Source organism: Falco cherrug, chromosome 5, assembly GCF_023634085.1.
Source record: "Falco cherrug isolate bFalChe1 chromosome 5, bFalChe1.pri, whole genome shotgun sequence".
Taxonomy (NCBI): Eukaryota; Metazoa; Chordata; class Aves; order Falconiformes; family Falconidae; genus Falco; species Falco cherrug.
This window is the reverse complement of record NC_073701.1, coordinates 56,988,787-57,131,456: the sequence shown is the minus strand read 5'-3', so window position 1 is coordinate 57,131,456 and position 142,670 is coordinate 56,988,787. Positions and strand designations below refer to the sequence as shown.

General features: G+C 39.8%; 4 protein-coding genes and 1 long non-coding RNA gene across 11 annotated transcripts; 1 reads left to right on the top strand and 4 right to left on the bottom strand.

The window, feature by feature from the left end:
* Nucleotides 1-2,919: 2,919 nt before the first annotated feature.
* On the bottom strand, nucleotides 2,920-61,141 carry FRS2 (fibroblast growth factor receptor substrate 2). Of its 3 annotated transcripts, XM_055710721.1 has the most exons (8): nucleotides 60,984-61,141; nucleotides 48,623-48,693; nucleotides 21,869-21,974; nucleotides 19,193-19,284; nucleotides 17,175-17,361; nucleotides 13,899-14,057; nucleotides 12,812-12,975; nucleotides 2,920-10,451 (listed from the first exon to the last, which is right to left on the bottom strand). In XM_055710721.1, exons 4-8 carry the CDS (start codon nucleotides 19,256-19,258, stop codon nucleotides 9,501-9,503), a joined length of 1,527 nt encoding a protein of 508 aa, XP_055566696.1. In that variant the 5' UTR covers nucleotides 19,259-19,284; nucleotides 21,869-21,974; nucleotides 48,623-48,693; nucleotides 60,984-61,141; the 3' UTR covers nucleotides 2,920-9,500. The 3 variants fall into 3 exon arrangements, with proteins under 3 accessions (XP_055566696.1, XP_055566697.1, XP_055566698.1); XM_055710722.1 differs by lacking the exon at nucleotides 48,623-48,693; XM_055710723.1 differs by lacking the exons at nucleotides 48,623-48,693; nucleotides 60,984-61,141 and having other exon boundaries at nucleotides 21,869-21,976.
* Nucleotides 61,142-82,330: 21,189 nt separating this feature from the next.
* Nucleotides 82,331-87,660, bottom strand: YEATS4 (YEATS domain containing 4). 2 transcript variants are annotated; one of them, XM_014284161.3, is made up of 7 exons: nucleotides 87,505-87,660; nucleotides 87,227-87,346; nucleotides 86,856-86,922; nucleotides 86,660-86,754; nucleotides 85,137-85,229; nucleotides 84,972-85,059; nucleotides 82,331-82,922 (listed from the first exon to the last, which is right to left on the bottom strand). In XM_014284161.3, the coding sequence occupies exons 1-7, from the start codon at nucleotides 87,553-87,555 to the stop codon at nucleotides 82,753-82,755; spliced, it is 684 nt and encodes a 227-aa protein (XP_014139636.1). In that variant the 5' UTR covers nucleotides 87,556-87,660; the 3' UTR covers nucleotides 82,331-82,752. The 2 variants fall into 2 exon arrangements, with proteins under 2 accessions (XP_014139636.1, XP_055568371.1); XM_055712396.1 differs by lacking the exons at nucleotides 87,227-87,346; nucleotides 87,505-87,660 and adding an exon at nucleotides 85,563-85,830 and having other exon boundaries at nucleotides 86,856-86,909.
* A 1,109-nt stretch (nucleotides 87,661-88,769) lies between these two features.
* LOC114017292 (uncharacterized) lies at nucleotides 88,770-92,426 on the bottom strand. The gene is made up of 3 exons (XM_027812802.2): nucleotides 91,547-92,426; nucleotides 91,259-91,316; nucleotides 88,770-90,152 (listed from the first exon to the last, which is right to left on the bottom strand). The coding sequence occupies exons 1-3, from the start codon at nucleotides 91,845-91,847 to the stop codon at nucleotides 89,765-89,767; spliced, it is 747 nt and encodes a 248-aa protein (XP_027668603.1). The 5' UTR covers nucleotides 91,848-92,426; the 3' UTR covers nucleotides 88,770-89,764.
* Nucleotides 92,427-93,433: 1,007 nt separating this feature from the next.
* LOC129736123 (uncharacterized) lies at nucleotides 93,434-104,713 on the top strand. Its single transcript, XR_008732311.1, has 2 exons — nucleotides 93,434-98,766; nucleotides 104,402-104,713. It is a non-coding gene; the product is annotated as an uncharacterized LOC129736123 (long non-coding RNA).
* A 5,730-nt stretch (nucleotides 104,714-110,443) lies between these two features.
* On the bottom strand, nucleotides 110,444-136,596 carry CPSF6 (cleavage and polyadenylation specific factor 6). 4 transcript variants are annotated; one of them, XM_055710760.1, is made up of 11 exons: nucleotides 136,434-136,596; nucleotides 127,979-128,188; nucleotides 126,012-126,115; nucleotides 125,107-125,252; nucleotides 124,214-124,387; nucleotides 122,585-123,089; nucleotides 121,277-121,369; nucleotides 120,172-120,287; nucleotides 119,680-119,833; nucleotides 118,440-118,634; nucleotides 110,444-110,860 (listed from the first exon to the last, which is right to left on the bottom strand). In XM_055710760.1, exons 1-10 carry the CDS (start codon nucleotides 136,491-136,493, stop codon nucleotides 118,445-118,447), a joined length of 1,752 nt encoding a protein of 583 aa, XP_055566735.1. In that variant the 5' UTR covers nucleotides 136,494-136,596; the 3' UTR covers nucleotides 110,444-110,860; nucleotides 118,440-118,444. The 4 variants fall into 4 exon arrangements, with proteins under 4 accessions (XP_055566735.1, XP_055566736.1, XP_055566737.1 ...); XM_055710761.1 differs by having other exon boundaries at nucleotides 118,440-118,631; XM_055710762.1 differs by lacking the exon at nucleotides 121,277-121,369.
* Nucleotides 136,597-142,670: the final 6,074 nt, after the last annotated feature.

Below are 142,670 nucleotides of genomic sequence, written 5' to 3'. Positions count from 1 at the left end.
CCTCTACAACTCCCTGACAGGAGGCTGTAGGCAGGCAGTGTCGGTCTCTTCTCCCAGATAACTAGCGACAGGACAAGAGGAAACTGCGTCAAGTTGCACCAGGGGAGGTTTAGACTGGACACGAGGAAAAATGTTTTCGCTGAAAGGGCTGTCAGGCATTGGAACGGGCTGCCCAGGGACGTGGTGGGATCGCCATCCCTGGAGGTGTTTAAAAAACGCATAGATGCAGTGCTTAATTACATGGTTTAGTGATGGACTTGGCAGTCCAGAGTTAATGGTTGGACTCAATGATCTTAAGGGTCTTTTCCAACCGAAATGATTCCTTGAAATTACTGTTCTGGCCTCCAGCACGCTTGCCAGACCGTCGCAGCTATTAGCTATTACATCATCCGCATCACCAATTAAAAGCAGTGAACAGGAGATACCCCAGCACAGTCCTACTCAATACACTCTTCATTTCAATATTAAAAAATTGGTAACTATTATCTTGGCAGCTTTGCAGACGTGAGAACCCATCCAAGCCTTGTCCTGTCACTGCTTTTCCTCCACACGAAAAGCCCATTTAGTTACCTGGTCATATAAAAAAAGTTAATTGGTTTGTATGACTTGTTCCTCAAGAATTAATTCCAGCTGGTATTCCTCTCCTTGCTGCCAGATACAACCCTCGTGGGATATACACAAAGCTGTTTGTTCTAGATTCAAACTGGCCAAAGATGGGTATCTATCCCAATGGAGACAGCAAAAAAGAGCTAAAGCCATGACTAAAACTCTGCAGACTTTCACATCTACCTCTGGTTTTCAGTACATCAGTACCTGGTTAGTGTTTTTTCTTGAGTTCTTTGGGCATTTTACTTTGTTTTCTTCAGAGAGATATCTTCTCCCCCTTAACATTGTCTTGAAAACTAGAGTACTAACTAAATTTTAACATCTTCAGTTTTCCTCATAGTTGTGTAGAAAATGTAGGGGTAAAAACCCAACTAAAACAATGTCAGCTCTTTTTATTTCAGAGCATTCATAAAGATTTGCGCTGAACTAAATTAATTTTAATTCACATTTGCTGCTACTGTGGTGTGAGCTGGGGAAAAAAGAGATTTTAAAGTGCCTTGGACAATTAACTGCGTTCTGGCCTTCGGGAGACCAAATGCTCATAGAAAAACTTACTACAGCAAATTTATAAATTTGGTTTAAGGGGCTTTTGACTATCCCTAAGCTATGAGTTACAATGTGTACAAGTAGCAACACCAGAACAGGAAGAACCCAGCAGCAGATTGAAAACGACCTTGAAAGAGATGAGGTGATTTACAAAGTATATGTGTTTACAAAAACATTAAAAATTAGGCACTTTTTCTTTTCTCCTCTTACAGTGTGACCTTAAAAATTGCCATCGGCACAACAGAGGTGAGGGCACTGCACAGGCTTGGTTGCTTAGGGATGAATTCTCAGACCTCCACATGTCTCAGTATCTACTGATAGCGCTTTAATTCAGACTGAGACCTTCTGTTTACAGCCGAGATGTTAATGATGTAGTAATAATAAAGCAGCAACTGTTCCCTGGTTTCTTTGGGACCAATAATACAGGCATCGATCACAGTATCTATTTTAAGCCTTAACTTCAGTGAAACCATTCACTTAAGCCTCTGAGCACATAAGAGTTTGAGGAAGGAAGGGAAAGAACACAGACTCTTCACAAAATTCAACCCTTCAGGTGCTCCCAACTGAAAATTAACAGATGTATTATTGTGGTTTGTGTACAGGATTTTAACAAGGCCAGTTTATATCATTATTGGAAATCCTAGTACTAGGCACATAGGGCTGGAAGGTCAGCTCTTTAATGCTTGGCTGTTCAAATGCCACCTATTTTCAGCTGGCTTCAAAATTTTATTTTATAACAAAGCACTAGGTCAAGAATGCAAGGCACATGCATATTTTAATTGGAACCACTTATATCAGTTGCATGATGTTTTAACATTGCTAGCGATTAATTCTCTTAACTGCATGTATTTCATCTGCTGTCACATCAGAACTGGTGCACTGAAGTATTTCAACCAAATGTAACTGGGAAGCTTTCCGTCCATTTGAAATGAAGGCACACAGAACCAAAGTTTCTGCTGAACTCCGTATCATGCTAGTATGGAAACATTAAGTGTAATGGACTGCTAAGCTGCCATGCCTGTTAGGAAAGCTGCAAAACCGTTGGCCAGAGATATGGAAACCTTCTTGAGAACTGAGTTTTCAGATTTCATAAGTTATCTAACCAACATTGTGCAAGGACCACATAATGGTGTTTCTTAAGAGGTTCTGAAAACAAAACATCTCCCAATGTTTCTGGAGTTTTGTTCATTTTGCCATTTATTATGGCGTATTAGGCATAAATTATGCCATAAAACAGTGACTTGGGAGGGACAAAAGAGAAAATACTGAATTATGATAAATCAACCACCATATTTTACAGTCTCCAGAGGAAAGGCCACCTGGACAGGACTTCAACCATGTATTTTCTTATTACTTCCTTTCTGAATTTATCAGTACTATGCTAACAACGTCCATTTGGGTTTTGTGAAATCTTACTCATTTAGTAACTGAGAACAGAGCACATTCAAATTGCTGCCTTGTGATTCACCAGCCAGTATTTGATAGCAACAGTAGTACCACCAAAAAAAAAAAAAAGTCTACATACATAAGAAAGATGTGACAGAACACTAGTAGAAATAAAACAAAGGCTTGGAGAAAAATTTACAGACTACAGGTCATCATGTTCTGGTTTGTTTTGTTGGTTCTTTTTCTTACCACTAAGTAATGAGTCAAATACAAGGAGGGTGAGGACAGGCAGGGAGACAGGTAGCTGAAGCAACAATTTAAAGAAAGAAATACAATCCAGTGACACCAACACTGGGAAATACTGAAGGAACTCACAGACAATTTTCAATGTAAAATCAATAGTTTATTGCCATGCTACAATTATTTTTTTTTCAAATGAAGTTGGCACTGGTAAAGGGGGAAAATGTTATCATAATACATAATAGATTTTTAAAAAATGCACATTTGGTAAGCTTTCTCAAAGATGACAGCTTAAAACAAGTGGCATGAATTTTTTTTTAAGATTAATGTGGAATGGCATAAAAATACACTCTTTCTGCATAGTATAATATCACTTTTTTTCATAAAAGAAACATGGAATGTTTGTAAAAAGAAATTCATTGAACAGGGCAAAGTAACTGAAATTTTATAAACAATTTGGCAATGGTACTCCCACTGTTTAGACATTTTTATATAAAAGAAATAAAAATCTAGAAAGCTACCTTTATACAAAGTTGCTATATTTATGCCTTTAAGTAGGAAAAAACATTTTATAATGCAAATTAGGACATACAATAATCTTACAATATCATACAATGTAATGACAAGAAAGGAACATACAACATAAGATTTTGGCCTTTGTAGAAACGTCTATTTCTGCATTTAATAAATGCATTTGTGGCACACTGGTGACTATTGTATTTTTACTACTACCAGTCAGCTTTCATGCTAGCGTGTGGTATTCAGCAGTACTGCGATGGCAGGTCTGCAGTTTAAACAGACTGTTTTTCAGGAGATGAAAGGTGATGCTGCAATGAAGCAAGATGTGAAAAAGGCAACGTGCCTGCTGGTTGAGACCTCTGTGTTGTGGGACATCATACAACACACTTTCATACCAGAGCATTTCTTATACATTCAGTTATTAAGTACCAAAGTCTTACAAGTGAGAACATCTGTGTTCGAGATTTGGCAAAATTTCAGGGAAAATACAAAGTTAGTACCAAATATATATAACGTATTATATATAAAATGTGGGTGTATGATATACACACATATTCTAATGCAAAAAAACTGCATTAATATGGAGTTAAATTTGCTGACATCCATTGCTAAATAACATAACCATTAAAAAGCAGGTGTAATCCTGATCTTTCACACTTTAGAATCACTTCCTCTTTCATACATAATAGTTAAAGCAATATATATGCAAGTATCACTAAGAAATCAAAATTCACATAGTCATCTGAACGCTGACCACAACAAATAGGAAATTTTTTTAGTACATGTAATTAAATATATTTTTACAGTATTTTTAAACCATTCCTGAAGAACTTGACCAACCAGGTCCTCAGGTGTAACAGAGCTGTTATGTCAGCAGAACTCGGATCTTGTAGGAGCACATCCAGTGGCCCCTGAAGTCAACACGCATCATTCATTTGGTTTCAAAGGACACTGCATGAGGCCCGAACAAGCTCCGGAAGGATCACCCTGCTAACAAGGAAGATTCCCTGATGACATCAAAGCTCCTACCCCAGACTTCCTTTCCTACTGCCCAGGGGAAGGACTGGCATAAAGGACACACGGACTCCGGGCTCTCTGGGTTGTTGGCAGGTGGCGCTGGAAAAGAGCATGTACAGCACAGCCCCAGCACCAGGGAGTGGCAAGGTGAGCTTCACGGCATCTTTTGTACTAAGGCTTCTCGTGGAAAGCAGAGGAGCTGCTCCTCCACGCTCATCGCTTGGCAATTCAGTCACCACAGGTCTCAGACAGGAGTTGTGGCTGGCACCCCAAGGCATTAAGTACTTTGCAGACACAGAGGAAGACAGTCCCTATTCTCAAGGGCTCAAGCCTATTTCTTAATCATATTTTTTACATAATCTCTTTTGTATATACACGTATTTGCTACATAAAATAGAATTACACCAAAGTAATGGATATAGCAGAAAACATTGTCACAATATATGTATATTACCACACTAAATCAATAAAACTGCAAGAAAAATTTCAAAATGCCCTTTGTAATATATAAAAATAGAGAAATGTCCAACACTTGTTTCACCAACTTTAAGGTAACTTGTCTCTCATATTTTATCTGTAGACCTACATTATTTCCAAACAAAATACTGCGTTAATCTGGAGTAAACACCGTGTTAGGGTAATAGCCTCAAAAGACATCTGACAGACTTAGTCACACACTTAAAGTACAGTATCAGAAGAAATAATGTGTACATGGTCAGAGTTGCAGCTGCTAAGTTTGTCTTTTCGTATTCACTTATCTTGTCCAAAAGAGGAAGTAATTCCTAACGATTGTGAAAGAACCTCAACTCATGACTTCCTGTCTTTTTCGTATATGCTCTGTAATAAGGACATCAGCAACCTTGACTCCATCTTAACGCAGTTTTTTGTGATGGAATTTCTTCTGGATTTTTTTTTTTGGAGTGTATATGAATTTAAAATAAAGATATGATAAATGAACTCATGTTTATATTAAGTAAATACTGTCAAATATAAATGCCTGAATTGCTACCTTAAGGAAAAGATGGGAAAGATCTTATCATTAAATTCAAAAAATACCTAATTCTATCTATCACACTGAAGGACCAAACTTCTTTAGGGGAAATAGGAGAATTTAAGATTTAAGTCCACTATTAGTTCCTACTTAATTAGTTTCATCTTATTTGCAGCCATTAAATAAATTACTACAGTGCAGAAATGGAATTTCACCATTGATCCCACCTTACACGAAGAGAATACTGCTTAGAGTATTTTAGAGGTCCAAATCGGATACATCATTATATGCTCGAAGTAGTAACTAACATTAATCAGAACTTGCATTTTCCTTCACTGACAGTGAATAATGACTATCTCTCTCCAGACCGTCTCATTGAGAAGTGGTTAAATATAAAATAAAAACAAGGATAGCCAGATTTTGAGCCAATACACACTGTTGTAAAACCAGCAAAATCAACTGCTGGTCTGTCATCTGCAAAAAAACCAGCCCTGTTTTGACACTGGTTTGGACTTTGTACAGCTTACTCCTTTCTGTGGCACTTTTTACACCCCAAGCCCTAGTCAGAGATGTAAACACATGTACAAATATCCAAACATCTGAGGGAAGGGGTGTGTGTGTGTGGTGTTTAACCATTTTATGATATGAAATGTCTATTTGAACACTGGATATTTCTATAAAAGTCCTGCAGACTTCAATAGGAACAGGAATGCACACCATTACATTCAACCCCGGTCATGCCAAATGTACTTATTGGGGGAAACAAAAAATGTTCTAACGAGAGTTAAGGTTTTCAGTATGGTCTTTTTTATAGTGTTTCATGGAGCCACCAAGAAACACCACAAAACCAAAAAACCTGGTCCTTCTCTTGACATCAATTTGAGAAAAAAATTATTTTCCTGATATAACCGATGGATTAAATTCTCACTAACTCTATTTCTGGTACAATCTTTATTATGTACTTTTGGTCACTGTTTCATCTTTTTTATCAACTCTGTTTCCTTGATGGAAAGATACACTGATGTACGCCTTTCCCAAATCACTGCATGAAAGGAATACCTACAGTTAAAGGCTTCCCTTGTCAGACGAGCTTGAATAGTAGCAGCCAACTGCATGTTATGGATGAAAAGTAGAGCAGACAGAGATGCTGCCATTTTTGCAGGACCTAGTTTATGTAAACTTAACATGTCTCCGTTAACGTTACTAAGGAAAATGATTGCATACTTGTAGTTTCTCAGTCTATACACCTGTGGGCCCAAAATAAATATGATCTAAATACTGCGGAGGGATCTCAGCTGAAAACTGAATCCAGGATTACAGATACTAAACCTAACATCACAGCCTTTAGAAGAGACTGAACTGAAAAAAATATTTACCAAGTCTTGAAGGGTAAAGTGCATTGCAACTACATCTACTTCAAGGGGCAGAAAATAAGGAATGCTAAAGATGAGTAGCATGGGTAACAGGGACTACCGGGTATGTTTGCAGCATAGACAAAATGAGAAAGCATATTCCCGCCTGTAAAATTTAAGAGGGTAAAAATATGGAAAATATGTTGTCACACTTGTCAATATAATTAAGGCTACAGAAAGTTGAAATTTCAGTATGTTCTCAATTTTGGGGACCAGAGCTAAGAAAACACGGCCTAAGTAGTACTGTAAATCTTGCAACAACATAAAATTACTTATGCCTTGTATGATCTGAGACTATTCAGGATAAATGCACAGGAAAGCGCAACAAACTAAGGAGGGATATGGTTGGTTGGTATAATTTCAGCAGGTCACTTGGGACCTACTTGAAGCCTCTGTTTCCCTAGTTGTCAACTTCCCTGCCTCATAGGTCTCTTTTAAGGATCCAATTAATTAGTATTTCTGAAACACCCATACTATACAGTGGAGACCAAATATTTCTAGGCAGCTAGCTAGATCAAACACAATTGCCTCGAAACACATGCTGAAACATTAGTTCTGCTCACGAATTTAAGTGAGCTGTAAGCTAAGAACAAGAACCACACATTAACCCAGTATTTTGCAACACCTGGTAACTTATCTTCAGTACAGGCCAAGACTGGTCCATAGCCTAAGGTGAGGCAACGGCAAAGATGTGAAGGAGCACTAACACTGCAGACCTGGAAAACATCTAGCTCTAGGTAGTCATTACTTTCTTGAGCACCAAGGCCTCCCCACAAGTCAACGAGTCTATCACAAGAGTATGCATAGGTTGACCGTGAAATTATTAATGAGGTGGGTTTTTTTCATCTCATTTAAGTTCCTCATAATGGTTTCAATGACTCCTATTTTTTACTTCTGCAAATTATGTTCTTTGTGCATCTGGTATTTCAGTACTGTACAGTCTGTAAAGAATAATGAAAGTCAGAGTGAAAAGGTTGCCTGATATCCCTTAACAGTGTGGCAAGACACACGTATTTCAGGTGCTGCTACTGCTGCCACTACTGAACTGAGAGAAGACCACAGAAAAAGCTAACAAAGCAACAGGAATACACTCCAATATAAAGACTGAAAATAATTGTAGTTTGTTGTGGTTTTTTTAATAAAACTTCAAATATTGCATGAAGACCTTTATTTTTTTTCAGATCTCCAAATGGCTTTTCTTGCATGTTTTTCCTCACAGTTCAAGGGTTATTTTACATCACACCAGTTCACATAAGTGTCAATTCCTTTGCAATCACAGTCTGGAGAGTAATCACTGCTGCTGCTAGTATCAAGGTGCACCTGCAATACTGCCAGAATTCTACAATTCTTGCGCATTAGAAAAAAACCAAACCAAAGCCAACCCCAAAAACTCCTGCTAAGAGTGCATCTAGCATATTCCACAAACATTCTACCTGGATATACCTTTAACACTGAGCAGCCATTGTTGTAATCAAATTCACCAACTGCAAAAGAAAAGAAGTATGCTCATAGATAATACTACCTTCAGATAATTTATTACATATCTTTCTAAATTAAAAGTATACTATCAACTATGGATGCACATTGCTAGAATGTGCAATTTTCTATAAAGAACTATCAAGTCCAGTACCCTGCCTCCCGTGTAACCTGCGTCTAATGCTTTAGAGGAAGACGATAGCTGCATAATAAACCAGTTGTGCAATAATGCATGCTGCTAGAGAGCTGGGATATTTCTGTCAGGCATGTAAAAGTAGAACACTGGACAAAGACAACCATTTGACCTTCAAGAGTCTTTCTTTGTCAAATGCAGAGAGTAAGACAAACACATAAATGACCCTGAATGATAATTAAAGTTATGTACAAAATTTTGACTTTTAAAACAAGACATTATGGAACAGATAAAAAAGAAACGCACAAATGCAAAGAAAGGAAGGCACACTGAACTACAAAATTACAAAAGAGCCTTAATTCATACAGCCAACCTGTGAATTCTTTCACCGAAAAAAACCAAAACACTAATGAGATCAAAATTCTGTCAGATTTCACAAGGAACTTGATATGCCACTCGGAATTCTCTTCTAGCGGAAGGAGCTTAAGGCTGGGTTTACATGTGTTTATAGCTGTGATCAACGAACTTTGTGCCCTCTCAAGTATCTCACAAGTTAAGAAAACTATCAGGAATTACAGGCCTTCTTGCCCATGTGGTCTTAAAATAAAACCCAAACCCCCAACAAACAAAAAACAAAAGCAACACAGACAAAAAAGGTGTGGTGTTTATATCCCTTGAGATGAACCAATATATCTTGTGTACATCAAACTGAATGAATTAATGCATTACATACATTTCATTCTGGAAGAGCCACTTCAATGAGGAATGAACGCAAAATATGTATCTTGAAAGATTAGGTTGACCTGCTAATAATGCACGTATCAACAGGCTTTAAAAAGTGTTATAAATGCCGTTAATGAGTATAGGCATCAGACCAGAATATTTATAAATTCAAAACTGGCACATCACTCAGACTCTAATCAGTTTAAAGAGGCACTGTGAAAGGTGGTGACGCTGCTGCTACGCACTAGTTACTACTACTGTAGAATGAAATAGTGTTACCTAAATGAATACTTGCTCTACATTAATTCCCTTTAGTTAGACAAGTACATGAAGTATGCAGAAAAAATTCTATTAGTCTATAAAAGGCGTTAGTGTTAAGAAATGCAAAGTACTTGCATCTTCAATTTTATAAACTTCACAAAAGGTGCAAATGATTTAATGCTTCCCAGGCTCACATAGGCAGGTCAGTACTGTTATGTCTAGTTTTCCTAGAAGTACCATCATCTCGGGGCAGTGCTTTTTGCAAGCTTGACATAGCAGCAGTTCTTTCAATGTCTATCACAGCATACAGCTCTGTGCGCCTGGTTGGAGTTTGCGGAAGTGGAGTGGTGGGGGTTTTTGGAGTCTGAGGGTTGTCGGAGTCACTACCACCTTCCAAGTCAACCTGTATATAGTTGAGCTGCCTGTGTTCTAAACTTGGACGCCTAATGTCGAAGTTAAAGACTGTTGGGGTACAGTCCCGACGTCGTGTAAATTCTACTTTATGAGCACTTGCTGGTACTGTTACATTCTCTGTATTGACATAATTATGCATTGGATCTAGGTTATTGTGGTAGCCATTCAGAGATGGGGTCTTTGGTCCTAAACTGTCATCTTCATCTCTACTCATCTTGCGGGCTTCCCAAACAGGAGGCAAGGATGGCAAGTTCTCATAGTTCAATAGCGCAGTTCTCCTCTGAGCAGAGTTGTTAATGTTCTGGGAGTCTGAGGTACTGGTTGATGTCAAACGACCTCTCCTGACCCCTGAGGCACTAGGGATTGATAACCTATTTATATTTTCATACACCAATTTATTACCAGATGGTGTTTCCCTACGTTCATCACTGTCGTACCCAGTGTCCCATTCAGTGTTGTTTGTGCTGCTGCCGCTAACTTGATCTCTCCCAAGTTGCTCCAGTTTTTCTCTTTCCATTAACTGCCTTTGAACAGGTGTTGGTCCTAAAACAAACTTGACTCCTTCAGGCTCCAGGAGAACCTGAGCATCTCTGTCATCAGTACACATCTGATCTTCTTTCACTTTAGTTGTTTCAGTGTTTGAAAGCTTTGATTCCAGTGGCGCATGCACACTTGATCGGTTTTTTCTTTCCTCTTGTACCCCAGTAGTGTTGACATAAGTGTGCACCTAAAAGGGGAAGAAAAAAAACCAAAGGAAATTCAAATGCTGTTCTGTGCTTTCCCCCCCACCCCAAATTTCTTTCCTTCTTAACTCCCCACTTTTCTAATCAAAATACCTAAAAAACAAATCTCATGATAGCAGCTGTTCAAGAGCAAAGGTCATCATTTTGTTGAACTGTGCTGTTTTGTTTTTTTTTTTTCACCTGAAATTTTACTGTTGGTTTTGTTACTGCTACTCTAACAAAAGAACAGAATTTACATCCTACATTAAAACATCAAATTAAAATAATTATCTCAGTCGTGCTCTAGTTACAGCTTTTCAAGTTCTATTCCAGCTCTGCTGTGGTCAGGGCAACACTGGGCTGCTCCAACTTAGCTCATTAGTTCACCTGGATAAATCAGTGAGACATCTACCTTGTTGTCCCTTACCATGACAGTGACCAACAGTTCAACAGTTGCTTTGGCTAAATTATCTATGTAATTTCCATGCTGCAAAGGAAATCTATTGTTCATTAAAAAAATCCAAACAAACAAACCACCACTAAAAAACCCCCACGATTTTGTCTTGTGTACTACTCAAGCAATAAGAAGAGAAGTTAGTTCTACTGAAAGAACAGTCCATTCTTTTTATTCAAGACCCAACAGCCTCCTAATACTAGAAACAAGTAGAAAAACACAGAATTCTATATGAACTATGGCACTCAGAACTAAAAAGGAGCAGGAGTTGGCTGCCAGATGTCACTAAGAAAGGCAAGAATACATCACTAGGTTATCCCTCCAAGTTCCCACAGTGGATCAACACAAGGCTGAATGGGGAAGCCTGGAGTAGTGGATTCCTCCTCTACATTTTAATTCTGTGTCTGGATACCCAAGCAGCAAAAGTAGTATTTTAGAGCAGCAGCCATCCAGCCTTCCCAGCTTCTCTGTCAAGCTCTACAAGGTGAAGTGTTCTTTACAGCTCACTTGACTCCTACACTGATTTTTTAAAACTCATTTACTCTTCAATAACTCCAACAGTAATACTTGGGACTCTTTTGTGGGGGCTCCTAACCAATCCCTTCCCACAAGACAGTTCACCACACTTTTCTCTGATTACCTTCTCCAGTTACCAACACTGTTTCTTATCACACACAAGAGTTCTTCCTAAACCGCAATACATTTTATTAACCTTGACTAACATTTTCATCAGCATCCTGAATGATGAGATAGAACACACCCTCTGAAATTTTCAGTCTATCCCAGACCAGTAGGGTTTCCACTAAGAGGGATCTCAGCAGCCCGGAGAACTGAACTCACGGAAAACTCATGAAGTTCAGCAACAGCAATTGCAAAGTCCAGTGCCTGGTATGGAACACCACCGACAGTACAGGCTAGGCACCAACTGACTTGAAGACAGCCTTGCAGAAAAGTAGAGGGGGTCCAGGTGGATGATAAGCTGAATGTGAATCTGCAGTGTGCCCCTGCAGCAACGCAAACCAAACATGCACTGGTTTGTGTCAGCAAAAGCACAGCCAGTACGTTAAGGAAAGTGATTGTTACTGTCAACTCAGCACTTGTGAGAATGCATCTGCGCTCCCCAGTGCAAGACAGACATCACCACACCAGAGCAAGTCCAGTTGAGAGCCATGATAGAGCGTGTGACATGCAAGAAGCTGAGAGCACCATCCTTATTCAGTCTTAACAGAAGGCCAGGAAACCACCTAATAGCTGTTTTCAACTACCTAATAGATGAAAAGACAGAGCCAGACCCTTTCTGAACATGTTCAGCAAAAGGCTAAGGGGCAATGGATACCAGCTTTAACAGGAAAGAAGTCTGATTACCCGTTAGGGAGAAATGCCTTCCTAACAAAGGTGGTGAAACATGGGAACACATGGCTCAGACACTGGAATCCCCTTGTTTGGAGTATTTAAATTATGAAAGGACAAGGTTCTGTGCAGCAGCCTCTAATTCTAAAATTTGACCTGCAGGACTCTAGAGGTCCCTTTCTAACCTAAATCATTCCATGATCTCTATTCACCAAATAGAAGACTTTGCATGTAAAGAAGGTTTTTGACCAGAATCTCTCATAAAGTACAATTTATGCATTTAAAAATAATTACCGAAATTTTTGAAAAGAGTATACGCAAATACATACTTGTATATAAATATGAAAAGCAACTTAAAACAGTTACTTCTCCTCAGCAAGCTATCCTACAAAGTATCATTTTAAAGATGTAAAGCAAACACTTTTCAGAGGTAGTCAACATACAGTAGAAATACATTACACCTGATACTGAAAAACATAAAAAAAAAGCCTACAGAACAAGCATTTGAAAAATGTGAACTAATGTAGAACCTAAGTTATATGAGGGGAAAAAAATACTCACTTGCTCCTCTGCTACAAGTAAAGGATGCGTTGATTCTTCACCAACAGAGGGGAGACGTGCACTTCCAACAGAAGGATGTCTGCTGGAAGGATGTGATGAAGCATCTCCAAAAGATGGATATCTGGGGTAGCCATTAGGTAAACTTTGTGCATTGAATCCAGGAGCTGATTCAATTAGAAAACAAGCAAGATCATATTAAAATAGAACATTTTACTGTATATGAGTAAGGTGCTTTGTATCTTAATTTTAACTTTTCAAAAGAGAAATTAAAATATGTTTAAACTTATTACATATTCACAAGACTCAGTTTTACTGGGAGGAAGGAAAGGGAAAGCAAATTGCAGAGTATAGCATCCCAGCATTTACTGGGAAACATGTCTGAAGCAACCATTGAAATCTAGGTGTATTACACACTGCAGTTCTGCCAGTAAACTCCCTCTCCAACTTCTCTTTCCACCATTAATAACATGTCTCCCTAACAAACAGGGACTTATGTACTGAAGCTTCCATTTCTCTGAAATCATCAATAACCTGCAATTCCTAGTTTCAAATATCAAGCCATCTGCTTGAGATTACCTAAAATCCTCTGGTATTTCTGAAAGGACTTCACTCTACCCATCCGTCTACTCACGGCAAAAGAAAGATTACAAACCCACTGTAGATGTGGTATTACCATTACTTTTTTCCCTTAACAAAAAGGTCAGAACATTGCCCAACACTCACGTTTCTCAGAAATGCATCAGTAAAATATAGTGATATATTGTAATGCAATTCAATAGGTGTAATCATAAGTGTTCGTAGGAACACTGCTTCACTGAAGCATGTTCTTATGCAACAACAAAGCTCCCAAAGCTTATTTCTTAAACCTGGAGAACCTGATTACAGCAGTTTTGCTCCCAAGACTTAAGATTCTCAAAGGAGAATCTTCAGCAAGTACCTCAAGAGGACGCATTACTGGTAATTAGCCCTTTAGGTTTAAATTAGTTTTCTTTTTAATTATTAAAGATTTAAAGCAAATTAAATGCTATTTTTAGCTAAGTACCATATTACATTCAGCTATGTCATCTGACAGTATAACCATACTTACTGGTTGGTGTTCGAGGGGTTCTTGGAGCTTCCAACTCAGTTTGATGATTATTCCTTTCTACTACTGGTTCTTCTACCACATTTATGCTATTATTCTGCATTATCTCTTGCAACATATTAAACAGCTCTTCTGCACGGGCACATTTAAAGGCAAAGATTCCTACAAATACACAAGAAAAAAATCAAAATCCTTTAACGTAAGAAACATGCCTTACAATGTACATAACTTTCAAAAAACAGAACTGGAATCCACGTAATGAATACCTGTTAAAGAAGCAAAAATGTTAAGAAATTTTCATTGCACCAAACCACACAAAATTACTGTGAGAACCTTTACAGTGTTTATCTAATAGAAGAATAAGATTCCCATGCACCAAAAGTTTAATTAGAACAGAAAACTGATTCAGTTAAGAGCAAAACTAAAGTTTTGAGTGCTAAATGAGGGGTAAAAAAACCCAACCAAACAAAAAACCCAACAAACCACAAAACAGGGCAAGTTGTTTTTTTTTTTTTCTTTTAAGCTGATAAAAAGGATACCTATTAAATAAATAAATTTTTAAAAAGCCCACTACATTAAAGTGCTGTGGTGCTACAAGGTCATTTTTTTTAAACCAGATTTCTATTAAATTACCATAAAAATAAGATACCTGCACAACAGGAAAGAAGGATTTAAACACTGGGAAAAAGCTTAGCTTCTTGAAGATGATTAAAATGATAAGCTACTAAGACAAACTGTGTGAAACAGACAGTAACAAACCAATTGTTTTAGGCTAAAGGATAGACACAGAACACAAAGTTAGCAGCAATACCATGTATTTTGTGTGTGTATTGTGCCACTTTGCCTTTAAACAGCAGGGAGCGCCCCAACTTACCCTCACCAGCAAAGTCGCAGCTTTGGGTTATTCTTCCATTGAAAGCATGAAGTTAAAGTTGACATGCTTGTTAAATGTGGGTGCAGGTGCTCATTTTTTAAAGTGAGTATTACAGTCTTAAAACACTCTTTATGAAAAACTACCTAGCTATATAGCTAGTTCTGTTAAGTGTTAATAAGTTCACATACTGACAATTACTATCATCATATATTTATTTAAGGACACAGAACTGTGACAGATCAGAACTACCAGAAATGCTCCACATGGCAGAATTTCCCCAACCCATGATCCAGCTCAAGTACAATAGTCCATGTTTAATTTTTTGTGTATTTCTGAAGATTCACACTAGATAACTTCAATCTTAATGGACAAAAAAAAAAAGAAAAAAAAAAAAAAAGGTTCACAAGCTTTAAAAAGCTCCCAGTATGTTTCTGAGAAATTCAGATGCCTTTAACCCTTTATTTTAAAAAAGTGCTTCCAAATTGCTGATTCCTTAAAATATGTGGTGAAGAAATTGGCACTGAAACTGCAAGCAGAAACAGCTTGATGAAATCTTGACTTTTATTAAATACATTCACATTAAATACTATGTGATGTGTGTCACAATATATAATGACCACCAGCTCCTCAAAGTTTTCTATGCTGAATTATCTATTAGTGTGCTCCTAGAAAATGTTTTCAAGGTTTTTAATACCTAGCACAAGCTCAGTGTTTCACCATCAGTGCCTTCAGACAACTTCTCAATAGATATAATTTGAGATTAAATGGAAAGCGCAAACAATATTGACTAATGCAATCAGTAAAAGTTGCTGGGCAGTATTGAGGGTATTCTCAAATGAAAAACTTCTCTGTCATCTCACCAAGTGAAGACAAAAGTTTTGCAACTTGTGCCCACAAAACCCAGCGTAGGTCTAAGGAACAATGCTCCATTGCAAAAAAGCAACAGAGAGAACATTTTCTGCCGGATTTCTTTTTTCTCAATATTCACAGTATTTTAATATTACGTAAGGAAGGCAAGAAACAAAAGAGGGAGGGAAAGGGTTGCTGCTTACACAGCCTGCTGAATCTTCTCTATGAAAAAAAAAATAATTAAGAGGGAAGCAGAGTAGTCAATTAGACTTGGTGGAAAATTTTGCAGACTTGTTAATAGGAAAAGAACCTTCAAAACAGTATTTTCAACTGAATTTTATTAGCATCTATTTTATATGTTTAGAACAAGAAAATTAAACCTGCAAAATCTATTAAAGTGATTTTTTTCGAAAGAAAGTTTACTATTTTCTTCTTTAGAAGTCTGAAAATTTAGTTTAGTACTGAGTACACGGTAACATTTGAAAACATATCAATCTCTCACTAGGAGATGAACTGAGAACACCTTCTAAACTCTGATTAAAAACCCAAACCAAACCAAAACTGCCTGCCCTTACCTCTGCTTGGACAATGAAGATTGATCAGCTTTGTTTATGATCAAGTTCTTTCATCTGCCTGATCTTTTACAGTGAGATTGAAAAAAACCATTCAACCGCTAAATACAATTATTGATCAAAATACTAGTAAATGCTAAAAATCTATAAGAAAATAAAAATGCAATTTAGTTTCATAATGTATAAATACATAGGAATTCCAAGTACACACAACTACATCACCATAGAAAGATGCAAAATGAGACCTCAACCAAAACAGCCATTCCCTTGAGGATGGACTGCTGCAGTGGAGAGAGAGAGAGAGAGAGAGAGAAAAGCCTGCATCTTCTCACTGGGAGCCAACCTTGGCCAAAGCAGGAAAGATCTGGGAACTGGAAAGGTAACCATCTTTTTCCAATTAAACCCACACAGAAAATAACTAAGCATAGCTGAAGTTTACACGCTTCATACAAAAATGCGTCAAAATTTGAGAAAGATGTCACTGATATAAATGAAATTGACATTTGTTTTAGAAAGAGGATGAAATATGATTGTGTTACTGAAGACAATAATAGGATAGGAAAACCCATTTCATATCAGTGCTCCAATCTTTTAAAATCTACAAATAGAGAATTCTTTGAATTCCTAAGAGATTCCTCCACAGTTCCAGGTTTCACTGCCCCTTCCTGAAAGGTAAGTCAGCCTCTGAGGCAGGAGCATTTCCCTGTCAAAACCACCTCCCAAGATGACCAGAAGTATCCACACATACAAGCATGAAGTGCTCCAGACCTAAAATGCCAAAAACTATGTGCAACTCAAATCCTCATTTTACCATAAGACCACTCCTCATAAGGTAACTTTATTTCCAGAAACCACATTCACATATAAAACCACAGCCTTTATAACCTTTGCCAAGGGACAGGTGAATATAGGTTTTTTAAACAAAATTGTCTTCCAATAGCAAATAAATTTCCAAAAAGTTTTATATACAAAAATTCCACATACCTTGTCCAGTTTGACACCTTCGGCCACTTTCAAAAGAGAAAAGATTTGAGTCATAGCCATAGCGACGGAGACAGAGGTAGTGCCATTTTACAGAGTCCCTTTTACGGGTGTACAAAATTAGTTCTGTATCTGTAAGTTCCATTATGCCAGAACCCAGTTCATTACCATCATCATCCACGTTAATAACCTACAAAAAGGAAGTTAAATAGCACTAGGTAAGTACTCTTTGAGCACCAATACCACTACTAATAATCTTCATGTTTCACTGATGCACTTCATCTGCTCTGTCATATTAGTTACAATCCTTGAGGTAAAAATAAATAAAAAAACAAACTCAAAAAAACACCAAACCACTCAAACCAGTTCCTTTGCTCCTCAAAGCCGGAATTAAAATAATACATATTTAGAAGCAATATGAATGAGACTGCACAACAATATTGTAAGATCTGAGGAGAAAGTTAAAATAGAAGAGATGTGTAATTTATTTTTTGTTAACTGGCTTTATGTACTTATTCTAGTATTTCCACACAGATAAGGCATACCTCAGATAATGGAATCTTTGAGTCCCAGTTCTAAAAAAAATAATATTTGCTTTGTCATATAACCCCACTTACAGCTGGAAAAAGGAATGAAAAAGGATAAGGGGCTCCAAGATAAAGCTTCCTTCACATACACGTATAGCCTTGCACTGTGACCAGAGTGTTTTAGATTTTTTTTTTTCCTGCCTTTTCAAAGTCAACAAATAATTCAAATAACCTATGGTTATCCTGCATGAAAGCACGTGTAAAGCTTCAACCCTAATTCTTTCTGCTTTTAAACCAGTTTGAGGCCATCTGCATCCTTTATGGAATTTGGACACTCTGTATTTTCCTCTGCATGTATGTTATCTCCCATTGCTGCTTTTAGTGGGATTCCTTCTTACTCAATAAAAAGGCTACCAAAAAATCTTCCCTATGGTGTCAATTAACGTTAATCCTTAAAGAGACATTTTCAACTTGAAATCCAGTCAACTGAAAAGAATAGGAATAGTTTCATCTGTCACTGAGGCTTATGCCAACTTTCTTCATTTTGCAAATTACATTCTTTCATCTTCTACCCCCCACTGCTAAATCAGCGACCCACACAAACAATAGAGAAATTCTAAAAGGAGAAAAATAGGAACTAGTTACATGAAATGATGTCAAATTTATAAAACCCAAGAAAACAGAAAAATATTTTATCCTTCAGCTTTTTGTACTGATAATATTAAACATTTCCAGAAATTCCCATAGCTTTGAAGCTCATTTCAGTGTTGCCCTAAGGCAACACATGAATCATTTTTCACTATGGAAGCATTACATTCTTTTGCCAACACACAGAGACAGTTTGGAGCACAGAAGCAAATCTGACTTGTGTGACTATGCAAAGGCATGTTTACTTAGTCACTGACTTCAGCAGCTTCATGTTAAGCATATTAAGCACATGAACAAGTGTTCACAAGCTTACAAATTCCAGGGATATAAGGGACAGAAGCACATTTATAAATAAAATTCCTTCAAGCAAAGAACAAAATATCTTAAAGTGCTATGATCAGTAGTGATCTTCAAGTAATATCAGCACCCCTAAAACCCTCTATTGCTGACCCTGCATGCAGGTTCATAATCACATTTCTCCAGTAGCTCTCCCCTTATGCTTACAACTCTCTCCCTAACTTCCATAACTTCCCAGAGGCAACAACACTTACTTGGGCCCCACCAACTGAAACGGAGATGGATCAAAAGCATGGGGCTTCTTCTCCTTCCTGAACATCAAAACTGTCAGAAAAGAGCCCACCCTGTCTAGGGAATTCCTGTCACTGCTGGTAACAGAGGATTTCTCAAAGGGGCAAGAGAAACCTGTAGCCACAGAGATCTGCAACTCTGCAATGTTTTAACAATTCAATAATGCTCACCCTATTTTCACTTAATTTTTTTCTATCACAGACCTACTCTGCAAGAAAGCAACAAAAGAATTCACCGTATACCACATCAGTTGCTTACCTTAAACTTATTTCGATGGTTATCTGGGACAGCTTCTTTATCTGGACAGCTACAGCAGCTACCCATGACTTCTTTAGAAGACCATGTGATCTCTAAAGGAGGAGGGTGAAAAAAATAAAAGTTAGTTGAAGTGAAAACAGAGTATCATTGACAAAACAACCCAACACAAGTTGCTCTCTGAAATTACAATTATTAATCATGAATTTTGCAGTCATAAGTAAAAAAAATAAATCAACATAAATATTACAAATATTTAAGTAGTTAACTTGAATTTGGCATTAAAGAGCGGCAACACCAAGTTGTTAAAGCCCTACCAATAATTCAGCTTGAGGTTACTACCAAACAGACCTATTTGATTTGTCACCTTAATTCCCATGGTAGCAGCTCGAGGGAAAACAAAAGCCAACAACTTACTGGGTGCAATTCTCATCTCCTAAACCAGGGCCTCTACACAAGGCAACTATCCGGATCCCAGTTCTGCCTAAAGGAGCACTTCCCGGCTTAGACTGCTGAGCACAGCCGTAGTGACGCCCATACAAGCCCTGGGCTGTCGGAGGTTACCAAGCAGGGGCAACACAAAGAGCCCCCATGGCAATCCTGAAAGGCTGCCCTGGCTTCAGCAGCTCCAGGGCTGGCTCGCAACAGAGGGTGGAGGTGATCCAGGCCTGGAGGCAGCCCTGTGCTGGCAGCTGTGCAGCGAGGCTCTGTGCTTCCACTTTTAAATACTTCCCATACAGCACCGTACATAAAACTATGTAAGCGAAGTCAAGGGAAGGAAAAAAAAAACCCCAACAAAAAAACACCCACATTCAACACAAACATTTTAAAACTTGGGGTTTTTATTTCTATTAAGTTCCGTTTGGATTAAATTGTGTTACACAGTCTACTTCATTTACTATAAAACAATAAAATACTCAACTAACACAGAACAGCAGGAAATTAAGGAAACCAAAAAGAAGTATTTGGTATTTTTGATATTTTCATTTAAAGATTTTTGTATATATAGTAAAACCTTCATAAAACAGTATGATAAATGGTCGTAGAACCAAGTCTCGCAACTTGCTTTTCCTCCTTCTACCACCTTGCAGAGGGTGGTAAGTCTTGTATTTCTTAGATACAAGAAAAGCCAGACAAAAGAAAACTTAACCCATTTATATCATCTTTACATTGAAAAAACCCAGAATTTCCACTACACCAATTAAAAGTGGGGCAAAACCTTGCAAGAGAGCTAGTAAGTCAATAACAGAGATGACACTAGAAATCATGAAGAAGGAAGACAGAACTGGCTGATAACTTTTCCTAAATAGAGGGGACAAAAATCTGATGTCACCTTAAGAAAACTGGGACTTGCTTTCTAGACAGGCGTTTGTATTAGCATGCAGCAGTAGTATCCAAGTAGCACTTTAGTCTGCTGAGAAATAAGGTGCAAATAATACAATGAAGAACAGCTAACTCTTCCCCTCTTCTTGGCCAGAAAAGCCACCCAAAAGAGATACTGCTACCCTAAAGACTGTGCAGATCTGCCACCAAACCCGTACAGAGCTGAAATGGAGAACTTAACAGAAAGGGTAACAACATGGCTTGGATTAATCCAGTAAGAAAGAGGCAGAGCACCAGATACAGCCAAAAATCACAGATTCTCCAGTGTAATTTCTAGGCATAACATGAAAACATGCGTTAACATGACAGAGCTTTTTCTCCCCAACTCAACATCGAACTGGAAGGTTGGCTGTTTGGTTCTGCTGTTGCAGAGTGAAGCTATGCTACACACAACTGGGTTTTTGCACAGTGAAGATCAGTCATGAATTTTATTAATCAGTCCAATCACTCTCTCAATTACAGACTACTTTTAATAGTCTTCACATATAGATCCCATTGTTATTTTAACCACTCTGGGTTTTTTTCTTACAAATTCTGCCTGTTTTGTTTAGAAAGGAAGATACAGGTAACAACACCGATTACTAATTTTCTACCCTGGCACCCCAAAATGCCTCACTACAGTAACGTTCAGCTGTTGGTCTTGTTCACCTACCAATACTACACTAATTATTCTGAGAATTCACTGCTAAAAAGAGAGCAACAGGTGACAATAGATGCAATACAGATTAACAATGAATATATAAATTTGCAGCAAAGGTTTTCAACCTCTCATCCATACAGCAGTCATGGTTGAAGACACTTCCAGCAGCCTTTAGGCACAGATGCTTACACTTCACAAAGCCCAGTCTTAAGACAGCCCCAAACATTTTGACACAGTTGAAACAGAAGTAGATAGCGGCATGCTGTTATAGTACATGACTTTCTTTGCATTCAGTGTAAAATAACTGATCAAATCTGGTGCAGACAGGTGCCCACAAACTTAAAAAAAACCCAAAAAACAATAAAAAAAAACCTTAAGTGAAAAGTAGTTTGGGAAAAATCACTAGAGTTGCAAGTAGAAAGCTGTAGTATATGAAGATGTATAAGGTACAGGCAATGTATCTCAAAAAAAAAAAAACAAAGAAAGGTTATATAATCAATAATCATACAAGCTTGTTATTTTGTCTCTAATATATTTTAATCTTAATACTTCAGAAAACAAAGAAGTGCAGTGCTGCTTCAAAGAAGAGATGTGAACCAAGGCTATGAGGAAGAAATGAAACAGCTATGGAACTGGCAGAATTAAAAAGCACTCACCTAGATTTGGCCATTAATATTCCCAGCCTCTGCTGCAGCATCAGGGCTTCTGTCATACTCGAAGTGTCATGCTGTCTTGTCACAGAACTAATCATTTGACCTAGAACTAGAAGAGTATATAGAAATGTAATTTTTCTTGGTTTAAGATGCCAGTTTGTAAACTAACAAAAACAGATACCTTTTTTATTTATTTTATTTTTTAAATTTTGGCAGTATCGTGTCAAGCAAGGTCTTCATGGCTAGGATGCATCTTAAGTGGAGTTTTAGACAAGAGACTGATCTCTTAGACCTTCCTCAGCATTTCGGTGTTTAACTGGGTCTTGGAAAAAAATAATCTTGTGTCCCTTTCTGCAGTGTGGCCTGTCACACTGAGGACTCCACTCATTCTCCCCTCACTCTTTACCCAGTTTACTGTGGGGAAGTGACAGATGTGAATTTCTGCTATCCTTAGCATATACTGAACCAAATCACAGCAGACACACAGAAGAACACATACAGCTTAACTCTGCCTAACTCCACTAACTCCCTCTTGCTTACCCTACTGAACATGTACAAATGCTGACTTATATGGCTAACACATCACACTTTCTCTACTCCCCCCATGATTCTTGCTACATGCCATTCACCATAAATTGCTTGCTTTCACTTCCCCGCCCCTCCGATGATTCTCAAACTAGCTACCCGCTCACATTTAACACTGAAAACTCAACTTCTGCTTCCATCAGGCTAACAATTGGCAGCCTTCCATTCTCTGTTTCTAAAATTGCCAAATGAGCACTTGGTATTTCCTTTGACGCGCCTTCTTAAAAACTCAAGGAGAAGGGCTAAACTCTCAGAAAAATACTTTATTATTAGTCTTTCTTATCAAGTCTTGCAGGTTGCCTACGCAAACTTTGTATTCATCTGCTGTCCTCTGCCTTGCACCTGGATTAAAAGCATCTTGGGAAGGCAAAACACTCTTCTTTTTTGCATAATATCAAGTGTAACGTAGTCCCAAACTCATCTCAGGTCCTAGGCATGATGACAAAAGTGGCAGAACACTCTTACTGTGGAGGGATTGTGCAATAGAACAGCAGAAATTCAGTACTGGTAAATGCAAAATAATGCACCTAGCAAAGGAGCTCTGTCTGTTAAGAAACATCAGTCATGTAGTCACGCAGTTCAACAAAAACACTAGCTCAATAGCTATCATAAAGCAAATGAACAGAATTATTTGGAAAGAATTAGAAGAGCTCAAACAGAAATACAATTCTATTGTATGAATCCACAGTGTGCCCATAGATGTAGTAATGTATGCAATCATGCCTCCCCCTGTAAAAAAAAAAAAGACAGAGTAAAACCAAAAATATGCTACTTGGACTGCTCAGCCTGGAGAAAGGGACTCCACAGGACAGAGAAGATGAGTACAGAATTATAGGTGGCATGGAGAAGATAAATAAAGCACAACTTTTTCCCAATACAAGCATTAGGGAACAGTGGTTGACATTAAGGGGCAGGTCAGAAAAAACTACACAAAAATACTTTTTGCACATGGTATGTAGTTAAACTTTGTGAACCACAATGTCTTGTGGGAATGAGTTCCAAAAGTTTAAAGATTCGGAAGGTAACTGAACAAGCACAAGCTCCACAAAGAGCTTTTAAACTCAAGGATGTCATATCTGGCTCAAAAAGTCCCTAAGCTGCAGATACTTAGAAAGGTTTTAGGGAATGATCATAAAGTGTTCCTTCTTACTGTTCCCTTCCCTATATAGTTCCTATTTGCTGTCAGAATTTACTATTCTACTGTCAGAAACTGGGTACTGGACAAATCGACACTTCAACTCTGACCCATCAAAGCCATTCTAGTTAATATAAAAGGACGACATGAACTCCACATAAATGAGTGCACTGTCGTAAGACATTAAAAAAAATAATTAACAACTTGTATTTAACTTGAAACTAAAACTTAGATTTCACAAAGGTACAGGAGGATAAACTTATTGAACTACTTGATAGACATATATTTTTGCACATACATACTAAACAAAGATTGCCACTGTGCATAAGTGGCATTTAGAATAGGAACCTGAAGCAAGTCACATACCCTTCCTATGATTTATTTGCCCTTTAGCCATAAGCTGTCTTGATCTGGACAGTTGTATTCAAGATCTATCCCTCTGCAACGCACACAGTCTCTGGTTCTGCGATGGCCCTACCTGGTCTGGCCGGTATTATTTAACTATGTTTTTTAGTCAGTTTAGATTTTTGTTGGCTTAACACACAAAAACAGCTCAGCAGAGAGTCTAGCAAGTGCCAGAGCCAGCTGGGGACAGAATCACAGCCTTAGTCACCTCTGCCCCGTTTTCAGAAAACTTAACCCCTTCACTAATTACTGGGATTTACTTAGTTTATTGCCAAATTCCCTGCTAAAATCTTCAGGATAGGAGAAAGACGGAACAGAAATCTTGACCCACCCCCTCTGATGGAATCTTACAGGCAGTCATTAGAAAAATAATAAAAATAACAATTTTCACAGGCAAGCTACACTAATGCAGGTGTGTTTGCACTGGTATTTACCCTGATATTTTTCCAGCAAAGTTTTAAAACCTTCACATGGCTTGGCTACATAAAGCAGACTAGCCTGTTTCAGTTACCTAAGAATGATTCTTAAATGATCTAACCAGAATTTTTAATGGATAAAAGAAAGCCCACAAATTTATAGCACCTCACTCCTTTTAAATGCGAAGCAATAACGAAATTCTCCAACCAGTTGTTTCCAATTACAAGTTGGCTATTTACTCTGTTTGGGATTTTCTTAAATCTTCCCAGATTGCAAAATATTTACCCAAACTTAAACATACAAGGAGAAGTAGACATTTTCACAGTCACAACCCTATAAAAGTTAATCTTTTCAGTTATGTCTACAATGTCAAATTTAGGAGCTGTAATTTCCCATTCATGAAGCATCAATGGTGGTTAGGTGCAGTTGTGCAAGGAGGGGGAAGGGGATGGAGAGTATTTTCTGCTTCTCCGTAACACATTCATTACTGTAGTGCATGGTAAAAAACCCAGGCAAGACAAACCGGGACCAGCACTTATCTAAACCCTGTTAACAGGAGTGACAGTTAGGAACTGCCATAACTTCAGTAAAATTTATTACTCGGTGTTGTGAAGTAAAATACAACTCTTTCTCTCACAGACTAGGCAGTGACAAAAAGTTATGCTGATCTCTCAAAAGTCATGGAAGACAAGGCATAAGTGTAAACAGGGTAGATTTTTTTTTTTTTAAACAAAAAAATGTCACAGTCAAAGCTTGCAGAAATTCTAACATTAGCAATTCTGCTGCCCCCCCAGGCTGGGAATGGTCTGAACAATGTGTGCACTCTCCTTGTGTAAGAAAGACCACACGGACAACCTGCAATCATACTCCTCCTTTTGCTCATAACCTGTTGCTCCATTAAAGTCAGCACACAGTTGCAAAGCTGATATAAAAACTGCCATTAAACTCAGTTCTGTATGCTCTGGTTGCAGAATCAAACATTAACTTTGGGGGATATTTTCTGTATGCGTTAATTCCCAGCACAAACCTTTTAAAAAACAGGAGAGGAAAAACCCCAAACCATAGCACACCTTAGAAGAGGCAGGGAGAAGCAAAGATGCCTTCTCTGTAAACATATCTTTTGCACATACTCTTTTCAAGTGAAAAAGTGTCCTTTCAAACCACTAGCTGCCACAGAGCTAGATCCTCTGCATGTATGTCTTGCACTCAGATCTACAAGTAGAGAGTAGAACACATTAAGTGCATTAACATAGTTTCAAAGCCATTTTATACCACAAATTTGTAGTTAAGGGAAAAAAAAATGACTAGGGCTTTTTCTTCCTTCAGAAATTTAAGTATCTAGAAAGCTCAATGAGTACAATAAAGTAACTGGAGAAAGGTGCCTGTGTACAGGTTGTTAGAACTCAGGCTGACAAGCACTTGAACCTATTCATTCACTTACTGTCAAGCACTTGATAATATTTTGATCGCAGCTAAGGGATATAAACAAACTTATACTGTCATTTTTACCTATAACATTCTAAATCACCCACTTTAGAAGGCTACATCTACTTAAAAGTGTCAGTATCGACCATTTTCAAAAACTGTTTCTTGTCTGGCTTATGCTACTTGAAAAAAATAAAAGGACATAATCCCAACCACTAGAACACCAAACTCTGCACTTTTGTTTCCTACTCTTCTTCAAAATTTTTGCTTAAAAAAGTAGAGTAAAAAGAATTATTAACAAATCGTCCACATTTAACATCAGTTCCTGTGGAAATTTTATTGCCTACGGGACAGTCAGAATGATAAACATTAATTTATTTTAAAAAACCATTTATTGGATATTTTCAAATTCACTTTTTCAAATTGTTCTTTTAGCTGCAGAATTTTGTTTGCTAGCTCTTTTCAATTTATCATTACCTGATCACAATAATGACAAAGCAGGAAACTACCCTTTTCCTCCCTCTTTTGGGTCCTCTTTAAAGGTTAAAGTTATCTGAGAACATGAGATATGTGTATGAAAATATGACTGACTAAAAATAAAAATAAGCATTCTGCTGAAATCAGTATCTGTGGGAGCAATAAAATTTAAAAAAGTGACTAGCACGTTTTCTTCCTAAATTCTTAAAACTTTGAAAGAAAGGCCTCTACAAGCTATTTCAAACTCAAATTGTGCAGTGTTTCAGTTTACACATACCATGTAAAAGCCACTTTACTACAAAGAAAAAAAAATTAACCTGCACATGATGCGCCATCCGAAGGTCAATGTTGGGCACTTTTCATCATGAAGCATCCCCACCTCAAGAACAACTGGCAATAGCCCACACAGCAGAAATACAGAAGTTTACAATACCTAACAAAAATGGTATCTTTCACAGAAATCATGACCTTGCAGGTACAGTAACAATAAAGTGGAGCAGGTCTGGCTGAGAGCCAAATTTCATCTTTCAGCAGTAGGGACGAGACCTCCTAGGAAAGTCAGGAGGCTCCTAGAAGGTCTTCCTCAAGCCTTTACAATTACCTTGTTGTGGACTTAAGCTAAATGCCAGATTGAAGCCATGCTTTGCTGTGACCATCGAATTTCTTTCCACATACACTGTAGCGCTGGCAAGCTACAAGCTGGCTTTTCTTCCTTGATGCCTGTTGTGTGAGCCTGTTTGAAATGGGAGAGATTGAGGATGCCCCTCCTTAACCTCCTCTCAGGTAAGAGGACATAGCCTTGAACTACAGAAGCAAGTAGGGGACAACAGATTCTTAATTTTTTTTCTTTTTTTCTGAAAACCTATAAAGTCTCCACTGAGACACATGAAGTCTGTTGTATTTGCAGCTTAAAGGTAGAATTAGCTCTCCACAAAGGATCATCCCACGCCCTGAAAGGGCTCTTTCTCCTCATGCCTTGGAGTTCAAGAATTATCAGAAGTGATGGCAAAGGCAAATTATTTGTATATAAAAATATGCACAAATTTCTTAATCCTAAGTAGAAATCCCCCTTCTCTCTTCCTCCAAGCGTGTTAATGTTGTCACTCTTATAAAGCTCCTTTAAAATAAATATTATTCCCTTCAAAATTATTACTTAAGATAGCTAACTACTTGAAGTACTTTGTGCAGGAATAGACCCATCACATTCCTAGATTTTTCCTCTTATAAACCCTTTTTTTTTCCTACCTCACCTTGGGTAAAAAAAGAAAAAAACCAAAACCAACCAAATTCTTTATTTCAAGTGGAAAGGTGCAAAGGAAAACCAAGGGAACACAGAGGGAAGATTTTTGTTATATATGCAGACACCAGATTAATCTGTATTTTAAGTCACAAACCTAAACACTGTCAATCAACGGCTTTGCTCCACAAAGACTGACCTCTTTCCGTTTGGTTTCTAAGAAACAGATTCTAAATGTTGGTTGTCTAAATTGCATCTAAACTAGATACCAGGAGTGGTTATCACCAATAATTTGCTAGGCAACTGAACACATTGAAATAGGGAAAACTAACTTTGGTAGTTTCCTTTCAAAGTTCAAAATTCGTGGCCCGCAAGTGTTTGGATGTTTCCATTTATTCAGGGATTCAGACAAGAAGGCTCCCCAGTTCAGGGTGGGTATTACAGCAACCACCACCAGTAAGCACACCTGCCCAGCCCATGCTGCAAGACTAATCTCACATGCAAAATGTTTGGTGACAGAGGTGACCTATTCAAAACAAGAAATCTAATTTCATTATAGTTGGACGAGTGGCTTCTTACAGGAATGTTACAGATGCCTTAACACTGATTTCTTCTAAAACAGAAGTTATTTTAAATCTTTTTTATGGCTTTCAGTATACAGAAACAAAACCACTGTCAAACATTTACCGATACAAACCACCCTGCATCTTACTTTTTATCTCTCTCCCTGTCCCTCATTTTTCCCTTAGGGACCTGTCTTTCCTTATAAACTTTTTACAGAATGATACTAAATATAAACTGATTTATTTCAGATTTGACATCCTTCGTGTTTCATCATTTCCACTCTTGCATACCATATTAAGTATTGCTTGATATTTGCTTACAACTGGTGTATTTAGATTTGTTTAGCAGTGAATTTTCACCCTGCAAAAAACATAAGCAGCAAGGATGGGATGCAATTTATAGCAGCCTAATTTTCTAGATCCTTCATGAAGAATACTGAGGACATAATACAACAAAAGGAAAACATGCTTTAAGAGATACTACATGAATTGTGGATTAAATCCTGTTTAAAAATTTACCCCAAACAACAGCAAAATTTGTATTACCTTTACCAGCCTGAAATCTTATGACAGAACTTAAAGCTTACATACTTGATTCCTTCAAATGCTGGCAACTCCACTCGTCTTCTGTTTGCCCTATGGTGAGCCACACAGCATAGAACCTGCCCCTCCCTGAAGCTCATTCCAGTACATCTTTCTCTTTTAAACTCTCACAATTGGAAATACTTGAAGAAAGCACAGCCAAATCCCTACGGATACATTATGCTAAGTAATTTTCTCAGCTCAGAGTTTTTGAGCACTCTGATGCCAATGATTATTCTACAGCATGGAATAATTTCACCTGGCTACTGTCATCTCGGAGATTCAGTTCAAACTGAAAGTATAAATCTGAGTATTTCAGATTTTACATAGACAGTTTAAGTAACTCATTACAACCTCTGCTCTTCAACCAGAGTTGTCACTATGGCAAAACAGCTTTAATTTTTCCACACAAAACCATTTTTGGGTGAAACTGGAAGCCCTACAGGCATTTGAGATGGCAAACAGAGTAATAAACAGAGGAACTAACTTACCACCTAAGACAAATGTTACTGAGTAAAATAATTATTATTTTATTGCCATGTTATGCCTTCCATAAGATAGATGAAAAAGGCTGAAATGGTACTGCAATCAGTCCTTTGAGTTTTGCTGGTAGCTGAATACCGCCCATTTCGTAACTGGCTAATACAATGGATTAAATGGATAACCTATTTATTTGATGTGGTAAATCCTGCATCTTCAGAGTTGTGATGTAATCCATGGTGGCAAATTCTGTATGATTTAAGAATCCTGGTATCCTGCTTAGGACTTAAAATAGCCCATACTTTGACCTTCTATTTATTTTGGCTAGCATATCTTCACTACCACGAAGCCAAATTCTTTCAATTGGAAAACAAAACTTAGGTCTCTGGAACACGGGACTCCCACATACCAGACCTCACATGCACATAAGAGATGCAGCACCAAAATAAAGCATTTGCCCTCAACTAGTAATTACTAAATGTGGTCAGCTCCAAGAGCCTCATACTCCTAATGGTCACAGAAAGGACCTCTTCACTTTATAATTACTTGGGAAGAAAAAAAAAAAAAAAGATTTCTGTACATCAGCAAAGACTGACTAATTCACTTTAATGTTTGGAGACAGAACAGACGTTAAGAGGTGCCAGAGCTGGAATGTTCTCCCGTAGAAACACAGGGGTTTAAAGGGACACGAACATTCAGCAGAACAGGAAGAAACCCCTGAGAAATACAGCACAAGGGGCATGAAACATTCTCCTTGCCTACCCACGCACACTGCTGTCCTGCACATCAACTCCTCTTCTTTCAGGTGTCCTGGAAAGCCTTCGCCTTGCACAGTCTGACAAACGGAGATGCAACAACAATTCGCTCCCAAACAGCAAATTCATTTTGGGGAGATGGCATTTTAATAGTAAAGCAAACTGAACTAAGGTCAGACATAATCCTTGCCCTTCATCCACTTGGCAACGATTAGTAAAAAAATTAATCTTGAAGGTGCCTAAGTACTACAAGGATGAAAAAGCAGCAGTGCTAACAAACCAAAACAGAGTGAAAAACAACAATAAAGGAGATCCAAGAAGAAATTAAACATGCTGAGAAAGAGTTTGGTGCCGCTGGCTGCAATTATGGAAAACAAACTATGAATGGTAGAGGTGAAGTTGCAGAATCTAGTTTATAACTTTGCTTATGCTAACAGGTGGAGTTTTACCTCAAGATTTTTATTAAATGAGCATGATTAAGATACAGTAATAAATGTTTGCTCCTTTTCCCTCTTTAGCCCTTTCCAAGGAAAAAAAGCAAAAAACCAAAAAACAAAACTGGCAAAACCCAAGCTAAACTGTAAAGCTTTCTGGCTCCTATGAAAACAAAATTATTGCAACCACACACAAGCTTCAGCACACAAGCTGGCCGTTTCGGCGCGCCGCCCTCAGAGCCCTCTTTGAACACGCGGCGAGGAGGCTGATGCAGGATCACGCCGGGAACTCGCCCTCTCAGCAGCATTCCTCCTGCCGTTGCCAGCTGCCTGCTCCTTAAACTCACAGAGGGCTTTCTTTTCTTTTCTTACTCCTCCTTTTTAACACCCAGACCCTCAAAACTTGATCTGGTTTGCTGTGTATGTTTCAGTCTATTTGGATTCAAAGTGATCAGCAACTTTTTACTTCTTCCTTCTCATCCCACCCCGCCTTAATGCTATATAAAAATACCCAATACCATTTAAAAAATATTTTAAAAAAACATAAAGAAAAGCAAATTAGGAGCCTTGTTGGTTTGTTTAAATTCAGGACTACCAACTGATCCTGAAGAATCATTATGTAAATTTTTGAAATTGCATGTTGGTATTTAATTATCTGTAGTTCTCCTTAAAAGTGATCATTTTAGCAAAATGCTCAAGTTTAGGTATGTTAGTTAAACGTTTGTTGGAATACTGTTCATCAGTAAATCCTTAAAAAAACATGCTCATTCTGACAGAAGAGCTCTTATATTCACCACAATTACAGTAGAACTGAAGATGAAAGACAGCTCAAACAGCTGAGTTGGATGAGCAGAGAGAACTGCAGCAGGCAGCAACATTGAGCCAATGCTTAAATACTTCATGATTTATGTGACACTGATCCTACACCTCTCCACTTCGCTCTAGCATGACATCCTAAGACTCACATTCCCTTATCTTGAGGTGTGGCACTCCATATTTTGGCTTATCCTAATGCAATTTAAAGGTAATCAAGCATTTCATCCAGGTACTACATTGATACAACTGTTTTATTCAATAGATGCATACATAAACAGTATTAAATGAAGTTTCACATCTTCACCTCAGCACATTTTGAAAACCCCAGGTCTTTAATGAACATCCATCTTGAACAGCAGCACACAAGCTGTTTACTCCACCATCCCCGTTAATCCTTCTGAGGATGTGGGACAACGTCCTTGTTCTATTCTTTAATCGCTCTCCAAAAAATGATCCTCTTACTCTAAACTTCCAGAGAAACAAGACTTTTATTTTACTTGGTATCATTTTTAAAACAACTTACACATACGCAAATATTTTTCAATTTCTTACTAAAACAATTCCTCTAGATCCACACCACCATATTGTTTTCTGTGATTGTCTGCCAGATTAACTACATCCTTTTAAAAGAAACAGCCAGAACACCAAACTCCAAACCATGACATTAGGTTAAACAAGCAAGCACTACTAACTTACTTTATACTTGGAAATTCTGAATCTGTTTAAAAATGTCCTCTGAGGAACAGCATATAGAAAAAGCATTGTTTTTACACAACAATAAAACAGCAGAAACAGCAGACTGAATTTTTAAGCATCCGTGCTATGGAAAAGTTTTTTGGATATAGGATCAAGGAGAAAGGCAAGGAGATGGGAAAATAAAGTACAAGGCTACAACAATTAAGTCAAGTAATGAGGCCTAAGAGGAAGAGAAAATCCAGCTTAATTCTTGAAAAGGATGCCTGGCTTGAAACTGTTTAAATAGTGAGTCAGCTCTCCAATATTTAACCACAAATGCCTCCTAAAACCTGAGGCCCACAGCTCTTGCCAAGTCTTCACAACCAGCAAAGTGCCAAATTTTGTAATTAAGTAAATGGCATTGAGTTTATATTTTGTAATATTGTAATCTCTGAAATATTGTTCATTCAAACATCTCAGGAAAGGTTAAGTTTTACTTTTATGTTTTTGACATGTTTTGCACACGGTCTTCTAATACATTAATAGAAAAAACACTGAAAAGCCTGCAAGGTCTTTCTTACCAAAATGTTAAGCAGATTCAGTAAGATGTTATCAAAACTAAGACCATGCCACTGCGTTTTATAAACAGATAAATACAATTTCAGTACGTATCCTCAGTATGTGCTCTTCATCCACCCACTGGTTCCTCTTTCACTATCAGCAAGTTCTTTGCACTTTGATACAAGGAATCTGACCGTACCTGAACATCTAGCTTTTATACATGGCCTTTGTTTCTTCAAGAACTAACAATCCCATCCCCCCATGATATCATTAAATCTGGGTTCTTCTAAAAATAGTTTGTCTCCTGTATTTACCACTTCTCCCTTTTCTGCACACAACTCTTTCCATCACATTTGAAAAACTCCTAATTTTCTTAGTTCTGTTTACATGCCTCCTCACATGCTTCTCGTACATTTTTTCTTTCCACTTTAAGGAGAAATTCCAGTAATCATTTAACTTTACCACCTCTGTGACCCCAATTCATTGCACAAAAAGGGAAAGATTAACAATAGCTAGTTACTCCTCTAAATCAAAACTATGTAGACTTTTCACTGGTAGCCAATGAGAAGATCCACAGTCTTGAGTACCTTTTGTCACCACTGAACTGCATCTGCCAAAAAGCAGGTTTAGATTAATTTTGTTGTCTTTGCATTTGCAATGAAAAAGAGAATAAACACATTTAGTTAATGTGGCTTGTTTGTTAAAACTGTGGTAATCAGACTGTGTAGATGCCTGTCCGTGCTTTGGGCTATACCAACTGATTAAAATTCTGATTATTAGGAACTGCCCGCCAGATTTAAGTACAACCCAAGTATAATCCTATTTGTGCATCCAAGCAACCATTTTCTTCTTTTCACTGCTGGATCTCTTACAGTCCGCTTCCATGCAATTAAATAACTACATCATCTTTCGTTTTGATTACTCTTTTGTTAGTGATTTAACACACTCCCACTAGTCTAGCTGAACCATGCCCTAAAAAGTAGTTTTCTATTTGAGATGGAAGTTACCAAACCTGTAGTTTGATCTCCCTGTACAGTGGAGAGCAAAGTTCCATTAAATGAAAAATCTTTATTCTTGGTGCTTTACAACTAACTTAACGAAAAGGTCTATTTCCTTGTATTTTATTTCCCTTTTTTTAAAAGGCTCATTTTTGAGTCTTATAAAATGTTTCGCTCTTGAACACTGCTGAAACACTACAGAAATTTCTGTACTGACCTAGATCTCCCAATATAGAGCCCTACAAAGCTTCTTTCTGTTGGATGGCTCTTATACCACATTAGACAACTGCTGTCCAATGTTAACATTATGCAGCATTTTCTTTCAGCAAAAAATAAACACACCTTTCTAGAGGATCCGTAATGAATATTGTCTGCTTTGTATAATACTCTTCCTAATATTGTAAAGGATCTGTAAAAGTAGTACTAGAAGGATATTCAACATGAACAGAAACATGGGTGTTTGCATGTGCATGCGTGTGTCAGTGTCTACACACCAGAAGAAGCAGCAGAACGAAGATTAAAGCTTAGCTTGCCCTGGTGAGGAAGAGCACCATTCACACAGGGCTCCCAGCAGTAAGGCCTGTTCTCTGATCAGACCACAGCACAGACCACTCGCCAGTGGAAGAGCCTACAGCCTAACACAAGAAGGACAGCACTGAGGTTGCATCACACTGCATATATGTTCCTTTTCCTGTTAGCAACACATATTTAAAACATTTTTTAAAAACCCAAAACAATAAACAAAAAACAGACAACGAACAGCTGCCCCTCTTAAGATTTATGGAAGCCGAAGATTGAGAAAACCACACCACACCACGTGATGATGGCTAAAAGATACTAAAGATCATCCAAAAATCACTTTGGCACCACCAGTCAGTAAGGACCCCCGAGATGTCATGAAGATTTGACAGCTTTTTTCTTGTCTTGCATCACTCACAAGGACTCCTGGCTAAACCACTTGGTTTTCTGTTTGTTGACCAAGTGGACAAAAGAGTGCAAGCAAATTAAACGTATCAGAAAATTGAGCGTCAAGAAACTTAGAGATCAGAGAAACCAATACCACCTTGCCCTACCATAGGATCTTGCACTGGGTTTTGTTATACCATTCTTCCCGAAAAGATAAACTAATTTTATCTTTAATTAGTACTGTAAAATAATCGTCACAGAACCACTAGTTTCATAACAAGGTTAGCTTAAGTGACCATTTACTCTGTTTTACTTTTCAAAATAATGGGACTGTAACCTAAGAATGCACACATGGCTTGCAAACCCAGTCACATTTTAAAATTCCTTAGTCCCATCAGTTGTGGACCTCATGATTTGCTACTATTCCCCCCCCGCCCCCAGACACCTTTCTAAGTCTATTCCAAACTATATCTTTATTACCTGCAAGAGTATGGCTGGGGTGAGATGATAGGAAATTAAAAAAGAAATCTCTTTTCTTCTTTTTTGTAAGACTTAACTCTTCCCAAGACACTACTGAAGCTGCCTCTTCGCACATTTCATAGTCCTAAATTTGTAGTTTGAAAGACTTTATACAGTGAAGGTGCCCATTCTGAAGAACAGAAGTTTACAATAAAATGAAGCTTCCCTCAACAAACAAAAGTCACACATACTTTTATTTAAATAAGTCCTCCAATGATTCCTTCCATTAACGAATCTGACTAGGTGTCATTTAGAAAACAATTTCTGTGGAAGGTTTCCTGAATCAAGTTGTCAACTTTGTGTGTTGCATGACATTTATAAGCATTGGTACCTTCAACGACACAGAAAAGTCATATTCACCTTATTGTACTGAAATTATCGTCTGTTATCTTAAGTGGCAGAAAATCTTTAAGGATAAAAAATAACCTATCTGAATTCTCATCTTAGTAACACATGCGTTTCTAATCAACGCCTATGATACTCGAATATTTGCAGTACATGCTCTCACACATTTTACAGTCATATCCAAGATTGGAATTCATAAATACATATGAAGACTTACTGAGTTTAGGGGAAAAAAAAAAAAAATGTGTTCTAAATGAAAGGCCTAAGAAATGCACTGAACTTCCTCGGTGCTGGGACAGTACCCTTAAGTTTCAGCCTCAGACAAACCTCACACACCTCCACCTCTCCTTGGCTATGGGGAATTCTGAGAACTGTACAGTGTCAAATATTACCTGAAATACTGTAGCTCTCAAAGCTTTCATGTAGATCTTTTGTTTCTCTACCAACTGCATTCAGTGGTAACCTCTACATAAGAGTTCACACTGGCTTTATGTTTCTGTATTTTTTTGTGAGCAAATCTTTTGTGCTGCAAAGTTCTGCAACTGCTAGATATTAAGAATGAGGTTGATGTAGTTTAAAATACCACACTAAAACTTCAAACACTTATATATGGAAAACAAGCTGATTTGGGTTTATAGCTAGCATGGACAGGCTTGTCCTTGCCCATCCATTTTGCTGGCATCTGATAGCTATACTGAATGCCCATTTTCTCTCATAAAGGATTAATTCCAGAGACTGCCAAAGATGCCAATATTATATTACCATTACTAGCCATGACTACGTCAAAGCAGCACCCACAGCACCCTTTGAAAATGGTATCAATTCCACAACAGGGTCTTGTCTTTACATGGGACTAAAGCCTCCAAGATTTACCCTCCACAGCTACACAATTTAGTTTTTTTTCTAATGAACTTCCACAGTGAAAAACATACATTGAAGGCAGACACACACACACAGAAATCAACCAACATGTGTGCTCCTAGGGTACACTACATTAATTCTTCATATTTCCATTATACTCTCATCAATAACACTACTGAAACAGATCACACACTCATTATTCTGTGCCAGCTGTGCTATTTGATGGATATTGAAGCAGTACCACTTGGTAGAGTACATTACTTAAAAAGTACAAACAGTAGCTGTTCTGTTATGTTTTTTAATAATAAAATCGAAAAGGGCTTGCAAACAAGAAACCAAAATAAATGTACTAGTGATGCTCTGAAAGTCATGCAGATCTCCACAAGAGTTGCTGATTCTGAAGTATTCTTGACATTAACTGCTTTATTGGCTAAAGCAGACTCCTTTATGAAGAGTCCCTAATCATACATCAGCCACCACATCTCCTAACCCAGCATTCCTCAAATTGAAGTCCACAAGCTCAAGGCTCATTTTACCTTCCCATCCCTCCTCCTCTTCCCTCCAGTTCAAGGAGCACTTTGCAGAAGGTGATGGAGAATTGCAAGGGTGCCAGGGGAGCAGAGGGGAGAGATGATTGCCAAAACCAGGCAGGGATAATGCAGCAGTAGTGTGGAGGGACAGGCGGGCAGTGTGGAGGGCAAGAGCAGGACATCGGGGCTGCATAGAAATGTATGCAGCCACCTTTCAGGAGGTTACGCTCCAGGTGTCTGGAGGCTACCCAGTAACACAAGTCAGAGGTACAGCAATGGGCTTACCTGCTGCTGCTGGCCACAGGTGTGCTCTGGCTCACATCAGTCTCCATCATGAGCAGCTTTGTGGAGCAAGGCCAGCAGAAAATATATTTTTGGAAGGGTACATTTCAGCCAGCTTAGCTTCCTGAGCTGCCTCCCTGCTGGCCTAGTGACAGAGCTGGCACAACGAAGAGAAGGCAGGAGCGCACAGTGGCGAGCAGGACTACAGATAGCTGCGTGCTTAGCTCAGCTGGGATTTCAAGCCATACCCAGATCACAGCTGTGTTAGCACAACTTGACCAGAGATAAATTGACTTAGGTTCCTCCCCCAGCTAATACATACATCTCTGCCTAAATGTATGCAAAATATCATGTATTGCTGCTGAGAAATAGAACACAAAAAAACTAGTAAGAAAACCCTATACCCATGTGGGGTTTTACCCACCACTCAGGTTTTACTTTGTAGAAACATTTCTTCAGTTACCCATCGCTTCCAAACATCAGTACGTCACTCACAACTGATCTGGATTAAAAAACAGTCATTACTTTCCTTGCTCAGCTATTTTTTCATCTGGACCAGCTTCCTGATCAGGTCCACCACATGAACTCCCGAACACAAATAAGGGGGTGGCACTGTTTATACCAACAGAACCACAAAGAAAAATGCTTTGAACCTGTGGCCACAGATGCAGCTTAGTAGTTACTCTATCATGTGCTGCAGTTCAATAACCAGTAACACCTTGTTGTCAATGAAAAGTCACAGAATATCTGAAAGAAAGGACAGTACACACAAGAATTCAGATTGAGCAGGGTTTTTTTAACAGAAACATTATTAGTTATGATTCTGACCTATCCATGGGACTTGCAGCTTAATTTTAAAGCAGGTGCAACAAGCAAAATGGATACCATCCCAATCCAACAATTGTCTAGAAGATGACAGGTAACTTTAGTTACATAGTTTAAACAGCCCATTTGCTGCCCTGGGGTATTAGAAGTCTGCCCAAAGATGACAGAAAAACAACTGTTCACAGATTCTACAACTACACCAATTTTGTGGGTGAAAACTCAGTGCTCTGTAGCAAAATGGCACAATTTGTTTAACAACGTGTTTTGGCATAAAACCTATTTAAATAACAAGACCATAAAGCTTGCTGGCACTTAGACAAGAATGGAAAAAAACCAAGAATCTATTCTAATTTGCACAATTCTAAGAACTAGATTTATATTTTATACTAGTATTAATTTGCATGATTCAACATCTCAAACTACACTTCAAGTACAGATGAAAGCAAGTTACAAACCAAGTCCAGCAGATATTTAAGTCGACTTACTAACTCCCTTCTAGGTTTACTCTCTAGGTGAAAACACAAAACAATAAAGTATCTATCTATAGAAAGTAGTGACTTCCCTTGTTATGTTTCTCTACTCCAGCTCATTAGTATTTCTGCAGTAAACGATACATTTTCACAATTTTTTTTTTTAATTAATGTAAGGGGTTTATATTAAGTAGTTAATGGAATTCTCACTCCTTACAACACATTTCAGCTACTCAGGAAAGGCCAGGGAATGATCTACAAAAAGTCTATACCAGCTAAACTGAGCCACCACTGTCCACAGAGAGGATTTGTTTTTACTAGTTATCATAATGAAATACAGCAATTTAAAAGTAATTTCTAAGTAGCTATCTCATATATATTTTATTAGCTGAAAACCCTGCCACCCAAGATGCCTGATTGTTGTTTTATTTTATGAAAAAACTCAGTAATGATTTTTGAGGTGCTCTCTTGCATTCGAGAGATGTGGGATACTGCCAGGTAACCAAGCTGTTCCATCCTAAGCAAGTAAGTTCACTGCAAATGGATTAAGATGGGACTTCTACATTTAGAAGTTACAGTTCAGTAAATATTTACACTCAAAAATCATTGCTCAAATGGAAAACCCCCACCATTTACACTTCAAGATGAGATAACTCAATAGAATCTTTGAGAATTAAAAAAAAATTTTAAAAAAACAGTAAGTACAAAAAACACCAAATAATTTTTAAACATATAAGTACATGCTAACAAGCTGACAAGAAAACTGGTGGAGCTTTGATGTCTTGAATACCTCTGAAATCAGGTCAGAAAACCTTCTGGAATACATTATTTAGGCAAATTAACTGCTTTCAATTTAAGAGTAAATGCGTGAGATTTATCTTACCAGAATACAATGAGGTCAGACTAGGGTTCCTCCATTCTAGCCTTAAGCAACTTATGACTAAATAAATGTTGGCATTAAAAAAAAAAAAAAAAAAAGCCAACAACCAAAAACCCACAACTAAACCAAAACCAATCCCTTTCTCCAATATTTGAAAAAATAATATCAGTGAACACATATGGTTTTCAAGTATGTGCATCTTTGGATAGAAAAATCAAAATCTTTGCTATGTAACAAAGCTACGAAGTCTGAAGTGTAAACTTTAAGGTTTCATTAACATAACTGTACTTTTGATCTAGTATCTTTGATAATGAGCTTCACGTATCCAATAAAGTATAAGCCTCGCTGTACTATATAAGAGGAGGTTTTCCAGAAGCATGCAGCTCACTTAACAATTTTGTATGAAAATTGATTTGGAAAGCATGATTATTGAACATACTGTTCCTTTTCCATCTCTCTCTTTTTCTCGTCTTTCCTATAGCATTCCATCTACTGCCAAAGAGACTTCCTTTGGGAAATACTCTGAAAATAACAATTGGCCCTTTTACACCAGTGTTAGGGCTTAGTGAATCAGTAGGGTGATGAGTATCAATCACCACACTGTCAATTATTCTGTCCAGTGGCTATGGCCAGTCAGATGAAGCCAGACAAGTACCCCAGGTGACAAGATCAGAGGCAACGAAAACCAGGACCCTTGGTTTCCAGGATATTTGGAAGATTCTCTGTACATCTCACTGACTGTCTTTCCTACATTGGCTTCATCTTTTCTTTCCGTTAGTCTTCATCTCACTTCCTTGCTCCTTCTCCCCTCATCACACCTCATCTCAGCTCTCTGTCTGTCATTCCACTTTCTTTGTTCAGCTCATCCCTAGTCCATATCCAGGACCTTGCTACCACCATTGTCAACCTACAATCACTTCTGTACTACATGTAATGCATTTTTCTTATTTTGCATGCCTGTCTTACCCATTTAAATGCTAAAAAACAGTTGGCAATTCCTGCCCTAATATTTATACTACAACTACCACAAGAGAGATGTAATTTCAGCTGACCATTACACACACTGTAACAGACATGAAAACTGTAAGTCCAGCCACAATTCCTTGGCAGGAACACCCCTGCCAGTCTCAACTGGCTTCCTTGTTTTATGGCACAGCTATCTTGTTGCTTTTGTCTCTTCCCATGTGTGGGAAAATTACTTTTGGGGAGGTAGAGGTGGGGTGGAATTAGAGAAAACTGGGACCTAATGGAAGCACAGTATATCACAAAACACAGCTGTAGCTTTCAGGATGGCTGGTGTGCACGGAAGCTACACCACCACAGCTCCCTAAGCAACATCAGCACATGCTGATGGGAGTAACGGAGGGATGGAGCAGAGTGGAGACATCACGGCTGGGCTCTGTTGTGCTCCCTGCAGGAATGGGAACTTGATGGCACCACACAGCTGATAAGCTGCATACCAGTTGTCACATGAAGAATCCATGAGATGTCTATGTCTGAGCCAACCACTGTGGTGAAATTACTTTCCTCAGATGAAATAATCTTATTATAATACTAACACACACCACCATCTCAAAGTTACCTGCCTCCCAGGTACTACTACACCTCACTGGGCACATCACACCAGTCAGCAGCAACAATATGCATGACTAGAGTCACTCAAGCTCTACCTAAGTGTGAAGGAAATGGACTAGTCCTGGACGGAAATAAATCCAAGGGGGTTCGGAATTGTCTCAACTCCCATATTACCCAACTGATTTAGTGATGACAAAGCTAGGTCAAGCTGACCCATACTCTCTAAAGTTGTTATGAATGAAGGGACTTCTAGTCAAGGGAGTTAGCCTTGGGAAGGGTGAAAAACAAAGAACAGAGGGAGAAAAGAACACCATTATCTAAGTTATGCAGAAAAAAGCCTTCAAATAAGGGAAGTTCTGGCTATAAGAGGAGACAGGCTGATAAGGTGTTGCAATCCACTGTCATCAACAGAAAATTAGTTGATAATAGGACAAAGATAACTGTGGTAGTGGGAGATGGGGACCTCCACCTCAAATAGCCCCCCTGAAAGGGGGCAAAACCCTGCTTGAAGAGCATGCATAGTTACTAGAGAACTTCAGTAGTGCTATCTGAGGATGTGTATAAGTTTGCATTAGAAGCGAGAAACTTGTAACCAATCCTGTGTATGATGAATGAATATGCCATGTATTATGAAGTATAAAAAGTGAACAAATGAGGGGAGAAGTTAGGGAAGACTCCAGCATAACTTCTGGGACCAATGGATGGGCTGAACCTGTCTTCTTGCCCATATGGACACCTATTGGGTAAGAACCTTTTTCTATGACTAATTTAACTAGCTGCTATTAGATGGGTTGTTTTAAGCTTGCTTGCAGTCAGTGTTATTTACCACCACCAATCTTCAAACCTTATTCTGTCACAATTATATATTAATAAATATTAATAAAATATATAATATTAATAACATGTGATTATTAATGTAAATAGTAAAATAATATTAAAATATTAATAAAAAGTGTTATTCCCTAACCTGTTAGTGTTAGCCCTTCGTGGGTGCTAGTAGCCACCGGCAGCAGGTAACATTGGAATAAAGCAGGAAGACCTGCTGACAGGTCCACCTTACGGCTGTTGGCACATTTCCCTGAAGTTGTCAGTTGAATCACCCTCCAATCCAGCAGGACTTTCAGGGAAGGGTCTCTCCAACAAGACGCTGACAGACTGGTTGGGCACAAGGGTCTCTGCTTTCCTGGGGCACTGATAGATCAAACACTAGCGGTCAAGAAAATCTCCCCCACCCCAGCCCCTTCACATAACACCATGCAATGAAAACGTTCTGCGTCCAAGAACTGGTAACGAGCACTCATTTCAACTATGGTAAAGCAGGGTTATGCTTATCATACAATTTAAGTGCCTTGCACTTCACCCTTGATTTGAGTACAAGTTATGAGTTTTTATGTGCCGTTCTATACTTACGGGTATTGATCGATATCGTACTGCTTATAACCCTTCAAAGCCACAACTGTAAAGACAACAAACACACAGCTGATGGGGACAGGCTTGGAAAGGGGAAAGCGTACAACTCGTCAGTAAACGAATTGGACAAAGCTTCCCAGGGAACTCCAGCTGTATCTTCACTTACAGTCAGCACGCAGTGCTGACAAATCCACTCCTTAATTTTTATGTTTAAACCTTTGTCTGCAATAGTACGAGAGACAAGGGAAGAAAAAGTAATGGCAGAAGACCTTGAAATAAAGATGTTCGCAAGCTATGCTGCGCCAAAAGTAGCTTACCTTTGCTACAGGAACTGTATTCTTTAAGCTAATACAACTAGTGAGTCTGAAGGTCCAGATACAGGAGGCTCAATCACATGAAATTAAAATCTTTTCCATAACCATTTTGCTCATATATACTAAGGCAAAAAGGGCACCTTGTTAAAAAGTCTCCCACCTTTCCCTTACAATCTGAAGGCTATACAAGGGAAAGTCTATGTGGTAAGGACAGCAGATGGGTCAGCAGAACACGTACCCAAACATTTCAAAAAACTGTTGCTGCATGGTAAATGAAGTTGAGCATGTATCAGTATGGATTGCACCATAAACAACCAGCAAGAACTTCAACGAATGAATAGCTATTAGGATGGTGCAACTTATTTCTACCAAATGCACAAAAATTATCTCATCAATCCACCCAAGTGGCCCAACAAGCTTGTAATTTTGGACATTTGCACATTTTGGAAACACACTGGCAAGTATGCCTGACTGGTTCAAAGAACTTTGGTCATTAATTGGATTGAAACATCCATTAATTACCTAGTCCAAAAATACACAGAATTATCCAAGTTAACAGTTTGTAATGAAAAAAAATTCAATCTTTACCAAAGCTACACAGTAAACAGGCAGAAGGACACAATCATTTATACCCACTGACACAGTAATACAGACAGAACTAGTTGCATGCTGTTTCTCCTTTCCAAAGTTTCATTACACACAAGAACCACCTAGTTACCCAGTGTGACTGGTTTTAAGCAGGACAGATTTTACACGTGGTCACACAGCACACAAATATAGTACTTGCTCCACTAATCCTGAAATAGGTTGCCAGTCTTCATTTTATAAAAAGGAACAGTCTCTTTGAGCTTTCTAGAAACTTTAAGGCATCAACTGCCTGCCTGTGCCCCCATCTCAATCATGCTGCTTGTAAAAATAAACACAGATTCTCAAATAGTTGTAGCAGATCTGTGAGGACTAACACAAAGATTATCCTTTCACACTGATTTAACAAACACCTCCCTCAAGACACCACTAAAACAGGTCAAATTTACCTATACACACAGTATAATAATATTTCAAACAATATCAAGACAAATATAAACTATTAAAGTATGCTATTAAGACTTTTATATATTTTCCAACACACTCCTTAAAAGTCACATCTTCAATTATCAAAAACTGATGCTTTCAAATTGAAAATATTAAAGTGTTCCTGCTTCTTTAATCTATCCAGAAAAAAACAGCAGTATGAATAGCAAAAGAAGATGTTATTAATAATATCTAATTAACATCTCAAGCCTCCTACTGATTCAGTGCAACCCCAGAAACCCGGGATTTCTGTTGTCTTCAGGCAACAGGGACGGATAGGACATTTCTGGGGAGAGCAGAAAAAAAATGCAGTGAACAGCTGTGTCTGAGACAACCCCTCACAGTCAGAAAAGCTACAAGTTAGCATTAAAAATTTAAGTTTCATGCAATTATCCTTCCATCATTTCAACTTAACAGTGAGGAGAAATCCCAAGTAATTTTGCATCTTAATTTATTCTGCACATCAAAGGAACAACACTAATCTAGGCAGAATGTAACCAAAAGCACAGTTATTGTATAGGTAGCAACAAGTATTTATACTGAAAAGGAAACACTGAGGTTAAGGTTAAAAAAAAATGGGTGCTGCTTCTACTCTTATAAGCAGATGCTCATGTTAATAAGGGTCATGCTTATGTCAAAATTTTAATATTACAGGCAAACAGCTTCCAAAACAGTTGGAATTATGAAAACCCTTGTTAACCATATACTCAAGAATAAAGCTGAGTTTTTTGAAGTTTTGAGTACCTCTTCAATATTTTCTTTCACAATTTAAAAAACCACACTACATTAATTGTGTCCCAGTGGCCATATGTGACGTACAGGAAGGACCAGAAGGGGGGAAAAAGGATGTGAAAAAAATCCCATTTACAGAAGAAATTCAGTTGTATTCTATTCATATATCACTCCATTATGAGTACACCATTATGAGTAGTACCTAGGTACTTTAACCAGAGCATTTGATACTACTTACATAAAGGGAATAACAAAGATGACTATACATCTTTACCAAAAAAAGTGTCAAAACAGTGAATATTGATAATGAAAATAGTGTGTAAGAGTCACTAAAGACCACTCTAAATATTACAGATTAAGTATCGGGCTACTCCATAAACTTTTATACCGCCAACCCCTGTTTGCTTCCCTGACAAAAAATTAAAATAACTTCTTATTGCCGTTGTGAATTCACAGAGAAGTCCAAGTGACTCAACCCTAATATTTACATATCTATGCGCAACTCAACTTGTTCTTCTTTATATGTTGACACTGAAACCCAGGGAAAGGCCAAAAAGAAATAATTACTTCAAAAAGTTGTAATTCTGTACTAGAACTATGTCTGCTAGAACTGATAGGAGGTAAGAGATAATAAAAACACCTATTTCAAAACCAAGCCTATGTTTCTGAGATAATACAAATTCAATTTATAACAAGGGCATATTTTCCCTCCCATGTATAGAATATAGGTGCACAGCTATCAAGCAGTACGAACTTTTCCTTTTGTGAGTTAAACAGTCATTGTGAGATGAGATATTTTAAATTAGCTGCTGTGCTCTTCTTTCTCAGAATGTTATTTTGTGTTACCATCAGCTGATCGAAAGAAAGGTGACTGCAGCTAAAAGAGTTTTTCCTGCTCTGGCTAGCTTTTATTTAGCCAGACAAGCTTCAATCCAAACCACTGCCCTGATCTTCCTGATCATAAGGCCACACTATTACTAGTGCAAACAAAAGGGGGGCTGGACCATGAAGCCTAACGAGAAATCATACTCTTCTCTTTTGGCAACAGGTCATACTTTGACCATTTTAAAGTGGACATGGCAATACAGCTTCTTTATAATGCAAGGAGATACTACAAGGATCTGCTAAAATATGTCAACTTGTATATCACTTTTACAGAAACCTACAGAACACCTAAGGGAAAAAGAAACAGGCTGTAGCCTCTAAACTGCTTTCTTTCAACGTACTTTATGCAAAAGTAAATTCATATAAAGCTAAAACTATGTGTGCAAAGTATAATTGCAAGCAAATACTGAAATCTTTTTAAAAGTTGGGAAAAGTAAGATTTTTATAAAAAGCATAGTATTTCTGTTGCAACATCAAGAATGATATTGATAAGGCTTATTAAATCTAGACTTACATGAGCAGCATGTTGACATTCTGCAACTTTAACAGTGCTATTTCTAACTTTCATTTACACTGCAGTAAAAGTGCCAAAAATTCTGCACAAATACAGCTTCAAAAATTCCCAAACATTTAGGAACAGGATTAGTAACCATTTAGCCAGTACAGTTTTTTGTTTATTAAAAAAAAAGTCCACTTACTTTTACATTTTCTTTAAAATCAGAACATAAAACTTCACTTAAGTGTACAAGTTATGATTAAGCTCCTGACATTTAAGCTGTTTCACTTGACTGATGGAAGTCATTCCCATCATTTTTCAAAAAAGTCGACTACAGATGTCAAGCATCCTTACAAACTCCAGCTCAAGCATTATCCAACTCAGTATTAAATTGTACTTTACAAAACACACAGCATGAAACCTCTCGAAGTTCACAATTTGCTAAACCTGATTATTAAAGTATTCAGCAATAATAGGTACACCATGATTTTTGCTCACACACACCCCCAGCAAAAGATCAACAGCATAAATATCATTTTAGAGCAAGAACATAAACTTTAAGCCTTCATATGAAGTAGCACATTTCACATCTGATTTCTAATGGCACTGCAAGATAAACAGCTTGCTTTCACCTTAAAAACAATATTCAGTAAATTAGAAGGACAGTAGTATGTTTTAAAAACTTAATAAGTATTTCAAGTTAAAAGGATATATTTGAAATGATAACTACATATTGTTTGAAAATATTTTGGCACTGGCACAGAATCTGCAAAGAACAGCCCAAGTTTTAACTTAATTATCCTTTTACAAGAATTGTGGTTTGAGAAAATACAACAACTTCATAAACATAATAATCACTAAGTATAATAGCCTTTGGCAATAATGTTCCAAAGCAAGTTTGGATAATCCAAGATAAACCATGACTCCTACTCTTTCTCTCTGTACTTTTGCAGTTAATATAAAAAATTCAAAAGCAAATGCAAACGGTGTGTCTCAAGACTGTACAAGCACACAAAACACAAGCTTCTGTCAAAGCAACACGTTACATCCAGCAATAATTGAATTGGTCAACAAGAGTATGTTACAGAAACTGCAATCCAACAACAAAATCTGCAAAAGCTACATTATTTTCCAGAACAGAAACAAAGGAACTGAAGAAGATACAGACACAGTTACAGAAGCAGTATGAAATAATCATTATGCTACTTACCGTGCACTTTAATCCTTGGTACTCTTATTTATTTATTGCAACCCCTTTGTCTACACTGGAAGACACCCCAAAACAAAAACACAGGAGCCACTTATCCTTGCCTAACAATACTGCAGGTACGTTGAAAGCAATTTACAACTAAGCAGCATGGTAATTAGCTACTGCTAAGACAGTAAAACACTGTAATTCAAGTTCTATATGTAATAGGTGATATTAGGATAAATTAAGTCAAGTTACCCAAAACTCAAAATACCCTAAAAATCAAGCTTCTTCCTAACTGATTCCTAGTCCCCTTTCTTTATCAGTTCCCATTCAATTCCCTATGCTCATCCACTACCTCACCTTGCCCAGCTCCTACAACTTCTGTTTAACCCCACCAACCTTTAGGCTGCTCACCTATATGAAACACCGCAAGTATCCACAAATCCAGTTCTACATCCGAATTAGATGTGTCCTCTGTAATAGCTGATCATTACGACACACTAATAATTTGCTTATTTTAAACATGATTGTGCTATGATACTGTTGTATAACTTCAAGTAAATTATTTAACCCTGAATATTTCAAAGATTATTAACCTAACATCCCTATGTTCCTTCATAAATTCCAACCCATTTGTTAACTACCTGAATATGGGGTTCAATTTCTGTACATTAACACCTAAATTGCAGTAGGAGAAAACAGTCGGTTTTCATTTAGAAGTCAATGCAGCTTAACGAGTGCTCTGGAAAATAACTAGAGAAGCAAGAACATTATGCAAAGTATGTGTATGATGTTACTTTACTTGGGAAGGAGAGAGGATTTTTATTCACATTATTTCAGTCACCCTATATACATCTATAACATTGCAAGTGAGAGGGCAGCAAACTGTAGTGCAGAAGAGAAAACAAACAGTTGGAAAACTTTTAAATAATACATGATGGAACTACAGGGAGATTATACTCATCGCTTGCTTCTGCTGTGCCAGCAACTGAAAGCCTGTGGTGTGCTGCAAGGAGGGCTGCTGTCAAAGTCTGCAACCTGCCCAGTGATGCAGGCTGACAAAAATTCTATTGCAGCAGAGACAGTGACTTTTGCGGGCAGATCTATCACACTAGCCTACAACAAACAGGATCATGAGCACATTAATCTTCCCCATTCTAACAACCAGCAGCAACATGGATCAGTTAGCCCAGTGATATATTTTTTACATTATTCAATCTAAAATGCATTAATTTTTGGCTGCTGTAGCGATAAATTTTGTTTCTTATAATCACTGAACTAGGGTTAAACTGGATAGAACAAATTTGCATGGGTATGTTAATTTTAGACGTCTTCATAACTCACTAGTACTGAAGCAATATCTGAATTCTTTAATCTCTAGCACATCTAAACTTTGCTGGCCATCAGATAGCATAGAGGACAAGAAGTAATCATAAGATCCTCAAGAACTCAGTCTACTACTTGTGTGGTACTGTACATGAGTTATCCAAGAGCTTCCCTGGAGAATCATCTATAGCTGACACTTTTGAGAAGTTTGGTTATATTTGCAAGTGTTTAAAATCTCTGCTAAGTCACTACTACAGACTTACAGCATCAATAGTGAAATTTAACCTTAGATGAAGCACATCTACATAAGTAGCTTAGTAAAAAAAAAGAGAGAGTGTACTAAAACAGATGTAAAAATAATGCATAAAATCTATATGAAAGAATGCAGGGCACCACTTAACCCATTGGTACAATTCATTACATTAGGTACAGGCCTACTGTGTGCCTACAAATGCACACACTTCATAAGGAAGGATATACCGTTCTCTTGGAAGTAAAATGAAGTTCTGGGAAGTAGCAACCACCATCACCAAGGAGCCAGTGGATAAATTCATTATCCTCAGAAGGTACCAACCCCCCAACAAAATCCCTACCTCATTCAGGAGACAAACACTGAACCACTCAGGAATCAGCTGCTAAATTGCTGTAGTTCACATCATGGCCTCTTAAAGCAAACAAACAAAAAAATATTGTAAGGCATACTGTAAACTGACTTACAAATAGTTTAATCACGCATGTACAAAATGATTGTGCAAAACAAACTGTAGAAACAAGTGAACTGCCTGCCCCAAGCTATGCTGTCACTATTCTTGACTTAAAATAAAAAACCAAGATCTACTGACATCCAATTTAACTGTTAAAACCTCTCCCAAATGTAAAGCATCTAGGCAAAATGTTGCCATCTAACAACTTAAAAACACATTTAGAGGAAGTGGGAATGATCTACTCACTGCGCATCTGCACCAGCACAAAAACTTCAAGTCTTAGTAATAACACGTTTCTATAAAAATATTTTTTTAAAAAAAAGCAGAAGCCCCTAGTCCCAAATTACACAGTATTTAACAAAAATTGGAATTTTCTTATTCTCCATACCTCTATGTGGAAAAAAAGTGTGATAGGATTTCAGCACAGAGCAAAAGAAACTCAGCTTCTAGGTTTCTGGGATTTTTACCAGATTTCAGTTCAACGGTTTTACTGTCACAAGTAGCATAAAAGCAATATATTCAAATACATATTTGAAACCCAAGGGAAGTTCAAATTAAGTTTGTTATTAGGGTTAGCCTATGAGTAACTCGGCAAGTAGCTTTAAACATACAAAATTTAACACCACACATTTTGGTGACAGTTTTAACTACATTTTATTCATAACTCTAGACTTGCATTTCAAAGACAACACCCCCTTACTCTTTCTAGTTTTATGTTCTTTTTACACTCCCCTGTGTAATTACAAAATTTCCTGTAACTACCAACCTCAAAGTAGTCTATTCATAATGAAAGGTAATCAATGATGTGACTTCACTGTGAAGTTGTGTTTGGTATTGGATTTAATTCATAGAAAGCCTTTCCAATGAGTGTAAAGCAAGATCCTTCTAAAAATCACTAACAGTCAGCACACAATATTTACTATTTGAAGTCATATGTAAAATACTTTTACTGTTCACCATACACTGCTACACTTTAATATTCCATCGTTCCAAGCATTCTTCTGTGATATTTCCTTGTTTATTTGGAAGTCAAGAATACAGAAGGCTTTCTGAAGCTGCAATTCCTTGGTATAGCACACTTGAGAAATAACATCTCGTACAGAAGAAAAACTAAAATCTAACTAAACATCATCACTACTGTATTTCACTTATTCCTCCTTAGCGGACAAGGAAGTTTTATATAATTCATATACAAGAGTTTACATTCTTTTCATTTCCTGGGTTATGTCCAATTTTTGACAATCTGAATGCTAGTATTTCTATAGACTAATGATGGAGCAGAACACAAAGCTGAAAGCACCCAAGGGATGGAAAGAGAGCTGAAGATTTTCTTTCTATAAAAAAGTGAACACTAGCTGTTCCCTTCCACATCCTACACCAACCCACCCACCCCACAATTTTAGCTATTAATCAACAATAAAAGCTATGTTAATTTGCGTAACTCCATTAGAAGAAAAAACAAACCCCACACGCATCTAGGTCACACACTTTTATGTGGGATATCGGAAAGCAACATAAAGAAATACAACCTGCCTATTCTAGACATTTTGACATCTAATAGCAGGATTAGAAAACAAGTCTTATTTCCATTATGTTTATTTTCTTGAAAAAAACCTAGAACTGTATGTAATCAAGCACTACAGCAGTTCATAAAAAACTGTCAGACAGTTCCAAAATAATTATCTACTAAATGCGTAGCATGTTGAAACAAACACTTAACTGTTTTGGTGCAAAAGCCTAAAACTACACATTTCATGTACAATATGAAAACTTATGATAGAACACTTTGTAAGAACCCAGTGTGCCAGCCTCAATGCACTGCTCACAAGTAAGTCAGCACTAGAGCAAATCAATCTAACAGTACCATTGCAACTAGTCATCTTATAATCAATGCAAAGCAGTTTAACATATCACATAACAGCTAATTAATATCATTCTACTTACTAGTATAAAGTATCTCACAGTAGTCAACGTTTAATTAAGAGCTTTCCCTAGAATACAGCACTCATCACTAAGTACTTCAGACTGTCCTCAGCACCTCAGCTGAACAAGTTTCCTCCTCTTCAGACATCTTTCTACTCTGAACTACAAAGAAATCATCCTTCCTAAGGAGAGCTTATGACCAGTAAATTCCACCTGACCACCATATGCTTAAACCCAACCTTATTCTCCCAACTATCTCACTGTTTTGTCACCTATAGTTCAATGAGAATTCAAAAAACTAAGCAAACTCTTACATGAATCAGGATCTAAATAAAGAGCCGCTCAAAATTGTGTTCCAATTTACTTAATAAATAAAGAGTATAGCAAGTTATCAGAGGTGAGGTGTGAACATAAAAATTAATTTAACTGCTTGCCAATTCATTTTTTACATGCTTGTACCTGTGAACCTTGACACTTTACAAATATTTAAACCTGGACACAAACATTCACAGCTTGCCTTAGGCTGAGACCTAGGGTAAATCAGAGATGCTTATATCCTTGGGGAGGGAAGACAGGATGGGGGACAGGCTTTAATATAAATAAGTGTTATTGACTTAATTTAACATCAGCTGTGAAGAATTCACAGAAAAATGCTAAACTGGTATGGTATTGGCACAATCAAACCTTCCGAAAGGTAGTTTTCTTCTTAATTTCACACTACTGATAATATTAAACTACTTTTTGCTTTGATATGAAACTATTTAAAAACCATACCATTTAAAATTAGTAATTTACATCCATTTAACAAATATAAGCCTACGTTACAGCTGACATCATAAATACAAATCCTTCAAGAGAAGTAAATCTAAATTTAGCAGACATACATGAAGCTGTGCTCTACGAAACAAGTTTATAGGGACTTAACAGAACACGGAACCCTGAAGTAGGAAGAAATAAATATTTATTAAGCAAACATACTGACACTTACGGACTAAAGTCATAGTAAAGAAAACACATTTATGAAGGTCAGATGATCCACATTCACTGTAGGCATTGAAAATCTAAGACAAATAACTTGAACTTTAGATTTTGAAGGGCGCTTTGTTGCCCTTACTAGTAGAAATATTTCGAGACCTTAAGTGGCCATAAGCACCTTAAAGTAACAGTCATAATATACACTTAAACCCAAAGAGTCTTACAGAAACTAGAAGCTTATCTAAGTTTCTGGTGTATGTTGTACCTCTGAGACAAAACACACATTGCTCTAGAACTACAGACCCAGAAGACAAGCTGGAAATGCTCTCCTGTTAATCAGAAAAAATTCTGGAAATTGGGGAGGGAGGATGTAAGCCCTAGATAAGAAAGGTTCACCCATGTACCTGTCCACCAAAAAAAGGAGGAGGGAAGGAAAAAAAAAAAGTTTGTCCAAATCCTATATAGCACATTCCCTTTTTCCCTTCCTGTATACATTCTTTTCTAGTCCAGCAATTTTTAGGAATGGAGCACACTCTGAAGTTGCAAGGCTGACCAGTTGGCATATATTACTCAGAATTTCTGGAAATACAGGCAGAACAATGTTATTACAATAATACTCTATAAATACCATAAAATTCAAGTTCAGAGAACAACTTTTTGTATGATATTGTATTTAGTATTAGCTTGTTCATTACTTTTTAAGATCTAAGATGTCTTAACCAAACACCTTTCAATAACAAAGACTAACATAATAGTATTCTTCCTAACAAACTACAAGGGCAAAGAAAGCTCTTTCAGAAACCGAATACTATCACCTAAAACATACACAATAAATGAAGAAAGAGACAGCTATCATCAGAAGGATAATAAAGTTGGCAATCATATTCACACAGAGCATCCAAACATTTGCCAATTAAATGCTTTTAAGAATCTCTAAAGTGGGGGCCAGTTATTTGAGAATGTAAGACTACCTCTGGTCTAGCTGCACAAATACTATATAGACAAATAGGAAACATCCCGCTTACTTTAGCATTTACATTTGTACACCTGAGAATTAACACTAAAACTACCACTGCCCTAAGTCCTTTTACATTTATAGCAATACAAATTGATGAGTTAACACATACACCGCACTCTCAATTTTAAGGTATGAAATTCCACTCAGATTTTAAGAGAATGAAATACAAAGCAGCTACCATGACCCAGAAGAGATCCATGATGATTTAACTCTACTATCCTAAAACATTTCTAAGTCAGGTACAATGAGCTATATGTTAAATTTTATTTTAACTATTATAATTGTTTTACTTTTCCATTGTATTACCAGCCAAAAACATTCAAATAATGAGGAGCTCCAAGAGTTTAACTTTATTAAAAAAAATCCACCACAAATAAAACACAAGTCACAAAACATTGTGACCTAAAGTTTCATGAGACAAGAAAAAAATATAAGTATTTGAGTCCCTTGGATTTCCTTATTAAAAAAAAATATTATTACTTCTGTTAATATTAGCTTTAGTTCTGCAATGAGACGTTCAAAACATTTATGGTAATAAGAAACACTGCAAGGAAATGCAGCACTGAATGAAGGCATGTTGAAACTCTACAAAGACATGAAGTAACCTCAATAAAGGAGATAGCATGCAAAATTTCTATGAACACTGCACACCTCGACATTAGTGGGAAGAAGGTACAAAAGAGGGGAAGATGCTTGCAGCAAGCAGTACTGGAGATGCCAAAGAGGGACAACGCTGTGACAGCCAGGCAAGTTACCCTACATGCTGTCTCCTGTGATTCCCACAAAGTTAAAGCAGCTCAGCTATATGCTCTATAAAAAGCACAACTACACTTTGAAAATGTAAATAAATGTTTTGATTGTATTATTGTACCACCTGACAAATGCATATTAACAACTTTCAATTATAATATTGCAGTGATTTAAAAGATCATACTTTATTTAAACTAAAATTTGTAATCTAATTATATGCTTCAGTCAGTGTTTGAGTAACTGAAAAATACAGACAGCTACAAAGAAAGGAGTGTTACACCCTCTGCTTCTAATGGTTGGCTGAAGAGGCTAAACTTGTTGAGTGACACACCAAGGGGGAAAAAAAAAAAAACATCCCCTTGTGTTCCAGTATGATTTCTTAAAAAGAAAAGTAACAACTGTGCTTTAAAGGAGTAATTAAAACTGTTATATAATTTTTAAATGCATAAATACAACAACTTCTAAGATGTCAGAAGAATCTTAACATACTTCCCTGAAGAAGTAGCCCTCCCTCTGTTTGCTTGGTATCTTAATTTGCCTTTGGTTTCAAAACTCCAGGCTTGCCAAGAGCTATTCCTTTCAAAACCTCAGGAATTCCATTACTAGTTTTAAGCTAAATTAAAGGAAAATAGAAGCATTCAACGCATGGCAAAAGTATGCACAAAGTGTTTGTTGATACTCATAAATAGACTGAAAAATTCAGACATGTCTGAGGGATAGCTGCTGCACAGTCAGCTCTGTTTTGCTCTGCTGCGCAGCTAAGGAAAGAGCTACTGCTGTCATTTCAAAAAAGCTCAGCATAAGACACATTGCTGCCAAAATTGAACACAGCACTAGATCATTCATTTTTCACTTTAAGTTTATATATAAACCAAAGTTTGCACTCGGGGGGGGGGGGGGGGGGGGGGGGGGGCGGGGAGGGATGTCGGGGAGTAGTGGGAGCTTCCCCTTTAAAGCTCCTGCTTCAACACCTCCATTTGGAAAAAACATGTCACACTATCCTAAGGCATGGCAAAACCAGTCAACTCTCCACCCTCAAAACATCTTGCAAGTCATGAAATAAGACATTCCATGTCAGAAATACATCTAATATTGTGCTGATACATATCTTTCCAATGTTCACATAATGGGTCCCTTCCAACTTGCAATATTCTATGATTCTAAACAAGCAGTATTACTATTATCATTTTTACTGACTAAACTATGGTAAGAATGAGATGTCCCCACCTGCATATAGTGCCAGGTGTCATACTAACACACAGGATGATAATATCCCTGTACAAAGCATTTAAGAAAATGTGTTTGAAAGACAAATGCTTCATTTGTGTCAAGGTGAGTAATCCCAGCAGATAAACTACTACACAGTTTAACTTCTTTGGCAGCAGCCACAGGAAGACAGTGGAAATATCAACACACTAGTTTAAACTGCAGCTCCAGAAAGAGATCAAAATTCTGTATCTTCCGTTACAAACACAGGAATACAGGTACCAGCACACAGGAGAGAGAGTCTATTTACCCTTGAAAAGGCAGGAAATTAAAGCAACTTTTCACCATTGAGTCAGCACACAGTAATGGACCAGTGGTTTACAGTAACCATCACCACTCTAGGAATGACAGCAGCATCTCCTCAACCCTGCCAGGACCAAAAGCACTATGGAGAAAAGCCAAGGGAAAGAAGTCAGTTCTTCAAACTAAAAACATGGTGCCCCAGTCTCTCTGGAGTCTGGGGTACTGTCCAGGAAAACTATCACTATCTCAGATATGCCAACTGCCCTGTAGTTCTGAGCTTTTATTACAAGCATAGGCAATTCATACAGTATTTCTGAATCACATTTTCCTCAACAGAAAAGTAACCCACACAGGTACAAGAAAAAGCTGAAGAGCAAGATATACTTGAGCACCTTTGCCATAAGATACACATTTATCATAAATAAAGGAAAAGAAAAAGGATAAGCTAAAACCTAAAGTAGGGATCTTTTTTAAAAATTTTGGTCCAAAAACATAGCAAAACAGAGGTGCTTCTACCAATAGCCAATACTGAACCTGAAACTTTACAGCAAAGAAAAAAAAAGTTCCATCAGAAGAAGTGGCAGGTCTAGTATCTGTGGCTGATGCTGGAAGCTGAAGTAAATAAAGGTGGCCGCCCAGCACGGGCAGCTGTGAAAGCAACAGCACACAACACGATTTTACACTTGCAGTCATTCAGAGGAACACGTTGCTTAACACAGATATCAGTATTACTTTGTCGACTGAGATTCAGGCAAAAAGTTTAGGGATTATCCCCGACCACCTGAGAAGTCAGTGACAGATTAAACACAGCCCCTGACAAGAAGCTTCTCATCTCACCACCCCACATATGAATGTGAAAGCATTTCAGAAGAAAAAATAAGACATGAAATTAAAGTACTCTAAGACAAGAGAAGGAAACAGTCAGTAATCACAACGCCATTTCCACTAATTAGAAAAGAATGCATATAGTCAGTCCCAAACATGCAATAATCATGAAATTTTACTGTATAAACATCAGAAGTTATTAGTTCTTTTTATTAAAGCCAAGAAGTAATTACTCATGTTGTCATTTCAAGCTTGAGAGAAAGACTGAAATTCTGGAGAATCACATGGCTTCAGGAAAATAGGCCTCAGTAAAGACTGAACTAAATTGGTTGTCATGATTGTTGCCACCCTGCCAGAAGCAGTGAAGAGGAAACCAATTTGAAGAGTACACTATATTTGGAGAATACATGACATACACACACACATTTATATGCATACATACTTCTATGAGAAGACAGCACACACCAGTTTATCACCAGTTGAAGTTCAAAAAGAATGTTCACATCTAACACTGGTTGCACAGAAGGGCCAACAAGAATAGATGATGCTTAAAGAGTGCAAAATTCCAAGTCTGCTATTATTAGGAGTGGTGTTTTACAACGTACACACAATTAAAAAATACTATCTGCATATGCTGTGTGAAATTACTCCTCTGGACAGCAGTTTTCAGCCAACAGCGCTTCAAATAGGTTTGATAAAAACCAACACTATTCAGCAGCAGACAAAAAAAAAAAACCACCCCACTATATTTGTTTCAAAAAATTTCACTGGAAAGCTGCAGATAGGTCATCTCTTCCAGCAGTAGCTACTGCCCAGAGTTACTCATCACCACCCATCAAAGAGAGGTTACCACCCATACAGACTTGCAACAGAGTAAATCGTGTAAGAGCACACTAACCTGCTTCAGGAAAAATTAATCAAGGTAATTAAGTAACTGACCAGTGAAGGTAGATCTAATACTGTCCATTTAACTGCTGATTATGCCTAAAGCACCCAGCACTGCACACACCTTCCCCTATGGAAAGGATCATTAAGTATGGTAATCTATAGCACAGCAGTCAAGACAAATGGCTGGGGGACACAGTATCTACGATTTTCACAGATGTTTGCAAAAAACCCAAAACAAACCCACACCAAAAAAAAAAACCCAATGCTATCCGTATTCTTAAACATCAAGTACGACTTCTGAGATAGCCTGAAAGCCTTAAGACACTTTGAAAACCACAAACCATTAGTTACTCAAGAAGAAAAGTCACACACTGCCTCCTAGGAAACTGTCTGAAGCTATAATATATGACTTTGGTCAGCCTCGTAATTTTCATAGGTTTGTTGAATTATTATTTTTTTTTAATCTACCTATTACTGCAAAATACCTTGCAGTTTTTTTAGTGGACACTGATCACTATTGTTTCTGATTTTAGTCTTTTAGATTTTAAAACTCAATATACATGCTGAACAAATTCATTGTTTCAAGAATTTGAGGGATGAACAGCAGTTATAAACCGGAGCATATTTTTCCCATTAAGTACTGCTAAATGAAACAATAGGTACCAAATAAAAATACTAAAAAAAAAAAAATAGTTACCATACAATACTATACAAAAGGCCAGATTCTTCCCTCAAAATCCCTTCAAGGTACATAATGAAATCAGAGACACGCTGCCATGGATTAAGGGGTCTTAGATGTAAAATATGCCCATGAACCATAACTGAACAACGTCTTCGAACCCTTAGTGCTGCACAAGCTTAACTTCACTGAATTAGGTCACTATGGAATACACTTTAAACTGGCATAATGTGTCACTGTCACCAAAAGAAACAGACACACCCTGCTCCCCTTTCTGCTTGCTTCCACCCCCATCTTTGCGCCAGCACAAATGTTTGTGCAAGCAAACTGATCCAGCTTAAACCTAACCCTCCCCTCCCTGCCCCTCCCCCAAGTTCGTTCAAACCTCAACCCAACTCACCACATAACCATACAAGTATTTGCCTGCACAAAGGAGGAAGCAGCAGAGCGGGGTGGAAACAAACAGGACCATGTTTTTCAATGGCGGAGCTGGTCTATGCCAGCTGTACAGCCATGCAAAGCAGTAGGTTGCAGGCTGGAGTCCCGTAACATCAGTCTCAGTGTTCAGGCCCACACAGTGCCACTCTGCCCCTCCCTCGCTCGGACCCCACCTCTGCGCTCACCCCACCACTGACAGGTGTGCAACTGCAAAGCCAGTCGGTTCAGGGTGCTAGGTCAATTAAAAACAATTAAAAAAAAAAAAAAAGGAAAGAAAAAGAAAAAGAAAGAAAATGTTGTTAGCTTTCAGCCAGTTCAGCTACCTGAACCAGCTCCCCATTCAGTCCTTACCAGCACAAGGAAGAGAGAGAAGGAAGGAGGCTGGGACGGTGGAAAGTCCAGTTTTGATCAGCTCGTGATGCTGTGGAAACACACTCATACACCACTACATTTTACATTCAAACTTGCCAGAGCAGCTGAACATGATTATTATAATTCATTTGTTCCTAAGACTAAACCTTGTCCCAATGTTTTTCAGAAACCTAAGCTGCCACAGTCCACTTGGGCACAAGTGTGGCCAGTTCACTACATCAACCAATTTCACTCTCTGTGTTTAATAAAATGAAGATAGAGCACTAGTTACTCTGACTTAATAATACTTCCACCAGATATTCTTTTTAATATCACTGATTAAATCACCTCAGATATTTGTTTAGGAAGAACATACACATAATAAAACCAACACAGTCATGGTAAGTATTATCTTAATGATAGTTTAGTATTTACAAGGAATTTAAACAATGATTCAGCTGATTAAAGTGGTCTTACAAACCTCTCTGCTCAGGAGTGAATTTTACGTGCTATTCAGAAAGTTACTTTGTTTAAACTACAAGACCAAATGGTCACAGAAGTGAACAGAATTCATTTTGATGAGTTCAGAATCAGGCCCCTGATATACATGCATATAGCGACTTTCAAAGTAATTTTTGAACAGTGAAGTAACATAGGAAAGAGTACAGACAGTTAGTTTGCTAACTTTCAAAGAACAGAATTTATTACTAGATCATGGATTTAGCAGGGAATTATTTCCATGGCAAGTAAATATATTTGTTTATGTTCATCTAGTAACAAAGAAAAGTTAATCATATCAACTCAAAAGACAAAACATTACAGTTCAAGAAGTGTGTAACTGAAGTGCAGAATCAAGATTCACATATCTGCAAACTAGGTTTTCCAAGTGCCATTGATGATTTTCCAGGTTATGAAAGTCTTCCCCTTTTGTACAAAAATATTCTTCCACAAACTACCACCTGCCCACTGCAACAATTTAAGGCAACAATTTAAGACAACCTTTCTTGTCTGTAACAGAAATTACTTGTACAATGAAAAAGCACTCTGCCCATAAGAACTATACAGAAATGAGAACAGTTTATTTTGACTATAACTCATCACCAGCATTTAAGGCAAGACACTGAACTGGAAAGTGAGCAAAACCCTTGAAAGCCATTTAACCAGATACATATAAAACTGCTGGTATACTGTTCCAACAAGCATTTCCAAAGCATTCTTGACACAGAGGCAAATAAACTCAGGGAATCTCAGTCAATGAATAACATTCTTAATCACTTTCCATTTGGAGGTGCAGTTAACACTTTTTGGATTTGAACTGGTGATTTATACTGATACAGGTTTCTTTTTAAGCAGGCAGACACAGGTGTGCTTTTCAAATGCACTTACTAACTGAGGAAAACAATTAACTTCCCTAGCAGCTCTGCTGACTTTAACAAGCAAACAGGATGTTTACTGGATCTGAACACATATGTCTTAGTATGAAATCACTTTTAATACAGCAATAGATCTTACAAAAATTAGTTTTTCACTCCCCTAAATGCAAATATGTTATAGGCCTAGCAGAGCAGACTTAATGACAGATTCATAATGTAGAACTACTGCCAACACTAACACCATTATGCAAAGATAAAAAATAGTTATTCAGAAAATTTTGTTGCTCATTACACTAAACGTCACCTTGTCACAAGCACTTTAAGTAAAAAAAACAGGCTAAAAAATCAAACTATTAAAAAATGTCACAAAAAATCTGTTAAAAATATTAATATCAATTGCAGTTGCAGTTGGCAACTTTTTCAACACTTACTAAAATCAACCCTGATTTCTAAGGTATGTATTCATAGCAAGAACAGTATTCTTTTCAACTCACAGCCCAACAACGTTGCTAGTGATTTCTAATCACCATTATCACTTCTTACACATCAACACTGAGAAAGACACAGTGACCAGGAAGATGAGAAAACTGCTTTCACTTTCCAAAAAATCAAGTTTAGACACAGAACCGGGTCGAACGAGTACTAAGACACCTTTTGACCTTTCCGACTCTTCAGATCGTCCTTGCTACATCTGCATCTCGGGATACGTCAGAGGAAGGGGAGTTTAAAATGATCAGCCAGGTATCACTTTCATTCCTACAGGCAGCACCACTTTGAAAAGCCCGGCGTCTCCCCCTGCCCTCCGCAGGCGCTGCCGGCTGCCCCAAACCCACCGGCCCCCCAGAGCGCTCGATGAGACTCGGAGGTCGCGCCCCGAAAGCCCCCGGACCTGCTCGGCGACGTGGAGCACAAGCCGCGCTCGCCCCCAGCCGCATGCGGCCCAAGCGGCTGACCCAGGGGAAGGTGCGAGCGCCTGACAGGTCACGCACCGCGCAGCGCTCACCGGGCGGGCGGCCGGGCCCCGCACCAGCCCTGCCCCGGCACACCGCCCGCCCGGGCACCTCCGGCGCCGCCTCTTTTGTTTTTAAACCGACGCTCCGCTCAGCCACCCCCGCTCCCTCCCGCCCGCCCCAGCCCCACGGCGAGGCGGCGATCCCACACACACACACACCCCGCCCGCACACCCCTCCCCGTGCCCCGGGCTGCCCCCGCCCCGGGGGGCTCCGGCCGCCACCCAGCTCCCGCCGCCCGCACAGCCAGCCCCCGCACCCCCGCATCTCGGACGGGGAAGGAGGGCAGGTCCCACGGCAGCGCACGTCCCAGCCCGGCTCCCACGGGAAGGGGCGAGACACGGGGCTGCTCCCGCCCACGGACGAGCCCGGCCCGGCCCCGGGAGCCTGCGCTGCCACCCCCTCCCAGCGGAACCGGCTGGGCACCCCCACCGGGCGGTGGGGGGGGGGGGGGGGGGGGGGGGGGGACGGACGACGAGGCGGCGGAGGAGGGAGACGGACCGGCACCTACCTCCGCCATGCGCCCCGCCCTGGCCGCCGCGCCGAGCCGGCCGGGCCGCCTGTGACGGGCGAGACGGCGGCCCCGCGTCGCGCCGCGGGTAACGGCTGCGCCTCCCGATAGCGGCAGCAACAGGGCCTCGCTCTGGGCCGGACTCTGCCCGCGACAACTTCCGGGGCACGACGCGAACGCTTTCCGGGGGCAGCGGCCAAGGGGGCGGGAGCAGCGGGCGGTGCGCCGGGGGAGCTCGCGCGCCGCGGGGAGCCGTTGGGGGCGCGCGCGGGCGGCGGCATCCCCCTCACCCGGCCCCGGCCCCGACCCCGCAGCCGGCAGGGCGTCTCCGGGGAAGCAGCCCGCAGCCGGCAGGGCTTCTCCCGGCCCCGGCCCCCCAGCCGCAGGGCTTCTCCCGGGCAGCGGCCCCGCAGCGAAGTGCGCGCTTCAGAGCGGTGCAGGGGCCGGCTGTGAGGGAGGCGACCACGAAGCGGGTCTTACTGATTTCTGAGGTAAAAGAGAAAAAAAAAAGCAAGCAAGCAAGCTGTAACTGCGCGCACAGCTTTGGAAAGAAACGGCTCAGTCAGTTTGGTTTGGTTTGGTTTAAATTTCTTTCGAGGCAGTTGCGTTGTGCCCGATGTCACAGTGTTGGCTTAGAGACTGTCACGGTAACTGCTCCGCTGCCGCTGAAGCTGCCGTTTCGGTAAGGCGCGCTACCCGCACCCGAAAGCGAAGGTGGGCAGTGTGTATGGTAAAGGTACAGCAAAAAGCGGTGTGGGAAGCAAAAAGAATGAGAGAAGGTGCTACAACTGCGTGTTTTGCAGGATTGTGGAAACACTTAACAGTCCCATTAGCCAGTGCAAAAAACCCACCACATTTGAGTGTCGCTACCCATATGATGTCTTGTCTGTTGCCTGTTTACAGACCAATACATGTGACGGGTCTTGGGCCAGAAAACCTTGTAGTGTATAATTAATTATGGATGTATAATTATTGCCCCAACATGCACACAAATGCATTACTTGCAGTTAGAGGAGCTAGCAGCCTGCGCAAAACTTACAGCTTAGTCTCAGATCATGCTACATACGTTTCCCTCTTGTTGTTTAACTTCTTTGGCCTTGCTGTAGCTTTTGACCTCTCTGCCAGACAGTGCCTGGCAGTGAGTTATTTCACAGAATTGGCCTGCCTGTGCAGCTTGCTTTCTCAGGGGTCGTGCAACTCATGTCTTTCTCACTTCATAGATGTTTTGGATCCATGACGTACTGGTTGCTGGTCGTATCTACAATCGTTTTGTCATATCTAGCTCTGTCTAGATGCTGTATCAATTACTAGTCTTTTGAAGATCGCATAGTTGCTCACAAACTTCTGCAGATATGAACTTCCATTGCTTTAAGTTCTTTGGTGGCATCTTCAGTTCTGTTAGATCTGCCTAAAATTTCTTTAGATCAACTTTGAAGTCAGAGACCTCCTCTGTTGTTTCATTATAGCTCATATTCTCTTTTTAGAAATTAGATAGTGCTACCACCTTCAAAGCTTTTCTAAAAGCGGTTAGCCCATAGCTAAAATTTGTGAAATTATTATTTTAGTAGTTAAACATTTCAATTTGTTGGCTTGGGAATTTCTTATATGGTCTTACACAGTGGCTACCAGGTGTCCTAAATGCATGGTTTTTCTGAAGCAACAAAAGCAGTCATACATTTCGTTGTTCTCTGATTTATAACTGGCTCATCCAATTAAATGTTCATTTTAAAGGCATTAAATTTTAGTACTATTTAGAATTAAGTCCTTTATTAATAATGAAACTTTTCATGTTAACACTCCTTTTTATTTAAAAATTAGAAGGTCATATAAATATTTTGGAAAGAGTCTTAGTCTTTGAAGAGGAAATAAAATTGAACTGTGTCAGATATATGGCAGCTTGTACTTCCAGAAATTCTCATTTCAGTGTCCTAATGTACTTCAGTGTAAGTTTATAGACCCCTCTTCTTTGAATTCCTGGATTCTTAGAGGATGGTACCAACATTTTCATGGTGGGTTTTATCATGAAAGTTGAACTCTGAATGTAAGTGCTTTTCCCTGTCACCTGCATTGATTTAGGCAGTATTCAATTTTGTAAGCAAGAGAGTGGTCCAGTCACATGCAACAATTTAACAGCAGATCTATCTAATTAAGAAAGTGCTCCCTTATTTATCTTGTATTCTTTCTTAACACCTGGGCATGACAAAGAGGGGACTCTTGGGGAATAGAATCACAAAATGGTCAGGGTTGGAAGGGATCTCTGGAGATCATCTAGTCCAACCCCCTGCTAAAGCAGGCTCCCCTAGGGCAGGTTGCACAGGATCATGTCCAGGTGGGTTTTGAATGTCTCCAGAGAAGGAGACTCCACAGCCTCTCTGGGCAGCCTGTTCCAGTGCTCTGTCACCCTCAAAGAAGTTTTTCCTCATGTTCAGGTGGAACTCCCTGTGTTGCAGGTTGTGCCTGTTGCCCCTTGCCCTGTCACTGGGCACCACTGAAAAGAATCTGGTCCTGTCTTCTTGGTGCTCACCCTTAAGATATTTGCATACATTGGTAAGATCCCCTCTCAGTCTTCTCTTCTCCAGGCTAAACAGGCCCAGTTCTCTCAGCCTTTCTTCATAAGGGAGATGCCGCAGTCCCCTCATCATCTTTGCAGCCTCCACTGGCCCTCTCCAGTAGTTCCCTGTCTCTCTTGAACTGGACCCAGCACTCCAGACACGGCCTCACCAGGGCAGAGCAGAGGGGCAGGATCACCTCCCTCCACCTGCCGGCCACGCTCCCCCTAATGCCCCCCAGGATCCCATTGGCCTTCGTGGCCACACGGGCACACTGCTGGCTCGTGGGCGGCTTGCCGTCCACCAGGGTTCCCAGGGCCTTCTCCGCAGAGCTGCCTCCCAGCAGGTCAGCCCCCAGCCTGTGCTGGTGCCTGGGGCTGTCCCTCCCCAGGTGCAGGACCCTACACTTGCCTTTGTTGAACTTTATCAGGTTCCCCTCCGCCCAGCTCTCCAGCCTGCCCAGGTCTCGCCGAATGGCAGCGCAGCCTTCGGGTGTATCAGCCGCTTCTCCCAGTTCTGTGTCATCAGCAAACTTGCTGGGGGTACACTCCATCCCTTCATCCAGGTCACTGATGAGTAAGTTGAACAGGACTGGACCCAGTACTGACCCCAGGGGAACGCCGCTGGCTACAGGCCTCCAGGTAGACTCTGTGCCGCTGATCCCAACCCCCTGAGCTCTGCCGTTCGGCCAGTTCTCAATCCACCTCACTGTCCACTCATCTAACTCACGCTTCCTGAGCCTGCCTACGAGGGTGTTATGGGAGACAGTGTCAGAAGCCTTGCTGGGGTCAAGGTACACAGCATCCACTGCTCTCTCCTTGTCCACCTAGCCACTCATTCCATCACAGAAGGCTATCAGGTTGGTCAGGCATGATTTCCCCTTGGTGAATCCAAGCTGACTATGCCTGGTAACCTTCTTTTCCTCCACATGCTTGGAGATGAGCTCTAGGATGAGCTGTTCCATCACCTTTGCAGGGGTGGAGGTGAGGCTGACTGGCCTGTCATTTCCCCGGTCCCCCTTCTTGCCCTTTTTGAAGACTGGAGTGCCCTTGGCTTTCCTCCAGTCCTTGGGCACCTCTCCTCCGTGACCTTTCAAAGACAATGGAGAGTGGCTTAGCAATAACATCTGCCAGCTCTTTCAGTGTTTGGGGCTGCATCCCATCGGGGCCCATGGATTTGTGGGTGTCAAGTTTGCTGAAGTGACCTCTAACTTGATCCTCCTCCACCAGGGGAAAATCTTCCTTTCTCCAGCCTTCCTCTATTGCCTCCAGGGTCTGGGCTTCCTAAGAACTGACCTTGGCTTTAAAAACTGAAACAAAGAGTGCCAGATTCTGCATTGTATTTCTGCAGTTTCCCTTCATATGTTATTCAGAGATTTTTGGCAACAAACTTCTCAAGGGTATGAAGTGAAGGAGTTACATTTCTGCTTCCCAAGAACTTTGGAACCTATCTCATTTCATGTATAGTTTGTCTTCTCACCAGGGAAGTTTTTTCTCATCAGTATGAGATGTGTATACCCCAGCATGAAGCCTGGATATATTTTTGGAGGTGGATACTGATTCAAATGCTTAATGTTGAAACTATAAATTCTGCTCTTGAAGTAAACATAGGAGAGTAAACAGTTTCTTTTAAAAATAAAACTGTAGAAACAGCCTTATGACAAATCATAGAACTTTGCAGTCACTTTGTTTTGTAACCTAACCAGCTATAGGTGAGGGCTCTATTATAAACACTGTCTTTCAGGGTTTATGACTCAGCAATGAAAGCATGTTTCTGGTTGAAATGTGGTACAGAAGCTCACTCTTCTTCTTTGCTGTAAGAAGCTACCTAGAGTGTAATTTTATTCTGACTCCTCCTTTCCAAAATCCATTTGACACTGTAACAAAAACCTCTTTTTAAAAAAAAAACCCACACATTCAGCCCATAACAACATTTCAGGAGTTGGAAAACAGATTTACAAAGATAGTTGGACTTAGTGTGCTAGCTAAACAGAGTAACACCAGTCTTGCACATTCTGCCTGCCTTTGTGCATGGCATCCTAGGTAGAATGACTCTTTGTATATCAAAATCAAGAAGTTTTTGTTTTCACAATCGAGCAAAGCCCTTGCTTACAGTAAGAGCTGTATAGCAGCCACTTATGGCCTGATCCCACACTGAGAAAGAACACCTCCCCAGTAAAGCTAATAGTCTTCTTTTTTTCAGAAAGTCCAAGATTGAGCCAATAATTCAAACCAGTAGTTCACTACTTCATTGAGTATTGTTATCGTTGGTTAAGTTGTCATCATTTCAGTTAAAAGTGTGTGTGTAAGTTCAAATCCTATAGTAAATGAAAGTGTCTTGCAGCTGGATGTTTTAATTCACGTAGTGAATCTTTTCCTGAAATGACTGCTGGAATTTAACAGACTTTCTGCTCTTATTCCTGTGGTATCCAGTGAAAAGTGGAGCAGACCTGGGCATTCAGGAATTCCTCAGGTGGCTGCTGATATTGTAATTTGTTTTTCCTTAGTTGTATAAATTGTCTTGTTCTTGTACAAATATACCACTGACATGGTTAAAGGATCCAAGAACTCTAATGTACTGTGAAGGACAGGATACATGTCGCTGTGACAGTTGGTCGGTAGACTTTTAAAGATAATACAATGAGCTACAAAAGCTTAATTTTAAGCTTAGGTATTTTCTCTGACCTAATTTTAGGTTGAGCTTGCTGTCTGAGATATTACGTATTTTACTTCTTGAGATACTAGATATTTGGTCCCTTACCATTTGAATACTGAAAGCCTGAAAAACATCATTGTAAGTGAAGCTGCCTTTTGGGCCTCCAAAATATGTATACTAGTTCAATTCTCCTCACAAATGAATGTTCTGCTTAACCAAATTGAACTGTTTTCATTCCCTTAACAAAGGCAGCCACATGCAGTTCCTGTAACTTCTTGCTGGCATTTTCCCAGGAGGAGCATCAATGTATTGACTGTAGAATGCACACATGTCTGTTTCCAACTACCCTGTGATAACCAAGTGGGATGTAAATCTAATTAAATGCAAAAAAGCTATAGTGTGTTGCAATAACATCCAAGATCTGATTTCAGCTGACAAAAGCAAGACAATTCCAAGTCAAGGTTGCTGCTATGTCCTAGCATCACCCCTTTTTATTTCAGAGCTTCAGGGCCTCAGAACTGTGCACGCTTCACCATGTACTATGTACAAAATGGTGTTCAAACAGCATTGGCACAGTGTCAGACTTTTAAAAATTAGGAAACTTGTGCAACTGTAATTTTGACTCCCTTGTGGGCACAAAGTATAGTAAAGTGGCTTATCATACACCATTTTTCTGTTTTGCCTGTTCCTCATTCAAGACACAGAATAGGTGCCTCTCATGGGAGAAAACAGCTGGTTATTTTAAATCTCTGTATGCAGCAAGTGCCCTTTGCCTTATATATTTATTCATTCAGTGAATAACTACTTAGGTATTCTTAGGGCATTTGTCATTCTGTTAGTCGATAGTTCATTAGCATTAGTGGAATTATTTCCATGTTTCCTTTACAAGAGAAGAAATACAGTTTCATTTTACTTACAAGGGAGTGTGGATTAGGTCTACAGAGGGTCTTGGTACTGCACTGCTTGGATTTGTGGCAGTTAATGTGGAGGAACCTTGCTGGTGGGTGAAATCAATCACAACTAGCTCTCTATCCAGGTTTCCTATATGGTACATAGCATAAGCAAGTGGATAAACGGGATCATGTGGGATCCAATCTGAATAAGATGCTGGCTAAACTTTTCGCTGTGAAAGGCCAATGACATTTATGTGACTGAAGTCACAGCGACCGGGGCTTAGTGCTAAAGATCTTGCTAGATGCTGGGTTTGTCTGTTGTGTCCCACAAGCAGGTATTACAACTGCTATTGGAAAACTGGTAGATGGGCTATGTGCCTTTGCCTCAACCATTGCAGTGCTGAGTGTTCAATTCAGGAATGTTAAGTTAGGTCCACGCTACCAGTCCATAACAAGGACACAAATAGTCCACTGTTTTGCCAACACAGCTGCATGGGAGGTGTTTCAATGCAGGGGCAGATCAGGCAGGCCAGTACAGCTGCAAAACTTAGAAGTATGTCTCAACATCCTCAAAACTAAGTGAGTTGGAAGAAGCTGCTTGCTCTACTTGGAGTTCAGTAAACTTTCACGTTAGAGGCTTAAGGGGCCTCCTTTATACAGATTGTGAATGTTGAAGGGATAGGAGAAATCATCCTGTCTTTTTCCTAGAGTTCAGTGATTAGAAACCCTGAAAGTCAGCTTGTGGGGGACCCGGTTTTGGTTTCATCCTCTGTTTATGAACATAGATTAGTATTTTCTGTACTCAGGGTGTGTTATAACCATCATATGGTTACTACAGCTGCCTTAATTCTAGCCACTGAAATTGTTCAGGTGTGAATTTATGGAATGTAAGCACCTCCACAGCTGGAAAGAAACTGGATGAGAATTTTGAAGACAGTCCTTTCGGATTTAAGGATTGTAAGTGTTCATTTTCAGCATCCAAGTCCTTTTACTGGTGTAGTTGCTGAGGCTTGTCTCAGGTCACAGAAGCAAATCAGTGACAGAAAGCTGGGGTGAGGCTTCAGTATACAAGTGTGTCAGACTATGGAAAAATCAACATGGGTTTTTGTGGGTAGAGAAGCTTTGTCAAAATTATGAAGTTCTTTGATGAAATCAACAAACTAATAAACCAGGGTGATACATTCATTATAGTGATTTCAAAAGAGCTTTTGCCACAGTCCCTCACCAGTGTTGCTGAAGTACATTAGCTGTCATAGGTTAGGAAGGAAGCCTATCTTGTGAATTAGTAACTAGCTGAAAGAGAAGGGTTAATGAGGTAGCAATAAATAGTCATTTTTTACACTGCGGGAGAGTTACAATTGGACTCCCACAGGGATTCATGCTGGGACCTGCACTAGTTAGCATACTCAGAAATGGTCTTGGAAAGAGACTGAGTAACGAAGCAGCACAGTTTACTGCTGATGCAAAATTCTTTGCAGCAGTGGAGAATGAAGCTGACAGCAAGGAGTTTCAAAAGGATCTCATTCTGCTGAGCAGCATTGGTGTTAAGCTAGAAGTTGAAATTCAGTCTCAATATAACTGGAAGCTAATGCATACAGGCAAAACCAATCTTAATTATATGTGTCCACTGATAAATTCAACATATGCTGTTATTGCTGAAGAAGGAGTTTTAGAGTCTCTATAGGTAATTAGTTTCCAGTTCCAAGTCAAAAATACCAGGAATTACTAAAAAAGGAAGACAGAATGGAGCAGAAAATCTTGTAACATCTTTGTGTGTATTAGTGGTATGACCACATCTAGAGAACAGTAAGTATGAAGCTCTGGTTTCCCAGGTCAGAAACAAAGTAAAGATAGAAAGGAACAATGAAACATAGAGAACGGTTTCTGTTTAAAACGTGACTACCAATACTTAGACTTCTCAGTTTGAAAAAGACAAAGTGACAATGGCTGGGTGACCGAGGGAAAATGATTGAATTATATAAAATGGTGGCTTGTGGAGAGAAGGTAGGGAGCTCTCATTCAGTTTTTCTGGTAAGTGGGCACACAGGGGAAATAATGGACTGCAGGTTTTAAACAACCAAAAGGTAGCCTTTTTTTTGGATGCTGCAGAACTAAGTATGGAGCTCACTCCGTGGAAGCTAGAACTATCATTACTTTTAAAAAGGGACTTAACTCAAAAGGGAAGCAGTGCACTGAGAGCTAGTAAATGGGATGGAATACAGTGGCCTTTGGTTCAGGTTTTCCCTAACCAATGATCTACTGAAAACTCTGAATGTATATCAAGAAGGGTTGTGCTACACCTGACCTGTTCTTTTGACTCTTTCTGACTGTTTAGTACCAGTCATTAAGTTCAGAAGCAAGTTAGGCATACCTGTGTAGCCTTGATACATATGGCCATTTTGCAGCTAGTACAGGAGAGAGACACCAAGGTGGTCACAGGACTGGGAAAATGGTGTGTTGTAGAAGCCTGAGAGAACCGATACTGTTCAGCCTTAAGGAAGCAGCTAAGGGAAGATCTTACTGCAGTTGTCTACATGGAAGACCAAGCCAGATTCTTCTCAGAGGTACACAGCCGAGAGGGAATGGACACATGTTGAAACATGGGAAATTCTGCTTAGATACAGGAATAGATTGACTTTTTTATTTGTATCATAAAGGTGGTCAAATATTTGGACAGGCTGCCCAATATGAGAGGTTGTTTGACCTCCTTCATGGGAGATAACTCAGAACTGGACTAGACACAGTCCTGAGCTGTCTGCTCTAGCTGGCCCCGCTTTGAGCAGTAGGTGGTCCTAGGTGGCCTCCTGAGGCCCACTGCAACCTACATTGTTCTGTATTCTTAAGATGGGTTCTTCCCATGTGTTTGTGCCCTAAATTTACATGATTTCATATGGTATATTCGTTGACAAAAGTGGAACATATGTGGTCTGGGTTAACTAATTTGTATTAAAACTCTGTGCAAGAACATAGTGGTGTCAAGACACTTTGGATTTGCTATAAAGAAAGCAGAACCAGCTATGGTACTTTCTGTCTAGTGGCTTGACAGTAGTCATTAAAATACTTTGTAAAAATACATCAAGAGTCATTTGTCAGGGTGCAGCTATAGCAGGAGTCAGTAAATGGTAGTTGTCCATGCTTACAATTTTTGGTTTTTACTTCCAATGTTGTCTTTAAACAAATTATGTGTAACTAATTTGTCAGAGACTGAATCATGGGGCAGAGCATATACCTAGCACAGCATGTGCTGCCATGTCACACAATGTGATTGTGTAAGTGCTTGTTCTTTGCATCTGGATCAAACCTGTCTCCAGCAAGAAAGCCAGTTAAAATATGTTCTTCACCCGCATTTCTCTAACTAGGGTCAGTGCTTTGTTTTTGGGTTAAGATCTTTGAAAGATAAGGTAGTGTTGTTTGCAACCGACTGCATCTGTTCAACAGCTGGCGTATGTGGCACAAACAAACAATTCTGACTACAAAAATACCCAAAACCACCCATCACTGTTTTCTCCTGTAGTAAGAACTCTTTTTTTGTAAGCTGCAGACCCTGCTACAGCTCAGCAACTTAAGGATAGTGTATTCACCAACAGGACTTGTGGAATAAGCTGAGTCCTATAGTTTTAAAGAACAAATGCACTTCAACTTAATTACAGTCAGGCCTGAATAAAAATTAAAGGGTTTGCATGTCTGCTAGTCTATATGTGGGTAGAAAGGCAGTGAGGTTAAGATAATAGGCTCAAAATGTATTCTCAGAAAACATGTAAAACCACAGTAGGGTGTGATTGTATGCAAATAAGTATTTTTGCAATAGCAGATTAAACACCTTATGGAATTTGTATGGAAAACTGCATGCTTGTACATGATGCAAAGTATGATTAAGCACTAGTTTGTGGAGTTTCTGCCTTTGGTGAAAAATTAAGACAGATTTAAATCAATCAATGGTTTTCTCAGTCTTTTCACAATATATGTTGTAAGTTATGAATGGTGACTGCTAGAGAGAAAATGTTAAAAATAACACTACTTTTTCCTTGGGCCTGCATCCTTACAAGAATATGTCCTGCTGTGGTTTCCAGTCAGGAAAAGCATGGCAGTAGCAGAAAGTCTGGCCATAGTGTGGCAACGCATAGGATCTAAGACAGGGAGAAAAGAGAACTGGCAAATTGATATAAACTTTTACTAGAACAGCTGTTACTGGTATGTGTTTTGCCATCAGCTTACAGATTTTTTTTAATAAAACCTTCAAAGTATCTTTTTGATGCATTCCATGCATGGATAGATTAATCATTCCGGGTTTCACCACTACATTTAAATAAACTTCTTTTTCATGCTCAGAAATTCTTAAAATTACTCTGAGGGGACCCAGTGCTTATAGGGGCAGCAGGTACCTTCACAAATATGCATGGTTAGCATTGGTCGAAAGACCTGCATTGGCATAGGCAGATAATCACTGCTTCACTTGGTCATTTGCATAAAAGGGACATTGTGGTTGGCAGAATGACTGAATTGTCTTTGGGAAATGGTCTTTAATGTCAAATTCTGATCTACATTACATACCAGAGTTATGCATCTGCCTTTCTGAAACTCCTTTCTCTAACACAAGTTACTGTGTCCTGTGCAGTGAGAGATGCCCAGCCTTTTTCAAGAAAATTGCCTTTTGCTGTGCCCAGGAAGGATGTTTAAAGGAATGTGCAAAGTTGCAGCCTGGCTTTTCACCTAGCAATGATAGATCTGAGTTGGCAAAATCGGGTATAATGGTGTTTGTGTTTATCCAGTGTTTCTCCTACCATCTGGGGTAGAAAAGATAAAATACATTACTGCAAATTAACATTGATGCAAATATTGAAGCAAATTTGACCCACTGTGACCTTGTGCAGTTTCTCTGGGGTGAATATATTACTTTATGCAAGAAATAAAACTTCTCTGAAGAAATCAAATTGTCACGTTGAAAAACAGTGAAACACACTCTCTTTCTGCCTTCCAAAACAGCTCTGCCTGCTCAGCAGTAAATTTGCAGAGGAACCCAAGCTCTCACTGGCAGGATTACTCTTTCCTGCCTCTTAATCATAATTTGTTAGTGAAAGCAGTGGTCAAAGAAAATGCAAGATCAACAGTTTTGAACACTGGTACAGCAGGCTTTGCTCTCCCTCATTCATGTGTCTTTATCCCACATACTCCAAAATCACATCTAGATGTGAATGGGTAGCTGAGCGTTGTGATTTATACAGACAGATGAATATTTGAGGCCTGTGAAAGATATCACCTACCCTTCTCTTGAAGGATCTCACCCCTGCTTGGGGGAAGGGTCAGTTTATGCAGCTGCTGCTAAACTACTGATCATAGCCTGACATTTTAAGAAAAGAAAAATATAAATTCCAAGGGGGGGGTTATTTCTCAGTATTTAAGTATATATATATATATAAGGAGTATATAAGGACTGGGCTTCTTCAGGAAAGCGAGAACCTTCTTCCCGTATGGGCAGAAAACAATGAGGGTAACAGGCCTTCCAAGGTGAGGAATCACTCCAGCACTTGAAAAAATAAAATTAAGGCTGAGACAGCCAGCATAAAAGCCTTTGAGATAACTTTGGTGGGCATGTTCCCTCAGAAGAGGCATGCAAGAAGAAAAAGTGAAGTATGGCAAGGCAGAATTACTGGTAATGGAATAGAAAGCTGCTTTTACAGTGCTTCATTTTGCAGCCAGAATATTATTTCTCCCTTTTAGGACTGCCTAAATTCACACATAAAGCTGGTAGAAGCAAACTACATAATTGCTTGAAACAAGGGAAATAAAAGCAGACTTGTTAATTTAATGGTATTTTAAGCAATAATTATTTTAAGCAGAAATAATTAGATTTCCCTTCAATTACATATAATAGCATATATTTTAAGCCAAATCAAGGATGGGATCAAAATATATACCAACATCGTTCTCTCACCCAGAAACAAGTATAGGGAAGAGTCTGAAGGATGGAGACTGAGGAAGTCCTGCTTATGGAATTTTTCCCAAAGCAGTTTGATTCAGGTGGGACTAGCTAACTCTACTGTAGAGAGGTATTTGTCCCAGTTGTGTTTGTTATTCCATGATGCCTCTTAGCAGGAGGAGAGAAAGATGACAGCACAGTTTTTGCTTTAGTGGAGCATTTTAAAAAATGGCTTGTGTTTACATTAAATAACCACAAAGAAATAGGTCTTCAGGATGAAGTGAGAAAAGTTAAAGTTTATGAGTCTTTGATTCTTGGGGAAGTTCATTCCACTGCTAAGAAAGCTTCAGCCCTCTTGCAGAAGAAACCCTCCTTACGACAGAAGAGCCAAACTGGTAACTGTGGACCATAGATGATCTTTGATGTTTTTTGCCTTCTTTCTCTGTCATACCCTTGGCCTTTCCTGAGATGTTCAAATAATTGCTCTTTGTGTTAGATCGCAGGGCAGGCTGCTTATCCTGGTCTTACTTAAGACCCACTTGTCAGTGCAAACCTCCGTAAAGCAGCCTGAAGTATCTGGGGGTTTTGTTCTGCATTCACAATTGGCGAGTACAGGCTTATTTTGTCAAAGTAATGAAGCAAGATGCTTAGAGGTTTTGTTAAGTTTTCTTCACAAGACTACTTAGTTCTGTACCAAACAACTGCATGCCCACTCCAACCCTCAAGTCAAAGCCTTTTTGATATAAATGGGAGATTTTCAGAGAATTTTGGCTCAAGTCTTATTTCTATCTCTCCTTTTTTAAAACCATGAGAACATTTTCATGCAAGTGACTTCCAGGAATATAAATTTTTTAAAAGAAACCTATTTTACTAATGATGGTGAAACCCACAGACAGCAGTCGCTTCACTTACCCGCTACAGTCAGACTGAGTTGTGTTGCCACAGGATGAGAACTATACTGAATGCTGCTTCAGTCCAAAGTGGATAAAGGGTATAATTTTAGAGCTGAAAGACATTGCTTAATTTTAGAGCCGAAAGACATTGCTTACAGTTCAAGTAAAGAACTGCAGTTTATTATACTGCCCATCCTATACTGTGCATTTAGATTGAAGCCCTTCAGGCCTGGAACTCTGCCTGTGCATTTTACATGTACAGTATTCTTAGGATACAATATAAATAATAATGTATCAGCAGTGGAGGGAATGGCCCAGTGAAGCAATCCAGAACTGAGTGAACCTCTCAGATATTACGGAATAAGGCCAGCATTACTTCAAAAGCAATTTTTTTTAGGCAAAGTCAGTCAAATGTCTAAATTAAAATCCCACTCAATTGCTTTGGTCTTATCAGATGCAGTATCTGTATGTTTATTTAATAAGCCTCTTATGCATTTTATCTTTATGCTTAATTTAAATATGAGAAGCAAACACATTTTATATAGTTGTTATTCTCCAATTACTACAAAAGCTTCTTAGAATCTTTGATCATGAGAATGTTATTTCAAATCCAGTTCTGCTTCACAATTACCAAATGCCTTTACTGGAGTTAGTTTGGATGCAGTTCTAGTCCAAGTCAGGCAACCACAGTTAGTCCTTAAAAAACAGGTATGGCTACAGAGCTGTGAAGAGATCAGAATGCACCCAGGTAACTCAGTTGATTTATTTGGGGGGTGGGGGGGGTGGGTTTAGGCAGAAATTCCAACCAAAGCTGTAATGATAAGTGTCTGATGCAGTGCATCAATGATTTAGCATTAGATGCCATTTACAAAATGTTACTATTATTAAAATAGTGTAGATCAGGAAATTTTGTTGGCACTACAGTAGAGGTTCAGCCACAGGTTTTGGTTTTTTGGGGTATTTTTACACAAGGCCATGGAGAGGTGACACAGATCTCATAGCTGCTAAACAAGCTTGTATGTGGACAGCTATTAGATGATTACAAAATTTATTCAGTTGTCACACGAACTATCTCTAGATTTAGGTAAGACTCTGAAGCTAGCACTCCACAGCATCAGTGTTAGATAAAGCTCTGGAAGTAACAGCAGCAGCAAAAACAAGTTATACTTTGCTTTTTGTCTTACAGATCACTTCTCCTCAGTACTCCTTGTTGAGTCGTGAAGGAGCCGTAGCTTAGAACTGAGGAGAGAGATGGAACTTATAAAGGGCAAATCTTTGGGTGTGTGTACAAAATATGCTACAAGAAAATAATCTTACTGCAAAGTCAACAAGAGAGCATACAGTAGCAATAGCTAGATGACAAACTGAAAAAAATGGTTTGTCTAAATTTAAGCATAGGTATCTATCAGACTTCCAAAAGCCTTAGCTTATTCCCTGTAAAGTAATGAAAAATAAAACATTACTAAAGTGGCTGTTCTCTCACGTGGCCCTTCTACCATGAAAATGTGGCTTCTTCATTTAGTGATTACCTTCCTTCACCAGAGGTCTGATTGAAACCCACTGACTTCACAAGGATTGAAGGTCAGGTTTCTTTACCGAAGTACTAACCGTTTCCAGCTCCAAATGCAGAGGCAGGGCACTTGAAAGCATTTAAGTACCATATGGGATCAGATTAGACTATGAAAAATTAATTAAATTTCACTTTTCAGACAATGAAACCATGAAAAATTTTACTGCTTTTCTGTTTTAAAATACACATACTGTGTCAGCCTGTTCCAAGAAAGTAACACTGAAACTTATGCAAATTAATTTAATCATCTTTACAGGAATGACTTTGTTTCTGCCTTTTATCCTTGAGGGAAAAAAATACTTGAAAGAATTCACAGCCTTAGAAATGTATCTTCTCATTTCTCAGCAAATGCGCGGGGACTAGGACTTATTGCTTGTTTATTAATAAAAAATAAGAAAAACTCAAAAGACAGTTTATTTTAAATTCAGCTAAACTGCATTAGCTATTTGAAATCGAAAGAATCTAGCAGGAAACAGGGCTAGCAGACTGACCAGTGGTGAGATGCTCAAAGAGTGCAAACTACTGCCGAGAGGTGCAGCCACATGCCGTCTTGCAGGCCTGGCACTTGAGTGCATATCAAATCAGTTTTGCCCTCTGACATTGCCCACAACATTCTGTCATGATCCAGAGCAATGCCTGTGTTCATCTAACACTGCAGTTCCTGGCTGTTGCTGATAAGGACAGAACAAAAAGAAGATTCAGAGCAACCACAGAGCTTTGCAAAGCACGGATGCTTTGATCATTTCCAAACACTATGTAGGAGGGTGGTGGAGTCCAGTCTGTTTAGTTTACGTGCCTATCCTGTGTCTTGCCTCACCATGCAAATGTGCCTAGCAAGGAGGAAAAATACCAGTTCCAGTTTGTTCAATATATAAATTTCTTCTACAGTCACTAAAAAGGAGTGTAACCTATGAAGGTAATGGGAAGTTAATTCCATCTAATTTAACATGTTTGTTTACTAAGGATCTAACCCTTTTCTGAGATGGTGGCTCTATTTAGCTTGAAGAAAACCCACTCAATTTGTTTTCTCCAATGCCCTGATTACTAAGTGAGGTTATGGTTTTCCTCCACCTGTTCCCTGTCCAGTCCTAGAGAAGTCTTGCAGAGCTGTCTGTCTACAGCTCACTGTGAATAGCAGCGATGGAGACTACTCTCATGACCTTATGGTTAGGAACTTCTAAAACTGTGAGATGCAGACTTAGTCTACCTCAGCAATATTTAGCTTATGGAGTAGATGTATTAACTACTAAATAGACTTCCATACAGAAACCAGAAAATAGTAACACAAAAGTTAACTGCAAGCCCCTCAAACCTGACTTTTCAACATTCTCCATATTACCTACGCAGAGTTCAGGTGGCTTAGGACCTGAATGGAGCTTTAGGTGGGACACAGTTACCGCTATAATCAGGACAGTGATTAAAGCAAGAATTATCTTGGTTAATACTTGCTTTAATAAACATAGACGGGAAAAGCAGCCACATGCTGGCCCTGCTACATTCAACAGACTCAGCACATGAAACATCAGAGTGCTGCAGCACTATTCATTCTCCAAATTTTAAGTCCAAAAGCTGTCACCTTTGCTACATGCATAGAGGCACAAACCTTGTTGGTTTTGCCAACTTTTAATACCTGTATTTACCCAGCATGCTAGTGCTTACAGCTGCAAGCTTAGAAACTATAGTTTAACTGTGAAATTATTTCAGATCTTTTGTTTGGAGTCATTAAAATGAGGTGCAGTTTCGTCTGATCAATTCAGCTGGTGAAGACAACCTTTCTTAGCCATATGTCATTTTTCTTGATCCTATGAATGAAGATAGCAGAATGTTTCACTGAGAAACTAGAAGTGGGTTTAAATAAAAAACCCATTTTAATAGCCTTCTAGATCAGAAGTTAAATAAAAGATGCTATTTGAAATGAAGATGAATTGTAGAGTGTGAAAAAATGTGAGATTTGCTAGACAATGTAGAATTAGACGTTGAAGAAAAAAGCTGTTGATCACTCAGGTGAAAGTATTCACAAAGCAGAAGCCAGTAGATGAAACAGAATTTGTTTCTGTCCTAAAGTACAGAATTCTCCACAACTGCGGGAATAAGAAGTGCCAGCCATGCGTTTTACACATGAACGCCTTAAAAGTATAGTAGTTGTCAGGGAGGGAATAGGACAAATACAGCATATTCCAATGGTAATGAGTTGTTTTTATAGCCCAATCACTAGGCATTCAAGAGGTTTTTCCTATGAAAATTAAATGTACATTTCAATTTTGGATGTGTATTAGCTCTGCATAGGCATGGCTGTTTCATTAAAAACTTCCATGATTTCATGTTCTAGCTTAAAACATTTTAAAACAGAAATAGTATACATGTTATATAAATTAATGTTAAACAAATTCCAACTAATTATATCATGATGCATATATAACAAGAATTTCTTATTGTTGCTATTCTTTTTTACCATCGTAATTCTCTCTTCTTCCCCTTACTTAAGCTGTTCTTCCCTACTGTATTGAGGAAAAGTAGCAGTTAACATACTTGGAAGCCAAAGGTTCATTCGTAGTATTTATTAAGCAGTAAGTAGTCAAAGGTGCTAATAAATTCTATCAACATTAAGTTCAAAAAGTTTACCAGTGGAAAATCCTGCCATTTTGCACCTGCAATTGAGTGCAAGCAAAGTAGGCAGTCCAGCAGAGTACCTAAGTTAGGGATTTTTTCATTCCTATTGTCACACAACCTCGGCCTGAAAAAGCAAAATAACCTTAAAAACAACCCAGAGATTTGTGTTTTGAAAGCTGCTTCCCTTGCCAAATGAAGAAAAATTGCAAACATTCACGCTGGGGTTTTTTGCTTCCTGGCACAGCACATTTGATTTACTTACAGGGCTGCAGAACAGTCTTGCAACATGCAAGTGGTCATCTCTACAGAAACAAATGTAAATTGTCTGATCGGATGATCGAGTCTGAAAGCAAATGAGATCAACCAAAGATATCACAGATCTGCCAAAATCCTGGTGATTAAAATGCTGTTGAGACTGAGGAATATTTTGGACATACCTGCCACCTGGTGTTTGGAAAACAACCTTGTATCTGGAAGCAACCTGAAATGCTCTTAAATCTCTACTCCCATTAAGAGCAAACAAACACTGATGTATTTGATATGGATTACATGCATAAGCAGCGAAAGTGTCTTTAGGCTGGTATTACTATCAGCATCTGTCTAGAAAGAAAAAGAACGGGGTGACTTAATGTTCCTTCTAGTCCCATCGCTACCAACCACAGAAATTCTCAAGTAAATCTTTGCATTAACTGTATTTACACATGTCCTGTCAGATAATGGCACTTTTGATGAGGAACCTCCCCGGCACAGCCTTATATAACTTCATAGTCTTAACTGTAAACTACAGCGTGCCAAACACAAAAGCAAAGGAAGGAAGGAAGTTATATGAGATGGAGCTTGGTTAGAAAAGGACTAGCAATAAATAGTACTGGGTAGTAAGTGAATAAGCAGTCAGTGTCTGGAATTACTGTGATGACTATTGATGTGTCTTAGCTATAATACTTAAAAACCCCAAGTCTTTATAGTGGAAGCAGCAATGACAGTAACTACCAGTTTTGCATGTTTGATGTCTAAAGTAAACATTCCTCATTGGTAAAATTGGTAACAGTAAGCATATAAACTAAGAAAAATCGTGTTTTATCTTCACCTCCCAAGGCATTACTTCACGTGGAGCCTAAAGGTTCAGTGTAGACAATTGCACAAATTACTGTGCAATTCAGTGATACCAAACTATACCTATAGCCTAATGGGGGATTTTCCCCCCCTCCTTTGCAAGGCAAATTTAAATACATCTGTGTTTCACAATTATAACTCAGGATGAAACCACGGTCTAAAGTCAGTCTCAGCAGTATAAACAGCCAACATTGAAGTTAGCACCCCTGGAAAGCACAAACCGTAACCATTTGTCTGGAATCGCATCTTCATAGGGCTGCCAAAAGTAAAATGGAGTGTAGCATTTGGGTTTTTCTTTTTCTTCAAGACAATGGAGGTCAAATGCAACTGTGTCCTTAGGTGTCCCGCTCTCTTTCAGTGCTAGTAACTTTGAAAATTATACACAGTAGAAGGTCAACACTATATTGTACATTTACCGTGCACATATGGTATCCCAGGTGCCTGCAACAACAACTGTTTTTAACGGCAGAGCGCACAGGTCCAAACATAACCTATCTGTTAATTGAGAACCATGCAGTTGTGTGTAGAGAAGGTAGCTATAGGTTTACTTGTCAGATGCAGGGAGGTGGTTTTTTTCCCCATCTATTCTCAAGCCAAAATCCTAAACTGCTTAATTCTCATGAACTTCTTCCAAAATTTAATTACTGCCTAATACAGGGCTCAATTGCTTTCTCAGCATCTCAAGAAAGTATTTGCTAATGAAAACACAGAACATAATAAGGAACTTTGTAAAGCAGATGTTCTTCCTGTTCTCTACCAACAGTACCTGCTCAGAACACACAGATGTTAGGACTGTTTTCTTGCCTTAGTATTGATGGGGGGAACCTAATGACTCTTGTATGATCTTTACAGAGAGCACAAAGGAGGGAAAAAAATACAAAAAGTTGAAAGAAAACCCGGGAGGGGGAAAAAAACTGCTAACCACAAACAAAAATTACATCACTGGTCTAGCATGTTGATGGCTACTAACAGTGGAGCCAGGAACATTGCTTCTGTAAAATTGAATACTAGGCTGTTTATTGAATGCTATTCAAAATATAAAGAAAAAGAATACTTTAGGCTCCTATGAAAACACTGGATTCAGAAGGTACCACTCCATTCTTTTTTTGGTCTGTTCAAACTTGTTGCAGCAGACCTGCTCTTGTTAGTCACAGCTCTTGCAGAACCTATGTAATATTCCATCTGAGTTACTCTACATTAATATTAACTGACAAATATGGAGATAAAAATGTTGCATACAACCTAGTATCACCAAAAGTGTGCTCTCCATTCCCATTTTTGCTTCAGCATGCACAAATGGGCCTTAAAAACCTCCTCAGTAAATGGAATAAATCTGCAAGAAGCTGAGAGAATATACTTGGAAGGACTCGCTTTGTGCTAACCTGATTGTATTTTTCCTTTAAAATCTGCTTCCGATGATTATCAAAGACAAGGAAGAGCCATATAAACACTTTGAATTTTTATTCAAAGGTTTATATCCTTTGAATAAAAAGGTATTAAGGTATCCTAAAAGAAAATTACATGAATGTTTTTCTAACTTTTCACTGAAAAGTGTTTTTTCAACCTTAAAATGTCTAATATACTGTGGCCCATACAAGTCTTCTTTTCAATGCACAGCTCTGAAAATGGCATGTTCTAGTGTACTGAAATTGCCTAGCACATTCTTCTTCAGACACTGCTTAAAAGGAAATAGGCTAGCGAATCAATAAACCAAACAGTTAGGTTGCCAGAAAAATTTGGATAGACTGCAGCGCCAGGAAGGATCTGTGTGGGCACAAGGATACAAGCTGTTCCTCAGCCTATGGGTATATAATACCATAAACTAAACATGCCAAGTTATAACAGTTATTCCTCTTCATGAAAAACTTAAGTCTACGTATTATTGACTGTTGAAACTGTTTCAGTTATAAGTCTTTACCAAGCCATGGTAAAAGCTAATCATCAATTGTTTCAAATAAGAAGAGATTAGTGCTTTGTTCTCAAAGCACCCAGTTTTCTGTGCAAGAGGCGATGTGGGGTGTTTGATTCTCTATAGTAGAGTTTACTGCAACACAGTATCTTGAAATAGCAAAGATGCCCAAGCCTTTTCAAAACTTGAGGTAGCATCATCTCAATCAGGCTCGATTTACCTCTACGGAAGGAAAAAAAAACCCAACAAAAAACAATGTTACAGGCAAAAGATCAGGTGCTGATTTTTCAGGGGGAAACTTGCTAGTTGGTTACAAATATGTATCGGGTTTGGATGGCCAGGTTTCGGTAGAGGGGGGAGCTACAGGGCTGACGGCTGTGAAAAGCTGCCAGCTTTCCCATGTCTGATAGAGCCAGTGCCAGATGGATCTGCGACTGGCCACCGTCGAGCCTATCAGTAACAGTGGCAGCACTTCTGGGATAATGTATTTAAGAGGGGGGAAAGGCTGCTGTGCAACAGCAGCCAGAGGAGAGCAATGAGACTATGTGAGAGCAACATCCCTGCAGGCACCCAGGTCAGTGCAGAAGGGGCAGGAGGGGCTCCAGGCGCTGGAGCAGAGATTCCCGCAGCCCACGGTGAAGCCCGTGGTGGGGCAGGCTGTGCCCCTCAGCCCATGGGGCTCCACAGTGGAGCAGGCGAATGCCCGAAGGAGGCTGTGATCTGTGGGAAGCCCAGGCTGGAGCAGATTTGCTGGCAGGACTTGTGACCCTATGAGGGACCCACTGGAGCAGCTCATGAAGAACTGCAGCCCGTGGGAAGGACTCGTGTTCGAGGAAGACTGTCTCCCATGGGAGTGACCCAATGCTGTAGCAAGGGAAAAGGAGGAAGGAGCAGCAAAGATGTGTGATGAACTGACTGCAGTACATTATAAATATTAAACAAGCTTCTACAAAACAGGACCAGAATAATTTCCTGCTTCTGAGTATAACGTGTATAACTGATGCATTTATGTGTTAAAGCAGATGTGAGGCTACAAACTCTTATCTGTAGATATACAAGTTATTTAAAACCCTGTTTTGAGTAAGTTTTTTCACTCTGCTGGTAACAAACAGACATACAGAAATCACTGTAACCAGACTTAAGCAACTTGCATACCATTGTATTTCAACCTCTGCCTTAAATCAGGGTATGCCATTTACAGTTGTTCTTGAAACCCACAACTGGACAGACAAAAAATATTAAAATAAAACCCCACATATTTTATTTTTAGCTTTAAAGATGCATCTCTAAACAATCAGTAGAAAAAACAAGTAAAAAAAAGTAAACACCAGCATTTTGGAAAACCACACTGAACTAATACAAGATTTAATACAAAGTTTTCATACACTGCTCAAATGCAGTTAAAAAAAAAAAAAAAAAGGTAGCCTGTCTCCAAGACCCTTCCATTTGAAATTCATTGTTAAGTACCCACAGATTTTAACTATAAATCAAGGATACATTCTTTCTTTTTTCTTCCATTTATGAAGTTGATTGCAACATACTTCAATCGTTTGCAAGTGAAATTTACACAATCTCAGGTATGGAATCGAAGAGAACAATACAATTCCATGACTGAAGTCCTTCCATTTTCACTATAGGCTCTTTATCACGCCAACACTCATCACATATCTTTAGACTGGTCATCCTCCTCAAGTTTTCTGATCTCATTCTTTAAACAGTTGATAGTTTCGCGACTTGCTTTTAATCTTTCTTTAAGCTCAGCAATTTCAAAACTAGTTTTCTTTTTGGCAGCTTCCAGCTTTTCCCTGGTTTTCACTTCAAGATCTGCAACTATAGTGGTGATAAAGAAAAATAAATCTTTTAAGAATCATGAAAAGTTGCAATTATTATTGGTTTTAATTGTAGCAGTAATTTGGATGGTGTTTGTCCTGAAAAAGAATCTATCATTGTTAGCCTTAGAGATTCAATGATTGTAGTCAAAATGGTATCCAAATAAAAACCTGGAACTAAGAAAAATAAAAAGAAATAATTTTGTGGCCTCATTCAGCTCATCAGTTTTGTCGATAGAGTTACACAATTCATTACATCATTTTCCAGTTTTTTAAAGATTACATGGGGGGAAAAAAAACACTTGACATAGTGACAGCAAATAATGGGAGATTGCAGAGAATTACAAGTAGTTTTTAAGTGGGGCCCAGTGACAGCACGTGAGGCCGTGGGCACAAACTGAAACACAGGAGGTTGCCTCAACATCAGGAACCTTATTTTACTGGGAAGTTGACCAAGCGCTGAGGACAGGTTGCCCAGGAAGCTTCAGGAGCCTCCATCCTTGGAGACATTCAAAAGCCATCTGGACACAGTCCCGAGCAACCAGCTGTAGGTGCCCTGCTTGGACAGGGGGTTGGACCAGATGACCTCAAGAGGCCTTTGCACCTCAGCCATTCTGTGGTTCCTTTCCCACGTGCTGTAAAGCACTTCTGCTCTCCCTCTCATTGGAGTTTAATTCCATGCATCTAAAAGATCTAGTAGCGCCATCTTTGCTTGTAAGAATATCTGACATTAGGACACCTCAATCCAGTTTATTGAGATGTCCCAATTTATTATTTTTTTTTTTAATTTGTTCATGCATAGGTTTATGGACAAAGCTGGTAAAGCTAACAAACCTATGGAGGCCATGGATATCTCTTCACATCCCATATATTATATACTCATGGGCAGTGGCAGAAAAAAAAAAATCTTAATTTTTATCTGCTTCAGTAGCACACTTTAAGGAAATATATACAAAAAAACCACTAAAAGTTTCTATCTACTCTCAGGAGAAACATCCAGAAAATTTACATGAGAAAAGTTTAAATCTGAAAAGACTTTTTTACTTTTCAAATTGTTAAGCATTTTCTACATGTTAACCATAACAACACGCAATATAACAAAAATCCACCTCAAGACTGGCTAAACTGTGGTAGACCATACAAGCAGCTCACACGTCCACACACCCAAACAGACACAGAGCAAATTGGAACCCTAACTTTGTAGGGCTTCAGACTCATAACTGCTCTTAGCTCTAGGTATTCACAGTGTAAAAATACCTGACATTTGTTGTCAGGGGAACACGCAGACAAGCCAAGGGCCAGGTGAGCCAGACTATGATGGCACTGTAGTTTGTAACTGACAAGGTAGGATCTGGGCTCAGTAAGTACTCTATCTGCTTTCTGAGAGTAGAAGATAGGAGATGAAATCCACAGGACCAGAAGAGAAATCATCACCAAAGGCATTATATTTTATGAATCAATGTATCTTAATTCCATTTCTTTAATTCCCTTAATATACTGGTTTGTATTTAAAGACAGACTAGATTAAAAGGATGCAAAGAACTGAAGTAGTATGTTATGAAGTGACCTACAGTTAAAAAACTAGACAGAAGGGAAAAAAAGACATAAAGAGCTTTTAGACACTACCCTTTATCCCCAAAGGGTTGCTGCTTTGACTTAAAACAGTACTAACTGTTCAGTATTTCAGTGCTTAAAGTGTAATCTTTGCTTGCAGTTAACATCCTGATGAGCTAAACAGAACTGTACCACAAACACTGTGGCCTCAATTTATTCTGTTTTAACTCATTTCAAGTATGTTAGACTATGTATAGATCATGCCGTCACTCTTCATAATGAGAAATTAATTCCCATTTTTTCAGCAAGCATACAGATCAGAAAATCTTAAAAGTTTTCAAATAATATCTTTGCAAAAGTTGAAGCCAGTTTAATGCAAAAATAATTTTTAGGAGCATCCAAATCCATTGTACTGTTATAGCCCAGAAAAAAAGACTAAAAGCAAAGCTAACTATCGCTTATTTCTAAAATTAAAATATTTTCATTTTCAACTTACACTCAGTCTCATGCTTATAAGCACCTAGTGTTAGTTGACGAGATGTCGTTAACAGCTGCTGCATCATTGCAGTAGGATCTTGAAATATCTGATGAGGGAAAAAAATACACGGTATCACTAACGCTCGTCAAAATAAAGTGAGGATTACATTAAAAATTTCCATACCATTTCGTCATAGAATTCAGAAACCACCGTTTTCTTTCCCAGGATGGCATTGGTATCAGACTGAAAAAGCTTCAGCAAGTGATACAAAGTTACCTATACAAAGACAGAATTTTATTAGCTTGACAACTGCAAGAAAATAATAATCTTCTAGATAGCAACAAGTAGTATTTGTTCTTACTAAACAACTGTATGGATTTAAAAATCTTTTAGGAATGCAAAAATAATATTAAGTTATTCTACTAAAGGCATGACATTTAATCGTTAAAACATGCCAACTACCCAAAGACCTCTTGATACTTTAAAAACGTCTGAACAAGTGGTTTAGGACTGGTATATAAAACCTGCTAAGAACGCATTTCCAAACAGCTGACAGTTCAAACCAATTTTCCCACTTGATCGATTGGAAAGTGCTTTCTGTGGCCTCACCATCCCTTCTTGTGAAAGAAAAACACCGGGGGGGGCCTGTGAATAGCTTTTCACTGAAATTTTTCTTGACGGAGTTACTCTTCCATTACTGCACTGCAAATGGCAGGAGCTGGAGAGGAACGGAAGCCCTCTGTCCAGCCCTGAGGAACCGCTGACCACTTGGACCATGACCTGGGAAGAGGACACACAGCCCACGGTTCTTCCCTTCCATGAACAGGCCTGAGAACGGTCACGGAAGAGAGCGATACCATATTGTGGTTGGTACTTCCTGGAAAGGAAGAACGCGACAGGCACTGAAACAGCCTTCCAAAAACAGGAGCAAAGAAAAAACACCAACCAACTTTAGGACAGCTTGGTCAAGCCGTGAACGGAATTAACAGGACAAGTCAGGATGCTACTGAGCACAACAGCGCAGGAAGCCCTTTCTAGTCTGGTATCGATTTTCACATATTCAAGACAGGCATAAATTCAGTTTTCCCTTAATTTGGAAAAACTGGCTAAAGCAAAAGGATTGCTGTAGTTCGCGTGACAGAAGGAACTCAGTCCTTCCAGAAACAAACATCCCCTTCACCTAAAATACAGTAATCAAGTTTCCTACCTGAATCTGGATAAACAAACCTGCAAAATACATCTAAAACACAGGATGCAAAGAAAGAAATTAATTCCAATGTTCTATACAACTAGGGAAGTGTCTTAACCTGGTTTTCCTAGGAAAGAGACTAACGTTAGCATAGTGCCTTTGCTGCGTTTTGACTGATTTTGACCAAATGTGATAAAAAAAAAATAATTCAAATACCCTAGAACTGGAGCGCTATGTGGAAGAGAAATCCTCAGTATGTGCTCGACCCAGGTAAGGTGCAACATGCGGTCACATATTAGCAAATGTCAGAGAATCCCAGTGCAGAGAAAGGAGCCATGAATGCTAACAGTAAAGCACAGAAGCAGGAAAATGTGGCCAGTCATTTAATACATTTTCTACAAGAGCAGGGTTTATTCCTTCCGTGGCTGATGGGCCTTATTCTGACCAGCAATATCCTACAGCACAGCTTCAGGCTACCATAACTAATTAAGTGTTGTTAAGAGCTCAATGTACTTACAGGTCTTTCATTCGGATCAATGAAAAATATCTTAATGATTATTTCAAATTCACCCCAGCCTGTTTCAGTGATTTCATACGGTGGTTTGGTAACAACTGCAGTGGGGAACACAGGAGCATTAGTAAGGGTGGTAAAGCCTCAGTGCGACTCACCAAGGTCCCAGTTCCAGCAACAAATGCCCCGATGCAAAACCCACCTCTTAAAGGATTACCGTAGCTTTCGTGCAACTTGAATTGAATTTTTTTCACGTAAGCAGACATATCCTGGAACAGAAACGTTACTGCTGATCATTTGCGCAGCGCAGCCCTGCGCACCCCGCCGAGGTGCCCGCGGTTCCGGCGGGGCTGGCTGGGGCGCCACGGGGAAGGGGGACGGGGGACGGGGAACGCCGCGGTCCCACGGGCCCGCCGGGACCCGGTCCCACAAGAGGCTCCAGCTTTCCCCGGCCTGGAAAACTCCCTCCGAAGCCGTGAGAGGAACCAGCTCTTCCCGCTCTTTTTACCTCCTGGGCCGCCGCCAGCCCCCGCTCGCCCCGCGGCGCCCCCCGCCCCCGACGGCGGCGCCCACCTCGTTGCGGTACGGCTTGACGTACACCGTCCACTGGTGCGTGTGTCCGTCCTCCTCCCTCTTCTTCCCGAAGTACCGCGCCACGTTCCCGTACACGATCGGCTTCACAATGGTAACACCCTTAAAAACAAGGACACAGACGAAGCAACCCCGGTAAACAAACCGGCCCGCGAACAAGGAAAACCCCGAGCGACACGTCCGAAGGGCGGCGGCCCTGCACCGGCCCCGCGAAGCGACCGGCGGCCCCCGCACGCCCGGGGCCAGCCCCGGGCCCGTACCTTCACCCTGCCCCCGGAGTCAGGCCCGAACTCTGCCATTCTCTTGAACATATTGCCCCGGAGGAGGCGCCGCCCGCAGCCCCGCCGCCCGCGCTCAGCTCCTGCGCCGCGGCCGCCAGGCCCGGGCCCGGCCCCGCCCCGGGGGCGGCTCCCGCCACCGCCACGCCCCGCGGCTTCCGGCGGCGCGCGGCGCGCTGGCGTCACGGCGGCGGCCCGGCCCGCACCGCCCCGGGCGCTGAGCGGGGCCGCCCCTCGCCGCACTGCAGCGCCTCACCTCCCCCGGCACCGCCGCCCCCCGAGCCACGGCAGGCGCCGAAGGACGGCGCCCGGCCAGCTGCGAGCCGCTGTCCCGCTGCCGGCTGCCGCCCGCCCGCGCCCCGGTCCCCACGAGCGCAGCTGCGCTTGAAAAAGGACGCAGGGAGCGACATCGCTTCCCCCCGCTCCTTCTCATGCCGCTCCTTGGGTAGCGCTCAGACACCCCCTGGGCTGGCGTGTGTCCCCCGCGGCGCCCCTTGCACCAGCCGCCCCCGCCCGGGCACGGCCCCGCGGGCCAGACACTGCGAGGGGGGTACAGCCTGCACCGGGCACGGGACGGGGGACAAGGCGCGGTAGAGCCTGCCCCGGGCACAAAGCGGGGGACAAGGCGGGGTAGAGCCTGCTGCCGCTGGAGCCAGCCTGGGCTCCACAGTACTCAATCTGGGGGGTGACTGCTCCAGAAACCCTTGTACATCTCCGGAGCATGCAGGATACCACCGTCTCTGGTAAGACATCATCCTGTTGTCCGCTAGACAAGAACCAAAAGCCAGAGATGTATGGCAATTTCTGGCTGCTTCTCTAATTTCTGAGGTAAGGCAAAGAACTTGCCTCCAGCAACTTCCAGTTACCAGAACGAGCAGAAGCAGGCCAGGAAAGCAGGTCCACAGATGATGCAAAATCAACTAGGCTGCAAGAGAACGCTGTATTTCGTGCATTTATCCTTGCAAGACAAACTTAAAATACTGAATGAGGCTACTAGTGTGACAACAAACTGGTTTCTGCCACCGTTTTATGGTTAATCTGCAACCAAGCTCCTTTTACTCATGGGTAAATAACTGTGTTGTCAGCTGGTCTTCTTGGTCGATAGCTGTTCAGTTGTGCTGTAGTACAGGAAAAGGGGTATCGCACCACAAGGTAACAAGTTATGCTTGATTCAAACTTGGAGGCAAGTAACACCCATAATTTAAAAAAAAAAAAAAAAAAAAAAAGACATATGAGAAGGAAAGATTCCAGTCATTTGTATTTTGGTTGCTGTCAACCTGACAGGTTTTTTTCAGGTGAACAAGGTATTAATAGTTAACTGGCACCATTTCACCCTGTTTAGGCATGAGCAGCTTTTATCAGCAGCCCTTGTCTTCATCAAAACAAGTTGGCTTAGCAGGACCCATTATTTACATTATATCCAGCTATGCAGGAAAACACAGAATATATGATCAAAATGTTTTCTTGTTCTTGTAGAAAGGCAGACAGCTTCCCATAGCACTCCGAACAGAGGACAGAAGACCCTTAAAACCACGTTAATTACCAGAAGGGGCAGGCCTGAGGAGCATCTGATGTTACTGTTCATTACTGATTCACTTAGTGTGCCTGGCTGGTGGGCTGAATGAAGCCAGGGGCTGATGCTGACATGGTTTTGCTCTGTAAGCCCACCAGCTCTCTCTGAACTGCAGGCGACTTGGGGAGCAATGCCCGTGTGGCTCCTAAGCAGGGTGACAAGTGGGGGCTGTGCTGACCCGAAGGTAACTAATTTCTCCATTTCAGAAGGACGTGAGTCTGAGGGGGTCGCTGCACCCTCAGGTCAGCCCAGCTCTGTCTGTTCCTATGATGGATGGGAGAACTCGGGTCGCTCCTCTGGGGACCTGCAGCCAGACCCTGCCTGCAAACCACTCTCCAGAGCCCCCCCTTCCTGGACACCCAAAGCATGTTGCCAGGGCTCCTGGTGGACAAGACGACAGTGAACACCATGCGAACCCCCTCCCAGGAAGCAAGAATTCTCTACCCCGTTCCTTACATGAACTAGATCTCACAGGATAGTACGGCTCAGCTCTGAAGTATTACAGCTCTTCTTGTTAAAACAAAGCAAGTTGGCAAGACTGGCACGTAGGCCAGACTTTTGCAAATGGTCAAGCTCTCACCGTCTTCAAGGAAAAACTAAATTTCCTGAGGTTAGTGTAACTTCTAATTCATAAAGAGCTTCTATGGAAACCTCTTTACTCTAGAAACATTAAGAGGGACAAAAAGGGGAATGCGGTTCCTGCTGTAAAGAAGCCTTTTCCTCCCATGTGCACAAAACTGCCCTGCAGATCTCCCTTCGGAAAGGGGGAAGGGTGGGCTTGAATGTTGTTCTGCTTTGTATTTTAAAGATAGAGGTGTAACCAACCTGTGCTAATCTATTTGCAACAGGAATATGAGAGGGCAGCCCATCACAGCACCACCTGTAGAAACTCAGCTCACCTGAGCAGGGGATATTGCACATGTGCTTGGCCCTCGGGGTCCTGCCACCACTGCACCACCAGCAGCTGTTGGTCTGTAAGATCCACGATTCTGATACAGAAAATAAAGAAAGATTACCGTATAGGGAGTGCACATGATAGGGGGGTGGTCCTTTTATTCTTTAATCCAACCAAACATGAAAAACACATGCAAGATGTCTTAACTTCAAAAGTGTCCTTGGAAAACCCAACGCTGGATTTCTACTCTTGGAAATAAATTCCAGTATGCTGTCTATGTACACTGCTGTCTATAGAGAAGCACAAATCAAGCCCAACATATATTGCCACAAAAACAGGGGAAAACACCACATCCAATCTATGCAGCGATTCTGCCTGTATGTAATCGTACAAAGCAAAGGCTACAGTGCCTGCTCCTGCTTCAGTTGGAACCTCTTCTCTGTGATCACTCTCAAGCTGAAATGCATTTGTGTTTTTTTGACAGGTATCTGACCCGCCTTCTCCCGGACAGAAATGAAGTGCAAGGAAGATTTCACAAAGGGAACTTGCAAAACCGACACAGCATCTGGGCCCTCTCACCACTGTTACTGCCCTAAGGCTAGTGCAGACACTGGGAATGGCCAAAAAAATTACTCTGCTAAAGATAACCTTGTTTCTTTGCTGGCTCCTGCCCGTATGAGCACAGCTGGTGCAGCTGCACACACACCCCCATGGGATGGGGACCGCGTGTGGGCTGTGGCAGGCAGGGTGTGCTCTGCAGCAGTAGCAGCTCCTGTCATGCTTTGAAGCTGTCGATAGCTGTAGCAGGTAGAGCTACTCTCACAGGTGGCCCCGAGGGTGCTTTTGGCCACTGCAGATATACCCAGACTGCTCACCTTGCTCCTGTGGCCAAGCATGCTCCCGTGGAGCTTCTCGCTGCACAAATACCTGCTCACTGAGGCAGGAGCACAGGTTTTGGTGAGGGGCCATGCTCAAGGCTTTGCCTTTCCCTTTTTATGACCTACCTGCCCTATTTTGTCTTATTGACTTGCCACTGCATCCACAGCAGGAAAGAGGGATGGGGACAGTGATTCTCCCATGGCCAACACATGGGTTGCTTCCCAGACCCAGGATCAGAGCCTACATGTGTTTCCCTCTGAAGGAAACTGGTTTAACAACAGTCTCTTGCCACTGCCCACTACGCCTTGTCTCCAGATCCCACGGCAGTGCCTCTGCCCAGCCACCTGTCTTGCTTTGCACTCCCACTCCTGCTTGCTCCACAGCTTCACCTCCTGCCCCACTCCAGCAGCACAGCCACCGCAGGCGGATGACCGACAGAGGAAGGAACTGCAGCAAGTAAAAGCAGCGCAGTTAGGAATGGGGAGGTATGATAAGGTGGACTGATTCCAGAAAAGGCTTCCTGATGATCATAGCTCAGTTAGGCTGTGGAAGAGCAGCAGGGAAAGAGATGGTGAAGAGATGAGTTGTAGGAAATACCTGCTGTCTGTGCCAGCAGCGACAGACTAACCCGATGGGATCCTAAACGCTAGCATGCACATGGACCTGCTCACTTTAACAAAGTTTGTTAAATGGAAATTCCCACCCCATGTGCCCCCTGGACTTGCAGAGTCCCAGGCTGCGTCCCTGAAAGTTATTTGGTCCAAGATGCTTCACAGCTGCTGCCAGCTCACACCTCTCACGGACCTTCCCCAGAGCAGCCACAGATAGGATGCAAAATGCAAGGACTAGCCAAGACTCCATGTCCCCAGGGTGGTGCACACAGCCTCTTAACACCAGACTGCAGCCTCTCCTGCGCTTGTCTCTTAACTTTTCTCCCACCCCCTTTTGGCTCCTCAGCTCTGTAGCAACCAGAAACATAGCCTCCTCAGTACACGGGCATTTCCCAGTACCTAAAACATCACTCCAGAATTGTCAAATTTCTTATACAATGTGGAAAGCCATAGGACAGGGTAACACTACCTCAGAAGAATTTTGTTAAAACTCTGTCACGTTACCTACCAAAGAGGGAGTTGGCTATCTAAACTCTGCTACTCACATTTATTAGGAATTTATCATTAAGTCCTGGCCTTACTGCACAAGTTACTGCTCATCACAAATCTATCACCACTAATGACCTCACAAAAATAGCTTTAGGAGATAGAGAAGTTTTAATCGGCATAATTACTAGTTATCCTCTGGGCCTGCTAAGGTAGTTTTTCTAGTCAAGTGCTGAAGTCTGGCAATACATCATTTGTGTATCAGTATGAGCAACCTCATCACGCTTCTCACTGTGTGTTCTCACAGGCACTGGGAGCAATACTGGGTTTATCAGGGATCAGGGTGCAAGGGGACCACGGAGCCAGTCACTAGGTGAGATGGAGCATCATGCAGGAGTGATGGGGGAGGAAGAAGCACATGCAGCCTCCTTAACACCCACGATGAATCAACCCTCATCTAAGATCTCCTCGAATGGTGAAGCATGAAAACACGTCTGTGCTAGTCACCAGCACCTACGTACTATTCAGGTTTTGATAGCAGAATATAAGAAGCGGGTTTTACAGCTCATCTGGGGCCCTGAGGTTCACTTTGAACAGGTTTTTTTTCAGTGGGCATAGGGAAGCTGAACCACCACAAGCAGATCTACTTTTTTTATGACATTCAAAGCTGGCTACTTTTGACTAGACTCTGAAATTCACATCTGCTGAATTAATTTCAGAAGGTAAGTGCTGGCAAGAAACAGAATGCCTGCACACAGTCTTACTTGATTTGTTTTTTTAGGGCACCTTTGCCTGGGGAATTGCTGGCACTCTGATAGGTGAGCTGGAGAATTGTCTTTATTATGTTCAGCAACCTCTAAGAGATCAGATCTTCACAGCATCCCAGTTCAAACTGCAACTGTTAGCGAACAGCAGCTTCTACCACCACCCCTAGACTCCCATCTTCCACACTAAGCCCCTTGATGATACTAACTGCACGATGATATCAGCTAGCTTGCTATAATAACTGTAAATTGTACTTTTCCTCTTTCTTGAGGATTAAAGTTGCCTCATAGTCAATCAAGTAGCATGGAAGACCTGGGTTCTTAACTTACCTCCGGCTGAGGGCAATAGGTAACTAGGCAAAGGGACACCTAAACACCACAGCTATCCAGTAAAGGTCCCAATTTCTTCACGATAAATGCAGATAAAACCCTCTTAGACTTCAAACTCAGATTTGTCACTGGCATTATTTTTATCTTTAATAATTATTTTGACTCTAATAACCAGGACTGTGCTGTCACCAACAGGGGAGAAACAAAAATCTTAAGATACCCCTGTCTTGCAATGCACGATGAGTATTTCTAAATAGCAGTGCAGAAATACTGCTACTGCCACATTCCCCTGCCAGCGGTGGTCTGCCAGCAGCAGAGGGACCAACCCTGGCTAATCTGCTTGTTTTACTGCTGAGTGACAAATGGGATACTTTGAACTCCAGGGCATCATAGAATGGTTGAGGTGGGAAGGGACATCTGGAGGTCATCTGCTCCAACACCTTTGTGCAAGCAGGGCCACCTACAGCCAGTTGTCCAGGACCACGTCCAGGTGGCTTTTGAACATCTCCAAGGATGGAGACTCCATAACCTTTCTAGGCAACCTGTTGCCAGTGTCTGGTCACCCTCCCAGTGAAAAAGTGTTTCCTGATGTTCAGAGGCAACCTCCTGTGTTTCAGTTTGTGCCCATGGCCTCACATCCTGCAAACCTGTGCAATCACAGATTGCCTCACTCCTCACGTGCTACGGCCACATCAAGGAACAAATGCCTTGAAATCACAGTCTGCAGCATGACAAGGGGAAACGCTGCCCATTACAAAGGCGAACAAGCACAGCACCAGCAGGAATTTGGCTCCTGTTTGAACATTCCTATGAAGCCTGTTGAAACAGCAACATGCGGCAGGCATTTCTGCAAGGTGTCCGTGAAACAATGTCTTTTCAAGCTTCTTAAGGGTGACACCCTCCAGTCAGCTTGCCCACACCTCTTTAAATGAAAAGGAGACAAAATCCCAGACCTCCTTTACCTCCCTCTCCTTCTGTGCCAGCCCGTTACCACCATCAGCACCTTCTCCGTGGCCCATGGCACCATGTCCTTTTACCTTCACCTTGCAAACTGCACGCTCTTACCCTGCCGTTGCCCACAGCGCTGCAGTGGGAGTAGCCTTGCAGGTGTTGTCCTTTAATCTGTCCGCTGATCCTTTCTTTGGCGGCATGTCCTGGGGAATGGCGTTCCCCTTGCTTCTTCACAGGGCTGGACACCCCCCAACTCGGGGGTCCTCAAACTTTTTAACCAGGGGGCCGGCGCGCGGATGCAGTGGCAGGCAGTCATCTGCGGCTGCTTGGTTCCCCCCCAACCCCCGGCGGGGGGGTCTGTAAATACCGGGGGCCGGACTGAGGACCCTGGGGGGCCGTATCCAGCCCGTGGGCCGTAGTTTGAGGACCCCTGCCCCAGCCCATGCCTGCAGCCAGGAGAGGAAGGGGGGGGTCTCCTGCAGGACAAGGCACCTAGAGGTGGGTCAGTGAGCGCGGGCGGTGGGAAGCAGGGCTCCACGCTCCCTTCTCCAGGGTCCTTCCTCCCTGCTCTGAACTGGGCCGGGAAGTGGCTTTCAGGACACCCACCCAAGGCACCAGCAGGAATGCTCCAGCTGCTGGTGAGGAAAGGGGCCAGGAGGGCTCGTGGTGGCACAGCTGTAGTCACACACTCCCTCAGCAGCAACCCCTGGGGACAGTTGTGATTGCAGTGGCAAAAGGCTCAAACTACAGTGACTGCAGGAGTGGCCATCAGCCACCTCACGCCAATGACAGGCTGCGGTATTTCTGAGGAGAGGAACGGCACTGAAGGATTACACTTGCAGAGTTTTAAAAATGGCACATACAGATAAATCTGGAGCTCCTGTGCTCTCTTACTGTAGAGCAGAATCCAGGTATTTATTTATTTCTACTTTTGTAACCACTTTAAAATTCAATTAGCTTTGCTACCGGAGAAAAATGAAAGACATCTCTAGTTTCTCTATTTAATGAAAGGTAAAATTGTCCTTCACGAAACGTTACCTCTAAGAAAGGTCAACTCCTGCTCATCACAACTGCCCTAAGAGTTCTCAAGGGAAGAACCGAAGGCTTGGGTAGCTATAAGGCATTTTCAATAAAAATCCAGAGTGTGAGAATGCAGGGTAAGCACACTGGCTGCAAATTTCACTGAACTAATAAGCATTTAAAGTAACTGGGCATACCAACATTTTAAATATCATGTTACAGCTTCGGCATTCAACATCCCAGTTGTGTCCCTTGGATCTGTTGTTTCAGGCTGTGGGGAAGTTCTGGAAAACAATACTGCTTTGATTATTTTAGGATATACTTATCCCTTCAAAAACTGTAGCTTCCTGAGGGATACAAAGGGAGGTTTTGTTTGCCTTTCAGTGAAAGCTCAGAAAGCTGAAGCAAAGTTATTCACCAGTGCTTTGACTGAAAATGATAATATTTATGGGCAAATCTCCCAAAAAATATCTCTAACTACAGTCACCTGGGAACTAACCATTTTTTCTAAGTCTTCCAGTTTACCCTTTGAGCTGGAAAACAACCCCAACACATGCCAAAGGAAGTAAAACTTGACAGTGTTAGTTTTACTTCCAGTTCTGGTTAATTCTACAAACCTGAAACACGTTATTCAGAATATGCTTTTGCCACAGCTAAGTGACAGTACTTGCGACCCACAGATGCTTCAAGGCACTCCTACAGCTGAAGCCAAACAGTACTTTCCAGCCTGTCTCTGTCCTCACAAAGGATGGAAGACACCGGTTTCTCCATTTCTTTGGGGCGCAGGAAGGAAAGCAGAAGAGGAGAAACTGCCTTCGTTTATTGTTAGACTGACTGGGTGAGTGACAATCTCCTACCATGAGAATACCAACTAGTAGTCTCTTCATCAGGAACACCTTTCTTTTTCAAAAGTTCCATTTTAAGAAGCCTAATTAAGCAGTTTCGGACCATCTTTTAGACCCTGAAGCTATGAGCCTTTAGGACTTCATCCTTTATTGTGTAGGTGTGACAATCCCCCCTCTGCTAGGAAGAGTGCTTCTCTTTTTCTCTGGTATTGAAAACATTCGTGAGTGCATGAAGGAGAGAAGACAGCAAAAGCAATTCTACATTCACACACAGAGAAAAGCTCACAAGAAGCAGCATCATTAAAGGAAGATCCGGGCTTGGAGCCAACAGATCAATTCCCACCTACATTCCATTCTAATCTGGCAGTTCTGCCTCCAAATCAGAGAGGAATAAAGATGTAATAAACTACATGTAAGTGTCTGGGAGGCATCAGTCAGGCTTGAGGATGTACAGAAAATAAGCAGCTTTGCTTCAGTTTGGGCATGTTCTTTGGACAGGCTGATGCACACCTTGATGACGTTAATGAACAGGCAGGACAGTAACCGAACATCACCGCCCGTGCTACCGCTCAGTGGTATGAGAGCATCCCTCACTTTGAGTATGCAGATACAAGCGCAATCGCTGCTCGGATGGCAGAGCATCCAAAGCAACAAGTGTTACTCTGCTGTCTCCTATGTTATTGTTTTGCTGTAGTAAAGCAGCAGGAAATGCCATGGCAACGCTGGATGCAATTCCTGGGGGAAGTTAATTGCGACTTATTTTACAAGTGAAGTGCTGTGGAGTAGCTTTGGCAAACTGCTTAGAGCGTGCCTATATAAAACCTGCAACACTCTCTGCTGTACCTTTATTATTTTTTAGTTCTGCTGAGCTCGATAACCACTTCAGCTGTCTCTCACTTGATGTCAGCCTGCCCCAAACATTTGTTTGGTTTGTGATGGACAGCTGAACAGTTTGCCAAGATTATAAAGAAGTATAATACTTTAAACAAGCTTAGCGAAGGCCAATGACATGCTGGAAACCCCATCTGAATTTATTAGAGCATCTATGGGTTATTTCAAAGTAACTACATAGCAGGAGCAATAAAATCCACAAACTCAGTGACAAATATGTTCCTCTGTAGTATTTTAGGAATGACTCCAAACAGTAAGATGAACTGGCAAGAACAGCAAGCAGCATGAGGCTTTTAGCCAGACAACTTTCGTTGCACGATTGCAGCAACTCCAGTTCCAGTGGTATCAACAGAATGGGAAGAAAAGAGATTGAAGAATTAAATGGCAAAAAAAGACAACATAAAAATAGGCTAGTAGAGGACAACAAGGACTTCATACAGGAACAACTAAACAATCCAGAAAGTGGCACAGCAGGAACAGAACAGGATTTAAGAGCATCAAAAAGTTCTCTATTGGAAATATCTGACAAAACTACAGCTGATGACAGGATCTATAGGAGGCTGCAGCAAGGAAGGTAATTTTGGTAAGCGAACTAAATGCTGATAGCCACCATACAAACCCTGGTAAGACCCCATCTTGAAAAGCATGCATGTTTCTGTTCAAAGAATATATATTCTCTCCTACTATAGGAGAAATGAACTGATTTGATGCAACAACAGGCAGGGCAAGAGGCTGTAACACAGTCTGTCCTAAAGAAGGCAAGAGCCTCCTTAAAACAAATTTACCAGAATAAAGGCAGAGGAAATATTAAGTAGCTGTGAACGCCTTAAGGGGTTAAGTACAATGGGAAGGGAAATAAATAGAAAACAGTATCAGCACAAGACCAGATTAATATAATCCAGCCAAGGAGAAATTCAGGCAGCAACTCAGAAGGTTTGTAACCCTTGAAGCATGGGAGGAGTGGGACAGCCTTACCGTAAGGACAGCAGGAGCCAACAACCAAGACAAACCCTATTAGGTTGCAAGACAAATCTTGGAAGGGGTTAGAAGACCCACCTAGCTGCCCCAGGACAGGACTGAATTTCATATCCCAGGTGACATTTTCAGTCTGTACTGTTACTTCACTTTCTCCTGTGGTCTTGCAATGAAGCGTGCAAGGCTAAGAGACACCCACCACATCCCCAATCCCTTATACCTTTCATTTGCCGTGTTGGGTATGACTTGTCATAGAGAAGACTGATACAGGAGAATGAAAAAGGAGTCACTCCTGTTTTATTTTAAGCCTCATACAAAGACTGATCACAAAAGAGAATACCTAATGGGATTCATTGTCTGAATGTTCACAGGCCTGAATGTTGTTAGCAGCATGGAAGCACATTCAAAAGAAAGAAAAGGAAAAAAAAAAAGTGGCAGAACTAGAAAAGCTGGCCCTGGATGTGTGTACCGACTGAAATAAAGGACATCACCTCGAATGGAGCAGTCTTCAAAGCAGTCACTTTCAGTCAACAAGCAACAACGTAGGGCCAGCTACAGGGGAAAACCTTTGTAGGAACAGGTGGAGTGAAAAAATAAATCTACAGAACAAGATGACATGGGAAGGACTGGAAATGGGGCAGGATTGTTTGAACTAGACTGTGTTACCCAGGTTCCTGCCTATAGCAAAGGGCTAGGAGCACCCTGAAGAACTTGCTTCTACCAATGTATTTCTGGGGGGCTGCTGCACACGATCTGCCACTGTGACATAACTGTTGACCCCAGCCTGCACGCAGGTGTGCAGTTTAGGTGAAGCTTTACCATATGCCGCTGCTGTCAACGAAATGAGCTGTGTGCAGGCAGCTGGCTGCTCCTTGCAGAGCCCAGCCCTTCACCTCCAAGACACCTTTACGTTTCACAGCTTCCTCAGATGACACATGGATACTGGCACATTCCATAAATAAGGAACAACATCCAACTCCAGACTCTCAGCAAAACCACCAGCTGCCTCAGCATCCTTAGCCAGGTTAGGTCAATCCAAGACTTAATTCCAGAATTGTGGTTTTAAATTTGCCAGTCTTTTCAAGTTAAAAAGAGGTGGGAACATCTTTACTCTTCGTAAGGGGATTACGTACAACCTCTCAAGAGTTGACCTTGCAAATGTGTCACGTAATACTTTCCTCAAACTTCTTCCAGTTGTGGAAAGGACAAACCCGGGGGGGGTGGGAAGAGGCCACCTACTCCAAGGATCAGATGCAGCTGAAGGCAGCACAAACCTGGCTCCAGCAGTGAACGCTGCACCGCCATCTCTCTTGCTAGCCCTGATGGTTTTAACATCATATTAATTTGGTGGTAATTTTTGTTTGTTTTGGCAACTTGCCAGTTTTCTAAATACTTAAATTTTTAGAAACTGTCCCTTCTTTTTCAGTAACGTGCCTGAGCACCTCAGTTAAAAATCTGAGCTAGTTATTGCTGTAATATAACCAATAAATGCTGAAGGGGAGGTGGTAATGTAGAGGGGTTGAGAGTTTTATTTCTGAATTAATTTTCAGTTAAAGGCATAAAATTACTTTTTTTAATACTATAAATAGCTTAACTTAACAGTCAGGACTAACAAAATTAGGAGGGCACAGTAGGGATCCCACACCACAGAAAAAAAGTTACTTTTCTAAAGAATCATACTGTTACCAGCGTGAAAGAAACACCAAGAAGATTTTCCTGGACCACAGCTGAGATGGAAGCCAGCCAGCAGATAGCTTTAATCATTATGGAGAATTTATACTTACACAGAGAAGCTCCAAACACAGCTTTTTATAGTTGCTAATAAAACATTGGCCTTCTCTGACTCCTTTCATTCAAAGTACTTTACGTATTAAAGAAAAACCCACCACACAATTCAGGTATTATTTCCAGGTTTCTACTGCAGGGCTCTGCTGGCCATTCTACACCACTCCCCATTTTCGTTACCCTTACACTACAGGGCTTTCAGAAAGTGGGGGCTGTGGGCCTACATCTTGCAAAGATTCCAGGTTAAATGATTTAGGAAAGTGAGAACTGCAGTTCTAATTGTGTATAGGATCCAATTAACTTTATGGAGTGGGAGCCCAAATCCCTTACCGCTTGACCCATGAATAAGGATTCTGTTTGGGATGAATGGTCTCTGTTTTCATCCCCTCCCACCAATGTGTAGCTGTAACGCATCCAGGCAGAGCCAAGTATTTTTTAAGTGAAGCACAGTCTGCAGATGGTAAAAGGTGGTGAGGGTAACTGCCTGTCAAAAAGTAGATGGCTAAACCGGGAAAGCAGACATGAGCAAGCTTTAGAAACCAGTTTTAAGCATCAGTTCAACCATTCTGAAATACAGTAACTCTGTAGAGCTCTCTGCTATTTCAGAGGTGAACAAACACTGCCTGTTCCACATGGAAACGTACCCGTCTTCTGCCAGATCTTGGAGATGTGTTCAACTATGGCCAGCATCTTCTCTGCCTACACGGACAGTATCTTCCAGAGTTTCCAGCGTGAAAGAAAGGCTTCCGAGCATTAAAGTATTTCTTTCACTCCAAGGGTATTATATAGGAAAACATGCACAAGACTTTGAGCAACACACTCAAAAGACATTCAAAATCATATGCAGAAAATAAAGCAAGAAACAAGAACTTTTTCATGAGGTGTCAAGACAAGGACAAAAATAAAAACACAGCTTACTTTGTGGAAAATGGGGAAGAAGTGACTGCTACCTTTTCTTAAATTTAGGGCAACTGAGGATTATCACATCTGGTTCGGCTGACAAAGCTCAGAACTCATAAGGAGGTGGATATGTGGGATAAATGACCAATATGCGGCTATCACAGTTAATTACACAAGGAAGGGTTGCAGACATAGCAATTCACGAGGTTATGAGTTAAGCAAAGAGGAGTGGAGAGGTTTTTTTGTGCCACTAGAAGGGAGGAAGGGACCCTTTTATACCACTTGTGCACATCTGCACCATTTTGAATGTATCCTTCCTTGTGGGACAGAACACTTAGGGGCCTAACTTCACCATTAATACACAGGCTAAAAAGGAAATCTACTTAATGAGTGCCAGTGCTAAGTAGATTCATGTGTTTTGGAAAAAATGTTCAGCAATATATATATTTTAAAAAACTGACAACTGTTTACACTGGCTCATTTCTGTAAAATTAGCAAACCTTGTTTGAGAAGAAATTAATTCTATTTCCCACTTATACAAAGGGCACAAGGTTTACAAGACTTACAGCTACTGCAGTCTGATGGGAAGCAGAGTGCTGACAATTTTCTGCAAATTGTTCAGAAGAGATGGATAAACAGATGCAGATAATTAAAAAGAATAGCAATCTTCTCCCTGCAGCAAAAAGACCTGTATTTCTACAAATAAAAATGGTCTGAAATTGTTTTTCACATCATCTCTCCAGGAGCAAAGAGAGCAGAGTAAGAAAGGCAGAAAACTTGTGATCAGTTCCTTGAACACCATATACTTTGTGTCTCTGCATTAACAGCACGAGCTGACCAACATCTCACCAATTTTCTGTATTATACATTATGTTACATGAATAAAAAGTTTCTTCTCCAACTCACTTCCAGCTCAAACTTAACCAGCAACACTCTGTTCAGCAAAATAACTTCACTGTTTCAGTTAGCACCAGCCCTTCCTCGCTCGGCCCAGGGACAGCACTGCACCTCTCAGCTTGCAACGTCCTTGAAAAGAAATGTGCTGCCCTCCCCTAGCTGCCACACCACCAAACTGCTTCTGCACCCTTCACAAGTGCCTCCTTTTATCTCCAGTCTACATAGCAAACATGTTTCCACCTCACTTTCGCTTTGGCCTTTCTGTTGCCTCTCTAAAGGCTCCCCTTTATCTCTGAACAAGTTGTTTTTCTTGGATGTGGAGCAGATGTGGAGGTCCCCATTTCTATCCATTTACTCACATTTTTCAGAAGCAATCACTTGCTTTCTTATCTTCTGAGATAAAATAGATAAAACCTCTGTATGACTGATCAAATTTCTTCCTCTTGCAGTCCCAGTTAATCTGTCCATCTTACAGGACAAATTCTCCTGAGCAGCAGCAGCCTTAACTGCTCTCATAGACCATGAATGAGCATCAACTCTTTAAAATTAAATTATTTGCTATGTTTGGAGTAATCTCTGTTGTTAGCCAAGATGCATTCATAAAGTCAAGTAGTGTCATGCTTTAACTACTTTAGGACGTGCCAAGCCCACTGTCAGAGGTGCTGAGCGCACAAACTACATTCCTTTAACAAATACAGGATGCTACCAGGTGGTTATCTTTGGAAAAATGCAGAGGTTAACTTGGCAAACATCCATTCTCAGCTGACTACTTCATTTCTGAGAGTGATGCTACAGGCCTTCAAGAGGACTCTGCTAATTCCCAATGCAAAACAGAGGTTCTGGCCACAAAATTAGTAAACCAGTGTTTCCTGGTGTGCCATGATTTGTTATAGTCTAGCACTTCAGGATAAGGACACTCAGGTGCCTGCATCTGATTTTCATGTAATTATGTCTGTAAAAAAGATTTTTGTGATCATAAGCTAAACATATACCTCTGTCTTTTACTCAGTGCATACTGGACAAACTTACCTTTTGCAGTTTCATACAGAATTTGCTTCGAAGACTTTGGCATTTACGTGCTTTCTGCTGCTCCTCTCTTCTGCAGCTTACCATGTCCCCTGGATCTGCTGCAATATTATGAAACAGTTTGAAGGACAAACCAGGGGAGAATAAAAAGGTAGAGAAGAGCACAAATACTCTGAATTTAAGCATCTCTTCCCACCCCCTATGTAACAGGGGTCAACAAAGACATTTCTACCTGCTTACTCAGTGCCTGCTTCCCAGCAGGTGCCTAGATGTCTTCCATTTCCATAGAGACAAACTGCACAAACTAAAGCCTCTCCCCAGCCAGTAATACTCCTCTACCGACAGGAAAGGAAGCAAGATGCTGGCTTTGCAAGAGGAGAAAGTTCAATAGTGCCTTCAGTGAAGCTGGGTCAGAACAGGTGCAGCAGCAAAAGGGAAGACTTCCTTCTTCACGTGAAAGACACCCTGGGGGGGTTTCGCAGTCCCACTGCCCGGACTGCAACACCCGCAGCAGAACACCTGCACAAGAGCTCCAGAGCTACCTCACAGAAACTTCCTACCGTCCAGAAATCCCCCTTCAGTTGCAGCTGGCGTAAGAACACATGGCTCACAGAAGTGACTATTTGAGGTTCCCCTGCAAAACCTCACAAGTGCCTTCCACCTCTCTCTCTCCTCCCGAGAAACTGGCAGTCAATATTAAGGGCCACACAGTGATGCTACTCCTGAGGGACAGGTTGTCCTGGTTTTGGCTGGAATAAAGTTGATTTTCATCTCAGTAGCTGGCAGGATGCTGTTTTGGGTTTAGTATGAGAATAATGTTGATAAACACACTGATGTTTTTAATTGGTATAAACATTACTTAGCAACAAGTCAAGGACTTTCTAGTTGTTTAGGCCCTACCAGCAAGAAAGCTGGAGAGGCACAAGAAATTGGGAGGGGTACACAGCCAGGACCGCTGACCCAAACTGGCCAAAGGGATATTCCATAACACAAAATGTCACGCTGAGTATATAAACTGCAAGGGGGGTTGGCTGGGCAGCAATCACTGCTTGCAGCCCCCAGACAGGCTAGATGGGAAGGGTTAGCTCTCTTTTCTGAGGCTTGTGAGCCTGCAGCAAGAGGTGGCAGAGAGGAGGCTTCTGCACCAGCTTCCACACTGCTAGGAACTGCAGCGAGGAACAAAGACAATAAACTTCCCCTGAAGCCTGAATTCCAGCAGGACCTCACCTCAGGCTCCAAGCCTGTCAATATGCAGCAGCTACGGAGACATGCAAAAAAAGTTGGAGGCAAGGTTCTTGCCAACAGAACCAAGCAAGAAACAGTTTTCCTAATAAGCATTATCAAATTATTTCCTTGTGTCCAGCTCAAGGGAAACTTCCCCCAGAAAGCTTATGTGGAAGAAAAAAACCCAAACAATCCCAACATTCTGAAGAGTGCTTACCTTCCCCATTCTTCTGCTGCCGTTTCAAATCATACCTGGATGGTCTGGCAGACTGGTTAGTTGACCTATGCTTGAACACTTCCACAACAAACTCATCCATGTACTAATAAATCCTCACTATGTTTATACCAGAGTATACATCTTACATTTTTGGGGACAGGATGGTTTACAATTCCCTCCCACTCAGCAATGGAAACTGCTGAACACCCTAACCTGGAAGAAAATGGCAACAAGACACTTCAAAAAAACAACCCAAAAGTTAGCAGTGAGTTTCCCCTGTGGTATCCACCCAGAAGGGACCCTGGAGTTCCCTGAACCCCAGCGTCAGCCACAGCCTGACACTCCTTCCATCTCTCGCTGAACCTTCAACTGGTCAACGAAGCCAGGCTACAACAAACATGTCATTAAAAACTCAGGTTAACCGTGAAATTTGGACACAGTGCAGTAAAAGCAATCAGTGGCCAAGCTGGTTTTGTTGTCCTGTTGCTTGCTATTTTGTCCGAGCCCTTTAGAGCAAGTGAATGTTACTTTTGTTATTACAGGTTTAGAGCACTAGCCAAAGAAATTCAGATTCATTTTCTAATGAGTGTTTTTTGTTTCCTCTTTACAGGTCTGTACAATCGCCCACCTTCAGTCATTCAAAAAAAAAAAAATCAGGTTTAAATAAAATCATGAATGTGATGACTTTCCAAGCCAATCAGACTGCATTTCAGACTTCTTTTTGAAGTTATTAAGGAGTAGTGTTTTTCCCAAATGAAAACCAGCGCTCTCACATTATTTTACCACTGCCAAATGCTGGAGGTTCATCACAGACTCCAGCTGGAGCCGACAACACTGCAAAACAGTACCAGCAATCTAAGACGGTACAACAGATAGAGCTCATTTTGTGCTACAGTAAATAAACTTCAACAAATACTAGGAATTATGAGAAGTTCACCACTAGTATGGCACAGCATGGCAATGCTAATGACTTTTTGTATGTAACATACAGATGTGTGTTTTATGTAATACAATGTTCTGATATAGCAGCAGAGGAAAAACATTTGCCCGTGAAACCCCAGTATCAGAAGTAGTTCTAAATCATCACAGAATGGATACTGCCACTAGTACCAAACTAGCTGTCTGCACAAGGTAAGCTGACGAGTTCAACCTGCTTAGAGCTGTTTTGCCACTGCTGTGTTTAACACACACGCTTCGTAATGATTAACATTTGCCAGATACAGTCAACTCAAGAAGCCGCATTAAAATTAAGTTTTATCATCACTCGCTTAATGCCTTATATAGATAAGCAAGCCAACAGCTCCAAACAGATTCTGAGACAGGAATTTTAAGAGACTGAAACTGCTTTACACAGCATGCTTTATGGTTTTTCCCTTCAGTTGACACATTACATGTGTCACTGCATTTTACAGAAAAATGACTGGTTAAAAAAAAAAAAGGTTGGCTTCAAAAAAAAAGTCTGCATTTCTCACCGATTTAAAATTCTGCAGAAAGCCTTTAAAGACTAGATGAGTAGGACAAGAGCTAGTATGCACAAAACTATTTCCAGATTCAGAAATAGTTACAGCACAGAATCTAGGTATAACTACATTAGAATGTCCATGCTCTAAGTTTTAATGTTGGAAAATTTGAAAAGACTGACAATAATGAGCACTGCAAAGATACTAGACAAGCTGAAATGAAGACAGACAAAAGTATTTTTTAATATAAAAACGGTCTTTATTTCTTCAATACAAGGTAAACTACTATTGCAGTTTAAGACCAACACAAAAGTTGGACAGCAAATTGCTTAACAGTCTCCTAAAGGCTGGAAAAAAAAGAAACCCATGAAAGCTAAAAGTTGTGCAATATTTCAAGTATAACATCTAAAAAAGATGAAACGATCCCTAAACTTATAGATTAACTAAGTACCTCTGCTGAAAATGTATTAATATCCATATTTGCTAGGATACCATCTTACCTTGTTGAGAAATATAGGTCTCCAGAAACTCAAGTATTCAACAGACTCTTTGGCCTGCCAGTATCAGGAAACTGTTTACTATATATATAAAATCCTTTGGAGTCAGGCATTCTGACAGGCATCCATTTCCTTACATTTTGCATTGCAATTCTGCATTCCAACTTAGACAAGCCCCCCTCCCGTATTTCAAAACCATTTCTTGAATAGTTTACTCGTACATCCTTGTGCAAAATGGGAGTCAGGAAATGGAATGGTACAGGAAGACAACACAGCCTTCTGTTTTGAAAGTCAGCAGTGCTGGTAATAGTCATAAAAATGTTAAGGTCTGCCAAATAGGAATGTATTTCACCTTTAAAACGCTTAACTTTTTTTTTCCTTGCTTTTTTAAAAAATTATTTTTAAAAAAAGGACACCTGCAGTAGTAAGGAAACTGAATTTGCTATCACCTGTATTTATAAAAGCACACACATTCCTCATTTTCTTACATTTGAAGATCAAGGGAATGTCTGTTTCATAATGTAATAATATGCACAGTTTAAAATATTTTCTATTACAAAATACAGTATACAAGAGGGTGAGGCCCAAGTCTATTAGTTGAGTACACTCCAAAGTGTTAGCACTGAATCATGTAAAAACCACATTACATTGTATGAATAGGTGGGGATGTTTACAACTTAAATGCTCCATTTCATTGGGATCAATTGTATACTGTTTACTATTTTCAAGAGACTTCAGTAAAACTAGTATATTTCCAAAGAAGATTTAAAAGGTTTAAGCACAGGCATACATCATACCAGAATCTAGAAATCACTGCAATAACTGGGGCTATAGAAAGGAGTCATGAACTAACAACTGCATAATACACGAACAGAATGAGATGCTTTATCATATATTGTCCAACATGGGGAGGGGGGGGGAATCCCACGGGAACGTCAAATTAAAGAACTTCTATGCTCCAAACTGCTCCTTAGTAATTGATCCTCTAAAGCTAAAATTAATCTAAAAGTACACAGCATGTCAGATCTTAATTTCAGGGGAGGGAGGGACAACAAGAACAACAAAGCACTTCAACACCCCCACCCGCTCCAAGCCTCTCTGCCATATTAATTGCAAGGCATCGTAGTTGTGAGACAGTATTTCTGCATGAACATCATGACTAATTATCATGCTGCAACCGTTATGTTTAAGACCTGTGCAGTCAATTACCAAAATAATTTAAATCCTAAACAAATCCACGTTGCTTCTTTCCTATGTCAAAATGTTTAATTTTGGAAAGCATTCACTTTTAAGTATATGCACACTTATACCTGCACTTGCCTTCTGTAATGACCTTGAAGGGTTTATATTTCAATGCAGAAGCAATTTTGTGTCTTGGATCTCTGAGGAGTACCAGTCTTAAAAACATGCATGTTTTATAGTTGAATCTACATGACTAACAGTATCTTAATAAGCATTACGTTAGGAAATTTAAGGCTGTATCTTGGTTTACACAAGGACCAATGATAACTTTAAGAGGCTACATATAAAATTCTATAAATAAAAATAGGAGTAAAGTCTGTTTAACCTGTACACAGAGAGCAAATGGGTAAGGAAAGGAAATCAGGAATTAAGTATTTCTATAAAGAATGCCATGTATTTTTACTAGAAACACAGATGACAAGTATATACAACATTTAAATCTCCAATTATCCACATACAACTAGGAAAACATTTACAAGGGTTTGAGTATGCAACTAAACAATCAGGTAAAAAAAAAAATACAGTTAGAAAAAAACCCCTAAGCCTCACCAATTTTGAAGGAACAAACCCAGAAAACACTCACTCCTTAAAAAAAAAGAATCAAGCCAATACCTAAATTTAATAAGGTATCTTGTTTAACACAAAAACAACAGCTATCCAAGCTTATAAGCCACACTGTAAATAAAAATTTGAAGTTCTGACAAATGTTTTTCAAAATGCACTCAGAACCAAAATTATTGGCACAAAAAGCAAAAACGGAATGAGGGAAAAAGACTGTACAGTTTCCAAAATGCTATGTTGTTCTTCTGAAGAAGTATTTTTGACCTGTCAAAACATATAGTCCAATAGGAATTTTACTTTTAAAAAAACACAAACCCTCTACTTCTAAAAAAACCCAAAACTCCAGTAAAACAACTTCTGTTGCTAAAACATTGCCACTCCTAAGTCACTACTTGTTGGTTTTGTCTTTCAAGATGAAGGACATAAGATAATATTTTCAATGTTACTTATGAAAATCAATATTCGAAAGAAATAAAGTATTTTCTCACAGACCGTTTCATCCTTTCATCAGCAAAAGGAGATGAAATACAATTGGATGAATAACAAAGAGCACAGCAGTAGCCATCACAGCATCATCACCAGTCATTAAGTTACCAAACTGCTATCTCCTGAGCATGCACAGGAAATTGCCAGTAACGTTTAATAAACCAAAACCTGGTAAAAATTCTACTACAGATCCAGTTATACATGATGTGCACTAGTCATATTCCTTTTTGGCGTCTATCAGGGTCTTTGGATTTTTCTGTACATTTTTTTGTTTCATTAAAAAAATCTAACAAATTAAACTCACAATAACAAGAGAGTATTATCTAAATTGCAACACAGTACATTTATCAGTTAAACCTAAGTATTCAGAGAACAGGCAGAAATAAGGGGCTTCACACAAGGATCTCCTCTCGTCACAATGACCACTCAGTTTAACTTACTTTCCCCCTGCTACTCCCTCCCTGCTACTTCCATTGCCAGCAATGGAAATCTATATGCGAGTGAGAAATTACACTCTGTGTAAAAAGAGCAATGGTCTCCTTAAATCTATTTTAATGTTGAGTAAAATATCAGTTCCTGCATAAAATGCTTGTGAATTTACTTTTTTATTTAAAGATTTAATATAACTATGCAACGGAACATTACTTACCTGCTGCCTCTCAAGTATTAGCTATTCCCCATGTAACAGCTACAGGCAGGTTATTTCTTCCTTAAACTTATTACACACAGCAGTAAACAATGTTTTTAAGTAAAGAAAAAAAGTTACAACAGTACTGTTTGTAACCAACTCCTATTCACAAAAAGCAGGAAATTATTCATGACTGGTTTGATACAACTTTTCAGTTTTACAAAAGTTTAAAAGGCAGTTTTCATTTTCAAACAGGATTAAACAAAACATGTCAAATATCTTCTCAGTAGCAAACAGTTCAATAAACACCAGTGATCCCATGCATGAGCAACTGAGGTACACAATTTACGGGGAAAAAAAAAAAAAGGGGTGGGGTGGGGGTGGGGGGATAGTCTGAAGCTGTAGCCAAGTCCAACAGCACCAACCTGGCTGAGTGGTAAGGTGACAAAAATATTAAAGCATTTCAGACTTATGCAAAACTTTCGCAGTTGCACAGGCTACTGGTCCCAACTCAGTAAAGCATGAAAATCACTCATGTATGCAAATAAGGTACTTAAAGCATTTGTTTACATTCCTTGAAATCTACGGAACATAAGCACATGCTTTAAAATGCTCTGGAAAACCAAATGGATTTAAGTGCTTTCCTGAACAGGGTTAACACTTTAGGTTGGCTTTAAAATCTTCAAAATTAGTAAAAAAAGAAATCAAGAGTTGTCTAAGAGTTGCCTCTTAAAGCCATCTGAGGTCTTGAAACTTAACTTAAAACATTAAGCGCAGCTATTTAAGTGAAAACTCCCAAGAATGAGTCCATTACATAACTATTTACAGTAGACTAAAAGTGAGCCTTTGTGCAAGGCTGCCAGAAACTAAAGTTTTTGCAACTTATATGAACTTTCTATTCACTTGCATTTCACACTTAAATGAAATGTAAAACAAATTCTTACAATTTGAAGTCAACTTTCACTGTGTGCTCCAACAACTTGTTTTTAGGTAAATTTACAAAACCTCATCTGACAGATATAATTAGCGCCCCTTTTTGCTAAGACATTTAAACAATGCCCATCGCTGAACAAGGACATACAAGTGTACCTTCTCTTTTATATGCATGTGTGAATAAACCCCAAAGTATTAAGAAAATACCAAACCCATAAAGTCTGAAAAATGGAAACATCTGGTTTCTTCTGGCACATTTCTAATATACAACTATGTACAGACTGCTACGGCCTTAGAGGTGGAGAGGGAACACACACAAGCACTATTACTATAAAACTGTAAACAACTGCAGGGTTTTGTTTTGTTTTTTTAAATCTAACCTTTCCACCCCTTGTTACGGACAGTTTAAGTTCAGATGAACAGTTTAAGGTTCTATTAGCTGTAGTGTCAATCAGGATCAAGGCTGTATGAGACAAATTTTCAGCGTGCCAATATCACAAAGCTGGGACCACCTCTTCTCAAAACAGACCATAAAGAGCTGCAGTTTTTACAGTTTTATGTGTCAATTAGCAAATTCACAAGCCACCTAGGTAAACACTGCTAGAAAGCAAAATAGCATTAAAGGTTTTATGTAACCACCTATTTTCATATCAAAATTGAATGTGTGAGAGCAACATTAGTTTAACTCACTGAATGCAAGATTAGGTTGAGGCATATGCAAGAACTATTGCGATGTTTTTAAAGACAGCATCAATGTTTTCATTGTAACATCTTTAAATATTGCTGAACACAAGACTCTCCCTGAGGTGTAAACATCAAATAACTTGAACAGCTTTACACATCAGCCCCATTAAACAGTTTATTACAACACTACATCTACTGTAATCAGTGGTGCTGTGTACAGACATTATCATATGAACAGTTTAACATGAACAAACTACTAAAAAAACAAGCATTTACTTGACTTTTTCCAATTGCTTGCACATTATAATTGCCAAATGTATATAACCAGTAATAAAGTTGCAAAAGCTATAAGGTTTAAATCACACAGGTTTCCCTCAAATAAAACAGTTAAGCAACATAAAAAAAGTAAAAGAGCTACTGGTTACCATGTATGCAGATTTGCTTTATTCAGATCTATTCCTGTTCATTTTATCCATGAATCCTTACAGGCTCAGTTCAATCACATGAAGCAAACTGCTGGACAAGCATCTTTCCTTGAAGAATGTATCTTGTCTTGCACGCTGTTCCTCTTCCTTCAGCTGTAATGTGTCAAAATTTGTGATGTAGATTTTGCTAGTCCCCATAATACACAGAAAATTGTTGGCTTATCTATACATACACAAGTCGTGCATCTACTTCACCATAATGTAAACTAACACAAAATACTCAGAAGCAGTAGCTACTCAGTTGTGCATGAAACTGTTTTCTAATACAATAGTTAAAAATAAAACTAATGTTGTTGTACAACAAAGTTGAAAGAATATATATTTCACAGTTGAATGATAAAGGAAGAAATAGCTACTGTTCTATGACTGATGAAAACATTTATATAGAATGTTTCCTAAAGTATGCATTCTGCAAGAGTAAACGAACAAGCACGTAAGGTAATTTTGCCACAACTAGATTTTTACATTTTTACCTGCCCACTTACAGAAATTTTAAGCTGGTTTGACATTTAAGTAATGCACTGATTGAATAATGAAGTGGATGGCTCACAGGTCAGTAACATTTAGAAGTACAAAGAATCCAACACCAGTACTTCAAAATTTTCAGACTAGGGGCAAGCAGGATGGGCTTCACATCTAAAAATACACGCTTGCAGCTTAATCACAAGAACCCACTTTTCAAACAATACAATATAGATTTACAGGTTTCCTCATCTATTTGCCCTACAAAAAACCCCAAGCCCTACTTCCTACTCTCATCTAATTTGACAAATAAAGGAACCACACCATTCAGAGTTAATTACTGTAAAAGTTCACAAAATACTTGGGATGGTATAATTCCATACACTGGATTTCAGTTGAATTCCATTACAAAACAATTAGCTATCTTAATTTCATTAGTAATTCACAATTTCAACATTCAATAATTTCAAAATAGTTTAAATGAAATTGTTCAGAAAACCAACACATTAAATTGTTCATTTGAAAACCAAGACATTTAGAGGAGCAATTTCATGAACGTGCACCAGTACACAGCTGTCAAATGTTCTTCTACCAGTAATTTCAAAGCAGTTAGAAAAATACTCAATTTTTTGCATGAACAATTGATACGTTTCTTCTTCCTTTCCTCAAAGTGACTGTTAATAACAACCGTAAAAAAACCATACAACCAAGTAGGCACTATACACTACAGTATGCACATAAACTGATCCAAATCCAAAGCAGTGACTGTTATTTCTTTTCTTATTCACAGACTTTGTTCCCAAGTCATGAATGTATCAACCAGTAACTACTTTTGGGGAAGTTTCTTCCCCAGAGACCAGAATTTCCATAGGTGTTATGTACTTTAAAAATTAATCAGTAGCAAAATGACAAAGTACCGCCTCCATGAAGAGATGTGTTTAAAGTTGTGAGCTAAGTTAGCACAGACAGGGGAGAATCTGTTTTTTAGCGGAGAAAGTAAGCACATGACAGCTGTGAGACTGCGTGTCAGAATTTGCTGCTCTCATCATACAATTGCTGTGGCAAGAATTATGGATCTTTATCACTTCTATGGCAACAGTTAACAGATCCAAGGCACCATATATATGAGTTATAATACTAGTATAAGAAAGCTTCAGTTCCTGGGAATAATTTGCTAGATTTCTAAGTGTACTTATAGAACTACAGGAACTTTAAAGAATGCATTATAAACTGGACTTAGGATTAATACTTTTCATTATAGGGCTCTTGAGATAGTCAGCACCACACTGAACCTTCATTTTAAAGAGCATAGCCAACTAAAATCTGAAGTGGTGTACATGTTGGTTCCAAGTACTCTACCACTACACTTTGGCAAAACTGGAAACCTTTGTGGTTCCAAAAGGGAGAAATAAAACTGTATGGATTATACCGCCATGCTCAGCCCCTTTCAGTATTCTACAAGCACGTAGAATATTGAAAAAATAACTTTAAAAAAAATTAACTCTCTCTCATCAGTACTCCTTGGCAATGCTATTTTCCATCTGCCTCAAGCTCGTAGAAGCTATCTGTCCCAAGCATGTGTTAGGTTTGTACAATTTAACACCGCACAGCAATCAGTTTCTCAGCATTTCTACTAATAAAACCCGGGTTTCAGACTTATTTGTTAAATAGTTACTTTGTGGTTTAGAAGTTAGGGGTTTATGTCAGAACATTTCACAAATTAAATTTCAGAACTTCAGTGATCAAACATTTTTGTATTTGTGCAAGATGCAACTTGAGCATTTTTTTTTCCACAAAGGCACTCTTACAACAAAACCCAATAGATTTCTTAGATATGTAAAGCATCTTGCAGTAGCAACTCTTAATTTTTTCCCTTTAATTCCAATTATCCAAATATGCATATAAAAGCTTTAAACAGCTTTTAGAAGTGTGAAAATTCTACAGTAGAGTTATATGTGCATACACCCGTCAAGTTTTGTAATAGCAGTGATTTCTGATATTTTCAGAGATTGAATGTCAATCTCCCAACATGTTCACATTTCAGAAAAATGCATGATATACATTTGTCATTATATCCTAATAGCTCCTCAGAATGACTTCACGTAATCCTCCTTTATTATACTCTATACATGAAGAAAAAAAAAAAGAAATACACAAAGCAAAAATCCCACAGAAACTATCAGCTTGAAAGACAAAATTTGTTTTAACTTAACCTACACTCCAGAACATCACAAACCTTCAAATACCGTGGTGCTTCAGCTTAACACAGTGAGAAAGAAGGAATTTCGAGCTTCACTGTGTATTTGTCTTTCTGTGAGTAAGCTGAGATACGAACGTGATTCTGTTCATCATAGATGTACAGACAGACTATTTTACCATCACTAGTACCTTCTTCCATTTGTTGCATTTTTCCCCCCTATTATTAGTGTACTTACCTGGTATCTTTGTTCAATCTTGGTGTATTATTTAAGATCAACACCAGAACAATTTCCTGATTGTATAATTTTACATGGGAAGAAAAAGAATGCTCCCAAACTACTTTCCTTCATCGAATGTCTTTCTCCTACTGTCCCAGCCCGTCTATTCACCAAAAATAACTGATGAACAGAGAGGTGCGTTCAGAAAATTCAACCTTTGGTTTACAAATTTAAAAGATGTGAATTATTGGCAAGTATCTTTCACATCAAGACAGGAGGAAGACATAAAAAGGTAGATCAGGCTGCCACAGGAAAACATAAAAATGAAGATCTCTTATGGCTCTCTCTCGCTCTCTTTTTGTGTAAGAAAAAAATCATCTTAGTTCTCAAACCACAATGAGCAAAAGAAAAAGCTGATTGTTCATTCTTTGGAGAACACCATATCAAACCAACATTTTCACTTGCAAGTATTTTATGTTTCAAATGCTATAAAGCCTTAAAGTTTCTTAGGGAACTATCACACAGCTCAAATTTGTCAAAACTACTGATTTCACAAACAAAAGAAAAAAGCACAGGATGTGGGGAACACAAAAATATAAACGTGTCTAAAGACACTCAGAAGACAACAAAATTACAGAAACACATTCATGGAAAAAATTAATAAATTATGGAGTTATGCATTTGAAAATAAACAATAGCATAAGATTTTCAGTTTGTTTTTAAAATTGTCTTATCACCCTCAAGAAAATGAGAGATATCACTGAACATTAAGAAACAAACTATATGTTTCTGTTAAACACCAAAGTAGCCATAAAATAGACTTTAAGAAGCACATAAAACAGTGGCACTGCTTGCCTCTTTCACTCTGTGGTGGACTTCAAATACTGAATCAGACACACAAAGCACTGTTTCTCTGGTGAATGCTAGATGCAGTAGAATAGTGCCAGCCCCACATATGTGCTTCCTCAAAAATACACATTTAAAAAAAGAAAAAAAGATATCAGGTCAATAACGTTCATAATAGCTTAATACTAAGATGATGTGAAATAATCCCAGATAGGTACACATACCCACATCATGAACAGCGCTACCACATAATTCACTTTAAATTCTGTTCTTAACTAGAAGCTTATTAAAATAACTCACAAAAATAGACATTTTCCTATTGATTTACAAGGTTTCTTAAAAGGCTAATTTCATTCTTCACTTAAGTGGTTGCTAATGTACTGTGACAAGACATTTTCTACTTATACAAGCAAAAATATAATGAATATTACTTACAACTATCAGCACCATTTCCCCTCCTACTGACACCAAAAATATTACAACCATGTTAGTTCTTAGATCACTCCAAAGCTAAAACTATTTCAGAGCGAGCTGAGCGCAGTTTTTGAAGAAGCATATGAGCCTCGGACTAAGTTATTTTTGCTTACAGTGGTTTGAGAGCAGAAAAAACAGAGAAAAAACATGAAATATGAAGTACAAAGTCTACATACATATCAACTGTTACAACGTTGTGGTTTTGCCTTTCAATTCAGTCCAAATCCAGTTTAAATAGGAAATAGTCAATCAATCCAATAACAAAAACATAAAATGAAAAATTTAACATTCAGCAGTTATAGAAATTCAGACAGATTAAGATTGGGACAACGCATCAGCTGGAAATACATCACTGAGCATCAGTTAAACTAAAAAAAAAATCTGTCTAAAAAAATGTCAGGACTCATGCTTATGAAGTTGCATTACTATTCTGTTTGTACACATTAATTTTGCTGTTAATGCTTCTAAATACCATTCTATTGGATTCTTAGTTTTCTTGACGAATACAGGTTAGACATTTGTCTTAAATCCACTGTTCTCTTTTATATCTTTATATAGGCTTTCTTCAAGCAAAGGCAAGCTATTTCAAGGAAATGTTCAGTTTATAGTAATTCTATAGAATGCATTATCAATGTACATGAAGCCTTACTCAAGGCACAAGAATCTTCCAAGAATTTAGTTTTAAATCATGAAGTGTACAAACAGAAGTGTAAATACCTGCTATGGTACATCTAAACTTAACAGAATTTTAGTATTATAAACACATTTAGTAAGTTATTCCAATTTAACCCATGTCTATAAGTGTAATACAGTACAAATTGAGTTTCACTGTATACAAAAATGTTCACAATGGACCTTTAAAATCCTAAACTAGATGTGTAACACTTAAAATGTCAGTACAGTATGACAGTTATGACTATAGGTACACAATAAGGAGAAGTATAGGTGCCATTCATAGGGTGCAGGCACAGAGGCAACTTCATGTTATCTGGCAAAACACAGTAATATGGGGAATAACTCTTTTCAGCACTGCTGATATTTATTAAATGACTGAGACTGTTAAATCCGTTCATGAATATTAATCAATGTAAGGAACGAAACAAAAAGAATGTATGGCAACATACATCTTAGTGAAAATGAAACATACAAACCAGGAGATAACTGTATTTCTTGTGTGTGTGTGTGTGTATAAATATATAAAACCAAAACTACAATAAAGCCCTTCTTCATTAAGATAGTAGCAAGACAAAATGTTTACAACTTCAAAAAAATACCAAATGCTTTCATTTACATGCAGAATAATAATTCTGCCCTTTAAATCAAGTTCTTAGGACCTATTTTCTTCTTTACACACAGGAATCTCACCTACGCAACCCCTCTGAAAGAAAAGAGATGTCCCAGCACACAATAAAGTTGAATGGTGTTGCATATATAAATCCCACCTGAACTGAGACTGAAACCACAGTCTCATTTTAAAATTGTGCTTTGGAAATTATAAAATGCAACCTGACGCTATTTGAAATATTTTCTCGGAGTGACATGGTAGGGAATCTGTACTTGGCACAGAAAAACCTACACGCACAGTACTAAATACACAAAAATTAAAATAAAGCTAGATTAATAAGAGTATGCCAAGGGTAAAAAAAATATCTTAAATTCCAGGTTACTAACAATTTTTAGTATGGCTTGGTCATCTCCACCAGATGAAACACACTCTGGAAATGCATCCATCACCCAGCTCAATGGTTACCTCCTATTAATAACAACTATTTGCAAATATCACAAATACTCATTTATCACAAATGGTAAAAATCCAGTTCAACAAAAGACACTACATTTATCTGCATTTTTATGTTCTGGTATTTTATAATTAAGAACCACAGTTGGGTTTTTTTATGCAATTCCAGAAATATTTCTACCAATCCATTATTTATTTTTTAAACAAAAAGTGGCATTAACAGATATATACTGCCAACTTTATTTCAGCTGCCATGTCTCACCTTCCTATTTAAGCCTTTGGATTCCCTTCTCTAGGTCGCTTACTGTGTGTGTGTCCCTTGCTAGCATATGAACCCAAGACAATATCCCACTTAATACTCAGCAGACTAGAGCATTTAATATCAGAATTTGTTCTCCCCCGAAGGAGTCAGTGACACAAAAGCCAGACTGGAAACTGACATTTAACCAATACAAAATTATGTTTTCACTGCAGAGTATACTACATTTTATATGATTTCTAAAAAGTTTTGCTCTTTTTAACTTCTGTAAATGAACTTCCATGAATAAACACCACATGCTGATCTGGAAACTAAATCTGAGGGTAAATGTAAGAAATGGAAGCTGGGTATACAGACGAGCCTGCAAGCTTCAATTTTAATGTAGATGTAGTGGGAAGTTCTTCTAAAAAGGGAAAAGACCATTGCAGAGAAACTAACAGATAGGGTTTTTTCCAATTGTCAAATGTAAGCAATCACGGGTAGCTTGAACTCTCAACGCTCAAAATGGTACATTATATAATGCGATGAACATTTCTATGTATTTTAAAGCTCTTAGCAGTACACTGGGAAAGGCATTATTTAGCATGCTACTCTGTAGCTATCTAGACATTTGATGCATGCAAGACTGCAGATACATGAAACAAAAGAACACGTTAGTTTCATAAGCAACCAGAAAAAAACCCAATCCTTGTGTCATGTATTTGTTTACTAGTCTTCAGAAAATGACTTTACTATCGGAGGTTGGGGAGGGACCGAAAGGTGAGGGTGGTGGGGAACAACTGATCATAAATCTTACTGAAGATGTAACACTGAATCAAGCTAGAAGGCAGAAAATACTGACAGGTCACATTTCATAAAAAAAAAGAGCAAAGTCTGGCTGTATTTCCTAAATTTGAGTAGAACTTGCTGAGAAAAAAGAACAAAACCCAACACCCACCCACCCAAATGGTACTGTCATACTTATAGTTGTGCAAGGACAGCAACTGTATGTACATGTGTTCCCTAAATTGAAATAATGCATGACATGACATATGAAGGGCTAAATGCTGCTGCCCTTATACAAACAGATTTTAAAATACAAAATTAGACTTTAATACACAAATAAGAAATACAACCATAAATTTAATATAATATTCTTCTAAGATTACAAAACCAGCAGACTTACCAGTCTGTCTTCCTGCTTTTTTAAGAATTGGTTTAATCACATTTCATAAAAACTGCAAATATTAATACCACCTAACATGAAAAAGGTGGCATGCAAACTGCAGAAAATAATGACACACTTCCTCCCAAGACCAGTTACCTGTCGTTACTTACCTACGTTCATGTCAGATGCTGCAAGAAGAAAGTAATTCAGTACATACTGCAGGCCCATTTAAGTGCAGGCATTAATGGTGTAAATAATCCAAACCTAGAGTAGTTACTTTTAGTAAGCCAGTAACAGTAAAAGCTCAAAAACATGAAACAAATGCTCACCTTCTTTAACGATGACGATATTCTCTCTCTCTGTCTCGTTCTCTGTCGCGATCTCTGTCGCGATCACGATGCCTCTCTCTTTCACGGCTTCTTTCCCGGTAATAGTCATCATGACGATCTCTACTACGTGATTTGTGGCGCCTACTTTTTTCTCGTGACCTACTGTGGTCCCTCTCTCTGGATCGCTCACGTCTTCTAAAAGAAATTACTTCATTAAATTTTTCTTCAAAATGCAAACCACCTGCACACCAATTTTGTACTGTTTACGAGTATGAATTTACTCAAAAAAGGATATGAGGAAAATATACCAGGTATCTTTCACGTTATACACAAAACCATACCTGTGTCACAGTAAACAGATAAAAGGCAGTGGCTAAGAACTCAGTTAAGAGATAGTAAGGTGCATCCACTTTCTAATCTATCAAGGAAAAGTCAGAAAGTATGTGCTCAGAATGGAGGACGACATGGCTGAAATCAGCTGTGGGAATGCACCATACCTCAAACAATCACTGCAACATGGCTGCTAATCTGTGTACTGAAAGTATGTACCAAAACCAGCTGTCTTTGTGTTTTTAATATTCAAGGCCAGCTACACTACTACTGCTACAGTATCCAAATGAACTAGATGTTCAGTGTTTGTCCTAACACTGAAAGGGGCGTTATTTAAGTTCTGAAAGAAATACCAATCTCATTTGTACTAGGTAGAAAAGTCCATGAATTTCAACATCTACCTACTCACAATTTTTAGACTGTGTAACAAAGAACAACAGGCAAAAATCATTCTGCCTAATTTCACCACCCCTACCCCCCGGCAACTCAAGTGTATTTCTACTGTGACAAGTGTGGAGAAAATTACTTTTAAACAAAGTGAAAACTGGCATCAAATATCCTAGATCTTCATTTTCAATAGCAAATTCTAACAAAAATTATGCACTGGACACCTAAAGTGATGAAGGGTAGCTCTATTTTGAAGTTTACATGCTGCAGGAGTACCATGTAGGAAGCGATACTAAACAAAATTAAGAGTTAAATTTAAGGGAGTCAGATCAATTGTGAAAAGGTGGTTAACTAAAAGGTAGCTAAGTCTGGGAAACCCTTGTTTGGTTTCTTTCACACATTTCTTGTAAAACCCAGCAAATAACTAAACTACTCGCATGACTTAGTTTCTTCTCTGTGAACTAGTCCTGTGCTTACACCTTCCCTTTCGCAGGTAAGGGCAGATGGAAGAGGAAAGTTTTACCTGGATCCAGAACCATAAGACTTGGACTCAATTCCATGAAGGCAGTCCTGAAGAGAGCTAATAAGTACTTTACAGCGATCATCCGCAGATACTTTGGACTGTTTAATCAAGGAAATTGCAGTTACCAAGGTCTCTATAGCACTTCCATAGTCCCCTGAAAATCACATAAGATCATGATCAGAAAATTATGCAACAAAGATTTTAATCTGTAATAGTATAACCACTTTGAGTACTTCTCTTCAACAGCCATCCAGATCATTTACTGTAGAACCAAATATTAAAATACTGTCCAGATCAGTACTCAGAAGGCATTCTCAAAAACTAACTGCAGCATAGTACAAAATCAGTCATGAATTCAGAAAAATCAGTACCTAAATTCAGCCTCCTTTTAGGAAAATGTGGCTTCACGGCTGCCAGTTTCCCAATAGGAAAAACCTATAAACTCTTATCAGTTGGGTAAAATAGCAAACACATTAATTAAGTTTTACTAACCAGCACTGGCATCTGATACAGCTCTTGAAATGGCACTGCTTGAGATCGCCCTATTTCTATTCATAATTTCTTCAAATTCTGCTTCACTTAGAGGTGTCCTTGCAGCATCCATTTCTCTGCAAGCAATAAAACTAGCATTTAAAAGGTTAAGAAATACTTCAGAAGATATCATTGCAGTTTTAATAATCCAAGTTTGCAACTTTAAGCAGTGACAAACAGAAAAGAAAGCAGGATCTGGGTTTGGTTTTGGTTTTTGTTAAGGACCATGTTACAGTATAAAATCCTGAAAGCTAAAAATAAAAAAAAAAAAAAGAAAAAAAAGAAAAAAGGTAAAAACCAATTAAGACATTGCTGTATAGACTTATTCTTGTTCATCCCATCTATTTTGAAGATTCAGCAGCACTTAATACTGTGCTTTACAAATATTTATAGTTTTTATAAAATCCTTGAAGGCATGTAAGTAGATATTATCCCAATTGAATGGATGTGGAAATACATGTACATAGGCAATGCAACTTTGAGCAAAATTAGAGATAATTTTTATAACAATACTGGAATTAGAACTATATGATCCTGTTTCCCAGAATTAACTAAGACCAGAATGCTGTAAGTTATGAAAAACAAATATAGTCTATCATCTTTAAAACACTCAATTTTCTGAATGATGACAGCTTTTTTTTTTTTTTTTTTTTTTTTAAATTTCTGGTCAAGTTCAAGGTGCTCCAATTTGATCTCCAAACTGGTCACAGTAAGGAGGAAGCAATAAAGCAGAATCCTTGTGCTCAATACACTTTTTTACTGTATTAGCTACCTATATAGGGCTTCCAAAGTAACAGATGTTAACCTACACAAAAATTTTCCCAAAAGTTTTGCAGTGTCCTATTAGCCAGTCTCTGTATCATATAGAAAATTTGGAGAATTGGGTTAAGAGTCAAATGCTGAGACTGTTAAACTGGCCCACTGCTTGGTATTTCTAGAACAGTGTTAGTTCTTCTGGTAGAAAGAAAATGCAGAATAATAAGCAATGCTATCCTCTTAATTGCAAGAAGTGGAACAAGATCCTATAGCCAGTTTAGCATAAGAGGAAATGTCTAAAAATTCATACCTCCCTGAGTTTTGAGTATTATTTTTCGTGTGCCTCCCATAGAATGGAATATGTAATTTTTCTCTTATGGACATGTTATTTCCAGTGAAACGCCTATGATATATAATTAATGACAATTTAAATAGTTATGGATGATAGTTTTAACATTATTAACGAAAATAATGGACAGTAAGTTATACTGTCCTATTCCCACTCCTTCCCTCCCCAGACATTCTATAAACTGCAGACAACCTTGATTTTGTCTATCAAAAAACAACCAACACCTTATTGTTTTATTATATTTCAGGCAATTAAGCCAAATGCTCTAACTTTTACGGTTTCTGTATGAAAGCAGTATGTACAGATGCGTGGGGGTTTTTTTTAAACTTTGTGATAAAAGAAGAATCAAAGCAAAGTGTCTTTGTAGAAAACATTCTAATCAAGAGAAATGTCTCATGCTAGCAGCAAAATCACAACTGAAAAATCCAAATGTAACTATGTAAAAAGTGTTTTTTCTTACAATTTATCCCAAAATTCTGTGACAAATACAAATACGGTGAAAAAAACCAATCAAGAAACAGCAGCAAGACAGAGATGCTTGAAAGCAAAGATGAAAAAGATGTTTCAAACAAGATGTGAAAAACTTGACAGTCATAGAGACTCAAGAACTCTGTCCCAGATAGGATTAACCACAGGAAAAGCCACTGCTACAAACACTGCAAGACTGCACCAAATGAGCAGAAGCATTTTGACGGGAAAGGAAAATAAAAGTCTTGCAGTAAATTCACACCTGGCTTTTGAGACAAAGACTAACTTTGAGTTGAGTCATGAAGAAAAAAGGGACAAGCAGAGCTGCTAAAAGATGAAAATGGTTATGAGCTTGGTATGGCACTGTACCCAAAACATGCACATATTCAAAAAGGAGAACTCCAGAGCATTCTAAGACGACAGCCTGCAAAGCACGATGATAAAGGTGCAAGTCACAATTTCAAGTTAAGACAGAAACACAACCAGAAGCTGCTGCATAGAAGTGATATGTAAGTTTACATGTAGAACACATGGAATGATGACACTGCCAAATACAAACACTTCAAAGCTGAAAAGGGAAAGCGAGATTACTGATACTGCATTTCAGGATTTTCTTACTGCTGCAAATGTGTTTTTGAGAGATATTTCACTAAGTGAAAAAGGGCAAATGAGAAGACTGTTGGGATCCCTTTCAGCCCTATTTTTTATTATTTCTAATATTTGCATTAAAAGGGAAAGTCAAATGCTTCCTACAACAGGAGTAAAATCTGCTACCAAGCACATTATACTAAAAGCACTCACCTTCCAGGTGGCCCATAGTCACCTCTGTCATATGGTGGAGGTCGGCCATATGGATCTGTTGGAGGCGGGCCACGGCTGTCTGAAGTAGGTATGCCACTATTGGCAGGTGGGGGGAAGAAAGCTGGATTCACATGTGGTGCAGGTGGTGGAGCACCTGGAGGTGGCCCAGGGAGATGTGGAGGAGGAGCAAGAGTCAGGGGTGGCCCAAGAGGGCCAGGTGGACGAGGGGGAAATGGACCCGGAGGTGGAGGTGGACCCTGCTGAGGTGGTGGTGGACCTGGTGGTGGCCCGTAGCCTGGAACTGGTGGTGGAGGGCCTGGAGGAAGAGGCCCAAGTGGAGGCTGACCAAAAGGTTGTCCTGGAAACAGAACTGGTGGTGGTGGACGGTCACCACGATTAGGAGGTCCAGCTAAAGGAGGTGGGAGGACCTGACCAGGAGGTGGAGGGCCTGGTGGGCCTGGTGGGCCAGGAGGACCTAAAGGTGGACGCGGGGGAGTTTGTCCAGCTAAAAAAAGAAAAAAAAAGTTAATAAATATAAAGAAATAAAAGACTCAGCAATTATGATTCTTGCCTTTGTTGGTTTTGTTGTTTTTTTTTTAAAAAAAAAAAGAAACAAACAAAGAAAACCGACCAACCACCAACCAAAATAACCCTCACTGAACAACCTGCAACTTATGCAAGGCACGCATGGTCCCACTTTGGGTTCAGTACTTCAGAAAATTTAACAGTTACTTGACTATCAATATCCAAAGAGAACGACATTTACTTGAGAACTGACAACTTGTCCTCCCAATCACTTAATCGGCTACTATTCTTACCGTAACTTCCAAAAGCTTCCAAGAACTAGAAAACACCGCATCCTGCTTACACCTGCAGCTAGTCTTTCACATGGGGCACAAGATACCTTCTCCAATATAGTTTTTCCCATATTTTTGATATATATTGTAAGATAAATGCAGTATCCAAACCTGTTTTTTGGTCCTCATTAGTGTTTTTTCAATTCATCCATGGCCCTTTGACTGTTAGTAAACAATCTACTACTGGATGATATTTACTAAAAATACTTAAGCTGAAATAAGAACTTTACTGCAATGCAAGCCTGATTGTTAAACAGATATTTCTCCCATATCAATACCTGACTAAACATGAACACCTCCTCTTCGTATCTGTGGTATTCTAAGTGCCAACTAATTGACCTGTCAGTGGGCATGAATTTCTGATGATATGCAAAGTTGTAATGCAATAAGGAAAAGAGTTACTTTACACTCTGCAACACAGGTATTCTCATCCCCCACAGCAAATCAAAAAAGCTGAACTACACTGCACTGAAGACAAATCTACTTGCTAACATGATCTACCTTAATTTTTTCATATTCTAAAAATATGTACATTTACACATTATAAAGAAAGTATCAAAAATGTTATTATGTTGCTATCAAATTTAGGAAGTACAACTCCTTGTTTGAATATCAACAAAGAAATATTGTTGAATCCTACAATCCAGCTGTGAACACTGTGCTACAGTACATTACTGAATTGGCTTGATTTTTATAATTTCCCAAATAAGTACGCCGCATTAATACAAGAAAACACAAATGAAACTGAAACGCCATAAATTAATTATTTCACCTGGGAAAGGTGGTGGCGGCCCTCCTGGCCCTGCTGGCCCAGGGAATCTGTCTCCACCTGGAATGGCACCTGGAAAACGGCCTCGCCCTCTATTACTAGGTGGAAATGCTGCTCGTGAGCTTCCTCCTGGGGGACCAGCTTTACCTTCCCCGGACATCTGGCCAGATTGTGTGGCTGCAATGAAAAAGCAAAAGTGTAACTACATAAGTCAAAATAGGTTAAAGCTTTTCAACACGTGCTCTAAGATTTTATGCAGTGCTAAAGCATGACCTTACAAGCACCTGTTTCTAGGTACCGAAACCAAAAGCATTTGGAGAAGAAAAAGTGCTTTGCTAAAATATGGCACTGTTCCAGTATGCCCCATACTAATGGAATAGCATCTGGGGAGACTATCAGTCCTTCCCTTAATGCAGCCCAAAGCCACAAACTATTGGGACTGGGAATAAGACAAGGTGCTGGAGGAAAGCACAACACAGAAATCTCTCTTCCCCATTCTGACATAAGCGCAGCCCTTCCAGACATCAGAATTTGGTCCAGTTTGTCTACAAGTGTTAAATTTCTAAATGCTCCTGTGCTTTTTTTTAAATTGCATCCATAAGAGATTGAGAAAGCTTCTCCAACTGTATGACAAGAGTTTCACAAAGCTGCAACCTTCTTTCAGTGAGTGCTATTTCTTGCCAAAACAGCACCTCTTCAGCATATTAAGTGGTCTTCTTAATTTTTATTTAAGGGAATCATCTTTAAACAAAGATGCAATTTCATTCACCTGGACTGTAAGTGTTCTGTAGGTATTTTAAACTGTGTAGAAATTATCAGATGCTAAGAAAAAAACTGCCACGCTACTTCTGGAATAAACTTATGTTTTTTCAAGATAGCACATAGGAAAGGCTTACTTTTTCTTGACTGCATTTCAAACTGACTCAGAAATTGTTTATTACATGGAGTTACAACAGGATTTTGTCCATGCAGTTCTCTTTTAGGCAACAAATCCATCAACTTTTTAGAGGATGCTTCCGATCCCACACCCACAAGGGCAAACCTGAAAGGAAGAAAAAAAAAAAAAAAACCCAGTTACACCACGGTGTTTCCATTTCCTGGATATCCTGATGCCTCATGAAAAAGGCTACACGCAGTAACCAAGAGAATACTTGAAAACTAGATACAGAAACCATCTCACAGGTCTTAGCCCAGTTCTCAGAACTGATAAAACAACTCCTTCTAGGACACACAAGAACCACCAAACGTGCAAGTACAAGATGCATCAAAATATATCACAAAGGCAGCCTTCTGGTAGAGTATCAATATGCATGTATGAATTCATACAACCAAGTTATTATAAGCGTTCACTGTATTCTGATTACTACTAAGGAGACAGGCACATTCATGCAAGGAAGATTAGGTCGCCAGTGAAAAAAGGGCTCAAGTGCTCACTTTCAACAGTCAATGAAAAATAAAGATGTAAAGAAAGACTTAATCATGGAGATTGGGGAAACAGCATTTACACTATGAGGAACAACAGGTATCACTACCACTACCTGAATGAAACCTAGGAACAGACTTACTGAAGATGGCCAACAAAATTTAACTCACAAAATGAGACACACGATACTGTCCTAAAAATTTATGCCTGAAATTTAAATCATTAGTATGAAATGATATACCAAACCATTGTTAGATACCAATAAAGAAAGATTATCAGTTCACATACTGACAGTTATGAAAATTAAGAACTCTTTCCCCACTTCCACCCTTCTAAAATTCAGTCCATTTACAGAAAAAACAAATTACAAGTTCTTACCCTTTAGACTGGCCATTAGCACGATTTTCAAAAAATTTTATCTCCAAAATATCATTTACCCCCAGTGAATGAACTGCTTCGGTTAAGTCTTCATCTGTTGTCCACTGAAAAATATTTTTAATATTCAACTATGAAAGTTTATCTAAAACACCAGGAAAAGGGCAACTACATCTTCCCTGGATTTTCTGTGTGTGAGAAACTGGTCAAGAGGAATACTATACACATGCTGTCAATTTCTGACTTTTGGAAAGCTGTCATTTATATTTCACAATTCTCAGAAAATTCATTTTAAGAATATACATACTTCCCCATATGCTACGTTGCATCAACCTCTCCACACAGTATACCAATTACTGTATGCCAAAAAAATTTCTATTTGAGTAACTTTTGTCCTTTCAGAGTACAAGGCTTAAACTGGACCACTTCAGTAACTGTTATTTTCCACACCCAATCCATTTTTTCTCCCGCTGATTCTGTTATTTCCACACAAAAGTTAATTTTAAACACCATATTAACCAGGTGCTCTTTATGAGAGCTTTGACCAGTGAGTTTAGTGAACTACATTATTTGCACAAAACCAGCAGGATTTACAGCCAAAAGAAGGGAAACTAGTACAGAAACTATGGTTAGAAACTACTGCTTCCACTTAACAACCTACTTGCTGTAACTTCCTATTAATTACTATGTAATGTTCAACAATTTCACTCATACCCAAAGATATACAAATACACTAATACTTATGGTTTTCTTCGTACATCTGTAACTCCATCACTTCTTTACATTTCATATGGGAAGTGCAAAGCAGGCTTTCAAGATTCTGAACTACTCATCTGATCTCCCTCAAATCAAGGCTTCTTTCAAAAATTCAACAAATTACTTTCCTGAGAGCTAAATGCAAAGAAACAAACACAACAGCAATGCTAAAGTAGATAAATGCACTTTTTGTGGATAACTTCATTTGTGAAGCCAAATAATGAGTAATTGCCAAACACTGGCCTACCTGCTTTAGAAGTTGTAGCATTTGACTTGGATGAGTTCAACTGATCATGTGCATTTTACTAATTCCATTCATATATTTTAGAATGGTACAACTGTTATGTCAACAGCTCCTTTACTTACCTATCAGCTCCTGAAATTATGATACCATAATAATTGAAAAAAACCCACCTAAGCACCCATAAAACATTCTTTTTCAAGTTTTGCACTGGTAAAAAATTAATCAGAAGGGAAAAAACCTTCAATGAGAATTCTGCATGTGTGGACCTGGAAGATCTGGATTTCAGGTAAACAGATAAAAATTCCAGTTAATTCAGCTACTGACTAGCTCTTGCACTTTGTTTGCTTAACTGCAACTGATTTTTAAATGCTTTAATGCTAACAAATGTACTTGTCTTAAGGGCAACTGCAGTTCAGTGAGTTATCCCAAACCTGTTACTCCTAGGACTACAGAAATAAGCCTCAAGGCAAATACCTGACAACAGTCACTGCCCTGCAAGAAGGGAATTGGAAAAAAGCCCTGGAGAAACGTGCAAATTAATTTCAAGAAAATACCAGAGAAGCTTCCAGTTCCTTTTTAAACTAAAAACTTCAGCAACAGTTTACTAAAAGATGGGTTAATTCAGTAGCCTTAAGGTATGTGCAGGCATAAGGCGTTTCATAGTTTAAGCTGGTTCTCTTTCTTTCATTTCTCTGAAAACCTTAAGACAACAGTAGCACAAATATGCCTTCCCAACACTTAAAGGAAACTTTGAAGTTTGTATTTACTGAAGATTTCCTCCATTTTTTCTGACATCAAGACAACTCCAGACAAGCTCAGTAAATTTCAGATTTAAAAAAAAAAAGCCACCACACCTGCTTTGCTATACTCAGTATTTCATATAAAAAAATTTAAAGTAAAAAATATTTACAAATAATTATGTTTATAATTTTAAAATTCCTGGCCACCTGAATAGTAAAAAGATACTCACCCAAGTAAGATTTCCAATGTACAAGGCAATTCTCTTTCCAGTATATGTATAGACAACATTTGGTGCAGCTCCTTTACCTACATCATCCCCAACAGATGGTGGGAGAGAATCCATGTAATCACGATCTTCCGGGGCATCTCCATTATTTGCAGATGGAGAAATTACATCATCATATAAATCAATCTGATCATGCCCACCATATTCAGCTTCCTAAAACAAAAGAGACACCTTGATAATATCTAACATTAAACATTCTTAAAACTTACTTGAAACAAAATGCTGAGGTAACTGCCACATTCCACAGAGATAGTAAGTTTGATCCAACACCTACACAACATCCCTGCTGAAAAACTAAGCCCCGGTTTCATCCACAGTAAAGTATACAAAATCCTTATGACTTCCATTATATTCTAAACTGATGGGGAGCAGGGGAAAATCAACAAAAAATACTTCTGGCCACTATTTTCCACTACATTACTTCTGCCCTTGTAATATAAACAGAAATTCAAAAACCCACAAGCCCTACTCCCAGAATTACAGACATTAGCAAGCATGTGCAACATGCAAAATGAAAGACTTAACATCCACTCTCAAGCAAATCTTTTTTCCATCAAAACATTTGGTAGAGTGAAGAGACCACGCTTCTAGAGGAGCCTTACTGACAAGGCACAACATTCTACCTTTCACATTTTTACCACATTCCTAACTTGATTTTTATCTCCTCATTCACAGAAGGGCAGACAGGGACAGAATTCTGTTTCATTAAATTTAGTAAACAGAAACCTTTGGGTTTATTAAACATTTATTTACTCATGGGCTAGAGAGGGACTATTCGATAACATCACAGCTGCTTCTGGAACATGTTGGTTCAGAAATGCATCGTGGGGTTTTGGAGTGAATCACTCCCTGCTCCTCTGGGACGGTACAGGTTACAGCACAGTGCTGGCCAAGTGAACTAGATTCCTTTCAGATGGCACGGAAATGAGAGTTCCTTTCCAGCTCTGCTTCATGTGCTCAACAACTGCATCCTACCTGCTAAATAGGAACAGACAGGTCAAGATCAATCAGCGGTCCTTCAGACAGATCTGAATCATAAGTGTTGTAGGAATACTTGGTCCAAAAGGCCAGACTAAATTTAGTCTGAAGTAGACCATGCAAACAGGGCGTTAGGTAGACAGAGGGGCCTGAGCACTGACTGCCTCAATCTGCTGGTGTGCTTCTACCAAGCCACATTACTTTTTATTGTAGACTGCTGTACTGTCATCACTGAAGACAGACAACTAAGAGAAGGGTAAAACACATGGACTGTAAATGACAATCTCTTTCACCAAAACATGCAATAACGTGTTTTACAACACAACGTAACCTTAATCAGCAGCATCACTTAAATCCAAGTATGAATGCAACTAGGCATTGCATATTTGCATTAAGGAACTACTTTAAAAACAAAGACTTCTTTTGATACTTGCCATTTTTCACCTTATATACTGTCACATCATATTCAATGGCGATCAATTCCGCATTGGGATGCTGCTATCCTTTTCTACTATCCTAACAATCACTTATGATAGAACAGCCCAATCTGCGTGAGAGAGAGGAACCACTTAAATGTCTACTGACGGGAAGGCTGCAACTTCTCAGTGAACAACAGTGATCTGACAAAGATTAGGAGAGCCTAGCCACATTTAATGCTAACCTTCAGCTTTTATGTTTACTTTCACAGGTTGCTTTGCAACATGCAAAAGCTAGACTCCAAAAGCCTGGACTCTTTGACCATGGTCCAGAACAAAAAACACCTCACCAGGTTTTGTTATCAGAGATATTTCAACATCTGCTGTCTTACAAATTTCTATCCAGAAACCCACACAAGCATCCTAGATGGATTCGTTCAAGGTACCAGATACAGCCACTACATAATCAAGTTGGATTCCACAAAAAAAACAGGCTGCAAAGCTAGCAATCTTGGTTGAAATTTCAGTATATCCACCACAACCATCAACAGATGATCAGCTGTCTTGAAAATACGAAAACATTATCAACTGCTACTCATACAGAAAGAGTATCACCAAAATAAAAAAAATAAAAATGCCCTAAATACAATAAAAAAAACGAGAGAAGCTAAGTTTTGGCATTGTCAATCAAGTAAATGTGATCTACTACTGAATCAAGTAGTGTGTAAAGTGCATTGTCTCAATACACTCTAAACTTCAACAGAAAAATTCTCTCTTTTAAGGTAAGTCTATCATCATTAAATTAAGTAAGGGTTTCGTATTTTCACCTAGTCTGGCCAGTTCTCTGTCTCTGTTTGATTCCTCCTATCACTGTAGCTAATGAAAGTAGGTTCAAAGAACTGCCTGGAACAGGTCTAAACGTGACATCTTACAGCAAGATTAAGGCTGATGTCACAAGACAATTAAGGAAAACATGTAGCAATTCTAGTCATCTGTGTGTATGGATGATGACTTCAGGGAAGTCATCCAAACAGGCAGCCACCAGTGTTACAGCAGATGTACACTAACCTATCTCTCTGAGAAGGCTGAGGTCAGCATTGTCAAAATACCAGAGTAGGCAGCCACCCACAGCTCTGCTGCATTTCCTTAGTGGCCAGAAACTCCTCTGAAACAGATCAAATTTTTATCATATAGGCTTTCAGGTCACCATCAAAGGAGAGAATTATTAGGGCAGCACAGTCTGCACGTAATTGGGTGGCGGGCCCCAAAGTGCCTGATAGCATCAATGCCTTAATTTCAATCAATAGACACAACAGAAAAACTTGATCACCACAGTCACTTCCTGCATTGTGCTGGTTTTGCAGCCAGCATGAGTTTTATTCAGTCACCAGTCTGTCAACAAGGTGTGTGGTTAGATAATTAAGAACTGAGTCAGCAAATGCAAGCATAGATGGAAAAGAGGTGTCTCGATGGCTATTGCACAAGATCCAACAACCCTTTCTCCTACATACATTTACCATGGAAGTTTACCTAAACACCTCCTCCTTTCCTAGATGCAGGAGAGTAAGAAAAAGAATACAGAAGTGTTATTTCTTTAGTCATAGCTATTTCAAAAAACGCTCTGCCTGTAACAGGAACTGGTTTTGACCTCTTCTGACTTCCTTACTTAAGGGGCCCCTTTCAACAGACCAACAGACCATCAAGCATGAAGAGAAAGTATTTCTGCTCAATTATAGTAATTCACAGTCTTACAGATAAACATGGTAAGAAACAAAGTTAGCATCTGGCCCCCTCTACAACCAAATCAGGGTAGCAATGCATTTCCATATCCCATGTTCTAACTAAACCAGTCTGAAATACTAGATCATTTGGAAAATCAGGACTGAAATTCCACATTCTGTGTTAAGTGGGACTGGGTGAATAAAAAGGGTACTGAAAAGATACGCTCTCCAAGATTCATACCAGACTAGTTGTAACACTTCCAGTTACTCAGTCCTTCCTCAATATTCTGTGTTTTAACTACTGTTTGCAGCATTTTGCAACTCCAAATATGAAAGCCATAAACACATGGGACATCACAGTCATGTCCAGAAGGGACAAATTAGAAGTGTTATTTCTTTTTCTGAACTTAGCAGCTGTACTCCTCCGAGTTGTGGAGAACTGGTTGCTCCCTTTACAAATGCTGCTTTGGAAATGACTCCTTTTGTTTTTTTAAATAATTTTTTTTAAACTTACATATATCACAGACTTGCTTTTTCCACAAAACTCTGTTCAATTTAAGAGTTAAACACTAAATTACACCTCCGAAAAGACATTTAAAAAAATCAGTGACGTAAAAATTTTTTTAAGAAAATTCGTAATTGTTTCTGAAAAAAAATGTTAAATTAAGAAAAAGCAAATTATCCAGCTTCTCCCTTATCACTTTTTGCATTCAAGTTAGAATATTTGTGGTCAAAAACTCTAAATACACATTAGCATCCTAATTTTAAAAAGTTTGTAGGTCCTGAATAATAACAAGTTAGAAATATACAAAAATCCTTCTGATCTCAATTAGCCATCTGAACACACAAACTGGAACCTTAACAAAACAGGAGGCCTTTGATGTTTCAAAAATAGCACACTGCCTGTGGCAGAAACATCCACCATGGTAGACAAGTTTGTTAAGACCTAGAGGCCCAAACGCTCTGGGTTCTACAACTGGCACACTGCTAAAAATTTAAGCAATTTGATCCCTTGTCAAATAGATTCCCAAAAAAATCACAAGTAGGCAAAAGTATAAGTTTAATGTAAGTAGTAGCACTGTTTGCATTAGAACACAGCTAAGAGGCACCAGATGAGATTCTCGAGTTTTCTTTGTAGTTTGGTATTTGCAAACATATAAAGGTTATCTCTTCTGCAGGCCCCTTTCAGCAGACCAACACAACTGATGAAATACATCTACAATAAGGTATTGCACGTACATTTTATAATACATGCAGGTCTACCAGCTTATGTTTCTCATGACCAGTACAGTTCTGCCCTTCTGAGTAGTTTTTTTATACCACAATGTGTCCATCCCCTCCCATAAAGAGACAACCGTCTCCCTGATATAAAAGCTGTTTTCAATAACCTGTTTTCATGTAGCAATTAAATGCCAGCTTTTGTTATTTATTACACAAAAAAAAATATTTTCCTGTTACAGACAAGAAAAGAGTAACTAACACATTCCTAAGAATCTGTAGCCACAGAGGTTTCCAGATAATTAGTCTCTTAGCTGCTTACTCCATCTAAATCACTTTTATTACCCAGTTACAAAATACAAAGTCAAAACTCTTTCATTTCTAATTTGTTAGCATTTAAATATTAAACTAGAACACTACAGGCATGTTTAGACATATCTACAATGCAACTATGAAAGTATACTCATCACAGTATAAACAAAGCAAGCACTTTCTCCACAGCATTAAAATAAAGAGAACCTCAAATTGTTTTGTATCCTCTGCTTGGTCAGAAAAATTTTTATATGTATACGTAAGTATAACAGCTTTTTACTTTTTAATTACACACATGTGTGTAAGTGCAAAGAAAACTTGGGAAATGCAAAGCTGATCAGAGCATCAGAGAACCCAGTTTACTGGCCAACATTGCAGGCAACCTTGAGTCAGATCCAAGCTGGCCTCATGTACAGGCTCATTATCTCAGTTTCATGCACTGATACTGTAAGTTTTTGTGTACAAACACACACCCTAATATTTGCTAAAGTGCCCCTCATCTCACTGCAGTCTTCTGCCCTCAAGAGAATGCCACCAGCATCAGCCATTTGCACACAGATAATGCAGTTTTCATGTGCAGCACAGATCTCTCTTGAAGAGCAAGACGTGTAACGTGTACGGAGATTGTAAAAATAAAATATGCCATGCAATACCCATTTGTTACACATCACAAATAACATATGCAGAAAATTTATGACAGACTTGTCTCAAAATGAGATATTAAATACAAAAGACTGCTGGATGACAAAGTTAAGTTAGAAGAACAAACCAGAAAATGACTCAACCAAGTTCTCAAAAAGAAAAAAAGAGGGGGTGGGGGGGTGCACAAAAAAAAAAAAAAGGAAAGCCTAATTGAAAAAATAAAACCACAACTGGTGGAAGCCAAATTGAGTAAAGCTGTACGCCCAAGGACAAAGAACAGTTAGGATCAACAATAAGTTAATGGAAGAGTAAGAGGCCACACTGACATACTTTTATGAGCTCCAGATGGGATGCGAAAGATAGATTGTTGTAGTGAAAATGTGACTTCAAGTCAAGTCAGTCAGCTCATGGCAACCAACACTAAATACAACCCAAGACAGTTCTCAGTTGTCATCAATCTTGGCTTGTAAACCCATGGCACTGTAGTTTTTATTTCACCCTTATAACCTGCGGTTCATTTAGCACTAATCAAGCAGTACATCCCTCCCTGCCTCCTCCTGGAAAAAGGCATTAAAATAAATTCCAGAAGCATACAAGATAAGTACATCGAGGCCCAGAACAAGACAAAACAACCAAGGGAAGAGTTCATCCAGCCACAAGTCCTAAATGACCCATTTACTACAAATGCAGACAAAAGGTTCGTCCCAGCTTGGGTATAAATACAGTTAATACTGTACCCAGAAGGACAAAGTTACTCAGTGTACTTTTCAGACCCTGCTACTGGCAAAACTAGTAGACAGGGTTCCTACAGTGAAATATTGGTAAGTCAAATTAACATAGCACAACACAATCAAAAAACAATAGCTTATTGTTTTACACATACAGCAACTTTCCTTACAAATATGGTGTTCCATAAAATGTCCACTACATAAACAAATTAACACAAATCACTTTCTCCCTACAGCATTTTCTAAACTGCCATCTTCAACCATACACAGATATGCAGAAACATGTCCCATCTTATCAATTTAAGCTGTCAGCTTCAAATCAGAAACAGTAATTCATGAATGGGAGCCTCTAGAGGACCCATCACAATGATGTCAGAATTACAGGTAATAATACTGTAGACAGTAACAACCATAATTGACAGAAGGAAATGGGAAAGTGCAGAGGTGTCAAATGTCCCAGTAAAACTTTCTATTTTACAATAATATAGTTCAACTGAGCAGGTCTGAGACAACATGGAAGTCATTAAAATAAGCTTTGAAAACAACAAAACCGCAAAAATGAGGGGTGTAGGGCAGGCAAACTAACCAACCAACAAACTGAGGGAAAAGGGCCACTAGCCTCTTTCACTTTTCTGCTCTGTATTTTGCAAGATTCACAAACTGAAGAAGCAGAAACATAGTCCCAGCAGAACAACTGAGGTGAACACAGTAAAAAAGAGCAAAAAGGTCTCCCAACTGCTGTAATAAGCTAAACAAAATTATTACAAGACTCTCTTCACCTATACCATCACCCTTCCTTGCACCGTGGCTGTAGGAAATACCAGCATTAACCACAACTTGCATAAACCAGGACCGTGTGAGTGAAGCTGATAATCCCTGTTACTTTTGTTCTGGCAGTATCTGTCCACTATTATGTAAAGCACAGAGCTATTCTACTCTGAGGTCTTCTGCACGCAGAAATGTACACAAACACTAGTTGATTCAAATTAGTTTTTTTCTGAAAAAAACTGATCTGCTACCAGTGTTTTACCTGCAACTAATTAAAACAAAACCAAGTTACTAAAGAAAATTTACGAGATGTACTGTTACACTAAACGGTATCTGTCCTAGGGCTCACCCCCATTTAAATTGAAATAATGGGTCTTCAACTGGAAAGGAGAAACCTTCACATGTAGATAAACTAAGAGCAAGTCAGTCCTCTCCATCATCTGCTCTCCGGTACAGCATTCTTTTATAGCATACTTTTATGAGATTACTAGTCTTCTGAATTATTTCATTAAGTATCTAAAGAATGAGAAGTTTCCCGAGATAGTAAATTGCTATCCGAATTAAATGTGACTTCCACAACCCATTACCTATTTCCCAGTTCTCTGTAAGGCAGGCTGGCACACAGTGGGGCATCACTTAGTAAGCCCTGTAAATGTGTGAAAGTGCAGTTGTTCTCGGTTATTTATGTTCTAGGGCAGGAACAATGCAATCTGGAGTAACACAACCTGGAGAAGCTCAGGAGTAACAAACACGCCAGACGGCACACAAAACTGATACGAACGTCAGGCTTCAGTTGGAAAGTAGGCACACGGCTTTTGGGGAAAGATTGAAGAGTTAAAAAAAGAACTAGAAAAGGGGACTACTTGTAATCCTGGGAAATTTTATTTCATCCACACTTCCTCACCAAAATACGAGCTCGTCCTCTAAAGCAGACTTGCGCCACTTTTTTAAGCACTGGAAGAGAATAACTTATAAGAAAAAAAAAAACCCATAAAAAAGGAAGATAGCTTCTCCAGTGCTGGAGAATAAAGCTGCACTAGCTCTCCCTCCCCCGCAACGAGCGGCCGAGAAACTACTACCGCTCGGCAGCTTTTTTATTCCTCTGCGAACAATGGCAGTACTTCCCCGCCGCCGGCGCCGGGAAGGAACCGCTCTCCCCGCCGCATGCGGGAGGGTCCCGTCCTCTGCGGCCTCCGCCGGGCCGGGAGCAGGATGCGGCGCCGCTCCTGCGCGAGCACTCGAGCGGGGCGGGAGAGCGGCAGGGAGGGAGCCAGGCGCTCGCCGCCGGCGCACCGCGGCCTCTCCCGCGCCCTGCCCGCCAGCAGCCTCCCCTCACAGGCGGCGGCCGGGCGGCGCGGCGCTCCTCGCCAGGCCGGGTCCCGACAGCTCCCGCGGGCCGGGCCGGGCCTGAAGCTCGGCCTGCCCCGGCTCCGTCCCCGCGCAGATCCGCACACTCGGCGGTGGCGGGAAAGCCAGGCGGCAGAGCCGGCCGAACAATGGCGGCGGCGCGGCCCAGCCGCCGCGCTGAGGGCCCTGCAGGCGGCGCGGCGGCGAAGGCGAGCGAGGGAAGGGGAAGGAGGGGAGGGGCCGCGCCGTGCCCGCCGGCCGCGCGTACCTGGTTGAATTCCTCGCCCACATCGGCGTAAATGTCGATGTGGTCCACGCCGTCCGCCATGATCCCGCCCGGCCGCGCCTCGGGCCGCCGCCAGCCGCGCCCGGCTCCCGAGCCGCCGCCGGGAGGGAGGGGGGGAAAGCAGGGAGCGAGGGAGGCGGGCAGGGGGCGGGGCACGATGCGTCACTTCCGCGCGGGGAGGAGGGGCTTCCGGCAGCTGCAGAAGCGGCGGCTGCCCGCGAGGGGGCCCCTCCCCGAGGCGCCGCGCGCCCCGCTGGGGCCCTTCCCGCCCCCGGGCCTGGCCGCGCGCCTGCGTTAGGGCGCCTCCGCCCGGCCGGGGCCGTGCAGCGCGGGCTGGCGGCGGCGCTGGGTCCGCCTCGCACCGGGCGTGCGGCGGGGCGGCGGCCGGCGGCTCCACTGGCCCTGCTGGGTGCCGCCGGGCGTTGGCCGCGGCCTCGGCCCCGAGGCGGGAGCGCCGGCGGGGGGGAGCGCGTGGGTGGCTCGGTGGCCAGGGACTTCAGTGAAACGTGTGTAAGACGGAGCGTCACCGCTTCGAACCGGCTCTCGGCCCGCCGGGCACCGGCGGCAGGGCGCTCTGAGGGGAGGAGGACATGGGCGAGCACGCGCTGCTCGGCTTTTAGACAGACTCCAAAATACTCTGCTGTTCCAGAGCTCAGTTTTAATCATCACAAAGTGAAGATAATTATCATCAAATCAAGAGGTTTGGGTTTGTTTTTGTAATGTATTTGAAACTTAAGAGTTGTGAAGACAGCTTCAAATTATTTTTGGATGAATGTGCCAATTGCCCAGACCGGTATTTAAGCTCCAGGTTTAAAAGACAGCATCTCCTGGAACATAACACACAATGTACGTGCTCCATTTCATAGAGTATGTTCTGCATTGTACATGACGTTGCACATCCAAAAATAAAGCTGCTTTTTTTTACCTTCTTGTGAGCTGACAATAAAGCTTGTGTTTCTCAGACTGAATTAAAATAATATGAAAACATCACTGCAAGGAATAAAAATCTTGTAAATACTTGACTCAAAATCTCTTTTTCCATGACTGGGAGTACTTACCCAGTGCCTGGATCAGTATCCATGTTCCAAACTGGCCTGACTTCACGTTGGGTCCAGGACTTGGGTACAGACCATATCTGTCTGTCTTGCTGCCCCTGCTTTGTAGTCTCCATTGGAAGGAAAGATTAACAGACCAGGAAAAACTGGAAAGTTAGAGAACCACAGCAAGGGATATGCTGAGGAGCGCACCTGCCGACAGTCCAGATATACCTCTAGGCATGGAGATGCTTAGGTGTTACTCCTGGAGTTCTTATCCAGCTTGTGGCATGTTAAATTTATCAGCTGCAGGTCTCTTCTGTCATTCCTGGTGTTAATTCTGGAAGACAGAAACCCTGTATTTGAGTTTGTTTTCGACTCTGTTGGAGTCCTCTGTTAGAGGAACCAGCAGATCCCTTACCCTTTGTAAAAGCTTGGAGTGTCACCTGAAAAAAAACCCAAACATTTTAGAGATGATAGTTAGGAACAAAGTTTTAGTTGACCTTTTAGTGTTGGTTAGAATTATGATTGATAATACTATCTTTGAACACAGGTTAAAAGTACAAGTTCACATCTATGAATGCCAAGTCGTATGTGAAGTAAATGATTCCTTGGTTTTGCAAGGAAGATTCACTTTTCCTCTGGACTTCCCATGTTCTACACAGGTACTGTTAAAGTACTGAGATCTAACTGGGTTCACATACTTGCTTAATGCTGAACTGATTTAGCATGTAGAAATGAAGCCCTGTGGCAGTTAATGCTTCTGGCCATGCTGAACAAAGTTATCGAAGTCAAGAGAACTTAACCCTGGCTATCCTATTGATCAGACAGAAATTCACAGGAGATAGTAGGTTGTGTGCAGTTGAACGTTTTATATGTATCTGAATACCTTAAGGAAGTTATGTATACATTGTAATTATGTTTAAAAGGGCAAGGAAATTAAATATGAATGAGAAAATAATTATTATCATCACCTCAGAAACCAGCTCAGGGATTGCCATTAGCATTTGAAGGACCCTTCTGAGGGTCTTTGAAGAGACAGGAAAAGACATCGGCCTCTTCTTTGCTCTTTAAGATAATGAAGGGTGATCAATGAAGCCCTGGACTCCCCCCTATGCTGTTTCATGCTCAGGGGGCTTTTCCACTTTGGAGCCTTTCCAAATAGTTTGACTTGCAAGATTTATTGCCCACAGGCATTTACAGAATAGGCTGTGATAATTTTTATTCTGGTATACACATCATTAAGCAAATTCTGTAAAAAGTGTAGGAGGCTAAATATTATGCAAGCTGTTCTATTTATTTTCTGCTGTGTTTTCATTCTTCTCATGAGTAGAATTACTAAATATGTCTTCACATGTCTTGTGGTCAGCAATAGCTTCTTTGTGAATTATTATCTCTTCATGGAGCAACTTCAGAGTTGATCCACTCTAGTGAAAATGTAAACGCCTGATGTTTTGTGCACATCAAAATTATTTAGACTGTATGTTGCCTTGACCTGGTAAAATTCAGAAGGCCTCGGTGGAGCATGGGCTGAAAATGTGCTCACAAGAGAAAGAGTTATTGGTGTTTCAGCCTGGCCTGGGAGAAGAGTCCTGGTAAGGTGTGGTGGGAACAGCAAAAGCCATGCGACGTGAAGTAATTGCACACCTTCCAAACCCATAGCTCACCATGGGAACAAGTAGTGGCAGATGAAGTGGTGTCATCCATCAGTTCCTCTTCCACACCATGGGATATTCTTTCATCTGACAGCAACAGCTGGAGCTCCCTTGGTATCAAAAGCAGGGGGAAAGAGGGACACTTGGCAGCTCACATAAGAACATGGCCTCTACATTAAGTCCCTGTTTCTCATGGATCTGCAAGAGACTATTTATTTGTATGTTGTTCCTTTGGTCTCTTGTGCTGTTAACTATGCAAATTCAAGTATAATCCTCATTTTGAACATAAAAGCAGCAGCTGGTGCTCTGAGAACCTTGTGATGCATGTCTTGTTAGCCTAGAGACCTCTCCATACCTTCCTCTCCAAAGCCTTTCGGAACCTTTTCTATTAGGGTGTTCCTGCTGAAAGACAAAGGGGAGAAGAACACTTTTGTATTGTATGTGATTACTTAAAAATGCATGTAAATGTATTACTGTAGGCATGAGTGGTAGAACCAGTTTCAATATAATCATGTTTTTAAACAGTAATCTATTTTTGCTAACATCAACACAGCAAAAATATGTCTTTATATTAAAAAAATAAGTTTGTTAGACATTTCCCTGAGGAATCGAGACTAAAAATGGTACAGGAATTTTCAAACAGACTTTTTATTTTAATATCAGAGTAAACTATTCATGCAGTAATGTTAATGACAACAAAGTGAAAAAACCAATATAAAGTAAGAAAAAATGCTGTGTCAATCAGCATAGTACTCAAAATTAGAAGAGGCCTCAGCTCAGTTGAGATCTGCAATACATATTTTGCTGTATAAACTTACATCCTAGCTATGTTAGTCCAACTGCATTGAATATGTTTTGTTTCTTTAGTTGTAGTCCTGAAGCTTTTGATCTTTCTGAAGCTGCCTGGAGCCACTGTGCACATTCTTTTATTGCTTTTCTCCCAGTAAAATAATCCAAATGGTAGAAGTCTGAACACCCTGAACTGTAAGAAATTGTATTTTCCACTGAAATGCCTCAGTTTATAAAACTGCACAGAAAACAACAGAGAAAAAATGTTGTGTTCCAAGTGAGGTGGCAAATAGGCACAAATCCCTGACTGTGTTTTTGCTTTCCAAGGCCAAAATTTCAAGTTTTATTAACTCCAATGTAACTACCGGCTGACAGGGAAGGAGACAGTCATGTTCCCATTCCCAAACAAAGGTAGCAACTGCCTGTGCTGGGAAAGGGGGAATATTACCTTATCTTTTGGTTGTGGCTTACTGTTAGATTGGATTGTGTAACATGAAACTGCTTCCAGAGGGCATCTACAAGAACTTCAGCTGTAGGAAAATAGCTGGTATTATTAATCTCTTGCCCAGCGTTGTCTTTTGATAGGTATTCAATTGTTCTGGGCTCATATATGTGAACATAGTGTTCCATCTTTTTTTTTTTTTTCCCCTCTATAACTGCCCATCAGTCTGCTCATTCTCTTGGTTCAGCTGCTCACTCTGTGGTTCAGAGCCACCTTGAAAGGTATGGGTAATCGGGAGATGATTTGCAAATAGCATGGATATCCCAACCCTCAAGGCAGGAAGATGTTTTAGAGAAGGTAAGTATAGTGCAAGAGGTGATAATAAATGCAGTTGGTCCATTTGAATCCACTTCCTTCCATAAGAGCTGAATCAGAAGGCTCAGTTACCTCCAGAAACAGTCCAAAATTGAATTTTCAGCTTTAAAACACATACTGTTTTTTGGATAGCTTCACCTTCCCTTTGTTTAAAAACCTCTCTCCAAAATTTCATTTTTATCCTCAAGATTGGCACTAATCTGTATTTTGCAATACCTTCCTGCAGTTAATCTCTTCTAAATTGAGTGAAACCTCCTAAACATGATAAGTGCATTAAACATATCTTTCCTTCTCTGAATGGGCTATATGCATATACAAACAAAGGAACAGCACTATCAAGATCACTTTCAGATGGTTTTGATTTTACAAAGAGTTTAAACTTTGGGATAACCTAGTTGCATAGGTTTCTTTCCATTTTCTTTCTCCTTTTTTAATTTCTGTTTACTTCTGATATCAGGAGTCATTCTGAATTTGAAAAAAAATCTTCACTGCTAACTCATGCCTTGCACGTGCCTTAGGATTTTGAGCACAGGCTGGTACAACACTGTTCTCCAAGTGTCCTCTCTTTCAAGCTCAGCTATTCTGGAGATACAGTTTCAGACAAGAGAAGAATTCTCTGTAATGTTCAGGTTTGTTTTTTTAAAACTTGTATGCTTCCTGATTTCAGGAGCGGCATTATCAATTGTTACTGTGTTATCAATAAGCAGAATTAGTCTGGAACTAGAAAGCAACGTACCTTACTCAGATAGCGTGACAGCCTGTCTCACACGGGTCTTTGTCCACTACGCGGCTCTGCTGAGCGATGGCCATGTGAGCAGTTAGTGGTAGTCAGAGGGGACATGCCCATGCCTGTGCCCTCAGGAGCTCATGGCTCCTGCTGCCGGGACAGCATTTTCTGTGGCACGGCAAGTCCCGTGGCTGGGATTGCACCAGAAGGGCTGGGTGTCCCATTTGTACCGTTGAGATTTTGAGGGTGGCTGCGCTGGGTGAAGGCAGGCAGGTGCAGCGGGACGGGCTGCACCAGGCAGAAGTGCGACAAGGAACAGGGATCACTGCCATCTGCAGCTCTCCTAGGGGTTGTCCTACCTGCAGGGGCAGTGGAAAGGAGCAGTGGCTCAGAGTTTTTCCTTCCAGCATCCCCTGAGAGCGTCCGGGGGATAAGGCTGCACAGATAGCCAGGGGGTTTGGTCATGGGGATATTACAGAATAAATCACCTCTGTAAGTCCCATGGCAGCTCCTTGCTGCCCTGCAGTTCAGGGTGGAGGGGTCTTGCCCGAGGAGGAGCCATCAACCACAGCCCATACCATAAATCACAATCATGTGTGCACTGATTGCAGTTGTTACAGGACAAAGGTTTAGATTTAAAGACAGCAAAGGAAAACAAATAAGCAGAGTATGAACTGATGAAAGCTGTGTGCATTGGTGAGCTGACACCACCAGGCTTACTGTCACAGTATTTGCAATATAGCCAAGTTGTGGTTTTCAAGGCCATTCTCAAGGAATGCTTCAGTGTGGGGGTTTTGTGTCTACATAGAACGTGCTTTTGCTGTTAACAGCTTAGTGGCAGGAAAAGTATTCCTTATTTTCAACAAGGTTATTTCTTTAGGAATTTTAAGGGCATTTTAGGAATAAATAATTTTCACATGTAATAATTAACTTCTGGTGTGTAAGGTCTCATTCCAAATTAGTTTTAGCCCAACTTCATTTTGTGTTACAGAAAATACACAAAGTAGTCATAATTATTTTGCATTTTCCCAACACTTTAAATCTGAGTTTATTACATAGCTTACAGATGTTATGACATATTTATTAACACTCTGTCTGTAAGTTAGGTAAGTATACCATGATATTTATTTTAATCAAAAGGAGATGTTTTGCTCAAATTTCCAAAAGCACCTACTGAATTTGTGACAGAATCTGACA

Coding starts and splice junctions, on each gene's coding strand:
- YEATS4 (XM_014284161.3), bottom strand. CDS start 87,555: ATGTTCAAGAGAATGGCAGAGTTCGGGCCTGACTCCGGGGGCAGGGTG. Junction 86,923..87,226: donor TCAAGCCGTACCGCAACGAG/GTGGGCGCCGCC, acceptor TTTCTGTTCCAG/GATATGTCTGCTTACGTGAA. Junction 85,060..85,136: donor CTGAATTCTATGACGAAATG/GTATGGAAATTT, acceptor TTCCCTCATCAG/ATATTTCAAGATCCTACTGC.
- LOC114017292 (XM_027812802.2), bottom strand. CDS start 91,847: ATGTTTCTGGTTGCTACAGAGCTGAGGAGCCAAAAGGGGGTGGGAGAA. Junction 91,317..91,546: donor ATTTCCATTTAACAAACTTT/GTTAAAGTGAGC, acceptor TACTTGCTGCAG/TTCCTTCCTCTGTCGGTCAT. Junction 90,153..91,258: donor CTGCTGGAGTGGGGCAGGAG/GTGAAGCTGTGG, acceptor GTTGGATTAAAG/AATAAAAGGACCACCCCCCT.
- CPSF6 (XM_055710760.1), bottom strand. CDS start 136,493: ATGGCGGACGGCGTGGACCACATCGACATTTACGCCGATGTGGGCGAG. Junction 120,288..121,276: donor AATACTCAAAACTCAGGGAG/GTATGAATTTTT, acceptor TATTGCTTGCAG/AGAAATGGATGCTGCAAGGA. Junction 118,635..119,679: donor TCTTATGGTTCTGGATCCAG/GTAAAACTTTCC, acceptor AATTTCTTTTAG/AAGACGTGAGCGATCCAGAG.
- FRS2 (XM_055710721.1), bottom strand. CDS start 19,258: ATGGGTAGCTGCTGTAGCTGTCCAGATAAAGAAGCTGTCCCAGATAAC. Junction 17,362..19,192: donor ACCATCGAAATAAGTTTAAG/GTAAGCAACTGA, acceptor TCCTTTTTGTAG/GTTATTAACGTGGATGATGA. Junction 12,976..13,898: donor AACCCCTCGAACACCAACCA/GTAAGTATGGTT, acceptor TAATTGAATCAG/CTCCTGGATTCAATGCACAA.